Genomic DNA, 144,179 nt, shown 5'->3' on the forward strand with positions numbered 1-144,179 from the left:
TGTGGATCCTCGAGGATTTTCAGAGGTCCCCAGGGTACGACTATTTTACGTGCACTTCTCATGCCCTTTACTGGCCTAACGCTGTGACCACGATGCCCCGAGGCGCCTAGATGGTGCCTCTGAGGTTTCCACAGCTCCCAGCTCGGGCAAGTCCTGAGAAGCTGGACGCACCCCCTCAAGGCGCCAGCTGTGGACTTAGGCAACTTACGCCACCTCTCTATGCCTCAGTCTCTCCATCCGTTTATTTGGGATATTACTAACTTTATATAGTAAATCGGACTTTATAGGATTAAACGAGCTCATAGTTAGAAGGCAGCAGAAGCAGAGGTTGCCTCCACGATGCTGACTCCTCCTTCTGCCTGCTAGAAGGGGCCTCTGCGCCTGCCCCCCAAGTCCTTCCCTTCCCCATGAGGCTGCACAGCTCCATCCAGAAGACAGTCTCAAGGTCCCCACTGCCTTTCTCCATGCAGCCTGAGCCAGCCTTTGTAGCCAGCCCGGTGGTATTCTCTCTTTTGGGATGCCAAAACCTCACCTCCAGAAGCACACAGGGGCCCCCAACCCCGAACACCTCAGCCACAAAGCCCCCCTCACAGCCCCAAGCAAAAGGACCCACCTCTTCCAATTCTCAAAATCTAGACTCCCTTGTCTCTGTCTACAAAAGATATTCATCCCTTCAACGTATGTAAAAAAAAAACAGAAGCAATAAAATGACTGAAAACAGGAGCTGTTAAATTGGGGTGCACAGGCTCAACTGAATGTTCTACAGCCACTAGAAAATACAATCACAGAGACCACATAAAAATATTTACAGTGCATTTGTGACAATGCAGACTATAGAGTAATGCTCTGAACACTATTTCAATGATGTCAGATGTGCCTATTCGTAGGCAAGGGAATTTAGAGAGAGGAAAATCACTATTTTGTAGGATATAAGGATTATGAGTGAATTATTTTACTTTTTCAACATCTCCTTTTCATTGATATAATGTGTTCTTCTAACAAATGAAATTCAGCCTAACAGGCAGGGAGAGCAGAACTTATTTAAAAATTTCATCTAAAAGAGTTAAAATAAATAGAACATCTGACTCTAAAAATAATAGTGTTGAGTTAAACGCCACAAGCTTATAATAATAATAGCTATCATTTATGGAGTACTTAGTATACCAGACTTGAGCTAAGTCCACTGCAGGCATTATCTCATTTAACCTGAATAACAATACTTACAGGATTAATTAACCTAGTTTGACACATAGGGAGCCTGCAGCCCAAAGAAGGGATGATGTGCCCAAGATCAGAGAACAAGGTCAGAGGCAGAGGCGTGGGGGTCTATTTGCCCTTCAAAACCTAATATAGAGGCCTTTTCACTCACATTGCCTGATTCACTCCTCACACAGCCAAGCACCTAAGGAGCACATAAAAATTTGGTAAAGTTTTCTGCTTCGTTTAGCAGTGCAAGCATGCCCAAATACTTCATTTGGGTAATTTATATTAGTGGAAAGTGCTTAAAAGCAGATTACACTTTTCACTTTGCCTATCTCGAAAATGCACTTAATGGGCTACAGGTAAACTATGTAATATTTATTAAAATGGACTTTTATTGCATCCTAAAAAGCTGTGATAGCTTCGCTGTGAATTTTAAATTTGCACTGCATTTATTTTCACTCTGAAAAATGCAATTTATATGATTCCTCGCTAATACATTTCTTATCTGATTAGTATTTGATGACTCAAGCTCAGCGGCTGACACATACAAATGATGCTGTATTCTACAGTGGAATAAGGAAGGAGTAGTGTCAACCAGTGCAAAGTGGGCTTGTGATGTTACAGATAAATTCACATCTGCAAAGCCATTCCAGACTTTGGGGAAAATGCTGTACTCACGTTTTGTCATCTGGCCATTCAGTAGCTTGCATGAAAATCTAATTCATCTTACACAACTGTTGTCCTAAAATTCTATGTAAATCAAGTTGCTTTTATTGAATTATACTTTTAAGGCCCTGAATAAAAATTGACAGAGCCCTGCATCCCAAGCCCATCCCATCCCAAAATCACACTCTCATCCCTAACAATTTTGACCGCTAAAATTAGGTTAGAGTGTCTTTGATAAAAGAGGGGACAGAAAGTTGTAATAAGGCGATCACTAGAGGAGAATGAATATAAAGGTAAAGAAACCATCCAGCATATTTGCTTTGTTGGGAGTGGAGGGCAGTTATGGCACGATTGTCCTCAGGAATTAATTTACTGAGAGTTAATGGAGCCCCCATAACACATTGAGAACACATCACTGGCGTCACCGTACCCCTTATAATCCAAAGCAGATTGGCTCTACCTCCCATTTCATTTCAATCATCCACAAGATTTCTGGGTTTTCGTGCCTTTCCACCACCTCTGAATCAGAGTCCCGCTGAATTTGCCAAACGTCTGGATTATCCCCTCTTTCCAGCCCTGCCCTGCTCGGTGGCAAGCCTCGTGGGGGAACCCCAGTTCCTTCCATGTACACAAGCCACTGTGTCTGTCTCTGTCTCACTGTATTTCTCTCTCTTCCTCTCTTTCTCACATACACACACACACGCTTCCATATGTAATACATACACACACATACGCATCCATACACACATACACATCCATGCAAACATGCACACATACACTCTCATACGCACACCACTCAGAAGAGGCGTACGCCTGTGTTCACCACACACTTGACTGAAGGTTTCGGCCAACCGCGAGAGGCAGGAGTTACTCGCCAGCATACAGACCCCCTTCTGAGAACACTGGTCTCTGTGCATAAAATCCCTTCGAGCCCCTCGCCAGCAGGGGCGCTGTGCAAATGATGATTAATTGGTTAATTTGGTGTGTCAACCTGACTGGGCCACAAGAGGCCCGGAGATCCAGTTAAACATTATTTGGGGGTGTGTCTATGAGGGGGTTTCCCAAAGAGATTAGCGTTTCAATTGGGGGGCTGAGTAAAGCAGATGGTTCTCCCCATCGTGGGGAGGGCATGAATGGAAAAAGTAAGGGAATGGTGAATTCACTCGGCCTGACGAGTGAGCGGATTTGAGCGGGGACATTCGTCTTTGCCTTCGGCGCTTCTGCTTCTTGGTCCTTCACACCTGGACTGGACTCTCCGGCTTTCTGACTGCAGAGAGTGCGATTTCCCAGCCCCCATAACCAAGTCCTTATAAGAAACCTCTCTCCACATATACATACACATATGCATATACATCCATACGGTCTTATTGGCTCTGTTCCTCTGGAGAACCCCAACAGAATAGCATCGCTTCACACCTGGTTGGCCTCTGCCCCCCTCTCCAGCTCCTTCCTCGCTTCTCCTTCTCCCCAAGTCTTAATAACTGTGCACAGCACTTTTGAAATTCCTCGGTTCGTCCTGACACCTGAAAGCCCTCAGTGTTCCACCTTCTGTCCCCAAATGACTTGTCAAGACACTTTCCTAAAATAGCTCCCTTCCGGGGAATACTTCTGGTAGCAGATGTTAAAATAATACATTTCTTCTACCACCTACATGCTTCTTTCCTCCCTGCCTACTTTTTTCGTGACTTGCTACCTTGAAGCCAGGACAAAAAAAAAAAACAAAAATGCTATATTCTGGATTTGATAAAGCCTGGTAATAAAAAGAATCATTGAATAAGTTTAAAACCATTCCATCTTTATGGGTATCTCACTAATTTAAAAGACTTACCTGGCCTGACCTGTGTTAAGCACAGGGCACACCTGTATAGTCCTTGGCTTGGGACCCAAACCATCCCCAGGTCCCATCAATTCCATGGCTCCAGCTTTATTCGGGGACGGCTGGTCATCCGTCAACCACAAGACTCAAAGCCTAGAAGACAGATGCTCGATAATCCAAGAAGACTGTTGGGAGGAGATGCCAAGTTCATGATTCCATATCAAAACAGAGGCCTGCCCAAGACTTATGCAAGCGGGAGGGATTTCAAGATAATTCAGTAGAGTGGGCCCCACGGAGGGGGCGGCTGGAGTGTCACTTTCAAACCTCAGCCTGTCATGCCAAACACCCAAACTGAACAGAGTAGGAAAACACAGAGCGAAGGCACAAGCAGAGAGAGCTCAGAGTGTCCGATGTCACCTTTGCCACAACAACGAAAGGAGAGAGGAAGAGGAGAACTGACTTCCTGGATCCACGACTTTAAACGTCGGGCTGATTCTAGGTCAGACACTTGAGATGATGCACACACACAAAATAAAGCCTGCCACCTCCATTACCACCATTTCTGCACTGGTCTTTCTCCTTTTGTCAGAATTCTCAAGCCCTGAGGCCATTCTCTCTCACCTTTCTGCCCACCCTTCTCCTCACCCCAATTGACCCTCGTCCACACACACTCACCCACCCATGCAAAGCCATCCTATTGCTTTTGCTTCCGTGTGAAAGCCGGAGTAGTTCCCACACGTCACAGAGGCAGCTGCACTCAGCTCCTGCGAGGAAAACTGTGCTTGGGTGGGGTGAGTCCACACTGCCCCAGGGGCCGGGGAAGGGGGCGAGGGGGTTATATGATGTGCCTGTATTTTTATCAGAAAATTTTCCTCTTCGTTCCAGAAATCATTCTCTGACTCTGCTGGCTTCTTTTCTTCAGTACAAAGGGAGCCGTTTAGGCAAGGATTATGAGCAATTTGGGAGGTACGATTTCCCTGCCAAGTTGCCAAGTCACAAAGAAAATGCAACTTGTCTGGTGATAAAGGGATTGGGAAGGAGTGATGGCCTGGGAGTTCACTGAAAGCAGCAGCGGGGATCCACGGAGGGAAAGGAAATGCATGAAATGCACGGTCCAAGAGGAAACGCACAGAACACTCCTGCTGAGCTCCAGCGTCTCATCACAGGAAGCCCTGGCTTTGAGAAGCAGACATTCTCAGCTCACATCTGAGAGGCCCCACCGGCAGCCTCTGGCTCATCTAGCTCACTCTCTGCCCTGAGCCCACTCTCCCCTCTTTCCTACCATGCTGGCTACTCCTTCAGTTTCCCCAGCTGGCTTCTCCTCTCCCTGGTCCCCACCACCTAAACTCCAAACACCAGAACATCCCAGGGCTCGATCCCTGGGCCTCTCTTCTGCATTGATTCTCACATCCTAGCTGATCTCATGCACCCTGCAAAGACCATCCGCATGCTGGTGACTCTCACATGTGTAACCCAGATCGCTCTCCCTAATCTCAGACTCATATATACAACTGCCACTCAATATCTTTCCCTTGGGTGTCTGACAAGCATCCTAACATGTCCCAAGCAGAACTCTTGGTCTTCTGCCCCAGACCAGCGTCTCCTTCTCTCTTATTCATCCCAGTAGATAGGGAAGCCATTCTTCCAAATGCTCAGACAAAAATCTTAGAGTCATCTTGAACTCCCCTCTTTCTTTATACACCTTTTATACAGACCATCAAAAAAACATATTGGTTAGACCATCTACATCTACCTAGAATGCAACTGCTTCTTACCACTTACCTCATCACTCCCATCCTGGTACCAACCCCCATCCCTTTCGCATCTGGACCATTTCAATAACCTCCCAGCTGGTTTCCAAGCCTCCATTCTTTCTGCAATGTGCTCTACCGGAACTGGGAGTCAGATCAGACCATTTTCCTATTCAGATCGTCCAAGGATTTCCGGTCTCACTCAGCATAAGTTCCGACGTGGTTGGTTCCCCTGCTGCTCATCGTATCTTATCTTCATTCTTAGCACTTCGTCTTACCCGCTAAGCCAGTCATATCTGCTAATTTAGTCATTAATGGCAGTCATACCTGCCATTTTACATATCTGTTTTATTGTCTGGAACAGAAGTCGGCAAACTACAACACCCAGGCCAGCCATCTGCTCTGTAAACAAAGTTCTATCGGAGACAGCCATGTTCATTCATTTATATCTTGTCTATGGCCACTTAGTGCTAAAAATGGCCGAGTTGAGTAGTTGTACGACAGAGACCTGTGGCCTGCAAAGCCTAAAATATTTACTGTCTGACCATTTACAGAAAAAAAAAATGTTTCTGATTCCTGCTCTAAAAATGTAAATTCCATGGAATCAGACTTTGTAATGTTCAATAAATATTTGTTAAATAAATGATAAACAAGGATAAATGCGAAGTAGTTTCTAACAAAGGGGTTTCTAATGAAGGGGTCAGGATATGACATCAAAACGAGTGTCGTTTTTACAAAAGACCAAAAAAATTTGAGATAATAAGATAATGGAGGGCAGACCTCACTGAGAATAGACCCAAAGTTGTTGGATGCTGCAAAGAGTTTCTGCCTCCCGAGGGAGGAGTCTTGAGTTTATTTTCAGGGGAGCCTATATTTTGGTTTAGGAAAATGTTTATTAGCAGATTCCCACTTGTCTCTTCTGGAGAAGACCTAAGTGCAGTGGAATCAACTGAATGTTAATGTTCCAGACTGTTTTATTTAATATAAACAGAGTATGTCTTTCAGCAGAGATTGGGCTTTAGATTAAGGGAAGGCAAACAAACACACAATCAAAAAACTCTTCTTTTCAGATGCTCAGGGAAGTTTGCCTTGGCCCCTGAGGGAGAGAGATGGCTGAGCCTTCCCAGGAGGCAGGCAGGGAAGTGACTCTGAGGCAGACTGCCTGAGGACAGGTCTGGGCTGGGAGGTTTGTGGGTCCTGACTCTAGTGGGGGTTTTAAGCTATTCTCTGTGGTTTCTGGGTCTCTCCCATGTTCCTGGAATTAGAAGAAGAGCTTGGCCCAGGTTAACATGGAAGAGCAAAGGGGAGAGGGCAGTCCGTACTCCCTTGAAGCCGGAATGGGGTGCTAGAGAGGGACACCAGCACAGGTAGCCATGCCCACTGCATCACCAGGAGCTGGGGCATCAATGTGGGCACGTCACAGGGGGCTGGAGAGCAACAGAGAGAACGGGATACAGTTCTCCTGAACACTGTTGAGAGACAGTCCCTCCAACAACACCCAGAATTCCCCTGGGGAGGAGACCCCTACAGTCAGGCAGTACAGAACATGACAATGTTAATTTTTAAAAAAGAAACGTGACCTTATTTTTGATCACAGCCTAGTGAACCCAGGATATTTAGTGTACAATAAAATTAGCAATTTAAAAAATCTTATTTTAATGACCACCATTTAATGTTCATGTATTCATTCATTTAATAAATATTGAGTGCCTACCATGTGCCCATCATCGGGCTGGTAATGAAGATAGAATGGTGAGCCCAACAGACATGGCTGTGGTCTTGGAAGCTTAAGGTCTAGTGGAGGAGACAGACAATAAACGGAAATTAAACAAATATTTATGCACTTTTTATAAATTCTACAAAGGAGAAGCACAAGGAAGAACCACAGTGGTTGGATGGATGGATGGATGGATGGATGGATGGATGGATGGATGGAGATGGATGGTTGTTCTGATTTCCCTGCATTCCTGATTTCATCCAATCTATTATGATTTCCATGGTCTAAGGTCATGCCTCATTCCTAGCTGGTTGGCTGGGTAACTTAACCTTCTACTTCTTATGAATCTCCATCTTTTAAAGGTCAGAAAAAGGACCCCACTCATTAAAAGCCCAAAGGCCTGTCCCACACACTCACTATAGTAAGGAGAGAGCTTTCTCTTCACGACCTCATTGGCCAGACCAGGTGACTTTCTAAAAATGGGTAGGTAACTCAGATTTCCAGCAGTTTCCATGGTGGTACAGTTCTATGTGCTCATCAATTGTTTATAAACATACCCAAAGAAGCTGGTTCACTGATGGTCTCACTTACTGGTGCTATAAACACAGAACTGCCCTGCCCAAAAGAATCTGTTCCGCAAACACCTCCCTGCTGGAAAGAAGGGGATTTCAACATCTCAACCCGATTCCATCACTTCGGGGTCACTTTCAATTATTAGAACAGAATATTTCCAGTTCTTGAAGACTCATTCTTCATTTTAACTCTTCAAACTCATATTTGATTCAAAGCCCTCCCCACAGGCAGGCTAGTCCTGCATCCTGGGGCTCCGCCACATTCCCTCTGTCCCTCTTTCCAGCTCCTACTGCTGTGGTGTTGGGACAGGAAGACAGAGAGGAGGCCCAGACACCCGCCTGCCCAGCTGTCTGGGGCCAAACGCCAGCCTCTTTTTCTTGGTGGCCTCTTTATCCAACCCTGACTGGATGACAGTCCCCACCATGGGGTAGGGTTCAAAACAGACTCTCAGCAGCACATATATGGCTTCTTATGAGGGGGAATGGTCATCAGGGCTCCTCTCACAGGAAGTCCTACTGGGTCTATCCTGTACCTACCTCCGTCAGCACCCCCAGAGGAGACTGAAGGGGCCCCTGTCCCAGTAGGCAACTCTCTCATGCGGAGACCTGTAAGGCAGCCAGTCACCCCTTCTAGGGTGTGCCAGAAACCACAGGACGCTCACATGTCCCTGCCATGCCCATGGAGGTAGAACAGGTGGCTTCGCTGGGGCCGTGTCTGGGCCCTGCCTCCTCCGCCCCATCTCTGTCCCCACACTCCAGCAGCATGGGAGCTCAGGCAGAGGAGACATTGTGACTTCTTGTTTGCATGGTAGTGGAAAGAGGAATGGTTCAGCTCCCTCAGTAGAGTTGGGAGCCTCCCATCACTTATTTGGAGAGGAGAGCTAAAGGAAGTCTCTCTTCACCAACAATGCACACACAGGAACACACCTCGAAAGGCTTCTCTCCCTTGCCCCCCAGCACTCGTCCATCAGGGGAGAATTGGGGCAATGGGGATGGGGCCAGTTCTCTAGCTGGTGTCTCTCAAAAAACCCTACCAGGAGGAGCTGGGCCCCAAATGCTCACAGTTCTCCGAACTCAGGACATGGGAGTCCTTAGATTCATCGGGTAACTGTGGGGCTTTGCAGATGATTCTAGGGAGAGATGATGTCACTCCACACAAGACACCGGCCTGTTACCCCATTTTCGTAGCTCAAAACCAAACTGGGTGAAGGATGGGTGGAGCCCAAGGGAGGACTCTCTGGCTCTCTGGTTGGAGCTCTCAAAGCTCTGTGACATTTCGGTCGGTGAAGAGGACAGCTCATCTGTCAGCAGGAGGACCACGCACTCACAAACAAAAGAACAGAAACGGATTGTTTCTAACAGGCTGCACTAACCGGGACAGCAGATATGGGGAGCGGGGCTCATCCCTGTCCTCGGTAGCAGCCACACTGTGCATTTGACATTTATCAAGTCTCAGAGAACGACGGCCACTTGGGAATCAGAAACAGACAGCATCCCCCTGGCCCCTGCCACTGCCCAACCCTTGAGTGACTGTCAGCCTCAGGGAGGAGACACATCTGAGCACAAAGCCCCTTACCATAGGGGAAAGGAGCAGCAACACAGGCAGGCAACCCCGGAGAGAGCCAGGAAAACTTCTCAGAGGCATAACATTGGTCCTGATTTTTGAAGCATAACTAGATCGGAAGGAAAATGTCAGGGGGAGAAGAGGAGAAACATCATCAGCTATTCAAAGGAGACAGTAAAGGGCCGTCGTGTCTGTTCTCTTTCCACTCGCAGTACCTGAGAAGTCCTGAACCCCCACCTCTCGCCTCCGTCATCGAAAATATGTAAATATCACTTTCCAAAGCAGCCCATGACCGTGACCTTTGTCTTTTTGAAGGGCTTCAAATTGGAGTAAGAGTTAAGACTTTCTAGAAGTTAATCTAGAAATAGAATCAATTTGTGGACGTTCCAGAAAGGCAGATTTGGGGCTGAAAACATCTAAGTTCTAATGATTACAACTCCCCTGTGATGAAGACATCTCTCTGGATGAGAGGGACAGCTGTCACTAGAGGGTCCGGGGGAAGCTAAGCCATCACTGGTCAGGGCCACAGAAGACGGGGCTCTCCAATCGTCTGGCCTGTGGACCACTTTCCAAAGAACACAGACTTGCTAATTCTGTTTTGAAAAGGGCACCGCTTATTCAGATGCCTCATTTCCCACATGTTTATTAAACAGTAATATCCAGAGTCCGCAGGTCATCTGGACAGGAAACGTCCGCTGTTTACAAAGGGAGCTGATGTACCAAAGCACTCATTAGTTGTCTGAACCTATGGTCAAGGGACTGGAATTCTTGCTCTATGTCTCTGAGGACGGAGGAAAGAGGGTGGGTTGCTGTCAAAAACATAAAAATTATAACCTTTTTATTTTTATGCCCCTAATGATAAAGAAAGGCACTTTCTTCCTTCAAAACCACTTTTTTTTTTAACTTTCCATTGTGGTTGCCATGGTGATCTGAGCTGGTGCCTGACTCCCGCTCAGAGACCCCAGCTCCCTGCTGCAGTCCAGTGAGCTTCCAAGCTTGGCTGACACTCCCAGCTCCTCTTCAAGGACCTCGGGGCCCTGTTTGTAAGACGTGGGCTGAGTCATATTTTAGACAAAATAATAAAGGAATTTAAACACTCCTTCTGTTTTTATTTTTTTAAATAACTTTAAAAATGGTGCATGGCACAATAAAAACACACATACATATACACACAAATACAAGACAGTGCAAATAAAGTAAAATCAACTGAAATCCCATTCAAAGAAGACCTCTTCTACTATCTTGAACACACTCTGGAAAATTCTATTGTTGCCTTTATCACTTATGTGTGTATGTTCACATGTACACTGCTTTTTATATAAAATGGATAATGTACTTGATCTTTTGAAACCTTGTCACTTAAAATGTCATGCTATGGTCACTGATCTCAAGTAACAAACACAATAACATCAAATATTCATTGAGACCTAAAAACGAAGCATCATACCAACCCACGTAATCCTTATAAAACCCCAGCCAAGAAAGCTATTATCTGTTAATATGCCTACTTCGCTGTTATTGTCTCCATTTCACAAAAGGCAATATGAATCATGTTCCAAGATTGCACAGCCGGTAAGCGGTAGAATCAGGGTTCAAACTCAGGTCTTCTGCTTCCAAAGGCTGGGCACTTAATGGCCACATGATGCCATCCTTGAGCGACACCTCTCTTTCAAAGGCCGTGTGGTATTTTCTAGTGAAAATGTACCATCATTTATTTCCTCGGTCCCTTTTTCATGGGCATTTAGATGGTCTGTAGCACTTTGCTATTAAGAGCAATACTCCGATACCAATGCACTGATGCTGGGACATACGTCTCTTGCTAACGTCATGAGATAGGCTCCTTCCTTGGCAGGTACTCTGGTCAGCAGGGTTGCTAACCCAAGGAGTTTACTCTGCCCTTTACAAAGGTTTTCTGATTCTGTAGGGGCATGAGCGTGCCTTTACCCCACATCCTTGAGAATACCAAGTTTATCATTGATGATTTAAGTTGCAGTTCTTGATTATAAGGTTGAACAGCCTTTTATTTTTAATGACTTCTTGATTTTCTTCTCTTGAGTTACCTGTCTTCTCTTCTGCCTCTTTCTTAAATTACGGTGCTTACCTTTTCCTGGGTCATTTCTCACAGCTCCCCACATACGAGCCAGGATATAGCATTGTGGGCAGTAGATTGGCTCTTTCGACACCTGCCCTAACCTCCTTCTGTTCTAGGAGAGCTAAAAGCCACACTTGCCAGACTCCCTTGCAGCTAAGATTTCAGATGTGATGCCATTCTGCTACTGGGGCAGATTGGCAAGAATTTGAGTGAGAAAATGAGTCAGCACGCAAGGCACATATGGCATTCACGTTTGCTGCTATGGGGTCACCGGGCTCAGTAAAACTTGGGAGCCAATAGTTCCGGTTGCAGCTTCCTGTTCTTGGCTGACAGCTGTGACCCTGGGACCCAGTGACCAGCAGAGGAGACAGCAGCTTCCTCAGCAGCTTCCTGAGTAAACCAGGCAGGCTAGCTCCAAGATTTCCTCCTTTGCCCCACCCCACCCATGGATTCAGTAACCACTTAATTCCTTGTATAAACTCTCCTTCTGCTTAACGAGCCAGAGCAGGTTCTATAATCTGAACTGAACCCTGATCACTAAATGTTCAACTATGCTAAATATGTCTTAGAAATAGTTTTCCAAGTTAGCCATTTGATTTTATTGTTTCCACTGTTGCCCTGCAATTTAAAAAATTTTTTTGCTTGAAGACATATTTTAAAATTCTTTTTCCTTGTTTATAGCATCATTGGAAAAACTTCTTCCATCACAAGTTGATAAAAGCCATATTTTCTTTCGGTGCAATCATTACTTACTGTTTGCAATTTGTATGTGTATGCAGGAGGTGGATAAGACAACTGCCATAATCAAATAGTCCCATTGACTTTTAAATGCCATCTACAGACATTTGAATGTGGACTTTATTCTAGGCCAGGGGTTGGTAAACTTCTTCTGTAAAGAGACAGACAGTAAATATTTTTGGCTTTACCTGCCATACGACATCTGTTGCAGCTACTCAGCTCCATTGGCTTACTCTGGAAGTAGCCATAGATAATATAGACCTGGATGGGCAAGGCTTTAAGGAGCTTGTTAGCCTTAGTTTGCTGGCCCCATTCTATGTCCTCCATTACCATGCTCGCTATATCATCACAACTTTAAGTCCTTTGCTCATTCTACTTCTTTCCAGATTTTTTTCTGGCCTATTCTCAAGTATCTATTCCTCTGGAAGAAACTTAGAATCATTGTTTTCAAGTTAAGAAAAGCTTATTGGAATTATCATTGAATTAAAACTTAACTCACTGATAAATTTAAGGGGAATGCCATCTTTACAATAAATACCACCTCCATTTATTCAACTCTCCTATTATCAGGAATTTTCTTCCTAGAGGAGCAATATAGGCACAGATTATAATCCCAAGTCTGTCGCTTTCCGGCAGTGTGACTTTGGGCAAGTTACTTCCCTGTACTTTTATTTTCTCATCAGTGAAAAGGAATAATAGTGTCTCTTGCCGGATTTGGGGGGATTACATGATTTGCCTGGAACGTAGGAAGTACAGTTCACTTTGTGTTCTAAACTTCTTGTTACATCTGTCAAATCAGAGTGGTTATTGCTATGGGCATCTCGTCTATTTCTAAATTTAAAACCTAGTTCTAGTGTTGCACCATTAAGCATAAAGAAAATAACTCATGGAAAATTCCTCAGTATGATCTATTACTATTTTACTGTTTTGTTTATCCAGAACATATACTGACTTTTATCAAATGGCTATGCCACATCCATTGAAATCAACATACTTTTTCCCCTCCTTTACCTATCAAAATAGAGAATTACATTAGCAGATTCCCACTATCGATCTCTCTTTGACTTGCTAAAATGAACCTCTCTTGGCCACAATGCTCTTTCATGCATTGCTAGACTCTACTTGCTTATACTTTATGTGGAATTTTCACATCGATATTCTTAGGAAAGATTAGATTGCTTAGCTAATTATTGTAAAGTGTTACTAATCCTTTATACCAATGTTGTGCTTGCTTCCTAAAGATAATGCAAAAGGCTTCTTTCTTTTTCTCTGCTCTAGAACTCTTTTAAACAACCTAAAACCATCTGAGCCTCAATAATTTAAAATCACCCAACTGGAAACTATTTACGCCTGATGTTTTGTGACAAATGGCTCAATTTCTTCCATGATAATTGGTCATTTTCTTTTTTTTTTAAGTTCCTCTTGAGTCAATTTTATTAAAGCCTTTTCTTAGAAAAGCATTCATTTAGACTAATGTTTCCATTTCTTAGAAGATAACCTGCACTCGGATTTATTGGTTACAGAAAAACCATAAAACTTTTCTGTTCATACTTGTTTAGTTTTTACTATTTCTTTTGCTAGGCTTATTTGTTAATTTTTAATTCGTAATAAAAATCGTCCATTGTCATATATACCTCACGCTGTGCTTCTCACAGAAGCCTTCCCCTCTCAGCCCTCCCCTACCCCAACCAAATGCATGGCCTTTGACAGTCCTAGAAATGCCATTCGGTGTAAGCAGAAGCCCCCATGCTACGCGAGTCAGGACACGGGAAAGGGGAAAAGGCAAAGAAAATCTGTGGTTGCTGGGGCAGGAGCCTTGCGAGGCTGAAAGAATGACTCTCAACCCTGACTACACATCATATCACCTGAGACGCTTCTGAATCAAATGCCAATGCCTGAACGCCTCCCCAAACCCATTAAATCAGATCCTTTAGGGTGTAACATGGGCATCAGCATTTCAGGGCTCCTCAGATGATTTTAATGTGCATTCACAGCTGAGAAACAAACACTAGGCTCTAGAAATACAGAGGGATAGGAAAAAAACAAAACTTTTAAAGAAATGTGGCTACATGGCCTCTAACCCACACCCGGCACTCAAAGATTTAAGCCCTAGACCAGGTCGGTCCCAACAGGTGAGCTTTAAAGATTCTGTTCCAGACATAATGGCTTAGATCTGTGTAAGGTTATGAGAAACAGGATCACATTCTCACCGTCTAACACAGGCCTCAGGCATTAGAAATGCCTTAGGCAAAAAGAAAAAAAAAAAACCCATACACAAAAATACAGAAATTCTCTTGCAGTGAGCTAGAAGAGCAGTGCCTGAGGCACTGAAACTGTAGCATCAGCTCCTGCAGCTCAGTGCTCTCCTCTGCTCCTTCACGAGCTCACCATTTCCTTTGAAAAAGATTTAGCATCATGGAAATAAATCCTGAGAGCAAGATTTTGATGTCTCTCAGTCACGATCTAAATACAATAACACCCCAGAGTGGCCTTTTCAAATTGAATGTGTGGCTTAGAAGAAAGTCTCTCGACATCTCAAACAAGATAGGGTAGAGATTTCATTGAATAATTATTTTCTGCTCGATTTCACCCCACTCCCCCAAAATACCCGACTGTCTTTGGCCAACCCAACAGGTCAGCTTTTTCCTATTGTATTCTTCCATTTTTCGTAAGGCTAAGTAACTTATGTTTAATGCAGGATAACATGTCAGCTAGTCAGGCTTTTAAAATCTCTCATCTTTAATCTAAGAGAAGCTTTCTACATTTCATGTGACAGTCAACGGCAACCCCCAAACCTCCAGCTTCCAGGGTAATTCAGGATGGAGTCAGACAGACTGGTCCAGGTCCCAGCACTCACTGTGTTTGTATCCTTGGGCACGTTTTCAAGTTTTAGTTTTAAATATTTCCTACCTCATGGGATTGTTATGAGGACGGAATGAGATAACGCATGAGAAGTGCTTAACACAGTGTCTGCCACCTCGTAAACACTACATCCACTAATCTAACGGCTATTTACTTGTTGTATTATATATTACGCATCAAGGACTATGTTAGGCACTACAGACACAGTGGGGCGTAAAATCAGACCAGATCCCCTGCTTCGCTGGAGCTTACAAATGAACTCTCAATAGATGCCGGCTGTTATTATTTCAAGATGCTGAGAATGGGAATGATCTTTCCACTGCTAAAAATAAATAGTGTGAGTGGTACAGCAAGAATCTGCAACCTTTTACTCGGGTTTGCTGATTCCCAAATGGCAGGTATTTGTGCAGTTAAAGTTTCATGGAAAGAAACAACTCAGCACTGAAGGGCTGGGTAACTTTCTCACTTTGATTAAACTTGAAACCACTCAAGATATTATTGGATGTGTAGACACAGGCTGAGATGACCAACGTCCTGCTCCCAGGAAGTCTTCCCCGTGCACTGTGACATCTAAAGTCACTTCACCTCAGTGGGTTTTTGTTTACTCCTCTGCAAAATGAAGAAGCTCTGCCAGATTACTTCTAAGAACCCTGCCAACTCCAACATTTTCCAGTAATTTTAAGTGTGTGGTTTTTTCCCCCCTAAAACCCATGACTCAGTTCTGCCTGCTTTATTAGAGTACTGAAAATAACTAAGCAAAATGCCTTTCCACAGATTGAGGTTTTAAATAACAGTGAAAAATGGGCAACTTTTACAGAGGCTGTTAGTTGCCTGCTCCAACATTCACTCTCCCCTTCCTCCTCAGTAACCAAATCTCAATTTTATTTAAAGTGTCCAACAGCCCAGCTAAAAGACCTGATTTCCTAGCCTCTCTTGTGACTCTTACTAGAATTTTACTAAATTCCAGTCAATGACATGTAAATCGGTCTTTCCAGCACATTTTCTTAAATGGGAAGGGCCAGGCCTTTTTTCAAACCTTTGCGAACAGCAGTTTAAAAAAGAATATGTTGGAGGCAAAATGCTACGGAACCATGCAAAAGAAAGATTTTCAAAAGTTATTATTTTAAACAAACTTTTCACTTATACATGACCGACACCCGGCACGCCATATGCACTGTCTTAAGAGGATTGAATTAATGGCCCTTATATTCTTCACACTACTGGGGGAAAGGTCATCGCAGTTAGACTAATTGTAAGTTTTTCATTCAACATTCACTCACAAATGTTCGTGATCATTGAAGATTTCCCATATATTTTCTATCCCATATATTTTCTATCTGTGAGAAGCAGCCCAAAATCCTAAAGTTCTAAGTTACGATTTTATTAGAAAATGTAATGCAGTACTCCAAATAGAAGATTTTTGTCTACTTTCATTTAGGAATTCCAAGATACACTTTTAAGAGAAAGGCATATCTGTATTAGCCTGGGATCTTCAGAGGAACAGGATCACCAGGATGTATACACATATATAGAGAGATTTATTTCAAGAAATTGGCTCATACAACTGTGGAGTCTGGCAATTTCAAGATCTGCAGGGCATGCTGGCAGGCTGGAGACCCAGCGAAGAGTTTCCATTTGAGTTCAAAGGCAGTCTACTGGCAGAATTCTCCCTTCTTCCAGGAAAGTCAGGGTTGGTTTTTTTTTTTTTTAGTTAAGGACTTCAACTGATTAGGTGAGGCGCACCCACATCACGGTGGATAATCTGCTTTATAGTTTCATGACTTAAATGTTAGTTCCATCTTTAAAAAAATACCTTCACAGAAACATCTAGAATAATGTTCCAAATAGCTGGGTACCATGGCCTAGTCAAGTTGACACATAAAATTAATCACCACAGTGTCTTACTTTTATTTACAAACCTTAATTACTTGCAAAATTAATCACAGTCTGTGTAAATCTGTCATAGAGGGTGTGTTGGGAAGAGACCTCTGAAGGCTCTGAGCTTAGAACTACCGGGGGAGCCTATACCTGAAAAAACAAACTTCCACCCACCTGATCTTGCAGTACATTTTCAAATTGTTCTGGGATTGTTACCAGTTACACCTAGGGAGTAGTCAAGTGTATATCTAGGGTCTCCAAAACAATTGGAAAGAGGCAAGAGGGTAGAGACACCCCAAATCTTCCCATTTGTAAACAACCCTGACTATATTCCCACCTGCATCAGAGAGTATCATATGCAGCTGAGAAACCTTGTGAACCTGCAGTGCCAGAAACTGTTAAGGCTCCACCTGGGTGGGGCGGGATACCATCGTGTCCCCCATACTAAAGAGCCATCAATACACGTTTTTACTACTATCTACTTAGATTAAAGGAAATTGTAACCTCTGCCTATGTGTATGGGGGCCTCCCAGCCAAGCAGCTGACAGTCTGTTTGTTACCAAATACAGCAGTAAATACACTGCAGCAAAATCAGACATGCCAAAGTCCACGCTGATTCCCAAAGCACATGGTGCCACCTTGCATATAAAGTCTTTAACATAGGCTTAAAGACACTCCCCATATTTTGCTAAATACATACCACACAATCCAAAAACATTAATCAATGCAATCTGTTAAACAGATGCAGAAAGTAGTAAACTGTCTTTTCAGTGTAATCTTCAAATCACTTGATTCTATGTTTCCCTCCCCAGCGAATGCAAAAACTACAAATATCCTGTTGGAACAAAATCAAATTTCTTGCTCAGCAGCCTCCCACAATCCCTCAGTGTTTGCATTTTTCTTAGTTGACTAACAATTATCAGTTCTATGGAGCATCGAGTTCAATTTTATTGGAGAAGGAAGGAAAAGGGGAAGAAAAGAAGTGGGGGCAAGTAATGCATTTTAGAGCAGTTTCAACTTATCCATGGGCTTTAATTATGAAAAAAAAAGCTATTTTCAGAACAATACGATCAAATTGTAATATTTCTGACATACAAAGAAAACCAGCCTTTCTTTCAAGTGAAAGTAAAATATTAACAAAAGAAAAATCAAGTGTTAGGAAGAATCCACCCACAGACAAAAACTATAGAACACTGGTTTCTACATCATGCCTCACAATTACCTCTTGATTCTGGTCTAACTTTTCACAATGTTTGGGCGCCATGATAGTTTAAAGTATGACTAACAGTTCTGTGCGAGGGATAAAGACAGTCCTTTTTAAGCAGGTCACTTATCTAGAAGAATGCCATCTACCGTAAGGCTTATTATGTTACTTTAAAATGAAGTACAATACCATTTGTAAAATGATTTCCCTTGATGAAGCCATTTTTTCCAGAGTAAAAATGTACAAGACATTGTTATGATCATCTTCAGTATGAGAAACAATGCACGGGTCGGGGGTGGGGGGAGAGTACCATATTGATTTAGAAAAATATTCCCTCTTCAGGTAAGCAAGACTTGAATTAAATAAAGAAACACAGATTTACAAGTCACAAAACATCAGAGTAAGAACTGGAAGGTATCTCAGTGACAGCCTGGCTTTTTAAATTTACGGAAGCACCAGCTTCAGCCCAGATGGCTTAAATGATTAAAACAAAGTCAAATAAATAAGCAGCAGAGCTGGCATTCAACCCAGACCTCAGGACTCAAGTTCAATGTTCTTCTCATGACACTGATCCGGTGTTACTTCCAAGTGTGTGCTATGATCTGAATGTTTGTGTCCCCCTAAATTCACATGTTGAAATCCTAACTACCAATGTGATGGAGTGAGAAGGTAGGGCCTCTGGAAGGTGATTAGATCGTGAGGGTGGGGCCCTCATAAATGGGATTAGTGCTTTTTATAAAACTGGATTCAGAGAGCTCCCCAGCCCCCATTCCACCTTATGAAGATGCAGTGAGAATTTTCTGTTGTTTACTAGCTAACCAGACTGTGTATTTTGTTATAGCAGCCTAAATGAACCAGGACACTGTGTGAAGCGACTTTGGCAACTTACAGTGTTTTTGGCCGAGGCCCAGCTTGATCAGCTTCAATAAATACAATTCACGGTTACCAGCAGCCACAGATGTATAAAGCATATCAGAAATCAAGTCCTCGCTGAGCACCTACGAAGGATGTACCAGTGCAGACACACTCTTTACACCCAAAGAGTTAAACCTACCACCTGAAACAGCATCGAAGTCATAATGGTATGTGGTTGCAATTATAAGTGTTAAAACATTTCAGAAAATGTCCATGAAGCCCAAATGTTAAATTACACAGGTGGAGAGTCTCACCTCCAGCCGTGAGAGCTGCTCTAAGCAACTGTCTCAGAGAATCAGACAACAGGCCTCCCAAGACTCTGATCCCTGAAAGTAGGGAAATAAATGAAAGAAACTCTATGACTCCTAATTTCTATCTGGAGGCATTTATGAGATTCCAGAACAAGAAAGGGAAATACAGAGTATGGGGTCTTGTAGAGCTGTGGAGATAAAGCAAAGTCCAAGGAGACCGAGGCACCCAAAATACGCAGTGCAGAGCACCTGAGACAAGACAGCAATGGAGAAAGAGGCCCAGAAATCTGCAGAGGGGTTTATGTGCATCTCCAGCTCTAAACTAAGCAATGTCCTCAGTGTGAAACTCCGTGGGCCAGGCAAAGAATCACCTTGGAAAGAATAGTTACCAAAGACCTGGTAGCTGAACAACTATCAAAATTCTTACAGGGCTGGGGGAAGTTCAAGAGCTGAACAGCCAAAGTGGAGGGGGCTCATTCGGCGTCCAGAGAAGGCCATGCCTTAGGAACGGGGCCACACTAGATCTAGAGGAAGGGCTACTTTCCACCAACTCTTCATTCCAAACACCTCCCCCCAAAATCAAAGTGTCAGAACTAAAAGAGAAAATAGAAAACACACAACTGTATTTGGAGACTTTAACACTCCTCTCTCAGAAATTGCTAGAACAAGTAGACAGGAAATCAGTAAAGATACAGAATTCTTAAACAACATAATCAGCCAGCATGACTTCGTAAATATTTGTAAACATTATAGCCAGCCACTATAGAATATATTTTTTCCAAATGGTATACTGAGATAAATTAGTTCATAAAACAAGTCTAGATACATTAAAATAATTGAAATCAAACACAGCATATTCTCTGAACGCAACAGAACTAGGTTAAATACTAATAACGAAAAAAGTCTGGAAAATTCTCAAGTATTTAGAAATTAAACACCATGCTTCTACTTAAGTAAAAAAAAAAAATAGATGAGAAATTAGAAAACATTTTGAACTGAATGAAAATAAAAATATGAAATATCAAAATATGCGAGAGGCAGCTAAGTCAGTGTTTAGAGAAAACTTTATAGTGTTAAATGTCTATTTTAAGATCCAAAATTAGAGATCTAAGCTTACATCCTCAGAAGCAAGAAAAAGAGTAAATCAAACCTGAAGAAGAAAATAAAGGTACAAGCAATGATTAATGAAATAGAAAAAGAAAAGAGAGAGAGAAGAAAGAAAAACATTCTAAGCAACCAAGCCTGGTTCTTTGAAAGAGAAATAAAATCAGCAAAACTCTAACTATAGTAATGAAGATTAAGAGACAGAAAGCACCAATCGGCCATTATTAGCCCCCAGAGTCTCTTTCTTGACCTGCTTCGTGATACTGGAGCTGGATCCTGTAAACCTTTCTCTTTTTCCAGACAACACAGAGGATACTGCAGGGACTTCTTGCTCCAGTGGTGAGTGGCTGCTGGCCACCCACAGTGATGTACTCCTTCCAGTGAGGGCTGGGACGACCAGTAGGTACTTAACCTCTGCTGATTTTCACCGAACCCCAGGTGGATTCCCAGGAAGTTCCACCAGCGCCACAAGGGATAACTTGCCAGGGAGTCTTAGCAGCACCCAGAAGGCAGCTTCCCAGTTCGTCCTGTCGGGCAGTTTCCTGCTTGCCAGCCCCACCGCGCACCATCTCAGCGAACGTCTACGAAAGTCACAGCGTCACGGCCACATCACCTCAAATGAGATCGGAATCTCTGCTTTGCAAGGAAGCCTCCTCCCAATGGGCCCTTCCTCGAGTACTCTGCCCCAGCCGAGGCAGGGCCTGGTCTCTATACCTGCTCTTTCTGGATTTCGTAGCATTCTCATTACCGTTTAGCAGTTAATCCTGCTAGTTAAACTCTAAATTTTTCCTGGTGTGGCTTCTCTCTCTTGACAGGACGCTGACAGATGCAACTGATGAACTCTAAGATTTACAAACCTCACAAAGTCAGAAAAGGAGGAGAGGGGGGAACATTTCCCAACTGGTTTCACGAGGTATCGCCCTGTCACCGAAACCAGAAAAAGGCATTACGAGGTAAAAACTAGACCCACATTCCACAAAACCCTTTACCGAATATTGGCAAATCAAATCCACCAATTTAGAAATGGTAATAAACCCCACTTGGTCATGACAGATGTCAGGAATGCAAAGTTGTTTTACTATGTGAAAATCAAACAATGTGATATTACCGCCTTAATAAGACAAAGGAGAAAAATCATATAACTAGTTCATTAGGTATAGAAAAGCATTTAACAAGTTCAATCTTTATTCATAATAAAAATTCTCAGCAAACCAGAAATAGAAGGTAACTTTCCCTACATAAAGGGAATAAAACAAACAAACAAACAAACAAACAAAAAACACCTCAATAGATAAATCACACTTAATGGGGAAAAACGTAGGAACAAGGTGAGAAAGTCTCTTTTACCACTCCCCTACACTGTACTGTAAGTCTCGACCAGTGCAATAAAGCAATGACACCAGAAATAAAGCAGACATGTCAGAGAGAAAGAATAAAATTATCTGTATTCACGGATAATGTTATTTTGTATGTAGAAAATGTTAAAGAATTTACCTAAAAAAGGGAGCAAATAGAACTAATAAGTGAATTTAGCAATGCAGTAGGATTGCATGTCAACATTAAAAGAACAACTGTGTCTTGATGTACATGCAACAAATAATTGATAAATGAAATAAGAAAAAAACAGCATTTACAATAGCATCACAAAAACATAAAATATACAAGGATAAACTTAACAAAATGTGCAAAACCTGTACACTGAAAAGTACAGAAATTGCTGAAATCATGGAAGGCCTGAAAATGTGGAGATGTAACATACTCAAGGATTGAAGGGTAAATATTAAGATAACCATTCTCCACAAATTGATCTGTAATTTCAATGTAATCCAGTTGAAATTCTAGAAATCTCTTTGCAGATACATAAATCTAAAATTTAGTTGGAAAGGTAAAGGACCTAGGTTAGCTAAAACAATTTTGAAGAACAAGTTGGGGGATTTAAACGGAGTCAAAATTTACTATAAAGCTACAATAAAGAAGACAGTGTGGTATTTGGCTAAGGACAGATATCTAAATCATTAGAACAGAATGGAATTTATTTCTAGATGTACACAAATATGGTCAATTGATTTTAAACTTGGGATAGATGAAGATTTAAGACACTAAAAAACACTTACCATAAAAGGAAAAAATGATAAATTGTACTTTCAAATTAAAATTTTGCACGCTTCAAAAGATACAGACTTGGATAAAACAACTACAAAACATACCTGATTTAAAAATAAAGAAAAAGAAACTTGAATCTAGAATATATAAAGAGTTCTTACAATTCATTAATAACAGACAACACAATTTTTTGAATGAGCGAAAGATGTGAACAGACATTTCACAAAAGAAGATATATGAATGATGAATAAGCCCATGAAAAAGATGCTCAACATCTAATGCACCTACTACACATCCACAAAGAAGGGGTAAAATTTGAAACAACAACAAATGTGAAGCACTGACAAGAATGCGGACCAACCAAACATCTCAAACATTTCAAACATTGCCAATGGGGCTGTAAAATCATACAATCACTTTGGAAAACTGTTTGGCAGTTTCTCATAAAGTTAAGCATATACTTACTTCCCAAAAGACTCAGCCATTTCACTCCTTGGTATTTACCGAGAAGAAATTAAAACATATGTCCACACAAAGATTTGTAAATGTTCATAACAGCTTTATTATTTGTAATGCCAAAACTGGGGGGACCAACTGCAGTATACCTATACAATGGAATACTCTGAAATAAGGAGCAAACCACTCATAAAAGCAGAAATATGAACAAATCACAAAAGCATTATGCTGAATGAAAGAAACCAGTCACAAGAGAGTACATGGTGTCTGATGCCACTTTTAAAGTGTTTTGGAACAGAGAAAACTTATCAGTGGTGATAGAGAAATCAGATCAATGGTTGCCTGAGACCGGGTGGGAGGCGGGTGAGAGGAAATGACTGCACAGGTGTGTACAAGAGAGCTTTCCAGAGCGATGGGGGAAAATTTCTTTGATATCTGGGTTGGGGTGTTGGTTACATGGATGAATTCATTTACCAAGATTCACTGAACTGCAGGCTTAAAATTTCTGAGAACATTTTATTGTATGTAAATTATCGCTCAGTAAAGTTAATTTAAATATATATATATTTATTCATATTCAATTTAAAATATATATATAAATATATTTTTTTTTCATGTATATATTATATATGAACCTGAACTGGAAATCACCTAGACTTGGTTTGAATTTAAACTTTTTCTCTGTGATTTAATTTATTCTAATATTTAGCTTCTTGTTTAATAGTAATACAAAACTTCATGTCAGTTTAGCCTATGTTAAACCATTACAGATTAAAAAATTGAAGAATCAGTTCATTGATGTTTTAAACTTTCATTATAAAGAATTCTAGAATTTATTTTATCCACATTAATAACTGAGTTGTTTCTAGGAGGTATACTAATTTTTAAACATAAATTATAGTGGATGAGAACTATGCTCACCCATATTTAAATATAAATACATTTGCAGCTCAACAAATGCATCTAACCACACAAAATATTAGAGGATGATCCAATTACACAAATTAGCAAACAGCTAAGTGTTCCCCTTCTTCCACATACAAAGAGATAAAGGAATTCATTAGCTATTTTAGTCTGTTACTGGTGACTCATGAGAAGACAATGAAAGACACAATGAAATGAGACAAAATTGCTACAATTTCATCTTTAGACCCACTTACCATTGGCTATATAGGATTTTCTTCCTCCTTCCAGCCACCTGGGAAAACGTTCACAGAGAGTTAGAAGGGTTATAATGCTAAAAGGTGGATCCGAAAGAATTAAAAAATACAGACAGCTCAATTAATCTGCTAGTATTTATTATTGCAGAAATAGCTTTAGAGGTAGTTTATTAATGAGGCATTTTTCAAATCATCCCACTTATCGTATCTATAATTCAAAAGCATCATCTTAAAAAAGAAAAAAAAATACTTTGTAGAGTGTATTTTTAGAATAACATGCTGAAATGGCTTTCAGGAAGCAGCGATTCTAGGGTTCTTCGGCTTCCTAGAATGGCATTCTCTCAGGACGAGGACATCGGCTCACTTAGACACACATCAGCACAATAAACGCATCTCTGTGATGATCGAGTTATTGCCATTAGCATGATCACTTGCAAATAAGATGAGGAGCGCTACCTCAGCATTAGCACCAAGGCTTCGAGGTCTGGACCACCCAAACCGCTCCTAAGGGAGGGGCCAGTACAGTTTGACTTGTAGGGGGCATGTCAGGCAATGTTAAAGAGTCATCTGGTTCCCTTGGAATTAGTTCTAAAAATAATAATAATAATAATAATCTTCCACAGGATCAAGCAGAAATAAACGTTTCTCCCTATTTGCTCTTCATTATTTTTAGCCTCCAAGAGGCTCACAGATTGATCCATCAAAACAAGAATTGGCTCTGAAGCAAAACCAAAAAGAAAGTCCGGCGTGTTCTATGGTGCCCTGAGAAGATTAGGGCATGGCTTCCACGTGGAAGTTGTCAAACTGCGCAAACTGAAAGGATTGCGTTCCGATAGCGGCCCAGCCATTCTCCGGGAAACTCACGTGGAGGTCTGTCCAGAGGGACTTGCCATTCAGCATGCCGGAGACGAGGGGACCCTGGGGCAGACAGAAAGGCAGCCCTTGGAGACATGAAAACAACTCTCTGAAGTCTATTTCTTAATAACGTGTGGCCCACGCACTCAGTGGAGTGAATATCCTTCTCACTTAAGATTTATCACAGCAAAACATAATTCCACCGAGTTGGAGCAAAAGCTTGAAATACAGGGAAAATTTTCTTAGAGGAAATTCTTATCTACCTATGTAAGGAGTTTCCAAGGCACAAGGAATACTTCAGTATTTCCTCGTACTCCACCAAAGTGTTGTAAAACTGACAGAAACATAAAACTTTTCATAACATTATTATAAGATGTTAGACGAGTCCACTAAAATAAAAAACATTTGCTATTTATAAGTCATTGCATGTGTGTGTGTTGTGACTAACAGCCATCAGCTCTTCAGACATGACTGCCAGAGCCAAAACGTCCACTTATTTAAGTCTTTTGTGTCCCCAAGTACAGAACATCACTTCAAAGGCATATGAAGAGGCCACACTTACATTAGAAAAATAGTAACCATCAGTGATGATTGAGGGAGAGGGGATGTAAGAAGGGAAATATCCACAGAAATGACTTACTGGTCACTGACAGAGAAAGATAAAATAACGTCCTTCTTAAGAAGGCTGCATTGGTTAGCTAAGTGCCTGACACACAGTGAACAATAAATGCCAGCTTCTTATTAACATTATTATAGCATATTTACGAGCACATAGTCACAGCATACCAATTACAGCTAAACATTTAAAACTAGCTAATTTCAAAGGACGAAGAGCTAAATATCTAAAGCACCAGGCCAACAAGCAAAATAAAATCTGTCTTCAAGCCATATAACACAATGGGCCTTACTTTAGTTCCTTCATTTTACAGATGAAGATACTGAGACTTAAGATTGAAAATCAAAGCCACAGATTTACCATCAGAGCTAGGGCTGGAATTTTCCCACTCCACATTCACAGCCACAAACGTTCCTATCGCTATGCACATGCTCAGCTATCTTCAGCTCTAAAAGTGCTTACTGAACATCTTCTGCCACGTAGGAAACAGCGAATGTTAACACTGAGCTAAGGGACTCACATACACAAATCACATGAAGAACAAACCTGTCTCACAGTACCTTATCTCCATTTCCACACATCCCCAACTCTCCCCTCACCTCCAGGCATCAGCCACCCTGGCCTGCTGGCTGCTCCTCACGCAGGGCCAGTCAGAGCAAGGCCCCCTGCTCAGACTGCTCATCCCATCATTCAGGTATCAGCTCAAACATCACCAATTCTAACAGGTCTGCCCTGACCTCTCCATCTGGAGAATACGGGGCAGGGGAGCTATTTTATCTCATTATTCCATTCTTTTTTCCCCCAACGTTTTATTTATTTATCTATGAGTTTACTGTCTTAGAACAGGAGTTAGCCCCCTGTGGCCCACAGGCCAGCCTCTTATCTTTATAAATAAAATTTTATTGGAACACAGCTGCACCCATCTATTTACCTACTGCCTATGGCTCACTGCAAAAGCAGAGTTGAGTAGCTGCAGCACAGACCATAAGGCTCACAAAGTGTAAAATATTTACTATCTGGCCCTTTGCAGGAAAGTTCGCCAACAAACCCTGTCCGAGAAGGCTCTGAGAAAGAAGGAACCGCATCTGTCTTGTTCACTGCTGTATCCCTGAGACTTAGAACTAAGTGCATATAGTGAATGCTTAGTAAAAACGTGTCGAGGAAAGAATAAAAAACAATTGACCCTAACGCAACCTTACAGAAGTTATCTCCACTTTACAGTTAAAAAACAAAAATAAAAACAAAAACAGAAGCTCAAAAAGGTGAAATAACTTGCTGGAAATCTGAGTATGTGTCAGCAAGGAAATAGGAATGCTGGTCTGTCTGGTTCCAAATACATCTACTCCTAAGAATATTAACTTGATTCATTAAGCGCTTACCACATACCAGGTACTGTACCAAACTTTCATATATGGGACCCCATGCAATCTTCATAAGAAGGGTGTGTCTTCACATCATGGATGGGAAAACAGAATCTGAGCAACATAAAATACTTGCAAATGAACAAAACAGACTTTAAAGACTATTAGTCTAACCACTACACAACAGTGATGAGAGTATATAGCACTTGACGTGTGCTGAGAAGAATGCAAAACTGGCCCATGTTAAAATGATAAAATTCTCACATTAGCTATAATTTGGAAAATGGACATCATAGAAGATGTTTTGTTGTTTTCATTTACACAGCAAATATTCATATGCCAAATGTTAAATGCACTGGGAATCCAAGATCGACATGAAAGACAGAGTCCCTGCTCTTATGGAGCATACATTCTAGTAGAAGGACACGAACACACACACGATCAATAAATGCTAAGCGATGAGTGGCGTATGAAGAATTCAAACAGGATGACATGGCGCGGGGTGCCTGAGAGAGTACTTTTGACTGGAGAGTTGGAGCTGGTCTCTCAGAATGCACAGAGAGTTGAGATGGGGGGGAGAAGCAGAATGCCACAGTCGATGGAACAAAAAATAATGGGGCCGGGGGCGTGGAGTGGGTGTAAATCAGCAAAATCTCTATCTATCCCGTAGCAAGACCAGAGCTAATTTCTAAAAGTAATAAATCACACTGTATTGAACAGATACCAGAAGAAATTGCTAAAACCGTTCAGAGTGGCTGTTTCAGAGGACCGGGTGAGGAAGAGGGAACAAGAGGTGAGGCAGGAGCGCACATTTTCATGTGCCCTTTCGAGTTTTTTTAACCATTTATGCAAAGTATCTGAAACAATTAAGGAATTCAAAAACTTCACAAAATTACTAAAAATGAACCTAATGAGAACTCAAAAATAAACCTGAAGGACTTTGTGGGAGATCTTAATAAAAGATGAGATGCAGAATGTTCCTATTCTCATGTTCTTACATGGGGAAACACATTATTCCAAAAAAATGTTATTTTTGCCCAAATTGGTGTATAAATTCAGTGAAATACTGGCAGCACTTTTCATGAAATAGAAAAAGATATTTTAAAAATTCAAGTCGAAGAATAAATATACTAGAATAGCAAAAATAATTTTGAAAAAGAAATAAAGAGGTACAGCACAGGAAATATAGCCAGTAATACTGCAAGAGCTAGGTATAGTGCCAGGTGGGCACCAGACTAATCAGGAGAATCACTTCATAAATTATATAAATGTCTAAGCACTGTCCTGTATGCCCAAAACTAATATAAAATATTAGTTTTTGTATTATGAATGTCAACTCTAATTAAAATTTTTTAAAAAAAATTGCCACCGTGGTATCCACTCAGTTCATTCCCCAACTATTCACTGGGCCCCTCACTCTGACAGCTGAGAACCAACAGTGAGTAAAACAGAGGCCTGTAATTAAAGGAGCTATGTTCTAGTGAAGGGAGTAGGACTAACATACGAACGATCGATAGAATACGTATGATGTCAGCAGGTCATAAGAGCTTTAAAGAGAAAGAAAGCCAGGGAAGAGGAATGGAGAATGAGATGAGTGTTATTTTATATATGGTGGTCAGGAAAGGGGTCTGAAGGAAGTTAGAGAGTGAGCCATGAAATCATAGACTTTAGAAAGTTAACACAATTTAACATGTGATACTAGATAATAACAAACAAAACAATATAAAGAACAGAAAAATGTTCAGAAACCAGCATAGGCTGTTTTGTTAGAGCGAGAAAAAAAAAGTAGCTTTTAAATCGTGGGCAAAAGGACAGCCTTAATAAATGATGATAGCTATCCATTTGTGTGTGTGTGTTTTAATTATATTGGGCTCTTCCCTTTACAATTCACAAATAAATTACAGATGGCTTGAAGACTTAAACATAAAATGAACATCTTAAACTCTGTTTAGTTTGGGGGGAAAAAACATTCCTAGCCTAAAGGAGAAGACCTTCTTAAGCAAAACATAACAGCAATGAAAAAAAGAGTGAACTATTTCACAGTACAACAATTTTTAATTTCGATTCATGGACCATACCATAAGCAAAATTAAAATATACATCATGAGAGAAGAGAAGAAAATATTTGTGACCCATATAACAGACAATGGGTTACTACCCAGAACATATACTAAATTCATACAGATCCATCAGAAAAAGGCAACACAATAGGAAAATGCGGAACGAATGCCAACAGGTAACTTCAGAGAAAAGAAAATACAAATAGCCAATAAACATGAGATGTGCAAACTGCCTAATTATCAAGGAAATACAAATCATGTCCATTAGTTTGAAAAAAAAATCTCTAAAACTCGATGATATCAAATATTATTACAACAGCTGTAAAAATTAACAGTTTGGCTAGCAAAATTTAAAATGAAATTGGACTTCTCAATATCTGCCTGAACAAATAACAGAATATGTGCACCCCAAGAGGCACATAAAAGACCCCTCCCCTCTATCTGCAAAAGGCAGCCCTTACTGCCTCAGTTCACTGCAAAAGGAAAGGGCTGTGTACAGAGGTATGTCCATCAAGTGTTATGCCCATTAAATAAACTATGCTACACCCAAATCAGAGTGTCAGTACACACTGACACTGCCTGAAATATCAGTATTGTCATTTTTGGTGATTGGATAAGAAGAGAAGAAGTTCAAAAACTTATTTGAGTTTCATTTTTAATCTCTATTGTGACCTGAACTAAATTATGACAGGATTATCTTGGTAGAAAGCAGAGTATTATACAGTAGAATTTCTCCACATAGCATCCCTCAGAAGCGTATCAATCAGTAACTCATGATTAACCAGTGATTTTGACAAATATTTTTAGATACCCATGGCACTAAAATTAATCTCGTATCTTCTCTGACAAACATATTCATGGAAACCAACTTCTAAAATATTGTGCTTACAGTCGAAAACCAAATTATTTTCAACCATCAAAAATAAATTTATGTGACTTTGCTTATACCTATAAGCTTCAATTATAATCTTGGTTCAAGCAAATTTGAAAAAAAGTTATATTATTGACCATATCTACCAATTATTCCTGAGTTTAAAAACCAGAAACAAAACTTTAAACAATACTAGGGTGATAAAATTAACTGCTGATGGTTCTCAGGTGGGTTTACCCCTGACACATACTGTCATCCTAGGGAGTGGTGGTTTGCTGGTATCATGGCAGATTCTCTGCCAATTTTAATTATTTATCACACTTTCTCCCCTCTCATGTGTTAACAGGAAATGCTAGAAAGGCAAAAGAAAAGAACATTTTACCTCCAGGCATTCTGACCAGCAATACTGACCTTAATAGTTAAAGTGAGTGTGTACCATTCTTGTGCTATAACTTCAGCTGGTCCTAGAGCGTATATCACCCATCCAGCTGCAACACAAAAAGATTATCTTAACTGATATATTTTTAAAATCTAAATCACAGAATCACAAAACTCAGTGAGGGTTCTCAGGTGGCATTCATACATAGTAAAGTCAGCCCTAATGAAGATCTACATTTCCAGGTCTAGAAACCTATTTAAAACAAAACATCCTTCAGTCGGGCATGCATTCGACAAACATGTATTGAGATCTTACTCTGAGCCATATACTACCTGTGAGCTCACAACAGAGCCAGTGAAATAAATTTACAAACCAACTGTAGTATAATGCATTAGCATTTACAGCTCCAGTATATACCTATACCTGATTGGATCGAATATGGAGGATAAAGAGTATTAAAGACTACCATAAAATTTCTAGCTGGTATAATTGGTTACATGCTAATAGCGTTCACTGAGAATTAGAGAGAAAAAATAATGAGTTAATTTCTGGATGTATTATATTCGAGTGCCTGAGAGAAACCCAGAGATGTTAAGTGAGCAGTTTAAAACACAGAGCAGTGGGGACTGAGGACGCAGATTTAAATTCCTACTTCCAATTCTGCCACTAACTCGTTTTGAGACCTTGGGCAAATCAATGAACCTCTCTGGCTCTCTGTTTTGGATTGGAAAATATGAAGTACCTTCTAGATCTGTCACACTTTGATTATGTAATTTCTACTCTAATGTACTTATTACTACCCACTCCCTCTTTGATTTTTATTTTATTTACAAAGCCCTTTTCACCTTAGGAAGAGGCAATGAGCAGCAAACTATAAGACAGAAGATGTTTTATTAATGCAGGAGGAAAGTCAGGAGACTGAGAATCAAGATCTTTCACCACCAATAAGGTCTAGTTTCAGTGGAGCGGTGTGCATATCAAACCAAAGGGACATGGATGGAATTCAACTAAACATCATCCAGCAACTAATCTGGATAAAATACTATTCTACATGAGACAAGGGCTGTTAAGATGAATGAGAAAAGTCACACTGCTTTCAAATTATTAACGAAACTAGGAACTAGGATCACTCCATTTTAAGCAAATCAATCCCTCTCCTTAGTTCCACAAGCACCGTGGCAACATTTTCAGAGTCTTGTTGTTATTTACAATGTTTCCTGAGCATCCTTGCCCCACCCTGCAACTACCACCTCACGCCAGTCTCTGCAAATCCTACTCCGACATCCAGAAATCCTGGCTCGACTCTGCAACATCCAGAAAAGTTTTGTACCATTCTCTTTTACTGAGTTGCCTCTCTCTGCACTAATTAATTAACTTATAATTTTGAATCATTTGGTATTGCTTACATGTGTTGAATCTTTTCCCAATCAGATGTTCAAGCACCTTGAGGTAAAACTCTTTCATTACTCCTATAAGTAACACGCAGATACTCACGGTACCACATTGCATACTAAGCCATGTGCCATAGAAGTCACTTACCTAGATCGCCTGTAACTCTGTAGGTTCCATTTGCAAAAATCCAGAAGAAAATTCCTCTGGCACTTCTAATCAATATCCCACCTTTATTTACTCGTCCGGCAATGAACACACCTCCCTTCTCAAGGGTCTCTATGTAAACATCACACTTGATAGTCACATTGGACCTGTGGAATGAAACTGCTGGTTAGTGCAAGTGTGGCACAAAGTTGTCATTTCACAGCCACATGTTTCCAAACCTGTAGCTGAGGTAAGTGTGTGATTTGCTAAGTCTTCACTGATGACGACTGTAAGTTTTACATGACTAAAGTCAAGTCATTTCACTGCCTCTTTTAATGAGTTACCGGAAAATAATATTTACTGTTTTTAAGTTTCTTAAGAATACGTTTCTTGTCTCTGTAATAAAACACCTTCTTGTCCTAAGAATATATAATATTAAAAGAAACCATTTCTTCTAGAAATATATAAAAGGTAAGTTTCCACACAATTCTGAACAAAGAACTTTATTACGTTTCCATCAGCAAAGAGGAGCAGTGAAGGCAAAGCGAGGAGTCCCTGGGAGAACTTGAAGGACTTCAGGCTAATTTTTACATGTAACCCTAACAAGACTTAAAAATGACAGAAGAAAGATCTTAAACTATCTTTCTGCAGAGAGAGTCAACTCTACAGCAGGGGTTTTCAAACTTGAGCAGCTCTGAAGCCACCTGGAGGCCTTGTTACATTCAGAGGCTGGTCCTGTCCCACAGGCTCTGGGCCAGCAGGTCTGGGGCGGGCCCCGTGGATCCGCTGTCTAATGATTCCCACCCATGTTATACTGATGCCGCTGGTCAGGGAACCCCACTTCGAGAACCATTCTCCCGGGCAGAGCATCTCTGTCTACAGAGCAGTAAGACTCCGGATCCGGAACACTGATAGGCAGAGTAGATCAAAGGAGGGGAAAGATTCAGCCCGCCAGGGCCCAGCAGGGCTCTAATCGGAGCTCTCCTCCAGGCTTCCTTCCATAAAAGCTACTGGATACCTTCCGCAATGACAGGGCCACCCTAAACAATGACACGGCCACCATAAACCAACAAGAGCTCTGACGATAATTCGCCTCCTACTCAAAAGCTAAATGCAAATGAGAAGGAAAGCCTGAACACAGCCAAGTAATAAAGCAAGCAATTTATCTAAAATGAAACTAAGAACACCAAAAACTATATTGGAAATGGGGAGAAAACTGGATCTAGCGTCTTTTATCTTTCTCAGAGTTTCTTCTCATCAGTGCATTTTGCATAGTGAATTTTACTACGTAAATGAAAATGTAAAGAGGAAGTACCTAGGACAGGTACACACAGTCTGGGAAATCCACATTTAGTCCTCTAATCGGAGCTGGGCTGCTTTACAGGAAAATCAAATGCTAAGTAACGAAAATCCAGTCTCTCTGGTGCGTCCTCCTACAGGAGAGGGAGTGTTTCTTTCCGTAGGTGCCACCAGCATGGAACCACCAAGGATCAACGTTGTCCTTCACATCTCTACCTCTTTTCTGATTTACTAGAAGTTTGAAAGTGCTACAGATGCTGTTAACACCATAAAATTATTCTATTTAGAGTATAGTGATTAAAAAGATCAAACTTTTCCCTTCATTTTACATCATATTCTAGAATAAGGGATTCCTGCATCAAAACTTGCAGGCAATTTTACAGATAATGAATAAAATGGAATGAAAGTGTGGTTTAGTCTTCCGTAGCCATAATCTCTCAGTGGTGTTGGGAGAACAAAACCAGTCAACATATTAAGCAAATTTGATCAAAGGGATCAGAGTTCAGACATGTGCAACGAAAGGTAATTTTGCGATGATCTTCTGATCCCAGTCAAAGCTTCTAACAAGATGGAAAGCAAAGTTCACTTAAATCACCACATCTAAGTATGAGACAGGAAGCCGCACCGCAAACACAATTCTAAGAACTGAGGACACTGCACACGGTGAGAGCTGATCTACTAAACCGCACTGTAGAGAAAACACACTAATTTTCCATTTTTTACTCTGAAAAAGAAGATGATATTAAAATGAAGTATGGCCCAAAGACCATGGGCTACAGCTCCAGACAGACCTGGCTTCTTGCCCGGGTTCTGGAACTTACACACATGGGATCACAGGAAAACCTTATCCTGAAGCTTCAGCTTCTCAATCTATAAGGTAGAGAGGACGATGCCTCATCCATAGGTGGTTGTGGGAGGCTCACCCCAATGTTAGCATTACCTAGTTTTCATTCCTTCCTTTCCCTACAATAAGTGGGCATCGCAACCAGATAATAGACATGAACATGGGATGTGTGTGGAGCTTTGAACAGATCTGGCTATCTCAAATACAGGATGAAATACCTGGAAATAATACATGACAGGATGGGACCAAGTTTTAAAGGGTCTTAGAAGCCAGGCGCAGAAGTACAGGTCTGATTTGGTAACTGGAGACAGTTACTGCACATTCTTGATAAAAGCAGGGATTAAGAAAGCTGAAAACAGTCTTTTCTTAACATGCACAATTGCTATTCCCAGGTCTGTTTCTCTCCCTCTCCCCCCACATTCCCCATCTTCCTCATCCCCTCGTCATTACCCACTGCAACAGCAAAGATTAAATACTGCTATTTAAATACTGCAAAATCTTCAAAGTTATGAAGAGTTTTGGTTAATCTTTCTGATTCTGCTCTATCTCATCTCCCGACTACAATTAAAGTCTCTCAATTTTTCTGGAGTTCCGGCCTGAAATAAGAAAGTTTGGGTTCAAGGGAGCCCTCCATAGTATTCACCGGGGTGGGGGATAATGGTTGTCACAGAAAGTTAAAGGTTTTATATGATGACTGGCTCTCAAACTGGTGATCAAAATAATGGGCCCATCCCTTAGACGCTTAAACCTAACCACCTGTCTTACAATAAGACCATCGTAAGCAATGAGAGAATCGCAAACCCCACTGACGTGATCAGAAAATCCAGGTAAAGTGTCTCTACAGATGATAAATAGCATTTGTTGTTTAAAAAGAGAAGCTGCCAAAGTCACCCTAAATAAGGCAAGAATTCTTCATTATACCCCAATAACGAACTCTCCATGGTACTGCAAGCCTTCCAGAAACTGTGGATAGCTGCAAGTTTCTCAAAACTTATATCAGAGTTTGGGTCTAGAATTGGGATTGATAACAGGAAGTATGGCAGTATAGGAGAGATAAAGACTTTCTGCAATATTCCACAGATAAACCACCAAGGTTCTTTTCAGAATTAACTTCCCTTCCCTGTCTGATTGCTAACCTACAGATATGGCTGTTTGGTGATTTGTCATTAATAGATGGATATATCACCAAACCTGGAATGCTTGTGTTTTATGCTTCACAGTGGAATTATGCTAGCTAAAAGAACAAATAAGAAAGAAACACCAACAACAGGCATAATAAGCCATGCCCTGGAATTCCATGACTGACTTAAAGGAGAAGGTGAAGTTTGGAGAAGGTCATTGTATTTTAAGTGAAGAATAAATACGATTTGTCTCTTTACCAGATGCCGAAAGAAAAGAGTTGAATTCACTTGCAACTAAACGCTGATTTGCTTTTTACTATTGCCATCTACTGTCACCTGGTAAATAAATACATTTTCTACAAAGGCTAAACCATGAAATTCTAGTATGGATCCAGCAGGTGGCAACAGTAGATCAACAAATCAACACAGCAGCAAAACAAACCAAAAAACAACACATAGATCACAAAGTCTGTTTATAAATAAATACTAAATTATTATTGAGTCCAAAAGTCCTCAGTTTTTATATTAAAATCCATCTGCTCCTGTAATAATCACTATCAAACTGGGCAAAGGAAACTGAGAGAAGGAAACTGAAGCAGTGGAACGATTTGCTAGTCTGTGGCCGCCGTGACATTCAACAATTGTCACACGGCCACTGGGTTCTCAGCGAGGAGGGCTAGTGAAGAGTCTTTGCTTCAGCATACACCTGACGACATTACGAGGTTATTTCAGTCGGATCTCCGTTAGAACACCAATGTTACATACCACTCGTAATCTCCTATAACACTGATCGTGTTGAACGCATCGGCCGCCCAAGTTATGGGTCGTTGATTGAGAACCTGGCGGAGTGTGAAGCGATGCTCTCCAGGGTCCTCGACATTCATAAAGTATTCAAACACGCCTGTCTGGTCAGCGAAATTCGGAGCTTCACTGAAAAACGGGTAGTCTGTTCAGGACACATAAGTTCTGTTTAGCACCAAATCTTTAAGAGAATCTTTCCTCACTGATATTTCATGAAACACTTTTAAAAGTTTTAAATAAATAAATGATACTTATAACTAGTCAAAGATTAGGGTTTAGGTTGATAGAGATATTGATTTTTATATCATCTTTATTAAATATTGGTATGATCAATTTGGCACACAGACTTTACATATTTAATCCATGCAATTGCTTAAGAGGGAAGATCATGAATTCTGGAGTCAGACAGACCTGGGTTCAAATCCTAGCTCAGTCCGTCCCCCTGGGCAAGTTGCTTAACTACCCTATTTCTCAAATTTCCTCATTTCTAAGTGGGGCAAAGAGAAATAGGTGAACATATACAAGTGTGTACATAAGCCAGCACCTAGCAAAGGCTCAATAAGAGATAGAAGACTCAAACAAGGTTCTAAATCACCGGTCACAGTGAGAACATAAGAAAAGGCTTATTATGCCAAAAATGAAATTTAGAAGTTATAAGTTTTCTTCTATTTCTAAAATGGAACAAAAATAAGTTTTGAGTCTAAACTATATGTCAATCTTGTCTCAGTTTTATTAAATTATAGTCATAATGATGAAGACTACAGAAGAGCAAGTTTAGTCATAATATGGTATAGCTATTTTGCACCTCATGATTTCTCAGTATTTTCACATTGATCATATCATCTGAGATATTAAGAACCCTATAAAGTAGTCCTAAAGCCTGGCTTATAGTTTTTAACTTTAGTTTTTAGTTTATTTTATAGCCAATAATGCATTACATTTTAGATTTGAACGTTAAGAGTTGCCTTTCAGTCTTCAGGTCACAGAATAAATAGTTTGGGTGTTGGCACAAGTTCTTCAATCTCATTAAGTAGGCTGTCTCCCACACAGACTCACCTACTGAGGGTAAGAAGGGTTACCTTGCCAACAGAGAATTGAGCAACAAATCGCTAAGACACTTGCAGTTGACAAAATTAATGGATTCGTCTATTTCAGAGAGCTGTAAGAAAGCAAAGCACCAAGCTCCCCTGAGGGCCACTGTTGTCTGTGTTACCCAAATAACTGTGAGGACTCCAGTACACAGTGCAAAGGGCCTTATACTCCAAGCAACCATGAGATTGCTTCCTGGGAAAGGAGCTAAGACTCCTCGCAGATGGTCAGAGTCTCCATCCATGGTGGAGACTCTGCAGCAACAGGAGGTTCCAGTCGCTCTGGCAATGCCAGTCTCCCTCCCCACTTCTCTGCTACAGCTGTAGGTGTTAGGAGCAGAGCAAAGAGCCATCTGATCCTGTCTGTGAAGTCCACAAAGCTACTAACAACACTTACTAGTCACCAACTTTTGCCACTTGCTGAGCGATCTAGGAAAATAACCACAGTGTCCATGCCTTCTAACTGCAAACTGTTTTTCTAAATTACCTAGAATCAAAAGCTTTTCTAACAGCTTTAAGGCAGATCTTCCCAGAAAACCAGGAGAATGCAAATATAAAACTTCGAGGGTGGGGAGTTAGATTAACCAAGGACAGCACAGCTGCCCACGGGCACTCAGTCTGCTGGCGCTGCTGAAAGACAGGTATTAACATGCCTTAACCTGTACACAAAGGGACAGTGTCAATAATGGCTTTCATGAGACATGGATAACCGAGCAGTAGCAGTGTCACAAATCTTAAGTTTCACCCAAACGCAAGTTAGAATTTTAACTTTCATTCTGACAGTGACCTCTACATTTCTTTTGGCACTGAAAAATACAGGGTCCTCAAATTGAGGTTCGCCTTGAAATAACACAATTAGGCCTCATTTACTGGATAGAGATTCAGAGCTAAATGAATGTAATTTTCACAGCCGCTCCATCATGCACTGGCATGATGGGCAGAAATCTCTCTGCTACTGCTAAGGAGGAAAACCAAGCCAAGATTTAGTTAAAAAAAAAACAACAACTTACCGACATTGAAATCATCCTTATAGACACGTGGGAAGGGCTTAGATTTTGGAGGCAGCGGGTAGCTGCCTTTGCTGCCGGTGGTGAGAGTGGTGACTGTGAACAGCTCGTCCTCCCCCAGTTCCAGCGTGAAACGGCCACCGCTGTCGAGCAGCTGAAAAAGCACATGCTGTGTTCAAGGGCAGGTGCTCTGGCTCATCTCATTTGGGCAAAACAGCTTTTTAAAAAATAATCTTAACGATAAGCCAAACTCATTTCTGTTTGAACTGCCTAACCACTTTTGAAGGACACAGCCAAGATTAAGGCCTTCGGAATTTTTTTAAAGTTATTTTGAAGACTTTATAAAATTATACTTTATGGAAAGGATTTTAAAAGAATTTCACTTCATGGAGGGAAGGAGGACTAGATGAACCCCAAATCTATTTCTGTTTGTCTATTCTTTTCCATTAGACTGTAAGCTCCTTAAAGCTTGTACATATTCAATACACATAACTAGGAGATCTGCTGATTTATTTTTTAGGACTTTACTAAGCCTTTACTAAAGTAGAAAAAATCCATAAGATCTCACTGTTGATTCGTTTTAATCACAGAAAATCTTTCACTATGAAGAAAAAAAGTCCAACTCATTATATGTTCAATACATATTTCCATTAGCAAGTTAGGTTTATACCGCATTTATGGTCTAAGCAACTTAATCTCTTTAAAGAACAAGTCTTCATCTACAAAATGAGGGAAAAAATACATACTTCATAGGACTGTTGTAAGGATTAAACGAGATAATGTGTATAAAGTGCTCTTAGCTCACTGTGTCACCTACAAGAAGCACTCTCTCTACCACACCTATTCTGAGCTAAGTGCAGACACTGAAGACACTGGAATCCTTCTTACTATATGTAGTCATTAGATGACTGACCACTTTATGACATTCGAGCAGCTTTATTTTTCTACTTTGAATTAAAGGGGTTTATACCATATCTGTGCTTTAATTATAAATTGGTCAGATTTATGAAATATCTAACACTATATTCTGACTCAGAAATAACCCCAAATGATATTATTTTTCCTATGGAGAAAATCAATTTTATTATGTTATTTCTAGCAATACATTGTACAAAAAGTAAAGAGTGTTCTCTTTTTGGAATTTAATATGTAATGGGTGTTCAATCACTGACAGTGACTAGTGAATTCACAGACTATTAATAATTACCAGGAAAAGTAGGCCAATTCATTCTTTGTAATATTTCCTGAGAAACCATCATGTGCTAAGTACTATAGTAGGCACTTGGGATAAAAAGTTAAATAAGGCAGGGTTCCAATCCTCAAGGTGTCCAGTGTAGCTGGGGAAGTGTGTAACTAGGTAAGTGCATATTCCTAGGTGGCCATGCGCTAAGACTTGTGGGAAAAGCCCCAGAGAAAGTGACACTTGCACTAAGTGTCAAAGATATGTGGCAAAGATATGTGGAGAAGGCATTCTCAGAGGAAGAAAAAGCATGTGCAAAGTCACAGAAGTAATTAAATTGGCATGTTGTGCTCTGAAAAATGCAAGAAGTTTAGTCCGTGAGGAGAGCCCAGTGCAGCAGGACATGCATCTCAAAAGAAAAGCAGTCTATTACGTCATGAGGTGACAACAAGGGTCATGGGCTACAGTAAGAGATGTGAACTCACAGGAAAAATCGCTGAGGCACTTAGAGTAAGAGTTTGATAAAAATCAGATCTGCATTTTAGATACATCACTCCAGTAGCCGTGTGGTGGTTGGCCTGGACCGTCAGATTGGGGGCTGAAAAAATAGGTAGTTTCTATAATCCAGGAGGGAGACAATGAAGAACTGAAACAAGCAGTAGCAGTGGGAACAGACAATAAGGAATAGGTGAGAGAAATATGTGGATGATAGAATTGACTACTCTTGGTCACTGGTGGTGAGTGGGAAAGACAGAGTTTCAAATGAGACTCAAACATCTGAGCTGGGGATCCAAGTGACAGTGGTACCTACCATTCACCAAGACAAATTAAACACCTGAAAAAACAAACACAGCTACAAACTTCTTCTATACTGCATTGTAGAGGATTTCTATTAAAAAAAAAAAGTTGGGGGGCAACTTTATCTCTATTATGCTTCAGCCACAAAATAAATTATAAAATTAAAAATTCTTAATTCATTAATCAAATTCTGTTCCCCTTAACTGTTGTAATGTTCAAAATATAAGAATTTATTTTAAAACTACCCATAGAGAATCCAGTTGTTTGAAAATAACTCTCTCGGGTGCTTTTCCAAGTTTGGTATACCACACCTGCATCTCTGGTATTTCACTCTAAGGAGAAAACACACACAAAAGCACAGCTGAGTGGTTCATAATAACCTTTTTGAGAATTTCCAAAATCAGCACCAGCAAGAACGATTAAGGACAATGTGCACTCTATTTCTATTTACCAAAGACTCATCTGAAATTTTAAATAGTAACATTTTGAGAATAGAAAGGTATTATTCAAGCACATATTTTATTTCCTGTAAATCTACAGACTTTTAGCAAACGTTTAAAAAGACTTTAGTGCCTTTGCTTCAAAGCTACTCATTACCACGCCTATATAAAAGCTTTTTAAGAATGTTCTGGTATTGAAAAACAATCTTAATGCAATTAGTAGTCAGGAAGTATACTGTATTTTCTGTATTTAAATCTAACAGTAAGTAGGAATAGCTAGAATCTAGTGTCTTTTTATTTTTTGGTACAGAGTACTAAAAAGATCGATGCTTTAAAGTTCCCTAGATTACATAATTGATGCTTCTACCAATAAGAACGACTTTCTTGCAGGTGATTTTTGTTAAATGTTCATCAAAGCCACAGAGAGTTTGTGGCTTCCGTAGTGTCTAAAACCAGTCTGCAGAAAAAAGACAACAGGGCCATTCATTCACATGCAAACTCTTAATGATTGTAATATAAGACTTCACTTAAGAACTGCTAGCCTGTGATAAAATACAGAAGTTCTCAAAATCAAAACCAAAATAAAATCCCACATATTTACTTACAAAAGAACCCTTAAGAACGAAGGTAGCAAACTGGCGTGACACATTGAAATAAGGAAGATGTGGCCGTATACACACAGAATGTCTATGGCTCTGAGGAGAAAAAAAAAAAAAATCATATAAGTTATCCAAATGATGTACAAACCATCTTAGGGAAAAAGAATAAAACATTTAATGCCCCTGAGATTAATAGCAATGGCACACATTAGGTCACAATATAAGTTTATTTCAAATTTTTAAAGACTTTTTCCTAATATAACCTTTATTGAATGTCTATTGAGTATGCCTAGTCAAAGCAAAAGCTCATTGGCATTCTGATGGAATCAAACTTTGAATTCATAGCTAAATTCTAGTCATTTTCCAACACACAGATTAATTTTTATGTTGTAACTATTTTCCAAGTAAAATGGATCAAGTGAAAGCAAATGCTCGGGATGTTTTTACTGAAAAGGCATCTCATCTAAATACAACCTTCGAATAGACAACTAAGGTCAGCTAAATACATATAATAAATAATGCTAATATTGCCAACATCATGTTTTACTTAATGGTCACTACTATGGGCTGGGATCAAAGGACGTATGCGACATAATCCCTACTCAAAGGGATTCCACAATCACACAGTACTTGGAGTATAAGTCTCAGCCAGGCTTTGTGGACAATAAAAAAAATTACAATTATTATCAAAGATTTCAATATCTGATCCTCAGTAATTAATATACAGCTCGACAGAAAATCAACAAGAAAACAGGCAATCTGAACAATACTACCAAGTAACCTGCCTGGACTGACGGCTATAGGTCACTTCATCCAGCAACCGCAGAATGCACATTCTTGTCTGGTGCACAAGGAACATGTATCAAGGTATACCACATACCCATAACAGAAGTCTCAATAAATTCGGAAAGATTCAAGTCATACAAAGTATATCCTTTAACTATAATAAATTAAATCAGAAATAAGTAACAGAAAAACCTCTCGAAAAACTTCAAAATATTTAAAAATTAAATTTCTAAATAATCCATGGCTCAAAGAAAAAATAAAAAGGGAAATCAGAAAGCATTTTGAGCTGTATGAAAATAAAAACAACACATCAAGATTTGTGGGATGCCACAAAAGCAGTACTTAGGAGTAAATTTATAGCACTAAACACCTAGATTAGAAAAGAAAAAAGGATATGAGACTTCAGCTTCCAACTCAAGGTACTAGAAAAAGAGGATAAATTAAAACCAAAGTAAGCAGAAGAAAGAAAATAATAAAAATCAAAGGAGAAATCAATTAAATAAAACAGTGAAACAAGAAAGAATAATCAAGAAACCAAAAGCTGATTATTTGAGAAAATCAGTAAAGTGGATAAACTTTAAAATGTTAAATACAGAGTTACCATATGACACAGTAATTCCACTCCTAGATATTTACCCAAGAGAAATGAAAACACATATCTAAGAAAAACTAATACACAAATGTTAACCTCAGCATTATTCATTATGCCCACAAATTAGAAACAACCCCAAAATCCATCAACTGATAATGAATAAATAATGTGGTATATCTATACAATGAAATATTATACAGACATAAATATAATGAAGTACTACAGATAAAGAACTATAAAAACATTAAGTGAAGGAAGCCAAGCACAAAAGGCCACAGAGTATATGATTCAACTTATATGAAATGTCAAGAAGAGGCAAATCCACAGAGAAGGGAATGAGAAGTGACTCTAATGAGTATGGAGTTCCCTTTTGGGGTGATGAAAATGTTCTGGAATTACATAGTTGCACAATTCTGTGAATATACTAAAAACAACAGAATTGTACACTTTAAAGGGTGAATTTTATAGTATGTGAATTAAATTTCAATTTAAAATTCAATTAATATAAATCATTATTTTAGTGAACAAAAAAAACCACATGATGCTTCCAATAAATACAGAAAAACTGTGACACAATCCAACATCCATTCCTTATTTTAATAAATAGCTGGGAATAGAGAGTAATTTCTCCCTGATAAAGGGTATACATGGAAAACATCATACTTAATGGTAAAAGACGCAATACTTTTCTCCTAAGATCAAGGACAAGACAGGGATATCTGTTTTTACTACTTTCATTCAACACTATGTTGGAGATTCTAGCCCGTCCAATCAGGCAAGAATAAGAAATCCATTTTGGAAAGGAAGATGTAAAATTATTTTTATATGTAGATCATCTACCAAAAAAACTTCAATGGAATCAACCAAAAAAAAGCTACTAGAATTATATGTGAGTTTAGCAAGGTTGTAGAAAACAAGATCATTATACAAAGATCATTATACCTGTATTACTATATACTACCTACTAATAGAATTAAACTTTTTTAAAATACTATTTACAATAGAGCTGAAAATGTGAAATAGCTAAAATTTTAACAAAAGATGTGAAGGATCTGTACTCTGAAAACTACAAAATATTGTTGAGAAATTAAAGAAAATCTAAATAAATTCAAGGATATGCCTAGTTAATGGGATGGAAGACTTGTTGTTGGTCAGATACCAATTCTCCCCAAATTGATCTATAGATTCAAGGTAATCTCAATTAAAATCTGAGCAGGCTTTTTTTTTTTTTTAAGAAATTGACAAGCTGATTCTAAAATGCACAAAGAAATGCAAATGACCTAGAAAGTCAAAACAAATTTGAAAAAGAAAGTGAGGGCACTAACACTGTTTCTAGGAATTATTATAAATATAGACTTGACAGATGGACAAAAGTCTTCCATGAGCTTCCCTTATCTGACTAAAAGCAGCAACTTCTGAGAAATAAAGCTGCAATGAATTCCTCTTCAGAATGGATGAATTCCCAGAAAGAAGAAATGGGACTAAAACTACCCCAAATCTCCAGGGAAGTTTAATGGCCCTGAATGAGAGGAAAAAAACACTCACACCAGTACAGTCAAACACTATCACGAACTTCCTGTTTGTTTTCCCAAAAACCCATTTTTCTTTTCAGTTATTTATTTTCCATAAGTGCCCCCTTCTTCTGTCCCTCCCCATTATCTACTGAGCTAAGTATACAAACCCAGATTGTAACCACCCTGTGAGTCACTCATCACTGAATTTCTCCCACATGTATGTGCATTGCATGCACAAATAAATTGTTTTCCTTTTTTCTGTTTATCTGTCTTCTGTGTGTTTAATTTGTGAGGCCCCAGGTACTGAACCTGAAAGGGTAGAGGAAAAAGTTTCCTCCTCCCCTAAATACTATTTATTATATGTCTGTCAATCATACTTTAAAAGCTAGTTTAAAAAAAAAAATGTTCAGTGTGCTATATGCTGTTTTTCCAATACAACAAAGTGAATTATTCCAAAAAACAACAACAACAAAAGAATTACCATAGTCTCAACGATGATGGTAAGGTTACCTAAGCCGTCAGTCAGAGCTGCGTAGCTTCCTCCCTTCTCTAAATGGCCAACTGTCTTCAGGTAATACCAACCTGGTTGAGTAAACTGAGTGGTGTGAGCTGCAGAAAAGCAGAGAAAGACTTTAAATAAGATAAAAATGGTGATAACACCGTTTCTTTTAAACAAATGAAAAAAGCCCATCTACTGATTTGATTCTGATTAAGTCTAGCAAGCTATTTATTTTGGAAGAAAACACTTGCCAACTCCATGTTCCAACACTGGAATAATTAGTCCGGTTAAATGGTACAACTGTGGGGAGATTCTTAGAATGACTAGAAAAAATAAATGAACCACACTCTGTCAATTCAAGAATATTGTCTTCTCTTCCAAGAGCAAAATAAAGTTATCCCTTCCCAATCTTTGTTCCTCTCTATTTAACCCATCCTACTATAACTACAAAAAAAAAATAAATAAAAAAGGTTAAAAAAGTTAATAATGCATTTCAAAAACTTAAGTTTTATGGTTTCAAATGAGTTTATTTCCAGTATGTATATTTATTGGGCACCTCCAAAGCTGGCCCTGACCCCACCTCCGACAAAAAATCAATTTCAATATCAAAGGAGTTAACCAACCAGGAAGTATGCCGAAGTAGCTTATTATTTTTAAAGTTACTTGAGAAACAGTCTCTGCAAAGACACTCTGACTCTCCTCTGTGTCCCCCTGAAAACAGGAAACAAATCTCCCACATGAAAGGTATCCTCCCTGCACCAGGAGGTAGAGAAACATCCTTACTGCCAGAGATAGGCAACTCAGAGCCAAGAAGCCGCGTAGACAAACCGCTCGGTTTCTTCACTAGTTAGCACCCCAAGCCCATTTTGGTGCCTTGTCAGTTCTTCACAAATGTTTTGTTTCTTTGTCTAAAAGTTATGCCAACCACCTGCTTTGGTTACTTCTTTGGTCCAATAATCTATGAGACCTCCATATATACAAAATTAAATTTGTTCTTTTTTTTTTTGTCCTATTAATCTGTCTTGCGTCTATTTAATTATTAGACAGCCAAAAACACCAAAAGGGTTAGGGAGAAATTGTCCCCCTCCCTGACAGTCCTCTCTCAGTGTTTTCTGCTTTGTCTCTTAGAAATGAATTTAGAGAGCGAGAGATGGTATCTGAATCATACCTGTTATCCAAATAGGAGCCTCTACTACATAATGCCCACTCCACGGTTCCTGAGCTGTCATCAGCCCAGAACGCCCATACGGCAGCTGGTCATAGTAGCTAGCCACCAAATTCCAAGCAATGGTTCTAAAAGATTCGTTTGATAAAAGAGAAACACCAAAACAGCTGTGATAAAAATGCAACAGTCTAGAGCCTACATAGTAAAAAGACCTTAATGTTGTTTATATAAATATAGGTAAATAACCAAAAAAATGACCACCCGAAACAAGAAAATATAAGTTGCCTACATTCATTCTCATTTTGAAATAAACAGTGTTGGATGTATCTAAATATCTTAATGGTGAATCACACAATAAAAATATATAAATGTATATGAGATATACAATTATTACTGAGCAATGGTGTAACCAGAAGATGGATCATGCCCTACCAGTACCAGACATGTCACAGATTTGAGTCAAACACATAAAAAGGCTTTATCCATACTTGCTTTCCTTTGACAGTAAGCCTTCTTAATGCTCCAGTTTTATTGACATAATTTTATGAACTCGACTCTGAGATGTTGCAAAGTTTTGCAACTGAGAACTCTTAGAGTCTGACTGCCTGAGTTCAAATCATGGTTCCACCACTTAACCTCTCTAGACATCACTTTCCTCATCTGTAAAATGAGGATAATAATTGTACTTATCTCATGTGATTGTCGTGAGGATTAAATATACTAATGCATGTAAAGAGTGTAGAGCAAGGTCTGAGCTATAGCACTGCTATGATTCTCCTTCGTCTACAAGCACTAAGTGGGTCAGCTTGTTGGTCTATACTTTGGTCCATTCTTTCAGATGTCCACAGCTGGTGCTGAACCCTAAGACTGTGACTTGGTTCTGAGGAAAATCCAAGGGCAAAAGAGAAGCTCTGGACCTGGTACTGGCTGGGTTCCTCACAGCTTAAAAATAAAAAAAAAACACGGAGCTTATCCACAGAATTTTATTTTCCTTATCAAGTCCTCAGCCATAATAAAATGAGAGACTAGCATTTTTAGAAAATCAAAGCCTTCTAATTCTGTCAATATAAAGTAGAAATAATAGTTCTAATTTTCAAAACCCTTTACTACCAGTGAAAATTTTAAGAGCTCTTATGATTTTACCCATGATCATGGTATCTTTTCTAGATAGAGCCAAAATAAAATGAAAACAAACTATCTAGAGAGCATTTTGTAATTTATACAAAAACTTTGAAAATCTTTATACCTCTGATCCAGATTTTGACTCCATTTGTAAGAAACACCCTAAGGAAATCATAGATATCTATAAAGATAACTATGTACAATTGAACATTTCAGTGTGTGCAAAGCTGTTAACTGAAATAGAAACTACTTCTACTTCTAGGAAGAGAATAATCAACAAGCTATAATATATTTTCTGTATCACCATTTCCCAAACTTGTATGGCATCAGAATCACCTGGGGCACTCACCAGCCTAACCGAATCCCAGGCATCTTCCCTGGAGATTGGGGTTCAGTGGTTTGGGCAGGTGCCAATAAATCCATATAAACAAGTGTTTCAGGTGCTACTTGAGACAAGGCAAGTTTGGGAAATTCTGCTTTATGTAACAGAACATATGTAAACATTGAAAATGATGAAGTATAAGTATACTCGAATATAAGAAAAAGTTCATAATGCCTTGTTAAGTGAAAAGAAACTTCTTTAGTTAACATTATATAGTTTGGTCTCAATTTTATATTAAACTTTTATATATGTAACATAAATGGGAGGACATACACCAAAATTTTTAATAGTTACTTCTGGATGGCAAAAATATGAATGATTTTGTTTCCTTCTTTGCACTTATGCAGTTACTAAATTCTCTGCCACGAGCATGCATTACTCTTAATGTCAAATTAAGTTATTAGAACCACTCTCCATGATAAGCATCTTTCCTTTCAAAAAGAGAAGAAAAAGAACAAAGGCTGTCAGAATAATATATCTGCTTACATTAACAGCACAAAAGTATGTATTGACTTGCTTTTGTTATGTTTATTACTGTTTTAGAAAGCTCCTTTGGATCTAATTTCAATTACAGTTTCTCAAAGCATTTAAGAGATACTTCCCTGAGAAATTAAGAGTCGTGTTCTCTCTCTGTTTCTGGAAGTAGTTACACAAATTAAGTATGTTATATGTCAGATTGGGAAGGGGCTAGTCCACAAGACAACTTGCCTAGTCTTTTCAAAAGGTCACATAAAAAAAAGAGGAAGGAAGGAAACTACTCTAAATCAAGAGATTTTAGGGTCATGACGCCAAAATGCAATGCATAGTACCTGGCTCCTAGCTTTTTAAAAAGAAGCTATAATGACATTTTTGGACACAATTAGGAAAATGTGAATATAGACTGGGCATTAGAAATACTTTTAAAAATGCTCTTATGCTCTTATGTATCAAAGTGATATTGAGATCATGTAGGAGAATATCCTTAATATTTGGTGCCACATATTAAAATATTTAGGAGTAAAATGTCATTTATTTCATAATTTATATACATGCTTGTATATAGCTTGTTAAAAATCATAGAAGTGTACAAATTTTACTGTAAATAAATTATATCTCAATAGGCTTGACTTTATTCAATACAGACTATATTCAAATACAGAAAAATAGATACAGCTTAGCTATAGATATAAGTATAGATGAAGCTAATAAGGTAAAATGTTTACAATCATTGAACCTAGGTTGTGAGAATATGAAAGTCTATTGTAGTTTTTTCTACTTGTTTCTGAAATTTTTCAAATTAAAAATCTTCAAAAGTTTTTAATAACTTACGAAGTCATGTAGCCATTGATATAATTCTGATTCAATATGCGACCCCAGCAGCCTGCACCCACATCATTATTTAAAGTGCTAAAATCTTCTGAAGACCAAAGCTTCTTCTTAGTCAACCTTGCATCCTTTACTGTATGGGTTCCAGGATAATGAGCTCTAGAAAAGAAAGGGTGAAAGGGAATGGGAAGAGGTCAAAATGTGACCCTTATATCTATTTGCTGAGTGAAGAAAAATACACATCTTTTCCAATATTTTATTTGAGAACAATGGACAGCTTCTAGGTAGATGTCAGATTGACTGTAAGCATCTGCTTCCCATCCTTGTGTCTCAGGAAATCATTAAAATGGGGTAAACTTATAATGACACACAAAATCGGATGAAAGACCATCGATAGATGGAAAATGTCTATCTGTTTCTAGAAACCATAAAATGTATGAAAAGATGTTGATAGACGGAGGTAGCAGAGGAAGCCACAGACTTAAACACTCCAAGAGACGAATGAGGTGGAGATAGGATTCAGACTTCCCAGGGAAAGTACAGAATTTGGGACACTAGGAATGAAGGAGTAAGAAGGAAGCTAAAAATAAGACTAACGAATCTATCATATAAAGTAGTACCTCCTCCCCTGTCTTAACCCTAGCAGACAGAGAGAAATATTTGTCTGGGCATTTATTCCCAGACAAAAACAATAAAAACTCACACGGAGTTCCTTCTTGAATAAAAAGAATAAACTACTTTTGGAAAACTTCCAGTTATCATCCCAGAGCAGTGGTGGCTGCTCTGGGTGATTCTGCCTGAAGAAGGCAAGGCAGGATTTGCTACTGACATCGAGTAAAGGCCAGAAACGCTGTTAAACATCCTAAAATGCACAGAACAGATCCCCACAACAAAGAATTGTCCAGTGAAAATATCAAAAGTGCAGAAGTTGAGAAACCCTGCCCCAAAATCATAAATCCCTCCCAACATTTGAAAGAAGTCAGTCAGGTGAAGTATAAATGTATATTTATTATTCCAAAAGTTGAACATTGCCATAACTATTCATTACTGAATAAAAACAATTAAGAAATTTCAAATGTACAGTAGGAAACAGACTGACAGTTAATATAGTCATAAGAGAGCATGTTAGCTAAATAACTTTAGGAACATGAGTATAAACTTTTTAGGCCAACAATTATTTCCAAAAAATTTATTAATAATATAAGCAGACAATGGAGATTAGATTATATCATAATTCTAATCTTAGTAGTTTGGTGTAGTAGGGCTCATAACATTAAAAGAATGATTTTGAAGACCTGTTTTAGTTTTTAGTTAGTTAATTCCATTTAGTTCATGAATCTTCTATGAGAAAGTCCTTTCTGGGAATACAGTATACCTAGTAAAGATCAATTAGGGTACAACATCAATTTAGCATTTCAGGATTTCATGAGGAAGAAAAGAATATATAAAAAGTAATAAAAAATATAAAGAGAAGTATTTGATAAAAATGAGGTTCCACCAAGATTCTGTTGAGTCACTGAACTCAGCTGAAAACAGGCATCTATTCAGTATTGTAACTATATACTACAGAGACCACAAGATCAAGGTAGCTCCTAAAAGAGTTAAGAAATTATTGTTCTGGCACCGTAATGCCCAATTTGGAGAATATTACTAGTAATCTTTGTAAACATAATTTTAATAATTTCTTACATTTTAGAATTATTCTTATATCACAGAACTTCATTCTAACATCATGATATTCATCTTCGATGCTTCGGCCAAATAGTTTTAAGATTCACCTAGTTGTCACTCAGCCAAATGCACGTTTAATGTATCTCTCATTAAAATATACTCATATAAAAAAATAAGGCCTGGAAAGTAATATGCTAATATGTTACCAATGATTTCAAGATGTTAGGATTATGACTAAATCCTAACTGTATAGTTTTCTACAATTTCCAAATTTTCTATAATGAGCATGCATTATTTTTAAAATCTAAAATAAACTCCTTAAAATTATAGAAATAGATGTTACATCTCTCATTCAGAAAACAATAGAACTGTTATATTATGTTTAAAACCTGAGTAATTTATTAAATGATCTCAACAAAGAAGGATAGAACTAATACCAAAATCTGGGTCTCTCCCAACATCCATTGCTACTTCAACAAAATGTAAAGTTTCTTTAAGAATATAATTTTTTAAATGTATATAATTAGGCAAAACATCTTCATCATTTCACAGTATGTATGGCCATGAGCTCATACTTATGGAGGCTGAGTGATGGGAACAAGGATATTCATTATGTTATTCTGCCATCTTTTGTGCATGTTCAAAATTCTTCATAAAAAAGGACATTAGATCAAGAAGAGTCTTCGCACTGAATAAAGAACAAATTCCACATATACATGTATTCTATTTTTCAAATGTTTATATACATTGTTATAACAGATACATTAAAATTCACTTCAAAAAAGTACTGCTGGACAGGGGGTAAGAGAAGGGGAACTGGAAGAAGGTGGTCGAATGCTACAATATTCCAGGTGTAAGATAAATAAACACCGGGGCTGAAATGAGCATGTGATGGCTGCAGTAAACACTGCTGTATGGTGTACAGACAGGCTGCTAGAGAGGAGATCCTAAGAACTCTCATCACAAGAAGAATTTTTTTCTTTTTATTGTATCTAAATGAGGTCATAGATGTTAACTGAACCTACTGTGGTAATTATCTCACAATATATGTAAATCAAACCATCATGCTGTATACCTTAAACCTGTACAGTGATATATAGCAATTATTTCTCAATAAAACTGAAAGTAGACAGTAGACGGATGGATGGATGGATGGATGGATAAATAAGACACAGAATAAAAAATATTGCTGAAACCCAGTAAGGTCAAGATGCAGAGGACTGAAAGGCAGATTGGACTACGGGAGCAGGGTCAAAGTCATATCGCTAAGGAGACGTAACAAAAGTCATAATCAGTGTACCACACTAGGCTCATAGGCGTTCATGAGAGAATTCCCAACCACAAGAAGTCTGAGGGTTAGGAACTGATTTCATGACATTGTCTCTTATAACTTCTAAAATTTAAATATTTCACTGCCCCTTAATCTAAACAAAGCCATGTTTTATTACCGAAAATGTTAACACAATTTTTAAAAGTTACCAATACATTTCATTGTCATAGAAAAACCCCAAAATACATATGTTTCAAAGACAAAGAAATGAAATATCAGTTGTACAGGCTCTGGTTAAATAAATACAAGAGAGCTACTTTCTGAACATGTAATCAAACGGGGAGGAAAGGGCAACAACAAAGGCACGGTCAACGAGAAATTCACATTTCAAAGTAAAACACTCCTTACCCTATAACATCAATCACTTTCATGAGCTCGGAGTCAAGCAGCATAGAAGCAGAAATGGGCTCCCAGAGATTATCACTCGCTATGATTTTCACATGCTGGAGACCTTGATAGTTCAGCATTCTTCTTAAAACCTTTCAGAGAGATAAACAGAATATAGGATAGGTTACAAATGAGCTCTCGCCTGTTGAATTACAACCAGGATAGCTAAAGTATCTTCAAAACTCAGCATTCTGGATGATAGTGTCGATATTATTTGCCCGTAGAAACATGCCTCCTATATAAAATAAAGGCATTATCATTAAGATAACCTACTTCATGGGAATGTAAAGAGAAAGCAAACAAACCCAAGAGGTAAAAATGTTTTAGAGGGATTTTCCCTCTGACTTGAAAATGTTTAACCATAGAAATTTTGGGTGGTAGGGTAGAAAGTTAATTAAAAAAAAAACCTCATACTACTACATACCCAGAAATAACCACTATCATTTCGGTATACATTCTTTCAGTAACTTTCTTGTGAAGATGCAATAATAAAATTGAGATCATACTAAACATACCATTTGATGAAATGCTTTAATCTATAATTTTTTTGTTTTTCCAATGTCTTCAAATATTCTGCCATTACCAAAAATATTACAGTTCTTAATATTTTGTACCATAGTAGAAATAGAAATAAGAAACATTCCAATGTTCCCCTTAAGTCTTTCACAGGCTTAGACAAGATAGGCAATAAAATCTACCCTCAGGACAATCCACCCTTGAAAATTGAAAGTAACAAGCTAAATTCTCATAGGAAATAAATTGACAAAGCACAGAGTGCCTACTCCAGTATTTAGTACTATACGTGGGCCCCATGAGGACTCTAAAAGAAACACAAGATGGGATCCTCGTCCTTAGGCAACAAACACACTCACCAGGACACTAAAACTAACAGGTGTACTAGAAAATCAGCGAAGACATACATACCAAAATGTATGGAATGCCAACTTACTAAAGAGCAGAGAAGAAGAGACATCATTTAACCCGGGAGTATAAGAATTAGATTTCAAAACAGAAATAGTTCTTGATGAATAAATATGAATAAGCCATGGCTGTAATACCAACCACTTGGAACAGTCCAGCTCATGGTAGTATGTGCTCAATAAATATTGATCTAATTAATTAAGATAAGAAAGAACAAAGATTTTCACAAACTCTCTTTCCACATTCTAACTTTTCTACATCAGAGAATTTTCCAATTAATGTGCTCTTTTAGGAGGCAAATAACGAAAGCTCTAGTCGATTCCACGTTGTACTTTAAATGGATGATTTCTCAAAACTGATGTATTATAGTATTTTAAAAAACAAGGTTTGAATTAGAGTAGCAATCCAAGTTCATCTTTCACATGAGGTTTCTAGGGCACTCCGGAAGCAATGTGAACAGATCCTTAATAGTAAATGGAAACCATCTCTCAAGATTCAGAATTGAGAATCCCTATCCCTCTATTGGGAGACCAATCTTGAGCTTCATCACTGTGAAATTCTTTCTTATTCTTACAGAGAAAAGGGAGAGCAACTGACTCAAACTTGCATTTTTCACTATGAATCTATCTAGTTTGTCTAGTGCTATTCCTAGACCATCACTTCTAAGGTTGCTTACATGTTATACAGTATATTCAAATAACACTCCAAAATATACAAGCCTATAAGCTGCACTTTTAAATAAATTTCCATCTCAAAATCAGTATAAATAGCAGCATTCTTAGAACAGAGTTTATTTGCAGTGTCATGCCCCTGCCGTAGCCACGTGGGGAGCTCCTATGTATCCCATCTTGAAGACTGCAAGTGCCTGTCACCTCCTCTAATAGACCTCCCTAGTCCACCTGGGCAGAAGTGTCATCTCCTCTCTGTATCTTCCGAGAGCCCTGTATACACATTATTCTGAATGTGTAGAGAAATTATGACTGGTATTTTAATTGTCCATATGGAACCCAGATCACCCAAACATGAACTCCTTCGGGCAGAAACGGTCATTTTTATCCTTGTATTCCAAGCATGTGCACTATGCCTGACAAACTAGGTGTTGAGTAAATGCGTGCTGATCAACTAAACGAGTAAACAAAAGAAATTTAGTGCTTAAAACATAAGTCACTCAGTTGGAAGAAAATGTTTTAAAAACTGAAACAAAATATAACCACAAAATTATATTTTTTAGAGAAAAGACACATAAAATAAAACAAATGGAACTGAAAGGTAAACTAGAGAATATCTCCACCTAAAAGTTAAACTGCTTTTGTTTTCCAAGGACAGAAGGGGTTATTCTCAGCTTCCCCTTCCTTAAAAATAGCAATAATAGCATTTATCTCATAAGGGAAGTAGTAAGAATTAAATGAAGATAAATATTTAGAAAACTGGCTCAAAAATCACACACTTTGCAAACGTTAGTTGCTACCTATTTGCTAATTCCAAATAGAAAAATATAATACACTCCAATATAATAGGCATTCCAAAGAAAACAAGGAGCCCATGTACTAGAAATTTTGATACAAGACAAGAAAAAAACTACATTTCTTTAAGGACTAAAGTCTAAAATGACACAACTGTTTTTATAGTGATTATTATAATTCCACAAATAATGAATCTTAAAATAGGAGAATTCAACAACTCTTCAGACAAAAGTAATTTGGGGCTTGAAGGGAATTACAAATGCTTTCTCAGGAATGTTAACATTAAGATTTTGCTTGAATTTTATGTCACAACTCACAAAACAAGTAACTGTGCTGTAAAAAATACAGTCCTAGTACTAATTTCCATGGAAACATAAAAGAATTATTCACTAGTAACTTAAAGATTAAAACATTTTAAAGTTGTACAGACCTTGATATAATTGATGTCAAATGACCTCTCATTCCAAATCTGCAAAACAAAAAGTCAAAAAGTCTGAATTAAAAATTTTTAAGTGTCATAAAGTCAACATTATCGTTAAGATGCCACTCCTTTCGTCTTTCCTATCACCTGGAAAGCTATTTTTCTTACTTTATGGAATGTCCTGGTTATAGAATTTAAAGATATTTATAAAGCAATAAATATCTTTATTTTAAAATTAACTTTTTAAAATTAAAAATACTATTTTTAAAACTTAAAATATTGGATGGGTATTATTTTAAAATCATTTATTTCAGAGATGCTAAAAATGGAATACTCATTCATTCGACAAATACCAACAACGTAACGTGTGCCGGAAAATGCACGAGGCACTAGAGACCAGACAGACATGGGGTAATACAGACATGGCTGTAATACTTCAAGCACACCTGAAAGCAAGTACACACACATACACCGTGTAGGAGTGACTTTTTTAGAACACAAAGAGAATCACCACAGCATGCTATGTCACAAAAGGAACATATGCAGATCTCTTAGGTTCAGAATCATGAAGCATGGGGATTTACAGTTGACAGAGAATTTCCGTGATGTTCATTTTGCAGCTGAGAAAACTGTTAACAACAGAGATGAGCCCAGAGTCCCGGCACTGGAACTCTTTTTACCTCAGGGATACAGAAAAGGGCTCTTGTCAAAGAAGCTCCTCGCCGCAGCATGTTATTACCAAGTTATTGAGAGTCTAAAAAAGATGTGACTCACCCATTATTTACAAGAAACAGTTTCTAAGCGTGACTTTACCATCATAGAATGCTATTAGACCCAAACCTACAGTTAGTCTCACTATGGGTTAAAATATCCTAACATCTAAGAAATTTCTCAAATACAAACTAATTTGCAGGTATAATTTGGAGAGGAATAATAACACCAAGTGTACTCTTGCTTCTGGGTTGCAGCCCATGGCTCATCCTCATGTCCTATATCATCCATGGTACCACAGTTTATCTGTTCCAGTGTCTGCTTCTCTCACTGAACTCCTCAAGAGCTTATTAATCCTGGTATCCCTAGAACATAACAGTCACTGTACCTGCAGCACAGCAGAAGCTCAATAATTGCTTGCCAACTGCATGAAAACTTTATAAATCAGTTTTGACAGATGGCATATTAATAAACAAAAGTGTATGAAGAACCACTCTATGTGTGCTTAGGGCTCTGCAGGGTACAATGAAATCTGAGGCATGCCTCTGGCCTGCCAACAGACCAGCTACCAGCTAAAAAGACAAAATATCATGTTTGACATATTTTAAATCATTAAATAACAGTTTAAGATAAGGGTACGCAGATTTCCACCAGCCTGCCAAATCTGGCATGCCATTCCTATTTTTATTGCCTGAGAGCTAAGAATGGTTTTATAGTTTTAAATGGTTACAGTTCAAATGGTTATATAATTAGCTACATAATATCCTTAAGAACACCTCTTGAATCACAAAACCTAAAATATTTCCTCTCTGGTCCTTTAAGGAAAAGTCTGCCATCCCTGGTTTAGAGCAATGGAAGACTCATAGAGCAAAATAAGATTAATCTTTAAACTGTAATAGTAAACATAGTATTATTGGAAGAACTAGAAAAACTAGGGTAAGTTCAAAGAAGATTTGAGCTGGGGTGGTACCAAAAACAGACATTATAAAAAAGATTCGAAAAAGGTAAACAGTATGATTTTCAAAAGTGGGAAGAATTTAGATGGGCAAAGAGCAAGAATAAAAGGCTATATGTAGTTAATTTATGTTATTATCACACACCAAGAGAACAAATTAGTCTCACAACACAAAATGGTTAGTCAACAAAGTGCCTCAGAATCAAATTACTTTAAAAAATTACAAATAAACGTCCAAAAGTTAAGCATGTTTTAAATATATTACTAACCCCAATGTAATCAATGTCCAAATCATGATAATACTTGGCACCCGCAATCCAGGTCACAACATAGTAGGCAGTCAGCTGAAGATTTACATAAGGCCAGTTGAAACCTTTCCCCAGCCATCCAGGGAATGACCATGGCAACCCTGCAGAGAGAAAGGAAGGGGCAAAGGTAGAGTGGGCATAACGGTGCTGGCACTACTAAAAACGAAGCAAAAGATACCAAAAAGAACACAGGCAAAGCAAAAAGCCAATACAGATCGGACTAAAGGAAAGATTATGTACCATGCACACATTTTCAAAATCTCTTCTAGTCTATGACACTGTAATTCCTTATTGATCCTCAGAGTCAGATTCAACAATTCCAAATGCTTATTCAAGAAAAAGAAATAAAAACAAATAACAAACGCCTCTCTCAAAGAAATATACAATTTAACTTAACATCTCCAACACCTGCTTTAAGAGATATTTCAATGTCCAATTTCTGTTCTCTGAGGTCAAATCGAAAAGTTCTGAAAGGCTTATGCTTAACTACTCTCTGAGGTAAGTATAATACGAATTCCTCATTCATTACTAAGGCTACTTAAAATATAAATTAGGCAATCAAATTTAGCAAAACTAGTTTCTCCTTATATCAACACAAATACCAATGACTCAATAGGGAAAGATACCTTTGTTAAATGATATAGATTAAATAACCCACATTCTTCTAATATCCTAATTATTATTTTTAAGTAAAAAAAAATAAGGAGTAGAGAAGCACGAATTACAATTATAAATCCTAATTCTGTTACTAATGTATTAAAATAAGCTCAATGATTAAGCTCCTTAACTGTTCATATATTACCAGTCTAGTTCACCACTGAAAAAAATCAAAATCAAAATGACAAAATGCTTATTTTTCTAAAATCAAGAGGAATGTCTAAGAAATATAACATTAAAATAATGGAGCATTTTAAAACAATGAAATAGCAAATACATTCTGAAAGCCAACCATGTGTAGGTCTTTGTTAGGATACGGTTCAGCGTGCCAGGCTGTCTACATTTAAATGAGAACTGACCTTGAAAGCAGCCCAGTGGGCCAGTATGTGAAGTCAATAATGCTTTTTACTGCTCAAAACATTTCTGGAATCTCTGACAAAAGCCCATTTACTAAGAACACACTGATTCCTCATTTTTTTAATTTAGAAAATTATATGCTCGTCCTTGGATTGTTGAAAATGACTTTTACAGTCACTTGAAATCGAGTCTGTAAAATAGATCTCATTAATCTCACTGAACTTAGTCTGAATGTGCAAGCCAGTTTCAAAAAATCAATTTCATTTCAAATGATGAAATATGCCATCACTGTACATGTTTGAAATATTTTACAGTTTGTGTACAATGCTACAGAGGAACTCTGAAATAAATATAGTTCCATCTGAGAAATCATCTAATTATCTAGCCACTAGAATCTAAGCTCCACAAGGGCAGGAATGGGGGGCTGGATAGTTCGGTCTCCCCAGTGCCTAGAACAGGGACTGCCACATCCCTGAGGTTCAAAACAAATAAAGAAACTTTTGTACGTACCGCTTCTAGAAATGGGGCCTACTACTACATATGATACACAATTTTGCAAATAGTTGGAATATAGTTCTGGGTGTGATGTACAATTTTATAAACAGCATTGCCCTCTGACAAATTTTGATGAGAAATTTTAAGAAGTTTAGCATCCAAAAAAAAACCTACTAGAATAGCTTCTAAATCTGATTTTGCCATTTACTAATTATCTGACCTTCAGTCAGTGGCATAACCTCTCTAAGCTTCTACTGCTCCTTCTGTAAAATGCGAAGAGTAATGCCTTCCTCCAGAGGTATTATAAAGATCAGACATAGGGTATAAGGATAAAGAAAGAATTGTGTCTGGCACATGTCTTGCTGCTGGTAGCATATGGTAGTATTAACAACACTATTAGTACTTCAGTGTTCATAAAGACTCCATCCACATACATAATTCAGAATTTTAAAGTTAAAACAGATTGCCAAAGGCATGGCAAACTTCACATCTTACCCATGAGTGTAATATTAGGGTTCCGCTTCTTAGCTTCCTTCATTAACCACCACTCATATCCTCGAAAATAATTCTCATCTAATGCATAGTGCATGTGGGAGGGCTCAGTGCCATCTGAATGGGAGAGAGCAAAAGAGAAAGGAAACTATCCATTAATGGCGCTTGACAGGGCCACTCTCCCTGACTGACGCACATACACAAATTCCACAAAAGTAGCATGCCGGTTCCAATCCTGAAACGGGGCAAATAAGAATAATCTTATATAACTTGAAGATGGAAGATCAAAGCATATTATTTCATCTTATTCCATTATCCTAAGCACTGTAAATAGCTTCAATAATAAAACCACAACTTCATATTATAAGCAGTGATAAGAGAAGTGTTTTCACCTCAAATAACTGAAAATTCCTAGGGCTACATTCTGCTATTTGGTCTCTCTGCACTTTTTAAATTCCCATGTCAACTTTAAGTTCATGTCACCTCCACTTGCACCTTTGCAAACCCGGATGTGAATCCTGGGCACTTAAGCCCCAATTCTCATACTGCATTCCTTCAACCTATACCAGGCCTTGTACCAAGACAACAGAGTTTTGAGAGAAAAAAGGAATAAGTACACATCTCCATTATAAAAAATTTCTATACTAACTTCTATGGCATGTCAAGGTAGGTAATGACATAAATCTTCAGGTGTAACCATGTCTCACAAACACCTGCCCTTGTTAAGGGTCTCACAAGGAAAGAGGCCCTTGCCTATTCCTTCTTAAAGGTAAACATCAGAATTCTCAAGAACTACCTGCTTCTGTATTTCTACCTCTAATTTAGCTACAGCAAATGTTGAATTATTAATTCTGTATAAAAGGATCTGACAATAAAATACGGGTCCTCTTATGAAGGGTTTTCTTCTGTTTTAATTTTGCGTTTCTCTTTCAACATAAGCTAAACACTAATAGCACTCCCACAGATATATCTGTTTAACAAAAATTATTCCCAAATCACTAACAGGAACACGAATATGCAGACAATACTCTAGAGTTCACTATAATGGAATCTGACCTATAAATGACAAGCTATATTAAATTCCTTGTTCTTCTTCCTGCAAACCAGAGGCCTATAAACTTTTAATTAACTACATGTACTACACAAAGCCAATCAAAATGGCGACAATGAAAATTGAAGATTTAGAGTTAAAAATAATTTTTTAAAAAAGAGCTATGTACCTGAAATACTGATTGCTTATATTTTTACCACCTATTTTATTTCAAACCATTAACACCTTACTTGTTTTATACACTATTAAAAGCTTTCTTTTTCTAACTTTTCAATGCATTTCAAACTGTTCCTGTGCTCTGTTTAGTGAATATGGTTTTTAGAAAACTGTGGATTTATTTACTACTGATTACTTCAACTAAATATACACTATAAAGTCCAAATACTGTTTTTGATGGGAAAAATGCATATTTTGATACAATTTTAAAATTATTTTTAAAAAAAGGAATAAGGAACAATCTAGTAAGCAATAATCAATATCAAAAATGTTGGTATCATTTATATTACAAAGTCATAGTCCATAAGTATAGTTTCAAATGTTGTGGGGGAACCCATTTCCCAAATACTCTTACCTGTTGTCTGCCCATCGCCACCTATTTCGACTTTTAGAATATGCAAAGAGGCACCAAAGTTTGGCTGGAGAAAGAAGTAACAGTATTAACACCAAGTCACTGTATGAAGGACAAAACTCTTTAAGACAATTATTAATTGCTGCTTTTGATCTTACAGATGAGAAAACCAAAACAAAACTTGAAATAAATAGCAACTTATCCCCAAAGTAACTTGTCATTTAAAAAAAAAAAAAACTAGAATTTTGAAGGTGACAAATTCTATAGGTGATATTCACCATACTTTCTAAAATATCACAGGTACCATTAAATAATTATTTTTCCATTACCTTAAAGAGATAATCCAATATTTGAGAACGATAGGGCTCTGGGTAATTCACTAGAAGTCGGGAGGTTGCCTAAAAAAAAGTGTTCAAAAGTATAAATAAAACAAAACCAATCATGAATACTTTTTCTTGGTGCTTTATGCACTCCCCCTAGCACATCCATATTTAGCCAGCTCTTAGGCAAAGTTGAGCTATGGAAAGTCATATCCCAGGTTATTTGTTTGCCTACATCTGTTTTGCCCATCATTGGGCAAACAGGGATATTGTTTTCCCGATAGCTAAAATACAGATTCCAAGCCACAAACAAGTTTCTCTTCTACTGAGATGAGGGCTGGCTGGGAGGTAAGCTTGATAAGTATTGATGAATCTCATGATTACAAATTTATCCTAAGGACCTTGACTCAGAGAGTGTTTAATAGAAGAAATGAAACTAGTTCTCTGTCTTAAGACCACTTGTCAATTACACTATCTGGGGGGCCAAGATGGGAAGGATGAATCTCAGGTAATTTTCCCCTCAACATCTTGTAGGAAAATATTTATTACATGCAACAATCCTGAAAGGAACCACTACTCTCCTCTTCCTTATTAGAGATTTATAAGTGCTATCTGTTACTATTAAGAATGACACATAATGATCACGAGGCCAAGCTGTACTAAGGAAACTTCATACAAAACCGGCATCAGAATGCATAGAAAGAAAGAGGTGGAAGGTGCAGGGATCAACACCTGATACACCTAAAACGTGGCTGATGACAGCTTGAACAAAGAGATCACAAAACCAGTAATTGAGCAACAACATATCCTTTGGGGAGCAATATAAACAAAGGGGAGAAAGGAGATAAGTTTTATCATGAAACTAGCATATCGCTAGGCTTAAAAGCCAGACAGGCCCTAAGTTCAAGCCACTGGCACCTTGCCAGGTATGTGACAAGGGCAAGATACTTGACTTTTATGGGGTTCAATGTTCTGTTTCATACTCTCAGATATGCTACCTCTGACATTCTGGTTATGCCCATATCTATCTCCCTCTCACCCAGAACCTCCCTAGCCTTTGCCACTGGGCCTCGGACTCATGGAGCTACTCCCAAGCACCTCAAGCTCAACACATCCCCAACCAAACATAACACTTTTTCCTAAATCTGTTCCTTCTCCTGCATTTGCTCTCTTAGTAAGGAACAACGATCCATCTAAACCATAAACTTAGAGTCACCCTTTCACCAAACTTGCCATTCATCTTCAGTCACCAAGGCCTCCTTAATATCTAGAAAGTCCTTTTCAACCCCACTGACTTCATCTAGGCCCTCCTCAATTATAGAATAGCCTAATGGTCTCAGGGTCTCCCATCTGCCTCCCTGTACGCTATTCCCCACACTACTTGCCCAAGTAACCATCTGAAATACAAAACTAATCATGAAGCTAAACTCGCGAAGACCTCCCCTTGCCAAGAGCTTTCAGGATAACGTTCAAATTGCTCAGTTTTATACCCAAATTATTTGGATCCTAACTCTGACCCTTCACCCCTTATCATTCTCACACCTTCTATCTAAATATATCTACTACTTTTTCTCTTTCTTCTATCTGGAACGCATTCCACATCCTCCTTTGGCCAATTCCAATTTACCCTTCGGCTTTTGGCTCAAACTCCACCTATCACAGATGGATACCTCCTGCTCTTCCCATTGGTTTGATGTAGGTACCTCTCCTGTGGACTCCCCTGGCATCAGGCCCACATCTGGACCATAACTTTTTTAATCCTGTGCCCTAATTATTGCTTGACTCTTCTGTCTCATTTCTAAGTTCCCTGAGGCCAGGGATCATGTCTTATTTAAGTCTATCCCCATTTATTCTCTTATTTGATAAACATTTATTTAATATCTTTCATGTTATCAGTTGTTGCACTAGTACAGGCAATATAATACAGAAAATTTTGAGTCAGATGGATCTCACATCCTGATTCCATCATTTACAAGCTGTGTGACCAAGGGCTAATTAGTGTAAAGTGGGTTATCTGATTCATTCGGCTCTTCTAAAACTAAAATAAAATGTTTGTAAAGGACTAAGCACCGTAGTTCATACAAAGTAAGCTCTCAATAAACGACAGGCATTGTATAAACAAATTGTTTTTAATAATACAATCACTGTTTTCAAAGAGCTCACAGACTAGCAGAGGCCCAAATATTAAAGCAGCCCATTTTTTAGGTTTATTGCAATCTCACTGTGATATTTTATAGAACCTATTACGAGGGACAGGCTAACTTCATGGTACTGATGACACATGGCTTAACTATAGTAAAAGCTGCCTTTCTTCTCTAAATTGTGAAAAGGTGATAAAGTTTCACCTGATGACAATATACAACATATATGTACTTATCATGGAATTAACGCATTAGGCCATAAACTGTTTCCTTGGTCTATGTTTTTTATATTCAAATTTTTGCTGAAGATAGTGGGTTTTCTCTTTCAACCCTGAATTGTCCTTGCTTGGATAATTTTAATTTTTTAAGTATTTATAATGAACACTATATATGCATACTAACCTACCCTCAACTCAATGTAAACAATGCTTCCTGCCCTGCATTATGCCATTAGAATCGTATGTTTTGCTGTTTGGGAGGGTCCTTTTGCCCCTTTTGCATGCGTTAACACCAAAAGTGCCAACTTAAAGCAAACACCACATCATGATGCTATCGCAAGCCCGTAGTCACACCCAATGCAAAAGCATTAGTCAGTGGCCATAGTCAGGAGTAGTATAACCAAATGCTGAAATGTACCATCGAGCAATAACAAATTACCAAATTACTAATCACATTCCCTGAATAATGCCTAGAACTATTTACAACCATCCCAGGAAGAAGCCTCAGTATAGTAGCTGCTACACAGTAGGCATTCAATAAATGGCACACATTATATACCTAAACTGGAACAAGTTTTTCATTTAAAGTCCTTGGGACAACTTTTTCCTCCCTAAACTATGAAATAGGATGATATTACCAAAATTAGTCATGTATTAGATGCCATCCTAAGTACTTTATATCTATCCATGCAACACCCCTACCAGGCAGGTATCACTGTGTCCCTCCCAAGGCTGTGCAGTGAGTAGCAGACTCAGAATGGACCCCTGACAAGATGCTCTTAAGTCCATATTCTTAAGTAATGCACCAAAATGCCTTCCTTTTTTGATACGAAGATTAAATGAAAACATTCCAAACACTGCCACAAACTGTGCTAGGTACCAGGGACAACACAAAGAAGTTTCAAGTGGTATGCAAATACAGTGTTACAACCATTTTCATTTAATTAGTATTTGAGCTTCTAAGATGAGTAATGCACTACACACAGAGACACTATCATAATAGATAAGATCCACCTACTAGGATTTAGGAAACAATTCTTCTCATTTCAATAATTTTACACTGAATTAATAAATATAACCAAAGACTTCCATTTTTCAGCAAGTTTAAAGAATGGATTTAATATCACAAGCAAAGATATTAGGACAGAGAGGTCCTCATTGTAAGAAATATTAGCTATTCCAGGTTTGAACCACAAAAATAAAAAGAATAGTAAAGAGTAAATACATAAGCCCATTAGTCCACAGATTATGCTTAAATACCCGACAGTAGCTATGAGTGAGGTCGCAACATTAGTAAATAAAATGTAAAAATCAAGAAGAATCAGTTGGGTTAGGGAAAAACACTTTTTTTCCACAGCAGAGGGTTGGAGCTATGATCAGCCTACAGACAAGTCATCTACTTTGTGTTGTCCCTGACGCTTGGCTTTGTCCTTTTGTCATGCAAGTGCCTGGCTTAAGCTTTGATTGCCAAGGCACCCACTTTTCAACAATATTATGTTTTATGGTATGTCTGCTTAAAAATTAGTTACCCAAATCTTTTTGATAACTTGAAATCTTAGAGTTTTGCTAAGTTAAATGATATAAATTGATTGAATATATAAATCACTGTTAAATAATATAAAATACTAAAACATTAATTATAGAAAATAGGTTTATCTACTTTTGGTTTCTTATTACAGAGGAACTAAAGATATTTAGATCTGATAGGAAATATCTCCTGTGCTACACTGACAACCTGTACTATAAAAAAAAGAGGCATATGCTTCTAGAAATTATGAAATATATTCATAAATTTGCCAATCTACAGATGCTGGTATAACAGACAGTTTGCAATTGCTTACTTCCTCATTTTCACTAGAAATTAAGGTTTCGAAGTTAAGAATTCTAATTAACAAATACAATTAAAACTACTAGAAATAATAAGGAACATACCTCTATGCAAGGAAAGTATGATATATTTTAGATAAGAAAAAGTATGAGGTATGGAGATGCATTTTTGTTAAGGGAAACGAAAGTTATATTGTCCTAAAGTAGAAAAACTAAATAGATACTAAAAGTTGGGGAAAGAGAAAGAGAGAGGATGAAAATTTTATCTTGTGTAGTCAAGCTGGCTAAAAAAATAAATTTATAAGGATTTTTTAAGAAGCTTTAATAAATAGTATACTCGTATAAAATTAAACTTAATTTTCTTTCATATGCTAAAAGGACAGTTTTCTTGGACTACTGGTCTACTCTGGATAAGTCTGTGAAAGGTTTTTCCTTTACTTTTTAAGTAATCTACATAGGAAACAAAATGTTTTATCAAAATAATTTAATGTGCTTCATGCTGACTTTACCAAATCTTTGATTACTTAAGAAAACTGAATCTATTAAAAGAGCTAGTATTTTTCTTTTTTACAACTGTAATTTTCAGTATTTGACTGCAAAGTGTCAGTTTGGTCTCATGGATAAGTATCATTTCACAGTAACCTATGATCTCATTTAATCAAATGTTTTAAAATCATTTGATATTTTTGACAAATGTCCCAAAATCAGATTCTAAATAAAGTCTTTTTTGACCCCAAACTAACCATGATTTCCCAGAGGTGCCCTGGAATATCTTAAAGGATTGTTCTCTCCTTATAAATAAAGCCATTAAATTAATTAGGCTTATTTGATATATAAAACTACATAGGAAAATTTATCAAATAAGTAATGCAAAATCTTCTTTAAATTACATTTGTATAAAATATGTAATTAATATGTGTTCCAGATATGAAATTCCTAGACATCTATGTACTGGGTAGAAAATCTCAAAGACTAGAATCTATGTCCTGGTATAAATTTATCACTTGTGATTCTAGTTATCTTAAAATGGTTTATGGCACAGGAATAACCAAGTTTCCTTGTCAGTTTCATTATAATGAACTCTCATCAGATCTTTAACATGGGCAATTTTAAGTTTTTGGGGCATTTACAGACATTTATTGTTTGATACTTTTGTAAATAAATGGGTTTCTACAGAAGTGCTTCATCAAAGAGACTGCTGGAAAAGACTCTAACAGACAGAGTTCTGGCTAACATCCAGATCACACCACTGAACCGGGTAAGAATTTACATAACTTTAAGGTAAAACAGGATTCACAGAACTGCTAACAAAAAATGGGACCAAATGAACTGATAAGGATGATGATAATTTTTATTTGAAACATTATTGATTCTTTAATGTTTTGGTTTTCTCTAGATTTAAGGTAACCTTTTTTCTTAAACTATGTGTGACTTAGAGCAATTTGGCAAAGTATACCCTTATGAACAATGATGAAAAAAATTTCCCCCCATCAGATCCCTCCAGAATTCGGAAACAGTATCTTATTTTCTTGGCAATATAGTTATTTGTGTACATTCATAAGACCCTATCCTCCTTATAACAGGACACAATTAGAAACATTGGTTTTATCACCAAGGCTGTGACTGGAATGTCATATTTGAGAGAGATGTACAAAGAGTCAGATATAACCAAATTTAAGAAACTAAAGCTGATCTTATGGAGTCAAAAAGGCCCCTTTGAAAAATCAGCCTGGTATCTTGCTCACTAAATTCCCAGAAGTCTTACCAGGTGAGTAAAGAAGGTCACTTTCTGCAGGCCAAGAACTTATTTTGGAAACCTCAAAAAAGGAGGGATTCACCCAAATCTATAGCTATTGCAGGCCAAGTCTGATGACAAGTCCTTGACTTGGCTTCCTAGCCTTGAGAGATTTTAAGAGTCCAATCTAAGATTCTTTGTGTAAAGGTCTAGCAAAGCATATTCAAAAGAGCCTTTCTGTAAATCACTATTCTAGCTGCACTTACGTAAATAATCAGGCCAAGTTTAACGAGAATAGACTTATTTCACAAACGAATTCGTTCTACTTTGATTATCTCTGATAGAAGTGAGGGGGTGACTATAGAGAAAAATTATGTTTCAATGGGAAACTGTAGGACACTCGTGTGGATATCAGATTCCAGTCTTTGAGGTTTTCTACCCGTAAACTGGACTGGATACTGAATTCTTCCCATTTCCTCCAATATCTGGCTACAACTCTTCAAATTAGTTTCCAATTTTTCTCCCACTCGTCTGACTTGGAATGAATAAGGATGAAAACTGACCTTTTCCTGAAGTCATGCAAGCAAAAGTGGGACAACCTAATATAAACTTCAGAGAAATCACAACAGCTCCACATATGGACGATCTCTGTGCCTGTTATTTCGCAGACCATTAAACACAATCACCAGAGACATTCAAAGTACAAACTAAGAAATCTGTCAGACTGCCACTGACTGCCTTCACTCTATCTGAAGATGCTTCAAGCCTGATGTCTAGAAATCTTTTCAACTGGCCACACTCAAGACTCAGAATGGGTTTACAGTTTGCTCCAACCATTAACCGTTGTATTTTGTTGTTGTTTCCATATAAATGCCTCTTATTACATAACCTGATGCTAATCCTTGAACCACGTACTCCTAACTTTGGAAGCCCACCTCTTGAAATGAGATACAACCCTTAAACTGAACTGATCTATTCCCAGAACTAAGAGACTGCTTTGATAAGATATAGCACAATCTCCCAAATCAGGACAGGTTCAAATCTACTTACACCAGAAGGCCCAAGATGTTAAAATATTTTGCAATACTACCAAAATCATTGAATAGATTCCTGGGGCCCCTAGATCACTCACCTGGTTTCATGGCAGGACCTTTCAAGCTTGGGACAATGGCTATGGACTGGACCTCAGACTATTAATCATATGTTATAGGAGTGCTACTATAATCCTATTTAGGTGTGGACTTTCTAGGTTACAACATGCCCTACCCCTAACTTTTAGCATATCAGCCACCCAGGCAGTTAATGTCCTCATCACTGACTCTGAAGACTCAATTTCAGGGGTGGATCATATAGTAAGCCCTGAGAGTTGGAGTTGTTTTTGTTTTGTTTTTTGGTAATGCAAGTGCTTGATTTAAGCTTTGATTGATGAGTCATCCACTTCAAAGATCTCAAATAAACACACTGACAGTCACACAACTAGATATAGAGCCAGGTTTGCGGGTTGTGGGGGCAGATAGCTTAAGCTCCTTTGGTTAATTCCAATAACTAACCATTTGAGCTGCTTGTTTTTTTCTCTTCCTGCATTTTAAGTTCCTGCTTTTAAATTTTAAATTCACCAATAGAGTGAGTCTGCACAACACTAGGACCTCACCCTGGACCCCAATAAAATCAGACCCCTAGGTCCACACATCCCCTTCCTCTACCTACAAACTTGCTGTGTGTTCCCAAGTGTTCAATGAGATATGAAGCAATCTACCATGATCTTTCCAGGACTTGTAATAAACCTTTTTTCCAAGTTTCCTGATGGTTATTGCTGAGGGCATTGCAATCATAAGAACCAATCCAACCACAACACTGGTTATCGATAGGCTGAGACCAGCACATAATATCCACCCACCAAGCAAGCATTCAGAGCTACTTTTGAATTGCATTTGAGGATACAAGTTCCATCTGACTCAGCTCAACAAACAACCCATTCAAGAGTTCAGCCTTAACATTTTGAAATAAAATTAGCTTTAGCTGTGGTCTGGGGTACAAAAAAGAAAATCCCTCTCACCCAAAGATCATCCACCGTAAATCTTATGGACTCAAAGGTTACAGAGAAGGGAATGAAACAAGACAAGACAAAGGTTACAAGGAATGTGGAATAGGAGCAAATAAATTTGGTTTGGAGCCAAGAACAATTATTCTACTGAAGCAAGCTCTCATGTCTGAAGGCCACCTAACAGCATGACCAGGGACCTAAGGAAATTATCAACTGTGCCCACACAATTCTGCACAAAACTGGAGTGGCCTTCATGTCTCCCTTCACAAAAACCTGAAGGAACACCCAGATGACACCAACTCATCCTAATGGTCACAGCCAAAAGAGGACAAAAAGAGACAGGCCAACTAAATGTAATAGGTATCCCAGATGGTATCCTGGAACATAAAAAGAGTAGTAGGTAACAACTAAGGAAATATGAAGGGAAATTCGGACTTTCATTAATATTATTAATATTGGTTATGACAAATGTACCATCCTAATGTGGGATGCTAATAACAGGAGAAACTACTGCAGCGTAAATGAGAACTTTGTCTAGGCAAAACTTTTCTGCATATTTAAAACTATTCTAACATTAAAAGTTTATTTCTTAAAAAATTCATCCCTCGCTCAAGACCCTTGAATGAGGAAAAAAGTCTCTCAATACTCAGCATGAGAATCAAATGTGTTTGTTAAAATGCCAATTCTCAGGAACCACTCCAGAGCTAGTCAGAATGAGGTGAGGGGAAGCCCGAATTGCATTTTAACAAGCACACCAGGTGATTCTTGTGCATTCTAACAGTGGCTAGCCACTGTCTTGGCTGTTGACCCAATGTTTTCCCCCTCCTCACAGGCAAAAAGTGCCACCAGTGAGGCACAGAGGCACTGACCCAGTGGGCAACCCACTCCTTTGGGCCCTGCCCATCCGCAGGCAAACAGTAAATAACCCTAGACTATCAGTTGATACTAACGCAGCCTGCCATTTAAAAAAAAAAAGTTCCAGATAGTTTCAGGTCTCTTATCTTCCCAAAGAGGTCTTGAGGCATCTGTCATGCCTCCAAACAAAAATCTATTCAGCATTCGCCCCTCTCAAAGAGACCAACCGCGCCTGCACTCGCGGTCCAGGGCTTCTGTCTCCCTTACACACCTCCCTAGAAAAAGGAAACACAGCCAAAGCACCCCACTGGGGCACCCTCTTCGCCAAACAAACGCTCCCCAGTTCCCTGGCCTTCCTGGAGCGACCCTCCGGAGCGCCCTGACAGAGCCCAGGCCCCGTCGCCAAGCGTGAGGGTTTGAGCCCCAGCTTCGCCACCATCTAGACCTGTCACTTAGTCGGTAGACCGCGGGATTCTCATCTATTAAATCCACCTGCCTCTACCGGTTCATCCTAAACTAACAAGTGCCGATCTCGGCCCTACACCGGACCCTCAGCGACCGCCCTCCGACGAGCGCCCGCCGGGAGCTGCGCCGCGACCGGAGCGCGTCCAAACGCTGGGCTGCGCCGCGGGGGCTTGTGGGGCGGGGGCTTGTGGGGCGGGACCTCGGCGCCCCCGCGCGACCCACAGTCCGCCACTCACTCCGCCACCGCTGACCGCGCCGATGCCGTCGAACTCCCGGCCCAGCCCGTCGGAGTCGTCGAGCACATACGCGCCGCCGGGCGCCAGCAGCGCGCACAGCAGCAGAGGCACTGCGGCTCGGCCCGCCGAACCCGCGGCGGCCGTCATGGCTTTCACTCGGCGTTGCCGGGAAGCCTGGAGTAGGCTCTCAGCCATTGTGTGGGTCACATGACTCTGGCGCCCAGGGAGGCGGGTCGAGCCGCCGCCATGATGGAGAAGGGCAGGGGGCAGCTGAAGTCGCCGCCGCCATCTTGAGTGCGGGACACAGGTAGTCGATGCAGCTGCCGTAGTGTGGGAAGGCAGAGCGAGCCTTTTCTGGTCGCACCCTCGTCGGGCTAGGGCTCAGGCTTTCACGTGTGCTCACTTCGCTGCTTCTCCGTCCTCACCTACTGGAGCACTTTAGTGACAAGGAGATGGATGTCCAAGGCCCGCCAAGGGAACTGGATAGTGAGCAGCCTACCATGCACCTTCCCCAGCCTCTCAGGGCGCATCTACCACGTGCCCCTCAGTGGCAGTACAAGAAAGAGGCCGGGCTTGCAGCCCATAACCAAGCCCTAGTTCAGCTGTCACCTTGGTCGAGGCACTTGACTTTCTGAGCCTGAGTTTCCTCGCATGTAAAATGAAACAAAGAGCAACCGCATGGAAACATGATTAAATGAAATACAAGTAAGGTAATAGGCACTGGGTAAAAAAGGTTCTTTCTGGTAACTGTATATTTAGCTTTTAGCTTCGTAAATGACCCTGCTGCCAGCCGAAATGGTTCCAGGCAGATAATCCAAAACTGGTAAGGAAGTTGTGAATTGTCTTGGAATTTCTGCCACATCTAGCATTGGTCTGAGATTTCTGATTTCCTTCATGTTGGAGCAAACTGAAGAGACTCTGAGAGGCTGCAGAGATAGCAGTTATACTTGTTCTTTCTTTGAATTACTGTAGGTCTAATCTGGTTTGCCAAAGACAGTCCCACCTATGTCTGTTGCTTCAACATAATTATAAATAGTGCCCCTTTCACCCTCGTGTTTTGGTTTGCATGATAAGTAGTATAGTCCCCTATATATGGATCACTTTTTTTATTCTTTTCTCAGTACAGCATATATCTGAACTCTCTACCACCAATATTCTATGACACAAGTCAGTAAGTATCCAACTCCAATAGTTTTACCTTCCCAGAACCCACTCTGAAGCATGTTCTAAGACAATATTATGAGCTAGAGCACCAATAGATGCAAACCATGGATGATAAGTAATGCTAAGCTTCCTTACAACTCTGGGATTTAATATCTGAAATGCATATAACATGCATCATAAAGTAGAAGGGAAATATCAGGTGACGATAGAGGAAAATACCATACACATGAAATTAGGAAATTGAAACGATACCCAGCTTTAGTCATCCCGTAGTACATCATTGCGCCTTTTTTATGTGCTATGTGTGAAATTAGAAGAGGAAACTATTTAACAGAAAAAGTAGCCTCACCTCCAAGACATACCACTTAGTTTCTCTTAGTTGGTACACCAAAATAATTACCAGAGAAAATATCTGGTTTCAGATTTCTAATCTATGTTCAGGAAACCATCAAACAAGAAAGTTTCTAATAAAAAAGCAAGAAATATAAACAGAAAGGAAAATCCTTATGCTGTTGAGCACAGTATTCAAATTTGCTCAAGATTTGAGATAAACGGAATTGGCAGTTAGTCATGCAGGTGATCGCATGTAAGCCTTTTCTCACGATATGGCAGCTGGCTTCCCTCAGACCAAGTGATCAAAGAGAGAGAAGAGGAAGTCGCTGGGATTTTCTGACCTGTCTCCAACATAGCACACTATCACTTCTGCTTTATTCTGTTCACTAGAAGTGAGGCATTAAGTCTAGCCCACACTCAACATGAGGAAAATTAAGGCTTCATCTTTCAAAAGGAGTGTCAAAGAATTTGTGAAGATTTTTTAAAATCACACATACCCATGATGAATTTTAGCAAGCTACTCGTATGATGTAGTATTAAATATTGCAGTAACTATATTTGGTTAACTTATTGATAGAAATGGGTATTATAAAATGCTATAAGGAAATTTACTCAATTAACTGCACATTTGCAAAGATATTAAGCATCCTCTTAAAAAAAAAAACACTGACGAGAATAAAGACTACCATTATTTTTTTTACAAAATTGCAGGTATTCCTATCACTTGGATTTTCACGATAATCTCTGCACATTCCATGGATTTGGGTGTTACCCACAGCTTTGGATAACAGAACCCTCACCAGTCAAGCTAGCTTCAGATCTCACCTGTCTGTCCCTAGTCCCTCTGCCCCAGCTGACTTCATTTTTTTGCCAAACATCTGTACTTCTTCTCTACCCTAACCTTTGGACTGAACCTCCTTAAATATTAATGCATGCCTTTGTAAAACCTGAATTCATGAAACACTTTTGGGATCTTAAATCTTAAACTGTCAGCTGGCTATCCCTACCATAAGCACACTCGACAACAGACACTTCCACAAGAACTTATTATCCTGACTTTGAAAATTAAGCTAATTAGCAATCTACACACCCACGATACATCAGAGGAAACTATTTGGTGTTAATGGTTTCTTAGCATTTGGTTAAGTTATTTCAATAAGTGAGCATAATAAAAGTATTAAAAGTTACTTATATAATATACAGACATCAAGAAATATATATCTTCTGAAAAGTAGGATATTAAAGACTAGTCTTTAGTTTGATAACATCTCCATTTTTACTATTAACTGTACTTAAGCATGTCTGACTTAACTTTAAAGTCAAAAACATTTACTAGTCTGAAATGAGAGAGACTGTATTAGCTCATTTAAAAAAGAAAAAAGAAAATGGAGCCAAATGAACTAATAGTATGATGATGCATAAGGGAATTTAATTATTGATGAAGGCAAAATAGGGTTAAAGTACCCAAACCACATAAGAATTTGAACCAGGTGTTTCCACCCTCCTCCTTTCCAGAGGTTCCGTTCTCCCCATCCCTCACAGTCTCTCACCCAAGCGCCCATCCTGTACACCAGTCGTTCTCAAACTCCGGAGCATCAGAATCACTTGGAGGGCTTGTTATAACACATATCGCTGGGCTCCAACCCCAGAGCTCCTGACTCCCTGGTCCTGGGGTGAGGCTGAATTGATCTCACACATTCCCAGGTAACTCCAAGAACCATGCTTGGAGAACTCGTAAATGAATCCTGGAAGTTTTGCCATAATGTAGCAGCCAACTAAGATTTTATTTGACAACTTAATATTTTACCCTTCCCAGGAATATTTGCATCTTTAGAAAAGACTGAAGGCAAAATTTTCAAGACTCCCCCCAAAAAAAGATTTTCTAATAGTTACATTTTAGGCCCTTGACAAAGAATGAGGAAAATGTTTTTGCTCAGTAAGTAGTCTCATACAAAAGCTCAACAAATGTTTGTTGAATTATACACCTGGGATGCGTGATCTTAACACTGGCTTCCAATCTCAGGCCATAACCAACTAAAATTCTGTTCCAATCCCCCATTCTGCCAAGGTGGTAGAAACTTAAAGTTAATTCAGGGCCCAACCTCTCCTTCCTCTGGGTTTCACTTGTATTATTAGTGTGCTAGGACTGTCAGAATAAAATACCACAGACTAGGTGGTTTAAACAACAGAAATCAACTTTCTCACAGTCTGGAGGCTGGGAAGCTCAAGATCAAGGTGTCAGCAGATTCAGCCTCTGTCCTTGGGTTGCAGGTGGCTGCCTTCTTGCTGTGTCCTTACATGGTCTTCCCTATGGGCTATGTGAATCCCTGTGTCTCTTTGTGTTTCCAAATTTCCTAGTCTTGTAAGGACATCAGTCAGATGGGATTAGGGCCCATACTAATAGTTTTATTTTAACTTAACCACCTCTTTAAATGCCCTATCTCCAAATACAGTTATATTATGACGTACTAGGAGTTAATACTTCAACATATGAATTTTGGCAGAGGGTAGGGGTACAAAATTCAGCCCATAGTGCCACCTAAGATCCAGGGAGTTTGCATGTTGCCAAGGCTGGAGGGCAGTAGCTCAGCCCTTGTTTCCCAAGGCTGCCCTTGATCAGTGCTGGCCTCCGAGGTGCCCTGTCCCAGTCTTCATTAGTTAGTCCATGCAGGACTCATCCAACTTGTCCCTCATCGATGGCTGCAAGGCTGCTTCTATGACACACTGGGCCACTGGAAGCCTCGGGAGATGGGCTGAGGCTTTTCATCACATCCACGTGCCCATCGTGGACTTCCAGAAATCATTCTGCTCCGCCTGTGCTGTGCTGGGCACAGTGAAATTGGTGGGGCCATCACAGGCCTCTCACACAACACACATACTCTTGAGTCTCACCACGTATCTGGACTTCACCCTGGATGTGAGACCTGGGTCCACTCTCCTCCCCAGACCATGCAGCCCATCTGGGGTGACTCATCCCACCCTCACCTCAGGGCTTGCTGGGGAGGGGGTGCAAGCAGTCAGAATGCAGGGGCCCCGCCTCAGACCATCACATGAGAGTTTGTGACTGCCTCTCTCACAACCCGAAGCCCCACCTCCACCAGGCAGAAAAAACTTTCCATTCTTGGGGTTGGGAAGTTTTTGCTTTATCTCAACAGGTATTCTCACAAGCACACTATCCTGAGTTGCCCAAATCTTTTGAAACTCAAAACCTAAGAATATCTTCTTCCTACAACTTCCTGCTTTACTACTAAGCATTCCTTCAAAGAGGCAATAAATACAAAATGACTAACTGAGTATATAGTGGTAGGGATGGAGTAAAAGGAAATATGGCTGGGGAATTATACCAGTATTTCAGAACATACCCTGCCATGGTTAGTTGCTACTTTAACAGTGAGATTGCACCAAACGGACAATGTGGTCTCGCAAAAGACCCTTCATCAGCAGTTTAGGCTCTTGCACTGTCAGCTCCATTGGAGAAGTTGCAACTGGGCAGAACCGCATTCTCTTCCCCTTTCCCACATGGCTGGCCAAGTCCCCGGCCTCTGGCAAATATTGGGTGTCCATTTTATGTACTCAGAAGACCAGATAACTGGCACACCAGGAATGTAAACCCCCTAAAGGCAGTATTTTGAATAACTGCTAATTGGCTTTTGCTCACCTTGGAGTTTAAAATTGTCCCAGACTCAACAGCTCTCAAATTTCCAACTCTTCATTAAATAGCCTTGTGGTTGAAAATACAATATTGCCAAATATTCTGGACTAAATAAAAAGCAAATTTATTAAAAGTTAGTAAATGTCTTACTATATAGAATTGGCAATGTCTTAGCATAGGTCAGCCACAGTTTTTCTCCTATGTAATCAAAAGTGAAAGTTTGTTTCTTGTATTTTAACTACATCCTTTTCTTTGAAAAACAAAATGCATAAATATTTATATGAAAAATTCCTGTTTCCTAAAAGTGGAAGTGTAGTCTATTTAGGTAAAATAGGAGATATTTAGAGCTATGAAATACTCGTGTGTAGATACCACAGATAAGCGGATGTGTAAAACCAAGCAAAAATAAGAATTCTTAATTTGAGTCACAACTAAACTGAAATCATTACTTTCATTTTTATAAAGGCACAAGGGTTTTATTATTTTCCATATTAAAATTTTCATTATTTCAGTAAAAATATAAAGTATGCTGAATTTTCACATTGTATGCTAAAGTACTTTGAAAACTCTCATGTACTTTATAAATGTAAGTTATTAGCTTTTATTCTAAAAATGAAAGATCTACAAAGGAAGTATAGAAAACTTTTACATTCCAGGTATATCCTGAATAACCTCAAGATTAAAAGTCATCGTTATGTCACCAAACATCTTTTCTACTTCTGGGGAGGAAAAAATAACAAAAAACAAAAACAAAAACAAACCCCTGCTAACAAAAAGTTCCTTTTACCAAAATATATTTAAATTGTTTTGATTACTGCTTTTTAAGTTAAATTTTTTCATCTCAAATTAATTTTGTCCTTATAAAGTAATTCTCCTCATCATTTGTAATAAAAGTTTATAGTGGCAAGGTTCAAACTAGTTTTAGCATATTTCAAGCAATCTCTGCTTTCTATTTGAAGAGGAGAATCAAAGGAGAAAATGGTCCTACAATAAAATAATCCAAATGGTCCCTTTACAGAAAAAGACTTCACACAATTGGCCACCTTAGCCCCGCTGTTACTGCCATCAAGCGATGAAACATGCTCATTATATACCCAGCCCCCATCTTTCTCTGCTGTTTTTTCTCCCAGGTAAGTTGATCACCCTGAATTCATCTATAACATTCTCTCCTATCTCACACATTCAATGACTTATCCTTTCTTATTGTACCTCTCTTGGAGCGCTTATCTATTTTTGCCATTGTATTCTGATTATTATTGAACATGTCTTTCTCCTTCACTAGGTGATAAAACTGCTTATGGCCTACAGCCAGGTCCTAAATATCTCCCATCACAGTGCCCTAAGAATATGACATATATGTGTTGACAAAATAAATGAATGAGTGAATGAATCAATGAATAAATAAATTCTAGTACACATTTTATTAAAGTACATATAATATTAGTATACAATTGTAATTAAGCTGCAAAGAGAAGAGTGAGTTATAAAAATTATACTATAGTAAATAATAAATGAAAACATCTTTTAAAGTATTTAGGAGATATTTTTCAAGCTTGGATAATGTACATCCTTCTTGTTAAGATGCTGCTTCCTCATTGGTTTGTGACGAAATATGAGTGCAATTTCCTGTCCCCTCAGCAGTGTTAGTTTCTCTTCTTGATGCAAGTGGACTTATCTGGCTCCTCAGTTGACAAAATCATTTCCCCAAGGAACATGGGTAAGTGTAAAACAATCGAATAAGATTTTTAAGTAGATAACATACTTTTACACAGTTGTCAGTAATGTTAGCAACATTTTATCGAGTTTAGGTTGTATAGATGTGGTAGTGCAGACAGCATTACAAGAGAGAGAACCAAGGATGACGGTGTCCTCTAAGCAGTGGTAAAAGGATGTCAAAATTTGCATTTAGAAATAGGTAAACTATTCATATACAAAAGAGAGATGTTTATAATCTCTTTCCTCTTCAGGAAGCAGTCTATTGGCAAGCTGAATTAAGTGGTTAGGAAGATAGCTCTACAGCCAAGAAAGCTCCTGGCCAGAGAGCTTTCATCAGCACAATGGTCTAATGGTACTTTTTATACCATCGGAAATAGTGTGAAATTTAAAAATAATATTCCCATTATTAATAAGTATCAGTTAATAATTCTTAATAAGTAACTATCACAGTGTCTGACATAGTAGAGTCTTAATAAGTAGCTATTAAAATGATAAGTGAAAGCAAATGTTTCCTATCTTTTTATCTTTCAATCTTTTAGCTTTCGATTATTGTTGTCAATGATTTGTACTATTTTAAGAGCTGGTTAAGAATAAATATGTTTTAATATCCTGTGGATTATTTTCTTTTGGCATTAAGTAAAAATGAAGATAAAAATCAAAAACATCCAAATTTCTCAGAACTGATTCTAGAGACAATTTTTCTCAAAGTTTAATTAAAGTAGTCAAAATATCTGGAAAAAAGTATGAATAATAAGAATTATATATTTCATTTAAATCTCAGTTTCACAAAAATTAATTTAAGAATATTATCTGCAGAGCCGGTATCATGTGAAGTATCACTGTACAAATTACATTCTGAGTGCTTCTGGTTTCTCTGCTGCGCTCTGAGTAGACAGCCAAAGATGACCTCCTTTTAGGAAATGTAGGGGACAGCATAAAAGACATTTATGGACTACTGCTATCGCTATTAAAACAATAATATTAGCTAATGTATAGTGAAGGCTTACCATGTGCTAGGTACTTTGCTTCGTGTGTCATGTCATTTAATTCTCAGAACAACTCTATGAAGTGGGTGCCATCTTATACCTGTGAAATATGAAACTTAGAGAGGTGAAGGGTCTGACACAGGGTCTGAAATCCCCACGGACTGTTGAGAGCCTTTACAACAGTCTCCACATATACCCACAAGGCTTCATAACCATGCGGTATGCCAGGCAGTTTTTCTACCAACAGTATATAAGAGTTCCAGGTGCTTCCGTCCTCACTGACATGTGGCATTTTCTGTCTTTTTCATTTTTTAATTCTGGTTAGTGTGTAAGTTGTATCTCATTGTGATTTTAGTTTGTATTTCCCTGATGACTAATGAAGATCCAGTATTCATTCATTGTTGGCCTGATGTTTATGGGACCAAACTAATAGTGTAAACTCAGACTCCGTGCTCAAGTACCAGCCAGAGGCAAGGATTTTTTATTATAGCTCATTGCAGAAACAAAGCTGAGACAGGAAACGTGCCAACTTGCCCAACTGTCTGCAAATATCTGTAAAGTTTGTAATTTTTCTAGTTCACCCTTTGCTTGAGGCCAGAGGCTGCTGGATTCTAACACGTGTGGGGTGGCCCAGGACCACTTCCCACTTGTGTGGGCTCACGTTCCATCCCTAGTTTTCCTGCGTTCAGAGGCCCTACTTCCTCCAGATCCCCATACACCTCCGGGATATCCAGAGCTTCACTGCTCACTTACCTCCCTGATCTCAGCTCCCACTTCCTTTTTTTTTCTCTCTGGAAGATTCGCCTATTTGATTTAAAGGGCTGTTTCTCACATTCTGTTCCTATTTTTAGGTGTGGTAAAACTAGAAGATTTCAGTTCTCTATTTTATTTCAAGAGTGATATGTTTATAATATGTACTCTGGATATAGGTTACTCCACTATCAGAATCTTTGTGCCTTGTGATGGCAGGTCTCTTGTGCGTAGGGTTTATTGACACTTGCAAAGGGGTGGTTTTGACATCATCTAGGCTCTACAGCACACAGGAAGGAGGCAAAATTTCCTCCCCACCCCACCTCCACCCATAGTGATTCTACAAAGTTTTCAATGAACATCTCCATCAGATAAATCATCTAAAGCAAAAGATATATAAACAGAAGTATTTCTCTACTCCAGTGTGGGTGTCTCTACTTCATCTGGATGTTGGAGAGAGAAGGATGGATTTTTTATTCCTATATGAACCTCTAAAAAGAAACAACTCTAATAAATAATCAAGTATAAAGGTAGAAACTGATGATAACAAGATTTTACCCAGAATTGAGAACATTCTGCCCCCTTTTTCACAAGAGTATGAGAAAGTTAAAATGAGTCAACCCACAAAGGAAGCAAAAGAGAACAGAAAAGGTAGTGTTGTCTATTTCTTTATGAAAATTCAGCAAGCTGCAATATTTCAAAAACTTTATCAAATTTCTTATGACTATTTTCTCAGCTAATAAGCTGATTTTAAAAGTGCCTTATACCTAGATTACATGTGAAATTAAAATTTTTAAATCATATAACCATATGGTTTATCATATATTCAACGGCATTTACTAATTATAAACAAATCAAGAATTTGCCATCTTTTTTATTAGCTCTTAAAATGACCTTTCAACTTTAGTTTTGTGTTCCTTTATCATGTCCATGAGAAAAATAATTCCCTCCAATCTAGCATCCTTTGGATAATTCTTATTTGAAATAAGTAAAATACCTTGGCTTGATTTCGTTTACTGAAGTCAGATCATGTTGCTTTATGCCCACTTTCATTGTAATTTAATGAATTTTTGTTATCTTCAGTAAATTAAATAAAAGATTGTTTAAAATCATGATGTATCTTTTAAACATCTAAACTATTCTAGCTTGTCTTTTATTACAGAAGCAAAGGCATTTTAAAAAGAGATGTCTACCTTTGTGAAAACAAAGCCTTATGTATTCATGTTTGTACCAATCTCAGGAGTCTCATGAAGGAAGATAAACTGGGGACAAGACTGTTCGAAAGCTGAGTGATAACCCAGTTGGTCCTCAAGAGTTCTTCGTCAGCATTTTGTGATAATAAGCATATGGACGTCTATTCGTTAAAATCAACTGGCCACTACAGCTAACTACCAGGAGTCCAGATTCTGACTTTGCACCATTGACACCTGTGTCTAAAGTGATCATCCATTCTTTAAAAGCATTGATGACTTAATCAGAACTTTCGGAAGCAAAGAAAAATTGAAGAAATTTTATAAAAGTGAATTAGATGTTGAAAAGAAACTACAAGGCAAGACTTACCTTGCTTTCTACCTTCTAAAAACTAATGTAATTGCCACTTTAGAAAGGAAAAAAAATGAATAGCACATGTGTTGATGAACAGCATGACCTGGATCACTATTTGTTTCCAATTGTTTACATCTTTGTGATAATAGTCAGTGTTCCAGCCAATATTGGATCTCTCTGTGTGTCTTTCCTGCAAGCAAAGAAGGAAAATGAATTAGGAATTTACCTCTTCAGTTTATCACTGTCAGATCTGCTGTATACACTCACTCTCCCTTTGTGGATCAATTATACCTGGAATAACGACAACTGGGCTTTCTCTTCTGCCTTGTGCAAAGGGAGTGCTTTCTTCATGTACATGAATTTTTACAGCAGCACAGCATTCCTCACCTGCATTGCTGTTGATAGGTACTTGGCAGTTGTCTACCCTTTGAAGTTTTTCTTCCTAAAGACAAGAAGATTTGCATTCATGGTCAGCCTCTTCATCTGGTTCTTGGAAACCATATTCAATGGCATCATTTTGTGGGAAGATGAGACAGCTACAGAATATTGTGATGCCAAAAAGTCTAATTTTACTCTCTGCTATGACAAGTACCCTTTAGAGAAGTGGCAAATTAGGTTCAACTTGTTTAGGACGTGCATAGGTTATGCATTACCTTTGGTCATCATGATGATTTGCAACAAGAAAGTCTACCAAGCTGTGCAGCATAATAAAGCCACAGAAAGAAGTGAAAAGAAAAGAATCATAAAACTACTTGTTAGTATCACATTGACTTTTGTCTTGTGCTTTACTCCCTTTCATGTGATGTTGCTGATTCGCAGCATTTTAGAGCGTGATGGGCAAGTATTTGACTCCAAGTCTGGGAAGCAGACTTATAAAATATATAGAATCACAGTTGCATTAACAAGTTTAAACTGTGTTGCTGATCCAATTCTGTACTGTTTTGTAACTGAAACAGGAAGGGCTGATATGTGGAATATATTAAAATTCTGTACTGGGAAGCTCAATAAATCTCAAAGACAAAGAAAACACATACTTTCTTTGTCTACAAAAGATACTGTGGAGTTAGATATCCTGGAATAGAACCAAGGAACTATATTATTTAAGATATACAACATTATATCATCAAGATTACATTTTGAAAAGGAAATCTAGCTGTGCAGGAACTAAGTGTTCCAAATGAGTGAATATTTTATTATCCTCTCCAATGGAAATATTTTTAAAGTGTACTATATTGCTCCCTGACTATTATTAAATGAGTGTTAAACAGAATTTAGTATTTTCCTAATGACTCAAAATTATTATTGTTGATAACAGTTGTTTTTGTATCCTTGCTATAATCTCTCTCAGGACTGTGTGTCTTTAATTCAGGGAACTTTGTGTCTAGTTTTTATGATTTTTCTCCCTTTTTCTATAGCTTTCAGGCTGTCAGCTATAACTTCTCCCAGCTGTATGTACCTGTGTCCAGCAACCCCAACTACTAAATACTGCTTCTCATCACTCATTACTAAATATTTTTTGAGCCCGTTCTATGTACTAAATTTCACATTTAGTATTGGTGTTACAAACAAATGGTCTCATAAAGCCTTATAAAGCTCATATCAGTTGAGAAACCTAGTCCTTCCGTATAAAGTAAAATAAATGGGCTCAGAGTGACTGTCTGAAAGCTTTTTCCATAAAGACCTTCTTTCTTTTCTTTAAAATTATAATTTTATTTTATTTTAATTTTTTTAATTTACAGTTAAGTACAACATAGTCGAAATTATCAGAAGCTTGATGTCAAGACAAAAAGACATTATAGATTTAAAAAAGACATTTATTGTATTAAATCTTACATTCAGAGACTACTTTTAGGACTTAGATTATTTAGAGAATCTTGATATAATATATTCTTTTGAATTCCAGTTACGGAAATTAGTCTGCCTAGTTTTAAGTGGGCATTAGGTCAACATTTTCTCTAACCAAGGTATTTTTAAAGAATTTTTATCTTACTCTTCCTCTTTTCTTCCTTCTTTTCTACTTGTTTCTTCTACGGCCCCCCTCCAAAAAAGAAAGATCAGATAGCAAAGGTTTTTATGCCATTTGGTGCCTTCTCATTGGAAAACAAAAATCCTGACAAGAAAGATTAATATCTTTTCAATAATGAATTTTTGGACACACACTGAAAAATGAGTGTACAAATTAACTACATTTTCCAGGAAGGTTTTCCTTGATGGTGTGTACATAAGAGAAAACCACCTTGCTTTTTAGGCCATGTGTGCATTCTCTGTTCTTTGCATTTTTCTGATCATGGTTTTTAGAGAATCAATCAATTGTGTCTGGGCACTCTTAAGAAACATATGCAGAATGACTAAAGTATAACATCAAAATGAAGAGTAAAATAGTTTAGTCTATACGATTAATTATTGATAAATTATTGGCAGCCTGTCAGTTGAATACTTGAAAAGTTAAAGTTCCAGAAACAATTTTGCCCACATCTGAAAATAAGATGTAAATGACGTGTCTTGTCCAAGATCACAAGACCTCCCAAGATTCCAAACTTCCCTTCAGAGTTGCTTTTCTCCTTTTGTTTGTTTATTAGTTTTTCAACATTTCTACCATTTCGTTGTTTAGGCATGCTAAAGACATGCATGACGAGTTGTTCAGGATAGTCATTGAATGTCAGTCAGGAAAAGGGAAAAAAGAGGAGGGTTGTTTCATGAACTAATACCTCTGGAGATAGAAATCATGTAGACAGTTATTAAACCTATCCGTAACAGAACCGACTGAGACTACCTCAGCTGGCTATATGAAGAGACGTAGCAAATACACATATGTGGCATCTTTAACAAGAAGGTTCTACCTACCAATTAACTGCAAAACCATCTATTTAGGATGTTGTGAGATAAGTTCCAGAATGAACCATGCTGCCAAAACCTTCAAGTAGCCTATCTTTCCTGTTAGAGCATGGAGAATCCGTGTTGGGAGGATGCTCGGATGAGTCAGGACAAAGCACTGGAGATATGATCTGAAACTACCTGCAGCCCCAACATTGGAAAGTTAATCCTTTAGTTTTAAAAGGCTTTTTAGGCTCTTGATCAAAGTACCCCATTAAACTAAAAGTACTTCTGGAAGGAATAAATATTATCACCTGGGACTTTGTTGTCGGAAGACCTAGAATGGAACACCATGGATCCACGTGTGAGCTGTTTGACCTCAAAAAATTTTCTCTCACCCTAAAGCTCGATTTCTATAAACTGTAGGGACAGTAGTAACTCTTGCTTTTAACAAGTAAATGTGAAAACACTTTGGAAACTGTGATGAGATTTCTAAACATTCATTATTATTAGTTAGTCTCATCTCTATCAGTATTAATGGACAGCTACCCAGGAGATAGAAAAGTCCCTGGAGGGACACTGGGGGTGAGAATGTAGCAATGGGAGCTGGAAGGCGCTGGCTATAGCAGGATTGCTGTGGTTACTTCCTCCAGGTGGTTCAATACATCTACTAAGGTAACCTGAGGGCCTTCATCATTTCCTGGTTCTGTGAGACATTCTCAGTATGTCTGCTCCTAGGAGTTCACAGTTCTGAGGAGACGTCATAAACACGCAGGTAGATAGCCATGTTTAATTTGTTTGAATGTTTGACTTTTTATTGATTTATTTATTTATTTATTAACATTTTCAGAATGTTATTTTTTAACTTAATGAACTCAATTAGACATCTTGAATAGACCAGTGAAGGGACAGAGTACAGGGTTTTAAAGCCTCCGTTTTCTCCACCTGGTCTGGAGAAGCTTCATGGGATAGGAAGAACTTGAAAGACATCCAAAACCACCACCTCATTTTGTTCAACTTTTATACTGTCACTTCCACAGGAGTATCCTGAGCCCTTTTTCTCTTTTTGATTTAAGCTAAAAGTTCTCCCCAAGACATGATATTTTTCTTGCTTAATGTCATGATCAAATAAACAATTATTCACCAATCACCTCTCTTGGCTTTGTGAACGTGATTTATTTATTTTTATACAGACATACCAAATTTAAAATAGAATTTGTGATTCATAGCATATAGGCATTTCTTTTTACGATAGTTTTATCTTGCCTTGAGCTTTTTTCTTTTTTTGCCAGTCATCACTTTCATCATTCTGTCATGTATGCATAGGGCCCCTGTTCTTTTCTGGCTAAGCCCATCCACAGGTTGCTATGGAAACACAACAGCTACTATAACACCCTGACCCAGGAAGGCCTTTATGATAATAGACTTCTTTGTCTAGGTCCATCAGGTGACTCTGCCATGAATTAGGAAGCTGTTCCTCCAACAGACACAACCACACACATATTCATAGACACACACGAACAACCTGCCCTATCTCACAAAAACAAACAAAAAATTCCTGCACTGTTTTAGCACATGCCTGTACTGTTTTGTAAGCTGTCTGATACCAACTACCTCCTTAACTTCAGAAACAATGCGCCATGTGGGTGTTTTCATTTTCTTGTTTACTAAATCAGCAGCCAGAGGGACATTGTTAAGATTCTCACTCCCTATCCCTCCTCATTTCTTTCTCCTCCAGCCAGAAGTGATTGCCAAGGGAGCTATGGTGACAAAACATCTCTCTACTTTTTTTTCCATTGCTCTGCTCTTCTGGAAAAATCCAGTTCCGACTGAGCTATTTTATTTACATCTCCTAGGTAGATACCTTTGGGGGAAAATAATAGCAGGTTAATTTAAAAGGAAGCAGGAGAGTCTTGTTTTATTCTTTGTTCATAGTATAAACATCTGATTTGATTCCAATTAAAAATAATTTTTTGACCACTATGTTTTTTTATTCTTTGGCATTTCATGCAACTTAAAGATGGAGCACAAACATATTTAAGTTTGTGTTATTAGTTGCATTAGCTGAATGCCCCTTGTTTACAGGAATAAGCTGACAATGCCAAAATCAGGTCAATCTTGGGTGAGGGGGAAGTGATGTGGAAGTTAAGATTCCTCCAAAGATCTTTATCTCACTACATCATTTGTTGCTAGCCAAGAAAAATCACACAGGGAATTTGTCTGTGGCCACTAGATGTCGATCATGTTCTTCTTAGAACTTTGAAGTTCATGGCCCACTGCCACTCCCCAAGAGCAAGGAGTAGCTTACGGTGACGTTTTCCTTTCTGAGAAGCAAGAAATAGCCCCTATGAACTGGAAACGAATGGAGGAAAATGCTGAAATTCAGTTTGCCTCATTTTCTTCTCTATCTCTGGAAAGCTCAGTAATCATCAGTTAATTTCACTTGTTTAAACTCTATATGTCTTCCCAGTATTTCTCTTTTTTTAAAGCTGTTTATTTTAGCTGTGTAATTTCTGAAAGATGATGGATGTAAGATTGGTGAATTCCCCCTTTATTTAGTTATCTTACGCATATAAGAAAATACTGGCCACCTTTCGCACAAATAGAAACATAAAACATTTGAGCTATAAACCATGTGCAACTTTTTTGTCTACTATGATGAAATTACTATCTATAAAAGTCAAGATATAATTCATTCTATGTATTTTTAATTTCTAATTTATTTTTGTTAGATCTTAGCACTAAAAAATTACATCTGGTATTTTGAATTGTTTAAATCTGTTCTTCTCCAAAGAACAGTAATACAATCATGTTCTAATTTAATAGCATTTGCATATTATTAAACATATAATGGCCCATAATCTACTTTTCTTCTGCCTGTAATTTTCTTAAGCTCTTTATTAAGCACCAGTGAATTTTTTACACATTTAAAAAGTAGATTATGATCCCTCAAATAATGTCACAATTAGGTATTCAAAAAGCAAGCCATACAAAGGTATGAACTATGGAAGTCTCCACATCATTGTTCAGTGCAAGCTCTAGAATAAAAATTTAAATTTTGTTACCTAGGAAATGTATGTTCAATTAATTTCAAATCAAATACAGTAAGAAATCTTGCCCTACAATGACTTGACTTGAAAAATATATTAACTCCAATTCTCAGCATTCATTGATCATTCTTGGATATTTGGTTGAACTTGTAAACATCCTTCTAAAAGAATTCTATTCAAATTTTTCTCATCTTGGCTACAGGACTATTGACACTTAATAACAAATGGGGTCACTGGGAGACCCTGATTCTTTCAAAAGTTAAATGGATCAAACAGAAGGATTGCAATTGTGGACTATAAAATGCTTCCATGAAATGCCACAGAGAGATGTTCCGTGAACCTCTGGAAGTATGCACATAACAACTGCTGACTCTAGTAGGCTTTATTCGTGTTTTAAAAATAAATGTTCTCTCTCATGCCATTCACCCGGTTATGAAAATGACACTTGCTGGTGCTGTTTTGAATCTTCAGGGAAATGCATGCAGCGCTTCTCTGGCAGTTCACCCAAGAAGGGAGAGTGTGACACCCTATGTTCAGAAGAACTATGGGACAGACCTAAAGCGTTTCGGCACTTGTCCAGTCCTCCTTGGATGAAAGGATTGCCAAGGCAAAGCGGGATCTGGAATATGCAGAGATTCTCTCCTTCTCACTCTAGAAATCTTGTGCTGAATGACCCCTAAAAGAACTCTTGTTACATTTGTTCTCACCGCTAATCAGAATCGTTTGCTGAGTAAATAAGTAATAAGTTAATTAATGGAATGAACTAAGAATGTTAAAATTTTATACTTCGTCCTAACCCCAGGGTTCAGTTTCTGAAACTTTTGGAACTATTTGTCTTTGAAAATTTTAAGATTATCTGGGAAAATAAGGTTAAGGAGAAAGAGCATTCTTTTAAGAAAGCTTTGTTAATAAAATTTACATTTGTCAAACTAAACCATAAACAGATATTACCAATGACATTTTATTCATCTTAAATTAGTAAAAACAGAAATAGTCACACTGATTTTTATCTACCATTCATTCTTTACTCATGGGAATTTTTTTAAGGATGATCTTTCCCTAAATTTTTAGTAAGATGTTCACAAATTGACTTAATTTTGTTGCATACCACACAATGGTGTGAATCTCTCTTCACTGATTCAGTGCTACAAAAAAAGGATGGATGGATGGATGGATGGATGATAGATAGATAGATAGAATGATCATTCTTGGATATTTGATTGAATATCCAAATATGTGTGTGTGTGTGTGTGTAACTAGCAGCCCACGTACCACCACGCTATAGGAAATTACATCTCAGTCATTATTGGTCTGTTCTCTTTCAGGTCACACTAGAATCAGGGAGGTTCACACAATGCTAAAATGGAGGAGGGGCCTTTGATAGCCAGTCTCTAATGATCACCAGTGACAGTGACATTATCTAAGATCTCAGTGGTCCTTTGAACCTCACTGTTTCTTGACTGCCCCCCTTGACTATCTTGGAGACACAGGCTCATTGATAAAACTGAATAGAAGCCAGCTAATGACACAGACTCCTGTGCATCAGGTAGATATTCCCTCCGAAATCCACATAGTTCTTGGTTTCAGGAGTGGAGCAGGTACCTAAGTTAAGCCAATCAAAGCAGGTCGATCCCCTGATTGGTTCAGTGGTGGGCACGTGAATAACCTGCTTAGAATGCTGGGACAAAGGCTCTTTCTTTTGCTCAGACTGATGTCCTATGCGGATGAGATGCCTGGAATCTCTGTGGCCATTTCGTGACTATGAAATAGCCAACACATAGAAGAAAGGAGAACTCGGGGAATCACAGAGCACTGGAGATGGATCCTATAATGTGATCAGTCTCCACACATGGCAGTTACATGAACCAAATAAATCTCTGTGTTCTTCGAATCAGTCGGAGTCAGGTTTTTTCCTGGAAGTGAGAGTGATATAAGTTGCTGGCTCTAGATTGTTGAATAGACTGAAGTGATATGATGGAGAGGCAATGAGGACATCTCTTGTTTGAAATATTGAGCATTAACAGGACTTATTAGTAAATAGCAAAATTATTGCTTGAACTGTTTCTGACTTCATCCTGGGACTCAGGAAATATCTCTTGTATCAGCAAGTTGTTAGAAACAATGCAAGATAAGATAAAATAATACAATTCTTTCGTGAGAGTTTTTGTGATATATCTTCAAAAAGAATGTGTTTTAGCTAGAAAAGGAAGCCAACATTATTTGTGAATCACTAGTGAGCTGAGTCTCAAAAGCCAGACATTATGGAGAAAGAAAAGAATTTTTTTAATCCCTTAGGCTCCCAATTTATATCAAGAACCAGGCCTGGATGACTTAAATTTTGAGTTTTCTTTAAATCAAGGGAAATGAGGATGCAGTTAGGATATAAATGAAGTTCCTGTTATGCAAAAAATGGAAAAGTCTGACCTCCTGACCCTAGTGGCTGGTGTGGAGGAAACAAGAAAAATTTAGGATGAAAACGTCAAAGACAATAGTGAACCTCATGGCCTGCAGAGAAGCAGAAACTTCCAGAGTAGGTGGAGAGAACAGTCAATGGCTAGTAATTTTCTTTCCCTGCAGGCAGCTGCAAGCTTCTGGGGTAAGCTCTATAGTAATCCTGATGGACAGCAATATGGTACAAAAATAGAGATTAGCGTTCGGTTGTGCAGGTCGAGCCCTGCACAAGAAATCCATGTCTACAGAGCATCATTCTTTTCGCAGATAGCGTAGATTTGTACATTGATTAGGACAGCTTTAGAGCATATGGCAGCAAAGTGTTTTCACAAAATCAGCATACAGTTTTCCAACACTGAAAGGAAAGTGTCTTAAGGAAGATACATCATTTTCTAATTTGCACAGAATTTTATGTGAGCAGCTTAACTCATCCTTATTCCTGGCACCACAAGGTCATGTAAGCGTCTCCCACTCCAGAGCCATCATGAGAGGAGCAGGGATGGCTGGAGTATATCCGAAAGATTGAGCATTTACTCCAAAGCAGCTGACATAACTCAAACAGTTTAGGCAGGAAGAAAGGAAGATAAGCTTTAATTCACGAGTGAAATAATTTTTTTGCACCCTGCTACCCAGCAGATTGGTGACTCAGGAGGAAGAATAGACCAGTAACAGAAAATGAAGCTACACTTTTGTGTGCACAATTAAGTCATACTGTGATCAGTGTCTCTCAGATGTCCTGCTGAAACACAAGAGAGAAGGAAAGAATAATCCTGTCTAACTGCAACCTACAAGCTAGGTTGATTATAGGTCCCATCACTAGTACAATGGTTCTCGAACTTTAATGTTTATAAGAATCACCTGGGAATCGTAGTTTAAGAGATTCTTATTCAACAAATCTGAGGCAGACACCAAGATACTGCATTTCTAACAAATGCTTAAGTAATGCCAGTGCAGCCAGGCGCAGGGTCCAGGGGTTGAACTGCACTGCTTCAGAATCTAAAGCAGTGATTCTCAGACTTTCACATGCAGCAGAATCACCTGGAAGGCTTATTAAAACAAGAGTGCTGGGTCCCTGTGAAATTGTGACTTATCATCATAACTGGATATTTGGTCTTCATCTCCATTTCTGACACAGACCTCCTAAAACTCTTTTAACTGCCTAAGTAACAGGAGCATCTTTTGTTCTTATATTTGGTCATTGACCCCATCGCTAACACAGGACTCCTGAAATCCTTGTAATTGCCTGGGTGATTGAAATGTCTTTTGTTTCAATCAGGTGACTGGGTGGGTTCCTGAATGGCTTCTGGATGAGGGCTAGAAAGAATGAGTCATGATTTGAAGCTTAGAATTTTCAGCCCCACCCACCTTTCTCCAAAGAGGGGAGAGGGGCAGGAAATGGAGTTAATAATTGATCATGCCTACATGAGGAAGCCTTCATAAAATTCCAAAAGTGTAGGGTTTGGAGAGCTCCTGGGTTGGCAAACACATCTACGCCCCAACTCCACAGAGAAACAAGTTCCAGCAGGAAGACGTCCTATCAGAGGACAGCACCAGGAGTGAAATGTAGACATCATCCCTTTCCTCACAAAGAGAATGGATTGGTTTCCTTTCCACTCAGGAGCCATCTCGTGGATATCCAAGAAGAGTCCTAAGAGAAAACATGAATCTTGAATTTGACTGAGTATCCAATAGATACTAAACAAGTCTTTAAAAGACTGTTTAAGTCAGCAGAGGCTGAAATACCTTCCATGTGCAAATTTAAGGATTTTTTCCCCACCATCAGTGGGAGTGGGATTTTCAAGGCGTTACATTTATTTTACATAAGCCTAGCTTATTGAAAGTTTTATCTACTGGAAAACAATAGCAGAAAATGAAGCTACTGTGAACAGCCCAGAAACAGCATCTTGGTCACTGGATGCTGAACTAATGGATGGGTGGATGATAAGGAGGATTAAGTACTCTTCAAAATTGTCCTTTTTCTTTACTTCAAAACTCATTTGCTTCTCTTGCATTCATTTGATAAAAATGAATTCAGTCCCTTCCAAGGAAGATACACATAAACATAGAATGCTAATAGTCATAATACCTAGCACCACATCTTACTTATAGTAGGCATTGAATATTTGTTTGGTCATTTGATGTGTTGATAAGGATCAGAGGAGAGAGATCATTATATGGTATACTTGGTTGTTCGAATTGAAGTGGAGAAGACAAGATGACATCTAGGAATATCAATCAGCAAGGTGCACAAGGGCTGGGTATGATCTTTCCTGGCAGTAGAAGCTTTATCAGGTGGAGGGCAGGGCACCTGTCTGCTATTCTAAGTGATCTGGGAACAAAGAATAAGCTTATTTTCCTCTCGGTTCTAGCTGAGTTGAAAGATTGGCCGCTGTTTCTCCTTCTTATTTAGCTCTAGAAAGGCATTTGAAGAACATCTAGTACAAAATCCTTCTGTTATAGATAAGGAGTATGAGTGAGAAAGGTAAAATAATTTGCCAAAGGATGCACAAATTCTAAATGACAATGACTAAAATAAGTTTCAAGTCTCCCAGATCAGGATTTTTGCCTTTGCTGCAGACTCCTCTGAATGCAAGTGATCAATCAAACTGTCAGAAGGGAAAAAACAATTATTGGCCCTGAGAGGAAAAGTCTAGGTGCAATTTCAGGTATGGTTGAATTTAAATGCTTAACTCATGTTGCCAGGAAGGTATTTTTACCATCTTCCATGTCTGCTTTTTGCTGTTTTGGCTTTTCTATCATGTCAAAGATGGCCGCCGGCATCTCCAGGCTTGGGTTCCACTGCTTAGAAGATACAATGGGAAGAGAGACTCTCTTTTTTGATACTTTTGGCAAAAGTTGTAATTCGTGTTCCCCTGCCCTTGTTCCCCACTTCAAACCAGTCGCTATAGTTAGACATATGTGTTTCTCAGGTCTCTCAGAGACCACTCCTGCTCCTGGAGCGTGAGGCAGTCACACCCTAACCATGGAGAGTGAGAGAAGAAGGTGGCCTCTCAAAGAAAAACCAGAACACTGCTACTGAGGAAGGAGGGAAAAGAGTCTGTTTCGATGACTACATCCTTCTAGACACACCCGTGACACCAGGCACGTACCTTGTATTATTCTTCATTGAAAGGGATGGTAGTTATTTAATTTTGTAAAAGTGGAGAAATTAGACTTCTTTACATAGAGAAGAGACACCTTCCGCAATGCTCATTCTGGAAGGTGATGTGAAGAAGAATCGTGGCCAGCACCAGAGGGCTCACTCTGAGGAACGCTTAATAAAGAAATATTTACAAAGGCAAGGGCAGCGTGTAGGGCCACCCCAGGGATGGTGCAGTACCTGAGGGTAGTAACATCTGGGTGTCCTGACACCCCTGGACCTAAAGGGGCAAGAGTGGGGAGTGGTTCCCAAACCTGGAGGCACAGAGGACTGTCTGGAGAGGGCAGCTGGACCAAAGCTGTGACCTAGAGATATAGCCTCAAAATAGGAGCTGGGGAAAGAAATAAATTCTCAAAACTTCCTCTCCTCCCTCCCACTAGTTTTCTGCAGGGGCTCTCTATTGGATGACACACCAGGAAGCCAGAGGCAAAGAATCTCGTTGTTGTAGTTTATAAGGTCAGCCTCTCAGGGCACAGAACTGGATGGAGTAGGATGAAGAGTATGTCCGGAGGAGGAGCAGACACGTATGCAATTTCTAAGTTATATTTACACTCTATTTACGGAACAAATCAGGGAAATATCCATGAGATGTCTGAACATATGCCCTTGTCTAAATTCCTAACATTGCCTGCTAAGTATCTGCACTAGAAATCCATTGCAACACATGGGATTGTGAGGATACATGACAACAGCGTCCGGGGGGTTTCCTGGGGCTTCTTGGCATGGGGTCATAGGATTAGTTACAGTTTTTGTTACTAGCTATATGACCTTGAACAAATCAGATAACCTCTCAGAGACTAGGTTTCTTCATCTTTAATATGAAGATATTTCCCCTGTCCTTCTAACGCTATTTCTTATTCAGTACAAATGAAATATTGGAGTTCATAAAAGTATCTGGGGAATGATAAAGTACTAATTTTATATTGATCATTTCAACTGTCATATGTGAGCATAAGAAATATATTAATATGTTTGATTTACGGGTATTAATTTTTGTCATTCTTACACTGGGAAAAGTTTTAAAGGCTATTTGACTCGTTCCGTATATGGTAGTATTTTTTGCTCTGTCAAAGTTGAAATTAATTAATAATAAATTAACCTCTAGTTTATTCCAGTTTATTAAGTTTATTAGTTTTTTAAGGAAATGATTTTCTATGATTCAGCTTATTGCTGAAAAAAAAAAAAATAATCAAGTTTTCTTCCTGGCAAGTGAGTCACCGTGCTCATCTGTTTATGAGCAGACAAAAGCACAAAACATCCCCGTGTATCCCAGTGAGTTATGAAAATCCTTTAAAAGCAGTGCATTAGCCATGAATCTTCCTGCTATCTCTCCCTTGCAGTTTGCTGAGAATGTTTTCCATAATATAACTAGGCTCGTCACAACTTATTTCTGCACTGCTGGCTCCTACAATGAGTGCCTGGATTTCCAAACCCCAGATTAGAAGCTGTAGTTTGATAAAAACTACTTTCCAGAAAACGAGCACATTCCCCCCGCACTATCATGCCTCCCTCGTTCTCCTCACCCCCAGCCTTCTCTGAATATTCTGGTTCTTAATTAACACTCTTTTGATCAGATTCCCTTACTGTCCCAGTTTTCTTGGGAACTCATCAGTGGTAGCTGCCGCATGTCGAGAGTGTGCTATGTGTTGAGAACTCTACATCCGATGTTTTACTTAATTTCCCTAACGATCTTGTGAAGTAGATGTGGTTATCTCCAGGGTACATGGAAGGACTGAAGTTTAGAGAGGCTAAAATCAGAACCAGAACTTGAACCCAAATGTCTGAGTTAAAAGTCCATGACCCCCAACCACCATACTAGATAGATTATCTATTTCCATGTTGTTCTAGCACGTTTTTTTCTTTCTTTCTCTCTTACTGTAACATCTGATTGATCGCCATTGGGGCATGGGTCTTACTTGGATTGAGATGCAGAGGGAGTTTTACTCCTCCTATTTCAGGAGATACCTGTGTACACACTGCAGATATATTGCACATACTTTACTGGGAAAGGAACTGCCACTGTCCTCTGAGGACCCCATGTTAACAGCTGAGACGGTAACAGCAGTATCAAATTGCTGTTCTCTGTCAGTTACTATGAAGTCTAAATTCTAATTAATATGTTGTCTCATTCAACTCAGGGCCTTCGGTGAGATAAATGGTCAAGAGGTACTGTATTCGGCTTTGCAATATGTTGTTGGGATAAAAATATAGCTCAGGATTTTTAAAATATAGAGACATAGGATAATGCTAAATAATTGAGACTATATGTGGAATTTAATCGGTTTTTTCCCAAATGATGACTATAAGAGATAAAGCTCAATGATAAACAAACAAACAAACAAACAAACAAAAACACTTTACCCCTGGTAAAGTTCCCAATCAATTTCATGCTATTCATATTCCATTTAATTTTATTTCTTAACTACATTGGAGAAGTATATGAGAAAAAAAAATGTACACTCATCTTTTCAAATGATATTATAAAGGATACTAAGCAATTTGATAGAAAGACAAGACAAATACTTGATTTGTTTATTAATTCAATGAATTTTTGTTAAGTGCCTAATTTTGCTAGGTGCTAGGAGTGTTGGGAAGCTTCTAGTCTAATAGAGGATCCAAGGACAAGCGATGTAATATAGTGAGGTACTGCACTAAGATTCAGGAAGGGGGGGGCATGGTCACTACTTGCTCAATCTTGGAGAGTCTAGGAAAACATCCAGGAACAATTGCTGTCTCCTCTGTGATCCAAAGGCTGAGTAGGCATTAATCAAGCAGAGAGGGTGTTTCAAGTTGAAAGTCAGCACATACAAAGGCCCGGCTCCATTTTAAGGAAATGAAAGTAGTTCGGTGTCGTTGAAGCTGACTATAAGAGAGGAAGTGGCAAAAGATAAAAGATAGAAAGCAGCAGAAGTTAAATCTTAGAGGCTCTTAGTTAAGATAAATAATTTGGATCTTTATATTAAGGTCAATAAGTAGCCATTTGAAAGATTTAAGCAAGTTAATGATTTTATCAAATTTGTGGTTTAGGAAATTTCAGGCATTCACTAGGGGTCTTGGAATTTATGCCCCTAGGATAAGAAGGGACTGCTGTACTATAGGTCTATGTATAAATGACTGGTGACACATGACCAAGAAATGACCAGAGACACAAATATATAAGGACACACACTAATATATTTTAAATTTGCCTTTTTTCCAACCAAAAACAAACAAAAGTAAATTATTTTCTCTCTCAATATCTTTTTTCTAGAAACAAGCCTTTTTCAAAACAAGCTGTTGGCTTGTCAGAGACATCGTGAATCCTGTGGATGTCATCCCCCAGCGGTTGTACGTGACGTAATGGCTCTACAGGATTTATTTCACTGATTCCTTGAAACTCAAATTCCCTTTTGAGAGTTCGGGTAATATATATGAGAACAGTAGGAAGTCCAAAAATAAAGAATTCATCCCGATGAATTTCTCCTGTCGTATATTCATGACGTGACTCCATAAGTTGAATGCAAACTGAGAAACAGTTAACATTTAATAGCGAGAGGTTAGAAATAGACTGTGCTTCCGGATCAAGCTACCTTTATTGAAGTGGAAAATGGGTGATGGACATTATTAGGGAGTGCGAGGCAGGAGATCTGAATTCCAGTCCCAGCGATAGCACACTCTTGCTATGTGACCTTGGTCGGATGCTCAGTTGTTACTTCTGTAAAGTGAGGTTTAGATGATCCTGTAGGTCTCTTTCAGATTGAATCTAGGTGCACCTGGATAAGGGCATGATAATAAATGTAAGCTATTCCAAACTTACCAGATAAAACCTGCAAAAAGGGCCATTAGGAAAATTCTTTCTTTAGAAAAAGGCTTCAGAATTTTTACAGCCATGATTCTCAGTGAGCCTAGGGATGGAGATAGCAGGATGCTTAGTTTGAGAAAACATCCAGGAACAATTCAGGCTCCTTCCCTCACTCCGCTGGAGGTTACATTATTCTGGAAAAATGTCCCTGCCCCAGAATAACTGGCCATGGAAACACACAGTTCCTTTCAGAAAAGCTCTCATCTCCAATCACAGGGTGTAATCTGACCTCAGGGCAGTGAAGGAATCGTAATAATTCTTAGTATATTTCCCAAAGTCTGGGGTATTCAACATAAATCACACCACACAGGGAGCTCTTTAAAAACACACTCATGTGAAAACTAACCTAAATTTATGTCATAAGCAAAGTGTTGATATTTTATTCTGAAATATAAATTGAGACGCACACTGATTTCTCCTTTAAAATAGCTTTGCTATTGTGATTTTTCTCAAATTCTATCTCGATGTTTTCTCAAAATAAAGGAAATCCCAACTTCCAGTACTGGAAAATCTTACAAACTGCAAAAAATGTTCTCCTCATCTGTCTCCATCACTGCCAACTAGATAAATTGGATTGTTGTATCTTTATCAGGCACTTGTTATAACTAATTCTGGTCATTGATCCCCCCAAATGCCTTCATTTAGTCCTCGGCTCCTTCTATGAATCTTATGACCTCCTGTCATTCTTCCGGTGTAATAACACTTCAAAGATATCAAGCCATCCTATGGGAAGAGTTAGTGCCCTTTATTAAGTCTCACCCTTTATTATTGTGTATAATAGAGAGACCACGAGCTGGCCACCAAAATCTTTCCTTTCCTCCTTCCAGAACCCACGGCTGGAGGAGATTTCCCTGTTTATTGTGACCAAGTTCTCATCGATGGAACACGAACAGAAAGAGTATGTTCCACTCCCGGCCTAGCGCATTACAGCCTCCCACTGATGCCTTCCATGCGTTTTCCTCTTTCTAACCAACTGAACAGATGGCCATGAGGAAACCACGGCAGCCATGTGTGGAAAATGGCAGACTCACCATCGCACCTGACTCCCTAAGAAACCACATCGCTGATCTAAATTTCCTCCGTGAGAGAGGAACACATAGTTATCTAAACTACTGAATTTTAGGGGTCTGTTCATTTATAAGCTTCCCTAATCAAAATGGAAATCAGTACCTAAAAGTGGGTGTCATAACAAACACTGAATTGTCTGGTATTAGCTTAGCGTTCAGACTGAAAGAAGGAAGAGAATGGATATCAAAGGCTGGGAAGTTATCGATGGGGGAAAAAAAGCAATAAAATTATCACCTATGATAACTTGAGAGGCAGACCAAGAACCTTATTCGGTCTGTAACTCTAGGGAAGGCAGTTGGAATGAGCAAGAATATTAGTGTATGTTGGCTGCTGTTTATTGATGTTAGCAAAGTATTGCAAGAAAGAGATGAACTCAGGCAAGAATTGACTAGTCTGTCAGCGGACGTGGAACTGAATAAAGACTTTCAAAATTCAGGGCTTCTCAGGGCTGGGGAAACTAGTGGTTTCTGTACCTCAAATACTAGAAGATAAGATTTATAGGACAAAAATTTATAAAAAAAAAAAAAAAGATAAAAGTAAAAATAAAAAAGGATACACAGCCCAGTGGCAAAGATATTACGAAGGATGTTGGTTTGCCAGCCAAGCCTATCATTTTAGATGTGAATATAGACTCCATCAGGGGAAAGTGGATGGGCTGAGCAAGAAAAGCAGGCTTTAGGACAGGTTGAGAAAATAATTTGGGACTTACTACTACATGAAACTGACTGGAAACAAGTAGGTCAGAAGCCTATCATGTTTTTTTAGCAAACCATATTGCTCAGAAACCACAAGCTTGTGTCTGTAAAATTACTCTCATGCACCAGCAGACAGTGGGCTATGAAAACTGTATAACTCTTAATAACACCCTCTGAAATATTCACCCCATATGTGGCCATGGGAATAAGGGACAAAATATTTTCCAGGCAGGTAGAGCCTAGGGCCACTAAGATGGTCAAGAAAGTTCCTTGCAGAGGACAAATGCAGAGTCTATCAAGGCATTTTCTTCGAGCAGTCGGGGGTCTTCACAATATCTGTCCACAGCATTCCATCATTGCTGGTACCAGGGCCTGCTTTAAGCGTTTTTATTGTGGTTATCCTGTCCGCTTTTGTATATTAGGTGGTATCTTTTCTTTTAGTTCAAAGGGTGCTGGACCTTGAGGAACCATACATGGACCTGTAGGAGAGGTCTGAGCATCTCATCGAGACCCTAGACTTTGAGATAAATATAATAACTGGATGAAATTTGGCATTTTCTCCCCTAAGGAATATGTGTGTTTTATGTAACGGGGGGATGCTGGCCAAAGGGGCTCATCGTGATAGAGATTGCTACCTACCTACTAAGATTCATTCTACCCTTCTTTCTGGGCACACGACTAGATTTCATTTCTCAGTGCCCTGACAGAGAAGTGACAAAGTTCTCTTTAGTGGAATATAATTGACATGACACATGTCACTTCCAAGCATGGCCCATGAAGCTTCTCCTGACTTGTCCCTCTATGCCTGTTTTCACTACTGGCCGACTGATGTGGCAAGGTTTTGGATGACCCCCTTATGACACATGTTGAAATCGACAAAGCCACCAGCAACCTGGGTCCTTAAATGACTGTGGAGGAGAGCTGCCAGCAACTTGAATCCTATCATAATGGCTTTTTATTTTTTAAGCCATTGAAATTTGGATTTTATTTTAACTGCACCTTAGCATACTTTCACTAACATATCATGTTCAAAAGTAGCAATGTCTGTTTTTGTACATTTTGTCATTTTTTTCCAAGGAAGGCCATAGTCGATCCATTAAATTCACGACCTTTACACAGCTCCTCACCACCATCCCATCCCTTCGTGACCAGCTTAGATTGCACAGTCTCTTCTTATTTCTTATGACTCCCTTGAAAAATGTTCTCTTAATTCCCAACCCCCACCTCTTTCCAATTCTGCTGACATCCATTCATGACTGCTGCCATAACATAGGTCCAAAGTGCTGTCCAGAAATCTCATTATCTCATCGCACTTTCGTAGTTCATTCATTCACCCAATCTCTTACAGAGCTGTTTCATATTTTCTTTTCTTTCCACAAATCTCCAGGTTTTCCTCCCTCCCTCTTCCCTCTCAGCTGATGAGTTTGAATTTATTTCAATCAGAAAACGGAAGCAATCAAGGGAGAATTTCCAAAACTCCCACCACTGCCTATGGCCCACCTGTATCTGTTCCCGTGTAATTTGCCTATCCTCTTGGGTGAATTTTCTGTGCTCCTTTCTAAAGCCAAAACCTCCATATGTGCACTGGGCACCATTTCACTCATCCTCTCAAGGATCTTACTTCGAATCTCTCCTTTCTCTCCTGCATCATCACATTTTCCCTCCGCGCTGTATCTTTTCCATCAACACAGAGAGCATGCTGTAATACATCTCATTTTCAAAAACAAAAAAACCTGACACCACGCCGTCCTTCAACTACTACCTCATTCCTTTGCTAGCTTTTATAAATGTATCCCAGAAAAAACTGTCTGTATTCACCATCTCCCTTTCTCTAATTTTTTTCTCTCTTGAATCCCCTTCAAGCTGTCTTTCTTCTTTACTATTTCACTGAAACAGCTTGTATCAAGATCGTGTTGCCAAACCCAATGGCCAGTTATTAATCTTCATCTTACTCAATCAGAATTTGATACAGCATATCATTCCTTTTTGAAATACTTAATCTCTTGGCTTCCGAGGACCCCCCTCTCTTAGTTCTTTGCCTTCCTTATTGGTCACTCCTCCATCTACCCAACCTCTAAATGTTGGAATGCCTTGGGCTCAGTATCTTATGTTTACTCTTTCCTATCTACACTCATTCTCTAAGTAATTTTATTGTTTCATAGCCTTCGATATCATATCTATGCAGACGAATCCCAAATTTCTCTTTCTAAGCCAGACATCTCTCTATAACCCCAAGCTTGTGTATCCACTGTTTGTTGACTTCTCCACTTGGGTATCAAAATTAACTTTCAAACTCATAATTATCCTTAAGCCTACTCAATAAAAGTTGCTTAAGCCAGATCCTTCATCATCTTTGACTGTTCTCTTTCCCCAGCACCCTACCACCAGGGCATCAGCATTTCCTCTTGCCTCTACCGCAAAGTATGTCTAGAATCCAACCACTCTCAGCACCTCCGTCAGCATCATCTCTCCTCTGGATTATCACAACGGTATCCTGTGGTCAAAACTTATCATTACCTCCAATATCTATACCCCCGCCTTCTATACTGGTAGAATATTGAGCTAGGTACTTGGTCTTCCAGAATGTACATTTCTTAACATTTCTTCCAGCTTGGCGTCACAAGGAGATGTCAGCAGGAATGTCTATGAAACTTCTGGACAACTTCCTTATGAGACAGCTGTAAGGTACCCTATATAGCTTCCTCTTTATCTTTCCTTCATCTTATTTACTGGTATATGGATAACTCCCCAGACCACAGAGAGGCTCCTTTATGTTTACTGTTTACCATCTGCACTTATGCCCAAGGTGAGTCCTGAGACGATTTTGAGTCCCTGAGAACTTGGTCAACAGAGCTGCCATCTGCCTCTAGATTCAGACCTCTGGACTTATAAGTGAGAAAGAAACCAACTTCTACTTAAAGCCACTCTTGGGAGCATTTGAGATCTTGCTCCCTGGCATATGTTGTCAGTTTGGCTGAAATAAACTCTTATTTTAAAAAAGCCCCTCTTACGTGGGTAATATCGTCGCTGCTGAACTTCGTCTAAATCAATATGCTATCTGATATTTTTCTCCGCTTCTGCTCTTGCTCCTTTATAAATTATTCTCTCCATGGTATCAGCCAGGATAATCCCTTTAAAATTCAGGTTGACTTATGCTACCCTTGTGGTCAAGGCCCTCCAGCGGCTTCGCATGCTACTCCCATCAAGGTCTATCAAAGCCCTTACTAGACCCATCTGCCCCTTCGCTTCTCCTCTGCCCTTATCTTCACCGATTATTTCCCCCAGATGTTCCATTCCAGACACAATGGTCACTTGCTGACTCTCAGGCACGCTCTCGCTGCAGAGCTGTGTACTTCTTTCCTCTTCCTGGACGACTAACGCCCACCATCTCGTGGCTCATTCTCCCACTCTCTTCAAGACTCTACTCAGATGTCATTTTATCACTCAGGTCTTTTCTGACTACCTGATCTAAAGCATCGCCACTACCACCACCACCAGGACATTGCCCATAAAAATTGGGATTTCCAGCTTCTTTAGAAAATGTAACCTCTCTGACAATATTGGGCTGCATTCTCACAGGGCAGCAATGGACCCGTGCCAGAGATAGCATCAAGACAGAGCTTAGGGGAGCTTTAATTATTATTCTTATATAATTCCCAACAGTAATTTGTACCTCCTCCTTGACATAAACTATGGAGGTTGTGTTTATTTTATGTAAACTGCAATGCAAACCTAACTCCAAGCACTGCCATCACCATCCCATCCTCACCCCCAACTAGAATGTCATCCTTCTTAATAAAAGGCCTAAAGTTGCTATTGGCTAAAAAGTGGGTGACAAAGGCATCTACAGTCCATGACCCCCCAACTCCTTGTTGTCACACATTTCCCTGTTTCACTAATTCGTAATTGCATGTGATTCCTCGAAGTATATGGTTAACAAGTAATGGCGTAGAATATTTTATTTCTCCTAAATTTATAGGGGGAAATTCAAAAGATTAAGAGCCTTTTTGAAACCCAAAGAAATGACTTTGTGGAATTCCAGGCATCAAGAAGCAATCATTCCACATAGTAACTTTCTATATCTGCCATTCTTTAAGGCCGAATTCCATCTATCAGATTATTTTACAAAGCCATATGGCTCATTCCTGGAGAGTTGTTTGATTTCGTTCAGAACCCAAGTCTGTTTTCTTTTTAAATGTCAATACAGGCCAACCAGGCTTTGAACATGTGCAGAGATAATTGCAAACAGATTAATCTTTCCTAAGATGGGAGCTAGCGTTGTGCAAGGGAAATACTATTTTAAACAATTAAAACGTGAATTGCACTACTGAGCTGGCGAATGCTATATTTAGAAGTCACTAAAGACAATTGCTAGTTCAAGTGAAGTTCAAATTCTTCAAAATGAATAACTTATAAGAGGTTTATGTCGTACATGGTAGTGCACTGTTACATATTTATATCGTTTTTATTAAAGAAAAGTATTGGTATTTCCATGTTAATTTTACCATGTCTTCATAAAATCTTTCAAAAACCAAATTCTTGGGAAATAGTAATAAAAACAGCTTTGAATGGAGCTCACAGACTTTTCTTTTTAGCAGTTTGTTTAGAATTAAGAATTATATTTTATTCATTCATGCGTTCAGCAAAATCATGCAACAAATATTCATTTAGCAATGCCAGTCACTATCCTAGGCACTAAGTTCAGAGCAGGGAACAAAAGAGCGAAGTCCTCACTCAGATGCAGATTACAATCTTATTGGGACAGGGGCAGGTGGGAGGCAGAGAGAATAAACAAATAATGTGTAAGACATCCAGCTATAAAGAATAGCGTCAGCAAAGCAGACAGGGATGGAGTTTCATTCACATTTACATCACTAGCATCAGGAGCTTCAAAGGAGCTGAAGAGGATGGATGAATGGATTAATGACTTAATATGATAAACTCTACCTGCAGAATCTCTAACGGACGGAACATTTGCCATGGAGTGGGGTGGGATGAGGGCACGCACACTTTCAGTTCTGTCTCCTGCACACTGGCACCTTGTTGTATGTTAGCTGCAGGTGGTTTCCAAAAGGAAAAGCCTTGGGAGACAAAGTCCTTATTTTGGCCTCTGCCCACAATCCCCACCCCCACCCCTGCCCCACTATATAGACCGAGGGCTTCAGAGAAAGTTTACCTCCTCTAAAATGCTGAGATTTTTGTAACATTGAGAAATACCCCAGTTTGATGCTCTGCAGTATCTAAAGCAAATAAGATATCTACTTAGAACAAAGGCTCCCTTGTTGGGAATGGAGTCTGCAAGCTCAGAAGCTTTCTTTGCTCCTCTTCGTGTCCTTGGAGGGGAAGTAATCATTCCCCAGGGTCCCCTTTTAGTTTCCCGGGTTATTTCATACGTCTAGTCATTTATGGTAGTTGTTCATTGTTTCACTAAGCAAAGTCAGCACTTCTTGTTTTGAGATTCTGTGCTGTGTTGGCAGAGTTTGGCTGAGTTTTCTCTCTCTCTCTCAACAGTTCCAGGAAGATGGTATCTTTGGTTGTAGACTCTGCTTACCCTGAGCAGAAACAGAAATAAGCAGACATACCCAAATGCTGAACCCAATACGTTTGTGAAAATCCTGAAAAACAGTATCACCTTTGGCCTTGTCAGGAACCTCTGATAAGACCTTTCTGGACCACAATCCCCTAAATATCAGATGATATGGTTGCCTCCCATCAGACCAGCCCAGGAAGTGCAGGACAGACAGCCAGAGCCAGTGTGGGAACCAGAGGCCAAGAGAAGAAAGGGGGTGACCTAATTCGTGACAGAAGAACGTCAGAGGCAAGACTAGGTTATGAAGTCAGCAGAGTTGCTCAGGGCTGTATCATGTGTTCTGTGGGCCTGGGCACTTTTGCCTTTGGGGGCCCCTTCCTCCATTAAATAATATTCAAAATTAAACTTTATGACAGTGTTGATATAAAAATGAATATAACGCAGACTGCTTTCATTTATAGATTTATTATGATTATAACCCTTTTTTTCTTCTTATTTCAAAGGAAATTAAAATTAAAATGGTTTCATGGGCCCCTAACTGTGTCAGTGCCCTAGACACTGTACCTCTGGTGACTACTGGAGAATTCAGCCTGAAGTCAGTGCTTTAGCACCTTAGTCCTTTGGGAAACCATTCTTTTCACACAGATAACTCAGGCTTCTAACACCTTCCTGCTTTCACTGCCTGTCCTGCCCATTGGTCCATCAAAACATCATGGTCAGCTCCAGACTGAGGAAGGATATGATAAATCGATGGACTTTCCGTGTCCACTCCCTCCTCGCCCCCATGGAACCTGGCTTCAGCTGCCACTTCTCCACTGAAACCACCCTTACTGAGGTCATCAGTGACCTCTAGATTGCCAGAACTCATTGACACTGGTCAGCCCTTATACTTTTGACCTTTCCGTGGCATTTGACAGCATTCTTCATTAAACTAGGATTCACTGCATACACATAATGTTTCAGACTGTGTGCCAGATTTTGGAGTCATACTTATCAACTAAATAGACAAGATTCCAGTCCTCATAGGGCTTTTGGTCTAGTAGGGCAGGGGTCACCAACTCCCGGGCCACAGATCGGTATAGGTCCGTGGCCTCTTAGGAACTGGGCCACACAGCAGGAGGTGAGTGGCAGGCAAGCGAGCGAAGCTTCATCTGTGTTTGCAGCTGCTCCCCAGCGCTAGCATCCCTGCCTCAGCTCCACCTCGGATCATCAGGCATTAGATTTTCATAGGAACGCTGGTCCCTAGTGCCAAAAAGGTTGGAGACCACTGTAGTAGAGAATCCAGATAAACAGCAAGTACCGTAGGTTTTTGGATATTATAAAAGCACGAGGGGCCCTAACTTGAAGTCAAGAAATGCTTCCTGACACAGATAACACGTAAGCTAGGTCCTGAAAGATGAATAGAAGTTCACCTGGTAAGGGCTCTCCTCTTGCTGGAAGAGTATTCTAGGTAGAAAGAGAAAATACACACAGGCCTGTTGATAAGAGGACCGACTGCATACTCTGGGAATAGAAAGTGATTTCATATGGCTGAAGCCTAGAGTGTGGGGGGCGGGGAGCTGGGGTTGGAGGAATTTGCATATGTAGTGCCGTGAGCTTATTGTAATTTTTAGAAGATGACTCTTGTCAGTGTGAGAGTGACTTGGAGTGGGGGTGATACTGGGGTCAGAAAGCCACAAAGAGGCTGTGGATGGGAGGCTGAGGATGGAATCTGAGCAAGAGATGGCAATGTTTTGAACCAGGAAAGCAACAGAGGGGAGAGAAGCAGATAGATTAAAAAGATTGCATCAATGGCCCTTGATGATAGATTAGATTTGGGAATGCAGAAGAAGAAGGATGGCATCTCTCTGGTTCTTAATGGTAGAAAACAGAATCCTCTTTGCTGTTAAACAGAAAAGGGGTTTGTTGTAAGATATTAGAAGGCAATACAATCTTTAGGCGGGCCAGAAAACCCAGTTTGAAAGGCTGGACACAAAGTAGTCAAAAGAAATGCCTGGCCTTACCATGGGACATGCCGGAGCAGAATCGCTGCTGCTTGTTGCCTGGTTTCTGTGAGACTAGAAACAGGATGCCGAAAGCTTTACCCCAGCTATCCCAGAAGAGCTGATGCCTCCACCTTTGTGATTTCCACCAGATGCTGCTTCCCCATGCCCAGCGAAAGGCCATGTTGTTCACTCTGCTTTCTATTCTTACGAAGGTACAAATGCTTGGTTGGACCTGAGTCACATGTTGAACTAGGTTGCAAGGGAGCTTGGTAAATGTGATCCCTGGCTTTTCAGAGAGGTAACTACAAATAGAGTTGGAATGGGTGCGAAGTGAGCCCTTTACACTGTCAGCCACAGATGGTATCTCTGCACTGGCCCCTCATTTGAACAATGTAAAGAAGGTCTTTAGAGCTGTCTTTTAGAGACGAGGCTCAATTAAATGACTCACGCTAGGTCAGTGATGGGGCAAAGATTCGAAGCTCAGTCTTGCTGACTCTGTGGCCTGGCTCTTTCTGCTTCATCATGCTTCCTTTCAAGACTCGCCTATGTCTCAACTGTCTCTGGAAAAGCTATTTCATCCCTCCCAGACCTCAGGTCAGAACTCGTGGCTGGACTCACATGCACTGAGCAGTACTGGAAAATAATCTAATCTGTTGTGGACCCTTATTGCCAACCCTGGAGTAGTTTTCCCCCAAATATAGACAGTGGGGCTGGGGATCAGATGAGAGATAGGAATATCTTTTATTATTTGAGTTCAAATAGGATACAAGAGGTTTTAGACAGGGCCTGAAGGACTGGATTGGGTCAAACCTCGTGTCTACCATGAAATCTGTCTTCCGAGACACATGTAAGGACTGGCTACCTCCCAGCCTGTTCAGTGGACTGCCGTCACAATGCACTTAGACCACGTAAGCCACCACTGCAAGCGAAGCAAGTCCTTCTCCTATGAACTAGTGCTGCTCCGGCTCTCTGGGTTGTATGCCCTTCTGCTGTGCTTCCTGTTGCCCTGAGCAGATCTGTGTAGTAGATCACACTGCACTGCATTCTCATTTTTAGTTAGACATGTGTTTCTCCTACTTGGCCATGAAATCTTTGAGCTAGTTCTTACATATGTTTGTATATCCATATAGTTAACATGTTAATGCTGACTAAATATGTAGGCAAAGCTCTTCTTGTGCAGTGTCTGCTATATAGAAAGTGTATTATTATTGCTTTTGTTGTTATTACTTTTAGCATCTAGCATTCAGCCCAAGGTAACTGCTTAATAACTAATCAGTGAATGAACGAATGAGCCCCAAGGGATTGATAACTGCTAACAAGTGCTATCTGTTGTCTCTCTCAGGCATATTGACTTTTTTAGTAAGAGATCTATTCTTTGTTGAAAACGCCGAAGTTACAATGGCAGAATGTCAGGCTGTAGGGCTAGACACATATTTTCTTGGGGGCAGGGGTCTTCCCTGAGTCATTTCTATCCTATACAGTCAGGGCCACCTCTGTGTTCATTTTTTAATTGTATGGTTTTGAGAGAAGCCAGTTACCAAGCAGCACTTTCAAATACAAGCCTGAGATGTTCACTCTCACTGAGTCACCCATGTCCACAAGGCTCTCAAACTTACCAGCATACGGACCTCCCACTATTGACCTCCACCTACCCCACCAAACTTGAATGCTTTTCTATTGCAAAAAGCTCCACACTTTCCGTTGGCCCAGCCTCCTTCTGTGCTGAGCCTTGCTCAATCCCTGTGCTCTGTTCTGCAAACCGTATCTGCTGGCTTAGCAAACCTCCGAAGCTGACGATTTCATGTCTACACAAACTTCTCTCACCCCGACTTTCTCCCAAGCATCTGAAATAAGTTCTGTTTTGACTGACTCTGTTTTTTCACCTCGTTTTTTTTTTTTATTATTAATTAAATAAAATAGAACAATTGGACCAGATGATTCCCATCTGCAACAAAATACTAGGATGAATTCTGACATTTTTCTTTTTTTTTGAGGGAGCACTTTGGCTTTGGCTCAGGAATAGTGCTAGCTGTAAGAATTCTTCTACTTGGATTTCTGAGTCAGCATTTGTTCTTTTACAATTAATACTCCTCCTATGAACTCCCTATGTTGAGAGCCTCCACCAACAGCATCAAGCATCCCTCCTCTTTGGCAAGTACCCTCTGCCCATCCTACTCTCATGTGCATTCATATTTCTTCTCCAACGGAGGCACCTGTGCAGTCGTTTCCTAATACCCTGCCAGCTGCTTACATCTTGCAAAGCCATATTCTTCTCTGGGAGTTCTGATAAAAGGTAATAAGGACACATGGTGCGATGCTTCTCCCTAACCTGAACTCAAAAAAGAGTGAGAAACTTCATCAGGAAATTTTTTTTCACTTCAAAACAATGAATCCACTTTAGAGCAAAGGATATCAGTAGTGAGCACTTGAGCTGGGGTCACTAGCCCCATATCGTCAGGGCAATAGGACAGCTTTTTGAATGCACAGTTGAGGTACCAAATTAGAGATGATACTCTTGCAAGGATGAGTGCCAACTTCCAGGATATAGTATGTTCCCGAAATCAGTGACCATAATATGGTATCATGTCCCCAGCAGATAGAACACATGGGTCTGGACACCAAGGAATAGATGTGGCCTTACTTACTGTGAGATCCAGTGACCCCTGGGCTTTTTTGTGCTTCTGGGCACTTGGTGCCCACAGCAGCACTCACTTTTTATCTCATCCCTTCCTAGCCTCCTCCCTCCCTTGCATAATTTCATGGTCCCTTGCCCTGTGCCTGAGATTATCTCCCGAGTAAATTTCTTACACCTGAATCTTTGTCTCAAGATATGCTTTGGGATACAGAAGCTAAGGTATGGGGTTAATACTAGTATTCACCTTGCAGACTTGTTAGGAGGAACAAATGAGAGAATGTACAAGCACCACATCTGTTTTAGAATAAGCGTTCAGTGAATGCCAGCTGTCATCATCATCGTCATTGTCACCATCACCCTCTTGCAAGAGAGCCGAGACTGGTCTTGTTCAAGGTCCTGAGAAAGGTGACATTGGCAATATTAGGTTTACTCCTCCATCCTCTTTCCTCACACACTCAGTACAACACAAGGAGTAAATTACTGACACAATTAATAGTTATCATTTATTGAGTGCCTATTGTGTGCTAGTTGCTTTGTATGCATTATTAGAGCACAATGTTGTCTCAACGGCCTTACCAGATTATAATAATTAGGGGCATAATTATAATCCTAATAATAAGAGACAACATATGTTGAGCTTTTATTATAAACTGAGGAGTCTTCTGAGTGCTTCATGTGTGTGAAGTAATGTAGTTTCTTCCCATTTTTCAGGTTAAAAAAATGGGTTCGGAAAGGGGTAGGGACTTGCCCGCATCCACACAGCCTGAACGAGGTGGCATTCGAATCAAAAGCCAGCTCGGGCTGACTCCAGAGAGTCTTCCCTTTCCATGAAACCACAGTCTTCTCATCATTACTGGAATTTCTCTGACTGTATATTTAGAGGATTTACACTTTTCAGGACAATAAAACATGTTTCTTCGCAGGAAATGAAAGAAGACTACAACTCAGCCCTAAGGAGCAAAGTTTGCTGGAAGTCTAACCCTGAGACAATAATTTTAAGAAACAAGAAAACATAAGTTGTGATCTAAAATAGCAAGAATAAAGCATGGAGTTCTGCTTATGCCAAAAATGATGTAGGGAACCAGTTTCGACCACAGAATGTGGGAGGGAGAAGTTCTGCAAGTTGAGATGTCTAGAGAAAAGTGAACATCCTCAAATATATTAAAGTAACTACTTCCTAAAAAGTGCCTAAAAGACAGAGATGCACATGCTTAACAAATTCTTGTCACATTCTACCATTAGAAAAGTTGTACTTAATCAATAATTTATGTCAATGATGGAATCACTCTTAGAATATTAAATTTTGACCTTTGATTATTTTGTTATTATATTACAAAATAATCTACTGAAGTCTTCCAAGTTAAAATTATACATTATCCCCAAACATTTTTACTATCTAAACTATAGTAAGAAAACAGTCGTTCTACCAGCTTTTGAGCTATAAAAAAAACTGAATTGATTGATTCTCCCTCCGCCATTATTATCTGCAACATTATAATAGCTAATATTTTCCAAAGGTTAGTCATTTGCCAGGAACTGAGCTAAGAACTTCACATTATTTTGTTTAATTCATATAGCAACTCTAAGAGGAAAATACTGTAAGTATCCTCATTTTACAGAAAAGGGAATAAATAAGAAATTATAGAGGTTAAAACCTTGCACAAAATCAATCAGTTACTATTGGGAGTGTTGAGACTCAAATCTATGATTAATCAGTGTATTTTCGTTTGAAAGAATTATTCACCCAGCCAGTGCCCTTTCCATGTGGACTCAAACCTTTCCATTCCAATGTGGCTGAGATCAAGCTGAATGAAAATGACCCAATGTATTATTGAGTTCTGAACATGAAGAATTAAGGCCCTTTTAAAAGTAACATCTTCATAAACTGCTCTAAGAATCAACTTCTTTAGAGGGAACAAAAAGACCTCATTCTTCATCTCCATGATTTACAGATAAGTTTCCTTCCTGTCAGACTGTGAAAGCCATCAAAAGTGAAAACGACAGATTAAAAAAAAAAAAGTATGCCTTTTCAAAAACAGAGTCAAGATTCACTCTCAAGAGTATGAACTTAAAAGTAACCTGCACCACTCAGTGACCCTGGGCTGACTTGGTGATCAATAGTAACTCTGGATTTGGTAAGAACCAAGAAATCGACTCTATCAAATATTGTGATCTCCTTAGGCCATCTTAGTCCATTTGACATATAGATACTAAAAGCTATGTCCAGCTCAATTGCTGAAAACTGAAATGAAGTCTTGAAGAAGTGGAGGCAAAAGGTACATAGCATATGTGTCTTCCTACTAAAGATCCTCGATTCATCCTGATCCATCATTGGCCGTGACTCTGCACTCTGCACTTGACAATGGGTCTGCTTTCCTGGGCCTACTTCCCATCCTTAGTCATCACACCAGTAGCCCTGGGCCCTTCCACTTGGGGACTTCTGATGATTTTTCAGAGTCATCAGGCAGATAAATAAACCACCCCCAAAATGCAATTTGCCCACCTGATGGCAGTCACGTATTGCAGAGGACAGATCCCATAAAAACAACCACCCATTAAAATAAGAGGTCTCTGTTTACTTTAAAGACAACAACAAAAGCTGTCTGAAGAGTTGTGCAGGCTTTAAGGGACAATTGTTCTCAAGCAAGCAGCATATTGCTACCCACAGGGAGTGACAAGACTGTGTAGACTGCCCACCTAGAGAGTGAATTTATCTGCCTCCCAACCCAGTGACTGGCAACAAAGTTCTTCACCCCTAACAATCATCATAATAGGCTTGTGATCAAATTTGCTTCCCATTCAGCAACTGGAGAAACTAAGAGGCACTCAAGTTACTCACTGTGGTTTAGCTCACAAGACAGAGGTTGGAATCCAGCAAAGGCCGATGAAACTGTTCCACTAATTGACAGGCTAAGATTCACGCATACCAGGCCCAATGCTGATACTCCAAATCAGTCAAGCACAACCCAAAAGTAGTACCATGTGTTCCTGCTGACCCTGCTCTGGTTGTTCTCAGGCAGAGGTACAATAACTCGTCTGGGGCTGCCTGGTGGTCCAGGATTATAAGTGAATAGCTTTGACTTCTGACGATACCCTCAAATCTGTCCACTTCACAGTCCTGTTAAAAGCACTATGGTCCTGTAGTTAAGAAGAAATGGTCCCAGGGGGCACCTCTGACCACCTCTGCCTGTAGAGCAAACAGGTTTAGCCCTGACTCTTGTACCGCAATCTAGATTTATACTCCTTACCTTGAGAAAACCACCTTGAACAATGTAAGATATTTAAGGGTCTCCAATGACTTATCCTTGGCTGTTAGGAGTGCTAATAAAGATCTTGCCCATTATTTCAATTGCAAGAGTCAAAGTCTTCGGCTGGAACTCGCGAGCATATAAGATAGTCATAAAAATCCAGGAAGCATTTTGTCCTCCCACCCCTTTTTCCTTCTTAAATTGTTGATTAATAACTTGATCTCATTTATGGGTTTGCCGTCTATCAAGAAACAAAAAAGGAAAACAAGCATCCTTTCATATACGTATGATATGATTTTTAAGAAGTATGGGTCTTAAAGAAGAAAGGCTTAAACTAACAGATGATCTCATGAGAGTGTATTTTCCAGAAATAGGACTGCTGATCAGCTAGCCACTATTCAAGCTATAGTCCCTGGATGATCACTTTCTCTAAAGAGTTATCCTGGTTTCTTGCTAAATCATCAGAAACACCTAGGCTACATCAGCTTCATTCTGACAGAAATACCTTCTTTGAGTTATGATTTAGTGTGAGGTCCTTGGCCATAGAGAGAATTTTTCTGTAACTTTTATAACTGTGTTGATGACATTTTTAGTGTCCTTCATGTAAGATTCCATGTTGTAAATTCTTCTTAGGATTTAGGAACACAAAATTATGTAACACTCACAAATTAGTCTATAATGAAACTCCAATATGTTTCTCTTATTTTTTAGAAAAATGAGAAGAAAATGGAATCGGCGACCATTTTCTTCTTCCTAAAACAATTATTTGCTAGTTCTCCCGACCAATATCCAATTTTTCCTTTTATTTTTAAGTGCCTTGTGTATATTTTATATATAAATCATGTTTCCATAGCATAAGTGTATGTTTTTATTATGTCTCTACAAATCCTATCTATAGGATTATTTATCTATAAATGATAAATAAATACATATCTAGATACCATAGATAGCTCACCATAAAAATTCCAGGGGTGATGAAAGCAGACTCTTTCTCAGCTCTCTGAGAGAGTCCAGCTTGTCAGGTAAGCTTGCAGAGGAGGTGATGATGTTTGGCATCCTAGCCTCCCCCAAACCCTTCTGATAAATCTATTGCTGTATAACATTCACCTCCAAACAACGGTTTAAAAACAATAACAATCATTTGTTTTGCTCTTGAATCCAGGGGTTGACTGGGATCAGCTAACCAGCTAAGGATGATTTTTCCCCAGGGGACATTTTTAAATGTCTGGAGACATGTTTTAGTTGTCACAACTGGGAAGGAACTACTTGTGTCTAGTGAGCAGAGGCCAGAGATGCTACTAAATATACTATGACGAATAGGATGGTCCCCACAACAAAGAACTTGTCAGTCCAAAGGTGAGAAACTCTGAGCTAGACAGTTTTCATATGAGGTCTCTTATGCAGTCGCAATTAGGTGGTGTTTGAGTTGGGGTCATCTTGAGAGATTCTTCATTCACATATCTGGTGCCTGGGCTGGGAAGACTCAAGCAGATGAGGACTGAAACAGCTGGGATACCTAAGGCATCCCTCTTTGTGCGCTCGCTCTCTCTCTCTCTCTCTCTCTCTCTCTCCTCTCCCCCCCCCCCCCACCCAATTATCCCAGATAGTCTTTCCACAGGGCATCCTTAGGGTATCAGAACTTCTTAACTGATGGCTGAAGGCTCCCAGAGTGAATGCACTGAGATTGGTGGAAGCTGGGTGGCCTTTCTAACCCAGACTTGGAAATCCTTCAGTGTCACTTCTGCAGTAATGAAGTAACAAAGATCCCCTCCCACGTGGTGTCAACAGAGAAGGGAAGAACCCCCATCTGGCAGTAATGAGGCAGTATCGTCAGATCCATAGAAGCCAGCAAAAACACAAGATTTAAATAAGATTCAGATTCTTTCAACATAATACCCAACAGGTCCAGATTTCAATCAAAAATAATTTACACCAAGAAATAAGCTCTCAAACTGAATTTGAAAAGGCAGTCAACAGATACCAACATCAAGATGATACAGATGTTAGCATTATCTGACATAGAGTATAAACCAGCCATCACACACACAAAAATGCTTCAACAAACAATTATCTTCCTAGGACCTTATCCCTGCTCAAAACTTAGAATAAGAGTTGAAAAGCATTGGGCTAAGAGGAATCAAGCAACTTGGGTCCTGGTCTTGACTTTGCTACTGCCTCATCCTGTGTCCTTGAGTAAGTCACTTAAACTTTGCTAGTCCACAGTTTCTTCGTCTGAAAAATGATGGATTTTGGGGGGTTTTTTTGTTTTTTTTTTTGTTTTTTCCCAGCTCTAAAGCCCACAATTGGACTGCTTGTAAGTGTCAAGCCTAGAGCAGAGGTGCAGGCTCCAACACCAGTGCTATGGCTGGGAGACCATTCCATGTCTAAGTGTGGTGGGTTTCCCTTTCTCTAGCTTTTTGCCATCCACCCTCTGCCTCTATTAAGGGACTGTGGGACAAGTTGCGTAAAAGCCTCTAATAACTTGGAGCCTGGCCATTTTAGAAAACGTCAACTCTAGGGTCACTGACTGGTGAGAAATAGTGCTTTAGAATGGCTTGGGCCCCTTGATGACTGCCTGGCTTCAACAGGAAATGTCTCTATGTTTCAGATGTTTCCTTCAAATTTTTTCACATGAACTTTTCTGAGTGTGATAAACAGAATGATTTTTGATTTTTCATGAATTTTTCTGAATGTGGTACACACAACAGTATCACCAGCACTATAATTAGGGAGATGTGGGACAGTCTTTACTGATGTATTTCAATGAATAATAATAATAGATAATAACAGGGTTCACATTTAATAATGATGGTGGTTGAAGATATAATTATGGCGAGGAATTAATGATGCTGACAGAGATGTATTTGGAAGTCAGTGTAGAAAAATGAAGTGCATGGGTGCCAGCCCCATTCTAGATGTTATTTAAAACATTTTTCTTAGTAGAAGTTGCTGAGTTTAAAAGCCTTATCATCTTTGCTTCTTTCAGACACTTATAAAATATAACCCAAATTTGTATTTACTATTTTACAAGGTAAATAAATGAGTGGTTTATTGGAAGAAGAGATGCAAGTTCACAAATCTTAAAGACAGAAAAAGAATTCTCAGGAGAAATAAAGTCAAGTCTTTAATTTTGCAAACGAGAAGACCTGATGTCCATAATGGATGTTATGTCAGTTGATCAGTCAGACAGCTCCTTAGTGGCTGTCAAGACTAAATGTGAGTTTCTCTATACACAATGTCTATCTACATCTGCCTAGATCTTAATATCTATCTAATCCCTGATATCAAGAAGATATTTTTATTCACCACACCAATATTTCCCAGATTTCAGTATTTCATGATTCCCAATCTGTGCCATATGAACCCATCACCTTACTATTTGCTTCTTTAAATCAACTCACATTTCATTTAAGTTTTTTCTTAAAAGCAACATTTATGTCACCAGTGTGACTGGAAAAACAGTATCACTTACCATAAAGGGATAGCAAAAATAGCCATTTTGTGTCCAAGTGCCAGCAGAAATTTTCTTTCCAAATTTTGTAAAACTTGGTCTTCTCCCAGGTTGCCTTGCCTATGCAATAATAAGATATCAAAATTCTTTAAATATCAGGAATCCTTGACTTAAGATAAAAGTAACCATCGAAATACACATATGGCCTTAAAAAATGTTATGATATATTGAAGTGCTTTCCTTTTTATTGCAATACTTTTCCTTACCAGCTTAGACAATTGGATGCTGGCTTATAGCAGTGACAGCCCTTGAACCCTTTTATTATATTCAGTAAGATAAATCAGCTGTTGCACAAATAAAAACTGAATTCAAGAAAACATTTCTGGTTGGAACAATTCTCGCTCTACCACGTGCTAGTTGTGTGGTATTAGACTAGCTTTAACGTCTCAGAGTCTCAGAGTGTTCTTATTTTTAAAAGATGGAGACAAGCTGTAACTTTCAGAGTTATTGTGAAGATTAACAAGAAAACATGCATGTAATAATCACCCACGTATGAAGAACACAATAGGCTCTCAATGCATCTTACTGAACGGCATGCTGATTTTCTTCCCTGGTCTCCCTTTTCTGGATTTGATGCCTTTCGAGGTTTTTGTAATGTAATTAAAAAATAGAAAGCAGAAGGAGCTTTTCTGGCATCTAGAGTTATAGTCCATCTTTAGCCCATTTTTCAGACAAGGAAACTGAGCTGTAGGATTTGTATTAGTAACGTGTCAGCTATGCAGGTTGTAAGCAGTGAAACCAATAGTCTGTCTTCAGAGCTTAAGCTCCTGATAATTCTGCAATCTATGTTACACGTTGTAGTAGACTGTAAATTCTCTGTGACCCCTTCTACCAAGAGGTGGATTCTATTTCCCCTCCCCTCGAATCTGGGGTGGCTCTGTGATTATCTCATAAAATATGGGAGAAGTGATGCGGTGCCAGTTTCCTGCTCCAGATCTCAACAGACTGGTAGCTTCCATTTCTCATTTCTATAATTACTCCACTTGGATCCCAAGTCTGCATGTAAAGAGTCGGACTACCCCGATGGAGAGACCTTGTGGAGAAGCTCAAGAATACACAGAAAGGGTATGCAGTCCAGCTAAGTCCAGGCCTCCAGTCATCCCCACCAGGGACCCAGACATGTGAATGTCTTAAACCCTCCAGGTAAAGCCAGCTACCAGCTAAATACCAGTTGGACCTCAGTCAATGCCAGATGGAGCAAAACAACCACCTAACAGGTCCCTGCCCTAATTCTGAACCCATGAGCTGTGAGCTGTTTTATTCCACTATGATTGAGAAGTCTTGTTACCACAGACACATATATGTTATCTCATATGATTCTCATACAACTGTCTGAAGTAGGTAGCATTTTTCCATTTTATGGAAGAGAGGATCATAGCATATTGAAGTAAAGTAACTTCCCCACTACCAGTAGATTTCGCATTACTAAACAGCAAAGCCACAGAGCAGCTCAGTTTCTGGACTCAGCCCATGCTTGTCTACCACTGGATGCTGTCCCCAGGCACTGAAGAAAAAGAATTCTCGGCCTTACCCCGGCAGCCAAGCCTCCCCACTGAAGCCCGGGGTAACTTGGCTCTGTAAGGGCTCCAGCTAACTTTAGCATCCTCTCTGCCTCATCTCCCAACTCCACATCAATGCCAGTCCCACCACCCTGGGCAAGCTCATCTTTCCCTAAACCAGCTGTGTGATCTTAGGCAAGTTACTAAACATTCCCGAACTAATAAGTGCTCAAAAAGTATCAGCTGCTACTGCGATTCTGATTACAACCCCAAATCCTTTTCACAGTCAAACATCATGAGGAATAAGGACCCATAGACCAAGATGAGCCTACCATAAGCGTGCAGAATTCTCCAAGCAAATATAAACATTAAATCCAACCGGAGGCCCTCTTTTTAATCAACACATATAATTTGTGATTTATCTTTGTTGATGTATGTACACTTACTGTGTTGCTTCAGACAGATGCATATGACCTGTGGTATGTGTCTACCATATTTTATCTATTCATAATGAACCTACTATGCGTCAGGATCTGTGCTCAGCTCTTTATGTGAGTTAGCTCATTTATTCCTTAGAAGAACACCATGGGAAGTATTTTTAATGAATTTATATGCAATTTTATGATTCAATCATTTTGAAAAACACTTCTCGGAGCCAAAGTCATCTGGCATAAGAGGAAGATGACTCAAAGCTTCTCCTCAGCTGGAACAAGTTTATAACAAAGAATCAGGCACAGATAAGTAAAAGGCAAGAAACAGAAAAGAGAGAAAACATTAGATTTTAATTCGTTGTTTTATTCAACTCCTGAATAAATTTATCAAGTATCTCTTATACACAGTGTGTTATTCTGGGTCCTCTGAGAAGCAGACACCAAGACAGGATTAAATGTATAAGAAATTTATTAGGGGAAACACCTATGACAGATAATTGGGAAGATGCCAGAAAAGGCTGAGAGAGCCATCGGTCCACGATGAAGGTCTGGCTCTGAGTGAAAGAGAGAGGAAAAAAAGGAAACAAGTATAACTGGATGCTTCTTGGGTCTCCATACAGTTTAAGGAAAGTTGGTCAAGGCCATTGGGGAGTCCTCAGGCCAAAGCTGCCCAACAGAAGAGTTCTACACCCCTCAGGAATAGGCCTTCTTAATATCTCTGCTGTGCATGGCCAGAGCCTGGGAGCAGCCCACGGGAAACGCGGCTTTGGCACAAACTCAGCAATGGATCTCAGAGCCAAGCAATTGCAGCCCCTGGTCCCAACAACTGGAGATCTGAGAAGCACTTTCTCATGGCTACCACAGACAGCAACTTTTTATCCACTGAAAAAAAGAAAAGGGGGTTCTAGCTTGAATAGGAGTAGAGGACTATACCCAAACCTGCTCCTAATCCACTACACATCCCCCCCAGGAGCCATTTTTGCGAGCCAGCAAAAACCTGGACATTCCACCAATGCTCCCACATCTGGAGAGATGCGAACAGAATAAATGGATTTTTTAAGTTTATTTAACCAGGTCGCTGATATGTTCTTGGCTGGTTTGTACTCCCCTGCTGTCATTTAGCAGGTATCGAAGAAGAGAGATTCTGTGAGTTGGTTTCCACTCACCATCTTAATCTATTTGGTTTTTATGATCACATCAGCTATTGTGTGGGGGATGGATGAAAGAAAGGCAAATTAGAAGCAAAGAGACCACTTAGGTGTCCAGACTAAAGTGGTGGCAGTGGAAATGAAAAGATAATTGATTGAAAACATGTTTTGGAGATACAATCAATAGGATCACTAGTGGGTTAAAATTCCTACCTTCAAAGATTGCAAACCTGGACATACTACAGCAGCAGAGATTGTCAAAGGCTGTCGCAATTTTAAAATATTAAATGCTCTCATTACTTAGCTTCTACCACAATACAACCATGGAGAAGCTACCTCAAAGGATGCTTTTAAATCTATCTAATCATGTACCATCCTGTTGTGGTTTTCACAGAAAGGCCTATCATTATCATTTTTGTCAGTTAATATTGTTTTTTTTTTTAATTTTCTATTCCAAGTGATCTCATCTACGAAAAGCAAGTGAGAACTCAAAATCATTTTTATAAAACCATCTGGAAAATAATGTCAGAGCTCAGCAATTTTCAATTAAGTGGAGACAATGTCCCAAAATAAGAAATTCGCCTGAAGGTTGGAGAGTATAAAAAATACATACCAGATGTCATTGTGAAACTTGTGTCTAACCACCAAGATACCCCACTGAATTTTTCAATGAGAAAGCAAGATTACCTTAAGAAATTGTCTTTGCTTTCCTTTCTGAGCACAATACCTGCTTGCTTAACCTAAATGACTGAGATCAACCTATATAAACCAATAGAAAAAGAAAGTGTAGGGTGAGTGTGCAAGAAGGCCTGCTGCCTTGCCAAGCATATGGACCTTGATGACACACCCTTCACAGAGGGGAGTCATGTAAGTGTCTTTGTGGAGGGGCATGCAAGCTTGCATGCCAAGACAAGAGAACGAGCACCACGAGGCAGAGCAGAACCACTAGCTCCACAGAGCTGGGGGATATTTGGAAAGGAAAAGCACATCTAATGAGGATGCTGGGCAGTCCGCTTTGTGTGGTGCAAGCCCTGTCCTCCATCTCACCTCGGGATTCTTCGGGCATGTCTACACTGCACGTGGGAGAAGTTTAGTGAATAATCTGAACTCATCGAGGATACAAAAAGGAACCTTTTAATTTTTCCTCTTTCACTGCTTCCAGCACGTTCTTTCCTTTGCTCCTTTTGATGACATCCCGGGCAGATCCTGTGACCTTCCAATCTCTTTCGTGAACAATCTCTTCTCGGTTGTACAGACTCCTTTTCAGATACTCTGAAGTTGTGTCAAACAAAACAAAACTCGAGCCTCATATCTAATTCCAAGATCCTTCCCTCCCTCTTTTTCCCAGCTACCTGTCTCCATTGTGAAAATCGTCCCCAAATTAGGCCTGACCTTGGCTTGGGACTTTCAGTGGAGAATGTACATGACATTTTCCTCACCTTCGTCCATCCCTTCTCGTTCTCTCAGGGACAGTGCATGGAAAAGATAGATTAGAGAAAGAGGTGAAGTCTTTTTTTTTGCCTTAGATGGTCACCAGTATGGTTCCCCCTTGGCTAACGCCAGATGGCCACTTCTGTGTTGCCTTCATTCAAATGCTGGCTTTTGTGGGACACACGTGTAGGTTCTTCAGAATCACGGTGGGGACCGCTCTACCACTTAGGTCTCGAAGAGGGTAATGTGCTCTACTCTCCAGTTGCTCCCATTAGGCCACCTCTGAGCTCTTGCCCACCGTGAAACCTCCAGCAGCCATGCATGCTGCTCTCTTGGGAAGATTCCTTCGAGTGGCTGTCATGGAATGCATGTTGGTGTTCTGCCAAAATTCATATATTGAAACCCTAATCCCTAATGTGATGCTGTTTGGAGATGGGGCCTACGGGAGGTGATTAGGTCATGAGGGTGGAACCCCCATGATGGAACCGATGCCCTTATAAGACACAGGCGAGAGCTTGCTTCCTTTCTCTGGTGTCTGCCATGCCATGTGAGGGCACAACCAAAAGACAGCCATTTGCAAGCCTGAAAAGGGAGACCTCACCAGAACCTGACCATGGTGGCACCCTGATGCTGGATTTCCCAGCCTCCAGAACTGTGGGAAATAAATTTCTGTTGTTTAAGCCACCCTGTCGATGGTATCCTGTTACAGCAGCCCACGACGACTAAGACAATGGCTTAAGCCTGACCACCTTTTGCATTGAGGGAAATATAGGCTAAATGCTGCCCCTCTCCTCCTTTTTCCCCTCCCAGGTGTTACAGGCTGTATCTTTCACCCCCATATCTCTAGAAGTCTCCAGGTTGTAATTAAGCCCCACTCTTCATATTTGTATTAAGCCCCCTAAACTCCAGCATCAAGGAGTCAAGCCCTCCACAAACTCTCTCCCCTTATTCCCTGGTGGAAGAGCCGGAATGGCTAGTATGCTTCTAAGCACAGCCAGCATCCATCCAGGGGGTGAGATGCCAGCCCCCCTTTCTGGAAGCACCCACCTCTAAACACTATGACGGTTTTCTTAGAAACCTTGGAGATGGGAATGGCACAAACTCCCTGTGAGGCCTGAACTTCCCACATTGATGAACTAGTAGATAAGCTTCCTTCAAAATAATCAATTGAGTATTTTAGAAAACCAGAAAAGGCATGTCTGCCAGCTCTCTGTCACTCTCAAAGACATGGGGGAACTTGTCTGCTCTCCTCAGCTTTGGGGTTTTATGGGAAACTGAGAAAATAGACAACATCTCATGTGTAAGCAGGTTTTGCATGCTAGTGCATTGGTGTAAATGGATCATACACGGTAAATATAAAGAGATATGGAGGTCGTGTGTCAAGATTGGCACTAGTTGAAAACCAAAGCTGCTGGGGCCAGCGGGGGATGCAAAGTCGATACATACATAAGAGTAATTTTACAGCAGGTTTCTGAGCATCCTGGTGTTGAGTGAGCTAAAGCATACCAGAGACACATAACGAGGGCATTTACAATTAATCAACATTAGGAAGAAGCATCAGTGTGCCACACACTGTGACAGGTGCTGGAGGTATAGAAATGAACAGGACACAAAGGTGGTGGAAGGGTCGGGGGACAGGTCTCATTTACAAAACATTATTCAGGCATCTAAAGGGTAAATGAAAGCAAAGGAAATCCCCAATCACTCTCCCTTCTAAATGGATTAGTAATTGCATCCGTTGGGAGCAGAGTGCAATATCAATAACTACTGTATAATGAACTGACTTGCTATTCGATTTGTATGGAGAACTTTGCAATTTTCCCACTAAACTATACAGTTTTTCATAATTATTTGAAGGCCAATTCTCCCCCGCCCCCAACACACACACACACACCTGATAGTCACAGGAAGAAGTACCCTCATCGAAAAGGCTCTGTTGCTCCCTCCAGCTTCCCAGCAGCAGTCAGAGAGAGCTCTGAGCATCGTACATCATGGCCTCTGAACTGTTGCTAATTTCTCAGAGTGTTTTTAGAACTCATGTAGTTGGTTATCTTTAAAGACGCATCATTAGAGAGAAAAAAATGAATAATATTCTGGAGTTAGGACTTCATCAATTCAATCGGTGAGCATTTCCTTTTGCCTTTTAACTCTTCAATCGCTGGGACTCGTACCACCCAATTCCCACACATAATGACTAGGTTCCATTTGCTTACTCAAGAAAATGTTTTCTTTTGTTTTGTTTTCTGGGTATGATTCTCACGTATTAAAATCCTAGTAGGTGCTGAGAACTTAGTACAGATTCTATGTTATAATGGCTGTAGAAAATAGGTAATGTTATCCCATTTAATAGATAAATAAATGAGGCTCAGACATATTAAATCATTTGTCAACATTCATGAAATTAGCAAGTATGGGCTGAGAATTTCAAGCTAGTTTTCTCTAATATGGAGTCTAGACTCTTCCCCTACGCCATCTCTTTAAATAAAATTAAAGAAAAATATTCTGAGAAACAGGACCAAGAAGTGGGAAGAAAAAGTCACATACCTCTCTACTCAATAGGTCAGCAGTAGCTACACTCCGCCTGTGACATATCGAATGCCAAATACTTGGGAGTTATCTAAAAAGCCCCAGGATGAGTAACATAATTATGAACTTCCTCTACTGCAATGATGTCACACCCAAATACGAATATCCACAGCTCTCAATCTTGCTACATTTGTAAGTTTCCAAAAAATCATCACCTGGCCTCACGTCCCTCCCTGGACTCTCCACGCCTCCTCTCACAGATCCTCCAGCCCCGGCTCCTCCACAGTCAGTGATGAGAACTCAGGGGCTCCCCCAGGCAGCCCCTTCCACCTTTGCATGGCTCTGAGCGTGAACCTCATGCCTTTTGAGACTCAGAATGATTTTAATCTATCTTTTACATGGCAACCAACTTCATATTTGAAGGCATCTTTCATATTCCTAGATGAAATGTCTAAGCCTCCCTTGACTTTTCGAAATAAAAATATGCCGTGATTTTAAACAGTTTCATTATTATCCTCACTCGCCTCCAGCCCCCATTCTGTCCCCCTGCTCTGAGCCCACCAGATTGCAAAAGCTTCTTAACTGGTCCTCCTGCTCCATTCTTAGACTCCTGCAGTCTAAACAAACTCCACTCAGAAGCTGGAATATGTCATTAAAATGTAAAAATGATAATGTACCTCTCCCACTCAAAACCCTCCAATCGCTTCACATTTAGAACAAAATCCATACTCTTTACCCCAGTGTATTAGAAGTTCACTCTTTTGTTCTCGGAAAGTCATGGGCAGCAGACCAGAAACAATAAAACTTCTGCATTGTATTCACATTTAGGTAAATAGCTGTGCAGAATATATCCAGAGCGGATTCAAGGGTGAGCTTGGCTTCTGCGACCTGAAGAGCAAGCAGATCCAAAAGTGAAAAACCTTCACCTCCAGCTCCAGTGTCAAGAATGTTTGATGAGCCTTTCAACCACTTGTAGGTCCCAGACCTGCTGACGCAAACTCTAACTTTCCCATTTTTATGAACATTATAATAAGTAGCAAGGTTACTTTTAATCTTCTCATCAAAAAAGGACATTTCCTGTTCAAAATAATAATAAGAAGGATGATGATGATGATGATGATATAACTGCAGATATGAGTGCTGTATGTTTCACACTATAGCATTTGAACCAGGAGTTCTCAAGCCCCAGTTCATAGGCCCTTGAAATTATAGATAGAATTCTGTGTCTCTGTGTGTGTGTGTGTGTGAGAGAGAGAGAGAGAGATAGAGAGAGAGAGAGAGAGAGAGAATGGAGAAAGGCAGAGTGGGGACACAATGCAGACAATGCACCATGGAAACCTGCGCTACTTCTGCTTAGATTGTAGTAACGTGTTTATTTGTTTACCTTCCCATATAGACTGTAGACTCGGTAAAGGCAGAGTTCACGTGTGCCTTCTTGTCCTTGGTTCTACCCCCATGGTCTGGCATGATGTCTAGCACCCTCTTGGCACTCAGTAAATACCAGTTTTAAAACATGAGTTAAAGAAAGGGATGCCAACTTCTCTTTATGGAAACTTCTGCAAGAACTGGAGCCAAATGGGAAGATCAGATGTGTTCCATTAGCCACTCACCCATTCATTCATTCATTCCACTACAACTCTTTCCTGAGCTTTTACTAAGAACTAGCACCATGCCAAGCACAGGGAAACGATGGAGAATGTGCAAGCAGGACTACCTGCCCTCGTGGAGTTACCAGTTGAGTGTTGGAGACAGATATTAAATCAACAATCACAGAAACACACAATTGCAAACTGTGATACATGCTATGAAGAAAAAGCACAGAAGAATCTAATTGAATGACAGGAATTTAATGACCGGGGAGAGCGATGTTTCAGCTGAGAGCTCAAGCATAAAAAGTGGTCAACTAGTCAGGAATCTCTGCCAGACCCAGCACTGAAGTTCTCTGTGCTTCAAAGGGTAGGTTTCCTAGGAGACATCCCAAGGGGTGAGTACCTGCTGTCGTGCCTGGTCTCCAGTGATGGTGCCATCAGTTCCCTCCCTCTTTAGACCACATGCCACTCCATTCTCTTGAATTTGAGCTGGACTTTAACTGCTTTGGCCAATAGATTGTGGGAGTAGGAAGGCCATGTCAGGGCCGCTTCTTTTTTTTTCGAATCCTGTAGGAAGTCCAGGCTACTCGGCTAGAAAGGGAGGCCACGTGGAAGAACACTGAGTAACCAGACCTGTGAGTGCAGGGGCCATCCTGGACGTCCAGCACAGTCTGATGACTCCATCCCCAGCAGCTCTTTAAATGCAACTGCATGAAAAATCACCAGCAAAATGGCCAGACTGAGCCTTGTTAACTCACAGAACAAGGACAGATAATAATAAATTGTTTTAAACCAATATGTTTTGGTTATTCAGCAATAGATAACCAGAATACCTTCCAATGACCACATTAAGACTCATATGGGGGCTTAATCTAAGAGAACTAGGTTTATATCAGCCAATAAGGCCATCTGAGAACAACATATATTCAGATGTTCTTACTTAAAGAACAGGAAAAAAGAGTTTGGTCCTCCCAATGGAGCCAACCCTTACCTGCCCACGTGCCATGTCTTCCCCAGTTCTGGGCTGGAGAGGTGTGGCCTAGAATGTCTCTGACAAGACCCCACCATGACCTTTGACCTGAGTCTCTGTGAAAGACTACCAGTTTCTTCCGGTTAACCACACTTCCACAGTTTCCAAACTTTTCTTAAAAGTCCAGCTCCAAGGAAGACAAACGTGGCATTTCTCTTCCTCACAGTTGGTAGTTTCATGTCAATTTTGCCTCTTGTTTTTCAGGATCCTGGATCTGCTGGAGGAGCCCCACTTTCTGCTACAGTCATGTCCTTCAAATCAGTCACTTGTGGGGAGCAAGGGAGCTGGGAGAGGAGAGGAAGAATCATGCCTTGAAATCGGTAAGAATGTTTTTGTTTGCACATCTTGCATTATTAATATTCCTGTTTAGCATACTTAGCTACTTTCTCCAGCTTACACACAACCTGCAGTGTTTATGCCTCTATTTGATAGCTGAACCATTAGCAAAGCTGTCCGTTCCCTGAAGGCTGGAGGCAGGTGGTTCTGAATGCTGCGGGACGCCAGTTGCTCAGAAAAGCAGGAGACTAAGCTCTAATTGTTGCTAAAAATACACTCACTAGAAGAATCAGAATCTTTCAGTCTGTCTGGAGCAGATAAAAGCATCGATGGATTCAGTAATCTTAAGAAAGGCCCTGCAGAACAAAGGAGAGATGGACGAATGGGAACGAATGAACTTTATTAATGGGGGAAAAAAAAGATAGCTAATACAGGACTGTATTGCTTCTCTTTATGCAAATAATTGGCAGTCCATTTTACTTAGACAATGACTATTGCCTCGGAATGTGATTTCAGACTCAACGAAGCAGTGCGATTGAAGTTCTGTCATGCCTTGTTGTTAACCTTCGGGCAGTCTGGAATAAGTTATTCAACATCATTTATAGGATTTTATAGGATCACAGGCTATTAAAGCTGGAAGAGGGCTGAGAGAGAGAATTCTACATTGTATGATATATTATTCTTACTATTATATGGTGTATTCTATGTATTATTTGTATTATATGCCTGAGTTAATATTTTCCATCAGCCACTAATTCACTACTCAAGAAAAATTTATCCATGAAGGAAAAAATAATTCATTTTGGCTTCTTAGAAATGAGTCAAGATAAAGGAATATGCACATATGGGGATGTGTAAAAGCAGCTCTCCTGAATTTGATTAGCAGAAAACTGCCCTAGCATCCAGCGGGACCTGGGAAACCATGTCGAATAAAATTCTGAGCAAATATTAATTAGTGCTTAATATGTGCTGGACATTGTTCTCAGTGTTGTCTATACGTTATTCATCTGATCCTTTAAAATTCTCTGTGAGGTAGATGCTATTACTATCCCTATTTGATACGTAGGGAAACGGAGGCATCATAGTTAAATAAGTCACTTATGGCCACAGCGTTTGGACCCAGACATCTGCTACAAAAGTCTCTGTGCTTCATCACCACGTTCTACTGCCTCTCAGTTCAAAGTTGAATATTTCCACATTTACTGGTTATCGGGCCTATTTTGCCTTTAAACAACTTATTATCTTATTTTAGTGTTCATTTAGTGTGCATTTATAAAAACATCTACAAATAAATATTAAAGTAACACAAACAATTTGATAGGAAAACAGGCAAAACATGAACAGATATTTTACAGAAGAGGAAATACATATCTAGGAAACATATGAAGGGACATTGAACATTATTAGCTCGCAGAGAAATGCAAATGAAGTCCAGAAAGGGTACAAATTTCCATGCCTTTGATGGGCAAAAATGGAAAAATCTATCTATGACAAGTATTAGTGATGAAGGGAGAGAGCCATAAGATCTCTTACATGCCGCTGATGGAGATGTGAATTTGGAAAAGTTTAACATTATCTACTAAAATGGAATATTCATGTCTTGTGACACAGAAATTCCACTCTTACATATATTCTCAAAATATAATCTTATCTATCTACAACTAGAGACATGTATATAAATGTTTATATCAGCATCATTCGCAACGGCAAAAAAAAATCTAAAAACAATCTAAATGCTCATCAACATGAGAGTGACAAAACGGACTATATAAAAACTCATTTAATACAATATTATATAACAATTAAAAATGAATGGATTATGAAAACACACACCAACGTGTATGAATCTTAGCAATATAATACTGACAAAAAAAAAAAGCAATTCTCAAAAAAGTAAATAGCCTACAGAAAAATGAAAGCAAGAGAATGACAAATAGATTTAGGAAGGAGAGAGTCAAGTACATGAGATATCAGGATGATTCCATATAGGCAGTGTGATAGGCAAAATTCTAAAATGACTCATACCCTTGTATAATCCCCCTTTTTAAATGTTAATGAGAACTTTAACTTGATTCTAATCGATACAACATGGCAAAGGTGATGGGATATCACAACTATGATCAAGTTATGTTACACAGAAAAGGTGAAGGGATTTTGAAGATGTAATTAAAATGTCTAACATGCTGACTTTACATAATCAAAAGGGATATTGTCCTGGGTGGGCCTGACCTAATCAGGTGAGCCCTTCAAAGCAGACTTAGAGGTCAGAGAGACTCAAAGCAGAAAAGATTCTTTCACTCTACTGCTGACTTTAAAGAAGAAGCTTTCACAGATTCTACAACCTCAAGGAAACTAATTCAACTAACAACCTGAAGGAACTTCCCCAGTCAGTCTTCCAAATGAGATCACAGCCTGCCTGACATCCTGCTAAGACTCAGAGTAGAGAATTAGCTAAGTCATGGCCCAGACTCCTGGCCCACAGAACCTGTGAGATAATATATGAGTGTTGCTTTAAGGTGTTTAGTTTGTGGTGACTTTTTATGCAGCAATAGAAAAGTAAATTAGATAAAGATTATTGTCAAAATCTTAGCCTTCATTTTAAAATGTAATCCACCAGTATTGATGGCTAACAAGTAACTAACTAAATAAAAGCAAGCCATTTGCAAATCAATAATAAGAGCATGTGATGAACCAAGAACTATAATTAATCCATTTCTGGATTAAAATGTAATTTTTTTAAAAAAGGAGAAAAGGAAAGAACGGACAGGAGGCCTAGGATCTGCTCTCTTTCTTGGGCAGGGAACTTAGATTAGCACTTCCAGTCCAGTGCTCATTTCCACTCTTAATCCAAATTCAAACACCTAGAGTCCCTAAGAAAAGTTCCAAAATCAGTGGTTACGTGAAATTCTATTCAACCTATGCAAACTTGAGTGGATCTCTCAATCTTTCCTCATGCCAAAACTTACTAGTAATGCCTTCTCTTCCAGTACCATTCTTAGAGAAGACTCTATAGGGCCTGGAGCGACAGCCAGGACTACAGTCCCCATACTTTTTTATCACGACTCTAATCACAGCAGTCTGAACCAGAGTAGTCACTGATCCAAAGATCACCAACAACAGCTGGCCAAAAACCTATGGAGGAGGCTGTTGTAACAGCTAAACGAGATAGAGTAGGCGTGAGAGTGGGGAGATATCTTTGGGTGCATATTCAAATCTCATTAATTTTTTTTTCCGATGAGATATAGGAAAAGGAAGAACAAAAGTTGACATTCCATTTGCATTTTCAACCTCACTTTGTTGCTGGACAATAGGGTAGGCAGAAATGCGTACCCACAGAGAAGGCGAAATGCAAAAGCCGCACGTGGTAGAAAGAAACTGAGTAAAAACAGCTAGCAGTTGAGTGCAACAGGAGGGAGGAAGCATGAGAAGCAGTGAAAGTAAATGATTCACCATAATGGTGGTACCATAGTCTAGTCAGTGATGGACCTATCCTGCTAAAAGGATAACCAGACACAGGGGCGTCTCAGCTGACCACCGAGACATTCCACACCTAGATGCAAGGGGTATTGGGGAATGTAGTCTTTGTTATGGGGGTCACTCTGCCCCACTAAAAAGTGGGAGTTGTATTACTGTAGAAGAAGTAAAGAAGAGATTTAGGGTATAACTAGCAGTCTGCCATATTAAGTTCATGAGAAGAAAATGAGCACACTTAATTCATATAGTTGCTGGGGAAAAGGTTCATCCTAATCTAGCAGGACTAGGTAGATATCTACCTGATTCTAAGGTCTGGTATTAGGAAGTTGCCTTGGCCACAAATAGAAGCCCTATTCCCCAGTGTCATCTTTAACACCACGAAGGTGATATATCTATCTTCACCTGCTGAAAAACATTGTCTTGTTTTCAATTGTTTCAGAACCCAGGTGGGGAAGAGGGATGATAATATTATAGACCTTGAAGATTTCCAGAGTATATACAAATGTGTGTGTGTGTGTGTGTGTGTGAGAGAGAGAGAGAGAGAGAGAGAGAGAGCGCGAGAGACTGAAGAGAAGACCTGCATGAAATTTGTCAGCACACGCAGGGGTTGTATAGAATTCTGCCACATTATGGACTCATGTCATAGAGAGAATTCAGAGTGCATTTGTGGCTACATTTCAATTGTAATACTCCCAGATCCAAAATTTTTTTGGTGGCTAAGTATACCTGACGGAATCTTTTACAAAGCTCCAGTGAATGCAATGTCATTTCACATCCTCCATTCCGGGAAGAGTTTATATACCAAGTGGGATCCAGGACTTGAGTGTCAATCCTTTAGCAGAATGGGTGGTTTGGGTATCTAAACTGACTATTCTCTACCATGTACTGTTTTAACATTTAGAAAGTGTCCATTTTTAGCAAAATCACAGCTGTGTAAATGTAGCATATTGGTGTGGAGGAGTGTTACATCTCAACATGCTGTATTAGAAAAGCAAGAAAATCACTGACTTTTAGGTCTGGAAGGAAACTTGGAGATCATTCAGGCAATCTCTCCCATTACAGATGAGAAAACTGAAGCCCTGATGGGGAAAGTGATATGTTTCTAGTCACTTAGGCGAATCGATTGTAGAGCTGGACAAGAGCCCATTAACTGCCAGTCCAGTATGCATTCCAGCATGCCGTACCGTGCGAAACTCTACTTTCTTCCACCCTTCACTTGCCCTACAGTCAATAAAATTAAGAAAGAAGTGAGGTGGGTTACTTAAATTCTCTAAGCCTCACTTTCCCATCTGTAAGATGAGAATGACGATGCCTGCATCACAGGGCTAGTTGCAAAGATTTGATAACGTCGCTCACAGTCTAACACAAACAAAATAAAATGTACTCAAATAGAGTAATGGCTCAATAGTAGTTTTTATTAAAAGAAGACCCATATGAAAGGTTAAAATTGCTAAGCAAGGACTGGTGTGATATAATTATTCTGCCACTTGTTCATTCATTCATTCACTCAACAGTAAGCAAGCAGTTATTGAGACGCTCTGTGGGAAGCATTCTGCTGAATTCTGAGGGGTGGAAAGGTGATCTGCCAATGCTCATAGTGTGGAAAAGGAGAGAAGTGATGACATAATATATTAAGGGCAAAAATGGGACATGTAAGTACAGGACTGAGGTGGAAGGAGTGACCAACTAATTCTCCTGATTAAGGGTGGGAGAGGGGAGGTTAACAAAGATATCTTGATGGGAGGGACTTCTGGGCTTGGTTCTCTAGAAATCAGCTAGAAATTCGTCAGGTAGGAGAACATCCTTAACGGAAGAAGTAGCACGTGCAAAGGCGCAGTGGCATGAAACACCATGTTATTCATGAAAAAATAATAGAGTTCATTGTTGTTAGAGAATAAGGTACAAAGAGGACAGAACCAGGAGGTGAGGTGGACAGGAACCAGAATACGAAGACTGTTCAGTCTATGTTGAGAACTAAGTTTATCTGTAGGCAGAATACGGTGGAGCAACAAGATAGAAGGAATCTGAGCCCTACAGATGAAGAAGCCCCAGATCAGCCTGAATGATTACGTGACAGAGAAAAAAAACCTTCTATTTTGTGTTTTAAGCCACGGTTACTTTGGGTCTCTTGCCACATGCAGTCAAAACTAAATTGCAAAAAAAATCATGTGATGCTGCTACCAAGATGAAAGGCGATGGTCCGAGGCAGGGGCAGAAGGAATGGAACAGTGCGCGGCAAGAGATTTGAGAGAAGGTGTTGGATTTATTCACAGATGTAGGAGACAAGAGGGAAGGAGGTGTCTCTTGTACCCACTATGAGCTTTTGCTCGAAGACTAGGTGGATAGTGAAGTCACTGAAGAAAGAGAACACAGGAGAAATTAAAGCGTTTTCAAACATTTTAAAGGACTTGGAAGTTCACTGGAAAAATATCTGTTTCAGTTCATTTGTTCATCTACTCACAAACCTTTTACCGAACAAAAGAATTTGTATAAGAAACAAGGATATTTTAAAAAAGTTGTTCATTAACAACAGAGTTGATTTTTTTTTTTTAAAGATGGGCATCTCAGCTTTAGGTAGAAATATACAGAACTCTCTAGCATATGCACAGATGTGCTGGCACCGCCACTGATTGAGCTGTTAACGGAGCATCTGTCTCCTGTCTTGGTGTTGTTTCAAGTTTGCACAAGCAGCTAGCCTGGAAAAGGGAGGTGTGTGAGGCGCACTTTACGCTCTAAGATTTTATAAAAGCCCACTTGTTTGGAGTAGAGGTGGTGTGAGAAAGAGAAAGTCCCTAACGTGAGAATAATTCCACGTAGCTGCTCATTTAGTTGCGCCATAATCCCCCATATCCTTAGGAAGTCCACTTTAAATTAAATTGTCAGGACAAAAACATACGTGTATGTACACTCCATACATTTTAAAATACAGCCCTGTTTGAGTAATTTGTACTTTTTCACAGCGGACCTCCTCTTTGTACTAGTTATCCTCCTACGCGAGCGGTTAAAGAATCACCCTCACGTGATGTTCCGGACTTCCTGCGTAGAATAGCTTTTCTCATATTGATCAAAAATTCTAAGTAAATCTATAAGTCAGGAAAGTCCCTTAACTAATTCATATTAACGTCCATAAATGTTAGGCTGCCTCCAACATATCCTAGAATAGGTTCCTCAAACATAAAATATACAGAAAGGAAGTAAATAAACTTATTTATTCTAAGTGTCTTAATGGATCATCAGGGTCATGATCATCCACTCAGTCTGTGTTCCCCTAGGAGGGCTCCGCTGCTGGTTAAATGAAGATACTTCTCAGCTAAGTCAGACAAGGGAAAAGCATCGGTTTAACCAGCATTGGATGCAGTTCGCCAGGTCGTTTCTTGAACACCTACTCTGTGCCAGGCCCTGGCTTAGGCCTTTGGGGATGCAGAAGCAAATAAGATACAGTGTTGCTCTGATACAGTTGCAGCAGAGGGCCCAGGGACCTGCAGGGAGAGATGAATTCCTTATGGCTGTGATCAAAACATACTTCCTAAAGATTCTTACCTTTGACCAGGACTGTGGAAAGGAGGCAAGGCTGGACCTGCCCAGGAGGTCACTTGGGCCTTCCAGGCAGAAGAAACTCATTTCTGAAAGTGTTGAAAGAGGAGAACAGAGCCAGTGAGTGTGGGCCGTGGGCTGTGGGCTGTGGGCTGTGTGGGCTGTGCAGGAGGGATGTTTGGGGGCCAAATTGTGTACTCAAGTTTCCACGTTGAAGTCGTAACCCCCAGTACCTCAAAATGCAACTGTATTCGGAGACGAGGGTTTGAAAGAGGTGATTAAGTTAGATGAGGTCATTAGGGTGGGCCCGAATCCAATGTGACTGGTGTCCTTATAAGAAGAGATTAGGACACAGATACACACAGGGCGAAGAGCATATGAAGACGCGGGGAGGAGAAGACAATCATCTACAGGCCAAGGAAAGAGGCCTCAGCAGAGACGATCCTACCAACACCTTGATCTTTGAGTTCCAGCCTCCAGAACTGGGCGAACATAAATTTCTGTTGTTTAAGCCCCGCGGTCTGTGGTACTTCGTTATGGCAGGGCTAGCACACGAATGCAAGGTATAACTCATCAAAATTGATAAAAGACTGTCAGATGCATCACTCCTAATGCTGACATTAACCCTGCAAGATACACACCATCGTGCACGTTTAAGGAAACTGAGGCTCACAGAGGATAAGTAACTTGCCCAAAGTCACACAAGTAGCAGAAAGAAAAATAGAGAACGTGAATCACGCTGCACATATTTTTATCTGCACGTTTTTACTTAGTGTTTTTTTTTCCTGGACGTTCCTCATATCACTAAAAATCTGAGAGTGTTGCTTTATGTTTGCCTATCTCAGTGCTGAATAAGCTGCCTAGGGAATCTATGTAAGACAAAAACATCTTGAAAACTCATATTGGAGAAAATGAAAACGGACCATAATATATTGTGGCCAAACACCATTACTTGTTTCGTGGGTTCTGGAAAGGCGATCCTAGTCTGTGTGAATATTCTAGGGAGGACTGTCTCATCTTCCTGGACCCCAATAACTGCAGAGAGCTGAACAGGTAGCTCATTCCTCCCTACCTCTGAGCCCGTGGAACAAAGCAGTTGAGTGTCAGTACTCACCTCACAGTCTAGGAAGAGAGGGAAAGAACTTCAAATGGTTCACAGTAACCCTCAGGAGATATTAGCAACAATATGACTTGGAAGACAAAAATTGAGAGTTCCATTTTCGCTCTTTATATAGAGACTGTGCAATTACATTCTGTATCACCATTTTCAGAATGATATTGGCGATCAAGACCTTAAGTCTATATTCAGTGAAATCCATTAAAGAACCAATATCATTCAAAGAGAAAGAATGTATTCATTACCTCCTTAGAAGCTTATCATCTTGCTGAGGAAAACATGGAATATATATATATATATATATATATATAAACTTAGAAAGAAAAAATACAGGTATATGCCAACTGTAATTGAAAAAAATTTTAATCATTTAAAAAATAAAAAGATTGGGGGGAAAAAGAGAAAAGACAAGAACATATTTAAAGCGCCTTTGAATTATTTTTAAAACATATGAATCTCTGTGAAGATACTTTGTAAACTCTGAAGCACAGTGACAGGTCATGGGGTTTTAATTACTGTTCATTGAACAAATAGTGAGATTTTTCTGTGTGTCAAGCACTGTTTTGAGATTATTCATAATAAATGCATGCGAGTTAGCATGGCGGAGGTCAAACTGAGTCGGTGGTTGCCTGGGAGACCTAGAGTGAAGGAGCACCCCAAAAGGTTTGAAGGTTATCCCCCAACTCTGCTGCTACAGCATCATGACACCATCATGACTCAGGGACACAGTGGCCAGTGCACAATTTTAAATTCAGGCCGAGGGCTGGAATTCCAACTCCCTATTAATTAGTTATTTGACCTAGTTGAGTCACTAAAAGGTCATTGATAATAATGTACCTGGAAGGATCCCTAAAAGTTTCATGACAGTATGTGTAAAGTACCTGGCCCACAGTCGGGGGCACTAGAAACAGAAACTTTTATTACTTAGGAGCCATACCAGTATCATAGGGCTGCTGTAATAAAGTAGCACAAATTGTGTGGTTTCAAACCACAGAAATTTATTGTTCATAGTTCTGGACACTTAGAAGTCCAAGCAAGGCTGGCCCCTTCTGAGAGCTGTGACAGAGAATCTGTTCCATTCCTCTCCTAGCTTCTGGTGCTGTGTGGCAGTCCTTGGTGTTCCTTGGCTTGTAGAAGTGTCACTGCAGTCTCTGCCTCCATCTTCACGTGGCATTTCCCTGTGCCTCTGTGTCTTCACACGGCCATCTTCCCTCTGTGTCTCTCTCTCTCCTTCTTATAAGGACACCAGTCTTATTGGATTAAGGGCACAGCCCACTCTAATATGACCTTATCTTAACTAATTACATCTGCAAAGCCCCTGTTTCCAAATAAGGTCATATTCTGAGGTCCTTGGAGTTAGAACTTGTTTTTTTTTTTTTTGGCGGGGGGGCGCGGGGACCATAACAGGAACTTAAGTTCAGCTTCTTGTTCCAGTCTACCACATACCAGCCAAGTGACCTTGAATGAGGCACTGCCTCTGATCTTTAGTATCTTCATTTATAAATGGAGATAATAACAATTACCTCATAGAATTGCCCTAAGAATCAAGGGAGACTACAGGCAAGAGTGCTCTGTGAACTGTAGAGCACTGTGTAATTGGAATTAACCGTAAGCGTTTCTCTGCTATCTTCTCTGGTATGTTTCTTTGGATGCCTGTTCTAATCCTAGCAGTCAGCTCCCACGGCTCCTGCAACCATCGGATGCACTGCAGTTCCTAGCTTGCCTTCGACAATCCCACATAGGACATTTTGTTAATCATTCATTCTCTTAACTCTGAACTAAATTATGCCTACGAATGATTGGGTCCCTGGCAATTGAGTTACCTGACAATTTCTCTGGAAGCCCCAGAGCTAACCTAATGCAACGTGACAGCTCTTTCCTATAGCACATTCTCGAAATGCAATTATTCTGAGTAAGAAGACATTCATCAGGAGTCACACCTGGAGTGCACCAGGCCTGTTCAGCATCCATATGGAAAGATGAGGCCTCAGCAGTGAGGGCCCAGAGGGCAGCCAGCCTGCCTGTCAATCATCTTTCTCAGGCTCCAAATGGAGCAAGATTAACGTGTACCTGGTTCTGTCACTTTTTTGAGAATTGGGGATTTAGCTAGCCCTCAAATAATGAAATCCACTATTAGACATCAACTGGAGCGGGTAGATTGTATTTTAAGTCCAAGAAAACAATTTTAAAAGAAATAGGGCTTTGACACTTTCACAGACCAGGCACATTAAGGCATCCGAAATAGCCTTCACTCAAGTTCTTTATTCCACAGAGAATATTGCATATTCCTAGTGTCCTTTCAGTGAATGATTTAAAAGAAACAAGAGCACAAAGGCATTCAGTGCATTCCCGTGTGGTTCTGTACTGGAAAATGTAACTTCTTTTTTTTTCTATTTCCACATGATGCTTTTCATCATAAGCTATTACCCACCCCCTCAAGTACCCCTAAGGTTACCATTTGACTTAACTGTCTTACTCCTATGTATATGCCCAAGAGAAATGAAAACCAATGTCCATAGAAAACTTGTGCACAAACATTAATAGCAGCCAAGGAATGGAATAGCTGTGTCAAATGGTGTGTTTCTTTCCCTGGCGTAGGGTAGCTTCCTCTCACGCATGTGCAGATTAGTACTCAACCAGCTGCACACGGGGACGTTGCTTTAGATCTCTGGAGTTTTCTATTTCCCCCCTCTCCGAATTCTAGCCATACTGGCATTTCCTAAAGTCTCATCCCTGTCCTTCACTCAGAAAGACCGTCCGGCTGTGTTTGGTTTCCTCCTTCCGGTGCTCCAACCCAGAAACTGCATCTAGACAGCAAACTGAGTCTTCACGGGGCTCACCTCCTTTGTTTCCCTTCTCTCGGAGATCAAAGACCAGTGCTGCCTGGTGCCAGCCTCACAAATCATTAAATCTTATATTTTGTCTGCTTTTTTTGGTTGCTTGAGGTGGGAGGGTCAATTTGATCTGTCATCCCATCATGACCAGAAATAGGAGTCCAGCTTTGCCAGCTTTCGAACTTTATGGAAACAGATCTACACACACCATGGTCTTTAGTCTCTGGCTTCTTTCATTCAAGATCATATCTGTGGGTACCAGCCATGCGCTTTCAAGCAGCATTCACTCCTTCATTTTCACTGTTGTTTTGCATTCACTATTCAACAAATATTTAATGGTTTTTTGCCATGTATGCCAGGAACTGTGCCGAGTTCTAGGAATACAAGTTTTATTATGATAGGTGTGATCCTCACTCACAAGAAATGTATAATCTAGTGCAGGATTCAACAAACTGTAGCTCATGGGTTTAACTCAGCCTGCTATCTGTTGTTTTTTTTAATAAAATTTTATTGGACAGTCATACTATTCATTTACGTATCATCTATGGCTGCTTTCATGATACAATGATAGAATAGTTGTGACAGAAACCATATAGCTTACAAAGCTCAAGATATTTGCTATCTGGCTCTTTATAGAAAATTTTTGCTGATTCCTTGTCTAGCAGATGATATTAGTAGCTTTTCACTATCACAGAGTACAGTATGGATGCAGACTCAGAGAGGCTAAATGACTTACCTAAACTAGCAATTTAAACCCAGATCTGTCCAGTGGTATGCTGGTAAACACTTAACAAGAGGCTTCTCCACCACCCCACCCCCACCCCACCCCAAAAAGAGAGATACGCATATTATACATTGTACCTTTATCATAAATTATAAAGGATAGAACACCACATTTTACCAATAATAATAAAACATATAATATGCTTTTTACAGCTTTCTACAGCTCTGTGGCTATACTAAAAACACCACTGAGTCTAGGGTAGAGGGAGTGAGGAGTGACAATGGGGAAAAACTACAAATAAGCATGTGGTTTCTTTCGGAGCCATTGAAAATGTTCCAAAATTAGATCGTGGTGATGGTTGCGTCACTCTGTAGATATACTAAAAACACCACTGAACTGAAGAGCTTAATATAGGCCATCTACTTCCTGTCGCCATGGATTTACCTATTCTGGACATTTCACGGAAATGGAATCTAACAACATATGGTCTTTTGTGGCTGACAATACGCCTAACCGTGAATCCCGTATGACGATTGATTCTCACAGAACACTTTCCTTTATTTCTGCTGAACTCTTCTATCGATAGACAAGCAACGGTTGCAACTGATGATGGAATGTATTGCAACAGGGTAATGACATTTTCATTTATATTCAGGAGTAAAGAGTGAAACAACGAAGATGTACATCAGAACTTTAGTCACTCATCAGTGACAAGGGCAACTTCTTTGCCGACTAGTGTAATATTTTTTGAATACTGAAAGAATATTTTCTCAATATTTTATGGCATTCACAATGTAACAGCCATAAACACAACACTCTTTTTAAAGTTTAATCTTGATTTCTAACATTTTCTTCATCATTTTTTAAATCTAGACCAGGGATCAGCAAACTTTTTATTAAAGGGACACATGGGAAATATTTGAAGCTTCTGGGCCACACAGTTTCAGTTGGATCCACTCATCTCTCACATTGTAGCATGAAAGCTATCATACCATTGTGTAAATAAATGAACGGGACTGTATTCTAGTAACACTTAATTTACAAAAACAGATTGCAGGCCCACGGGCTCTGGTTTGCCCACCCCCTAGTCCAGACAATGAACAAAATAAATAAAAGACCTAACCTATAGTCTTTTTACCAATTTCTAGGATGTCAATACTCCCTCCATTCCCACCAGGATTCAAGCTGCCAATAATGGCATCCCTGGATGCAAAGTTAGGAAGAGATGTATAGTAGTAGGAGGGTGGCATGGTGTTCTACTAATAAAAAGATAGAATAATGAAGTAGCAAACACATAATACTTAACACATGAGATGCATGGAATACATGAGGCATCTTCTATCTTCCTGAATTATTACTAATGGTCTTTTCCCTGGCCATTTTCTCTAAAGATAAATTATAAAAGAAAGAAAACTTTCATACATCTTCATCAGGCTAATACACATTTTGGTTGTAGAATACTGATCAATATTTTAAGTGGCTGAAAGTATTATATTTTCTCATAAAATAATGAACATTGAATAAATGGCCTAAATTGATTTCAAAGAAAGAAAGTTTCTAATGAACACATGAATAAACCTTATTCCAGCAACTGATTCCTTTCTGCAATCTAAATGGAACTATTAGTTCATAATAATAAAGCGCATGTATTTCTCTAATTTACTTGAGGTTACATTAAAATTCAGTGACAACTAAAATATCCAGACCAAGTATCTCAATAATTCAACAATATAGTTTAAAATTATAATCTATACTACTAAAATATTATAACATGTGTTTATAATGTAGACATAATATTACTTGGTTTAAATTGATTGACTTATTGACAAGAAGTTGGTGGGCACCTACACTCTGCTGAGTAATGCAAAGGACACAGGATGAATAACGCTCCTTCATACTCCCTTCAATTCATCCTTCATACTACCAGGTCGCTATCCCTAAAATACAACTTTTATAACATTGCTTTCATGTTCAAAAACTTGAATGGCTTTGTATTTCAATAAAATACAAACTTCTTTGCCTGTCATGCAAAGGGCTCAACAGTGAAGCTTCTTCTTCACCCTCTCTCCCCTGTACGCATTTTGACTCCAGCTACTTTTCGCCCTGTAAATGTATCTTTGGAATTGGGACCACCACCCTTTTGCACATGGTACTGTCCTGGCCTGGAATATTCTACAACAAAGAATCCCCCTTATCTTTCTAAGCCAAAGCTTTAGTCACTCTTCTCATCTCACCTCTCTCTAGCTTTTGACTTCCTATCACTTGATCCTTACTATAACCGGTACAATGTGTGGGAGAACGAATATGCGCTATCAACTATGTCAACTGTGTTCGTCAGGACTCTGTTAGAAATTCAACTCAAGAGAGCTTTGACTGCCCCCCGCCCTCCCCCAAAAAAGGATATTTGTTGAAAGAATACGGGGCGGGGGGTAACCTACATTATTTAAAAATCGAACAATCAAATGGCAAGAGCAGAGGTACAGTTGAAATTTAAGAGCAATTGAAACTGAGCACTTCCTGGACTCTGCGTCTTGCCTTACTTCTCGTGGGTTGGCTTTGTTTCCTTTGAAAACAGAGGTCTTCCACGTGGCAGGAAGTAGGGCACCCAACCGTTGCAGAATCTCATGTAGCAATTCCTCCTTCTCCCAGACGAGAAAGCTTATCCTTTTATACTTCCATTTAGAAAGCCACTAGGGAAAGATTCAGATTGGCTTGACATAGGTCAGGTACCCATTTCTGAATCACTCAGCTGTAGGTAAGAGGCAGTGTTATTTAACACATATGTGCCTATTGAGAAGCCAATTCCAAGATATCAAGGGCTGCTCCCAGAGTAAAAGAAATATTTATGAATAAGACAGTAATCCCAAAAGGTGTCTTGAACACTCCACACCTTGACTTCCAGTGTTAAGTGAATGTGGGTACATACGTGTGTACACACATACACACATCTTGCTTTCAGGGCCATTACCTGTGATACCTTTTGTCAGCTCCCTCAGACCTAGTCCTTTGGGGTAAGGGTTTTAGATTCCCAAAGAGCATAGCTACTACTGGACTCCTGTTCTCTCAGTCTCGGAACCCCTACTCCTATAGGGAGTCACATTTTTCACTGTAAGGGCTACTTTCCCAGAGGGAATAAAATCGAAAGTTAAAAAGCAGATAAGCCAGCTGCAGGGGTGGCACTGGAACGCTAGGAGGGTATACATTCATTTTCTACTGCTGCTGTGACAAATGACCACCAATGTCATAACCTAAAGCAGCACAAATGTATTACGTCACAGTTACATAAATAAAATAGGCTTGTCTAGTTTCTCTGCTCCTGGATGTCAAAGCCAAAATCAAAGTGTTGGCCAGCCTCAGCTCTTCTGCAAAGGCTCTGGGAGAAAATGTGCTTTCAAGCCAATTCAGGTTGTTGGCAGAATTCAGTTCCTTTTGGTTGTTGGACTGAGGTCCTTGTATCCTTGGTGGCTATCAGCCAGATGATCTCGGCTTCTAAAGCCTTAAGCGTGGTTCTCTACATCTTTAAGGCCAATAACAGTGAGTAAAAATGCTTCTCATGCTTCAGATCCTTCTGTCTCCTCCTTCTGCCACATTCTTCTATCTCCAGCTGGAGAAAGTTCACTGCTTTTTAAAGGCTCGTGTGGTTAGATTAGGCCCACCTGAATAATCCAGGATAATCTCCCTATTTTAAGGTCAGTAACTTTAATTATAGCTGCAAAATTCCCTTTACCATGTAATGTAACATATTCACAGAATCCAGGGATCCATGCATGGACATCTTTGGGGACCATTCTGCTTACCATAGGAGAAACTAAAGCCAGGTCACAGCCAAATGCCAAGAGGGTAGCGGTTGAAACCCAACTGATGCCACTTCCACATGGGACTTTTGTTTTGGTTGTTGTTTTCATCTGGTTTAATCCAATAAACTCAGTAAATGCTATGAAATAAATTTGTTAATTTTGACATACTCTTTCTGATTTTATATAAATGTATGATATACACATAGAATATATATATATATATATATATTCAAAATCTTGGAGCTACATATTTAGACCATTCAATTTATGAGAAATATCACAGAACCTAGTTAGCAAAGCCAGTCCTCCTTATCAAATCAATCAATCAAATCAGACTTATTCTCGGGGGGAAAAAAACCTCCAACTTAATTTTTTATCCAAATAAATTATCAAATCCACCGAAAAAGACCTGAATCACAATGGTAAGTTTATAATTCCATAAAATAAATTACTAAAAGATTCAAATGATACAGATCTAATATCATTAACTTATGGCTTTTTGTAAGTTATGAAATCAAGCATAAATCTGTCTGCTGTTTTTCATTATTTAACTTGTAATCGCTCAGAATGTAACGTGCGGTTAAAATTATGAGGTCTTTATGAAGGGGTGCCTAGGTTAGAACGCAAGGTGTTATTCTGCCAGGTGGGGTGTGCCTGTGTGCACTAAATGCAGATGTTTGGCTTTGGAGCATGTCACCGAGGGAATTACCTTGATACAACAGTAGCTTCCAACTACGCCCTCAGGCAGCTGTCTCGAATACTTGAATCACACACTTATTTAATCAATTTAAAGCACAGTGAGAGAAGCAAGGGAAAGAAATGAAGTTGGCCAACCCATTCAGGATGAGATACAAGTAGACGGAACCAGGCTATATTCCCCATTGACAGTGGGGTTATGAAAACCGAAGCTGAGGTTTAAACAGAGGGCTCTGCAGACAGAAAACGCCTGAGGCCAATCTGAACACTAGCTCTGTCCAAAAGACTGGGACAAGGATGCCTGGGCACAGCGACGGCCTGGCAATTAGTCTGCTCAGTAGCTCTGGGCCTCGCCTGAGCGTCTTGGACAGAGCACATGTGGGAGCATACAGGGAACCTCTAATGGATGGCCAATTGAAGGGTTCCCAGAAATGGCAGCATCTTCCTTTAGGACTTGGTCTTTCCATGGCCTCATATCTGTAAGTGACATTCTTTTGTCTGTTACATCACACGTTTTATTTATTCTAGCCTCCACATGTCTTATAGGTTATTACTGTCTATATTTAACACTCGAGAATTCTGCCTGTCTCATAGGCTGTTTGCCCGTTATCTATCCCAAACATGCCCTATCAATTTTACCTGCATCTCATAAACTACTAGCTCCTTCACTATGCTTCACACTTCTTGTGAGTTTTATCCATCCCATTTGTTTACAGAAGAACTGAATATTCTCAAATAATATAAGAAACACATTAGAGGAAAAATTAAGAATAGTGTGAGAGGTTAAAAAAATAGCACCATTAATTTCATTAGACTTTATAATCAAATATGTTTTCTATAAACAAAGTTAAATACAAAAGTCTATGTGGTTCATCCTGCTTTCATCATCATGTTTCTATTTTATATCAGGAGGTGGGCAAAATTAAATATTTTATAAGGTGAAATAAGATGAGCATTTTCTAAGCATGTATTTACTGTTATGATTATAATGCGAATTTAAACTAAAAGAAATCACCCAATAAAAGTTTATCTGCAGGCTTTATCTGAAGTAACTTGCAAATTGGATAGCTCCTGAAAATATTCTAGTTATATTTTTAATATTAACTATCGCTAACCTATTTTACTGGGGCTGCTCAAAGGTGCTTTTCTTTCCAGCTAATTATTTATCCTAGGAATAAGCATTGAGAACAACTAAGAAGGATCATTCCTGTGAAATATGTTGGCAGGGAGGGTGCCAAGGGGGAAAGTCAGTTTTAGTTTTAATTATTTCCTATTAATACTCTCTTTACTTCATCAAACTCTCAAGAGCTATGCATTTCTTGAAAACAGTGAGGGATAAAAGAGTAGGTCATTAAATGAGAGTCGGGTCCATGGCCTACAGTTACTATTTTTCTGATTTCAGAGCACACCAAACAAGGGCCATAATATCCCCATTTTCAATGTCATGCTTCGCCTTTAACAGAAACATGCACAGGATAGAAAAGGAAAGGAAGATTTGGGGGGCAGCGGAGGGGAGGGGTCCTTGATTTCATCAACTAAAAGACTCTTCTCTCAAGTCGATATTTCAACTAGACTGTGCCCCGGGGTAGGTTTATAACCCAGAGCAACTGGCCACAGTAAGGACTGGGAATGTAAAGTGCTTTCCTTTCTTAGATGCCAGTAAAGAGAACCCCGGGGGTCTGCATACCCCAGTTTAAAGGCACTGGTCTATACAACACAATTCATTTGATAATCGCTATCGACACGATCATCATAAAATGTGAATCATATGACATTTTAAGAATCTTAAGTTCGAGAACCACTTCTTATACTCCATCCTCCACCGTGCTGCACATGTAACATGGGCTCAGTAATACCTATTTGTTGTTCACCAAATCATTCATTCATTCATTCATTCATGTATGCATTTGTCAACAACCTGTAATGTATCAGATGCTAGTGCAATTAAGTCAAAGAGTACTTGCTGTCACTCTGTGACAGGTGACAGGAACTGTACTAGACACGAGAGATAAATAATGAATAAAACTGTGTCCATGAGAAGTTAGACTAGAACTTGCTCTATATATTCCTAAACTCCTGCGTCCTCTTTATTTAAAAATCTCTTTCTTACCTTCCTACCACTTTTATGCTTTCTATACATGAGTTGAAGAGAGGTAAATGTGAAACCACTCTCAGCTTTCAGGATGCAGAAAAAGCAGCGATGGGTCAGATTCGGCCCATGGGCTATAATTTGTTGAACCCTGGACTAAATAAAAGTAGAAAGAGAAAGAAAACCGAGAAACAATTTTCCCCGGCAATAATTACATGTGTGTGCTGACAAAACATGACTAGTTTGGCAACATTGTCTGAAAGGAAAGAATATAGTTGTGGTTTTTGGTTTACTAGCCAAGAAACTGTTTATTAAGGACATCATTTTTGAGCCATCTGTGAAGGTCAGAGTTTGCATAAGAAAGTGGGACAAGGTAAATAAATAGGGTGATGAGTCCTTTGATTGTCAGGATTTGTTTAAACCTCCACCACAACCAGGCCCATGTCTCTTAAGAGTTTGGTTAAAGAATGGCTACCATGAAGGTGACTGTCACACGAAATGGTCTGGCTTAAAATTGGTTTAAAATTCTTTCTCCTTCTCTTACGTGACAGTATGTCAGAAAGGATTGTTTCTAATCGATTCTTTCGGTATGAAAACACGCACATGTCTGAAAAACATGCCGTTATTGCTACATCTTTATTTTTTGGGTTTTAGGCATTATCTACTGGCTTCCTGATATGAAAAGTCTCTTCTTTCCTTTCCCTCCTCCCATCAACCCTTGCATATCTTCCTTCCCCATCTCCTTTTGCTCAACACGGTTATATCAGGGCTTATAAAATTATGATTATGTGTTATTTATAGGTGAGACAGGAAGTAGACTACAACTTTTCCTTTTCTAAAACACATTTTACTTGTATTTCATGGAGTAAATTAGTTTGTGTTCTTTTTAGTAATTCAAATGCGACTTTTTCAGCAGGGCCTTATGTACTCGGGTAAGACGTGTTCACACCAGATATGCCATCGGTTCATCTTACTGCGGAAGGCTCTCCCAGAACCAGCAAGCCTGCCCTGTGTGAACTGGTGACCCCTTATGCTCGCCGCACTCCATTTATCTTGGGGATTTTTTTATGCTTCGCTGCCATGTTACATCCCCCAATTCCGATTTACATGCGTATTAGAGTGGGAAACGCTAGCTGACACAAACCTCAACCTTCGATGGTTTTTCACAATACGCGCCTACTTCCATGTTTGTCACAGACTGTTGTGGCCATGCATACAATGCATGGCTTTCCATATCTTAACTATGCTATTTATAAGAAAGGCCTCCAAAGTTGCCTAACGAAGGGGAAGAGAGAGCTGGAGGATTGTGTAAGGCATTGTTAAGGGCCAGGCCTGGAAATGGTTTATATTACGTCTGCCCACCTCCCATTGGTCAGAACCCAGTCATAAGACCCCCAACCGAGCAAGGGGGATGGACGCATGTCGTCTTCCTGTGTGCCAGGAAGAAGAAATGGTGTGAGGAACACCTAGCATCATGTCTGCCAAGTTTGCCCATCTAAACTCTAAACCATTTTATTTTTCTTCCAATGTGTAGACAGAAGACAACCCAAAGCAATAATCTATTGGCCTCTTGGCCTGGCAACTATGAACAGCAGACTTCAGGTGATCGCTGCCTCATGGTAATGCTGAAATCCTCCTGGGCACTGGGAAGACTCCCGACCATGGGGGCAGGGGAAGCTCCTGGACTGGGCCCTGATTCTGCCTCTGGAAAGGACTCTGTGGCCCTTTGCTCTCTGGAAACTGATCTTCACTCCCCTTGAACACATCTGACCTGGGTGTTGGCAGCCATGTCCCTTTTGGAGGGAGGTTTATAGTGCCTTTGAAACCTCTTTTCTGGCTGTGGATGTTGGGCTGTACGGTCATTTTAGTTCACAAACTGAAGGGGGTTTTTTTGTTTGTTTTGTGATCAAATTGGTGATTTTTTTGACAATACAATTTTTTCAGAAGCTT

The 144,179-nt window shown here is 39.4% G+C and overlaps 2 protein-coding genes across 2 annotated transcripts; one reads left to right on the forward strand and one right to left on the reverse strand.

Moving 5' to 3' along the window:
* Window positions 1-24,173: 24,173 nt before the first annotated feature.
* GALC (galactosylceramidase) lies at window positions 24,174-70,436 on the reverse strand. The gene is made up of 17 exons (XM_039883973.1): window positions 69,901-70,436; window positions 60,389-60,457; window positions 60,063-60,126; window positions 58,444-58,557; window positions 56,401-56,540; window positions 54,475-54,513; window positions 51,622-51,752; window positions 48,276-48,431; window positions 45,467-45,591; window positions 44,281-44,408; window positions 40,914-41,003; window positions 40,114-40,200; window positions 37,894-38,044; window positions 35,760-35,940; window positions 31,734-31,897; window positions 30,227-30,303; window positions 24,174-24,970 (listed from the first exon to the last, which is right to left on the reverse strand). Exons 1-17 carry the CDS (start codon window positions 70,093-70,095, stop codon window positions 24,824-24,826), a joined length of 2,058 nt encoding a protein of 685 aa, XP_039739907.1. The 5' UTR covers window positions 70,096-70,436; the 3' UTR covers window positions 24,174-24,823.
* On the forward strand, window positions 70,069-81,310 carry GPR65 (G protein-coupled receptor 65). Its single transcript, XM_039883975.1, has 4 exons — window positions 70,069-70,207; window positions 76,068-76,179; window positions 76,688-76,766; window positions 79,664-81,310. The coding sequence occupies exon 4, from the start codon at window positions 80,117-80,119 to the stop codon at window positions 81,125-81,127; it is 1,011 nt and encodes a 336-aa protein (XP_039739909.1). The 5' UTR covers window positions 70,069-70,207; window positions 76,068-76,179; window positions 76,688-76,766; window positions 79,664-80,116; the 3' UTR covers window positions 81,128-81,310.
* The last annotated feature ends 62,869 nt before the right edge of the window (window positions 81,311-144,179 follow it).

The sequence above is a fragment of the Pteropus medius genome, unplaced genomic scaffold, assembly GCF_902729225.1.
Source record: "Pteropus medius unplaced genomic scaffold, Ma_sr-lr_union100, whole genome shotgun sequence".
Taxonomy (NCBI): Eukaryota; Metazoa; Chordata; class Mammalia; order Chiroptera; family Pteropodidae; genus Pteropus; species Pteropus medius.

Coding starts and splice junctions, on each gene's coding strand:
- GALC (XM_039883973.1), bottom strand. CDS start 70,095: ATGGCTGAGAGCCTACTCCAGGCTTCCCGGCAACGCCGAGTGAAAGCC. Junction 58,558..60,062: donor TGGCGATGGGCAGACAACAG/GTAAGAGTATTT, acceptor TCTCCCATTCAG/ATGGCACTGAGCCCTCCCAC. Junction 41,004..44,280: donor CCATCATCGTTGAGACTATG/GTAATTCTTTTG, acceptor TTTTCTCCTCAG/AGCCATAGACATTCTGTGTG.
- GPR65 (XM_039883975.1), top strand. CDS start 80,117: ATGAATAGCACATGTGTTGATGAACAGCATGACCTGGATCACTATTTG.